General features: G+C 41.7%; 2 protein-coding genes across 3 annotated transcripts; both read right to left on the bottom strand.

The window, feature by feature from the left end:
- Window positions 1–19,645: 19,645 nt before the first annotated feature.
- fth1a (ferritin, heavy polypeptide 1a) lies at window positions 19,646–28,142 on the bottom strand. Its single transcript, XM_078549042.1, has 4 exons — window positions 27,620–28,142; window positions 24,671–24,817; window positions 21,399–21,524; window positions 19,646–20,031 (listed from the first exon to the last, which is right to left on the bottom strand). Exons 1-4 carry the CDS (start codon window positions 27,719–27,721, stop codon window positions 19,873–19,875), a joined length of 534 nt encoding a protein of 177 aa, XP_078405168.1. The 5' UTR covers window positions 27,722–28,142; the 3' UTR covers window positions 19,646–19,872.
- Window positions 28,143–43,596: 15,454 nt separating this feature from the next.
- On the bottom strand, window positions 43,597–121,918 carry LOC144684802 (inner centromere protein-like). 2 transcript variants are annotated; one of them, XM_078549037.1, is made up of 18 exons: window positions 121,853–121,918; window positions 114,558–114,713; window positions 88,554–88,649; window positions 86,352–87,103; window positions 82,250–82,295; window positions 80,946–80,997; window positions 77,465–77,585; window positions 62,019–62,049; window positions 61,135–61,252; window positions 60,090–60,224; window positions 59,407–59,516; window positions 57,321–57,444; window positions 57,041–57,163; window positions 55,497–55,690; window positions 51,549–51,690; window positions 49,930–50,118; window positions 46,894–47,053; window positions 43,597–45,029 (listed from the first exon to the last, which is right to left on the bottom strand). In XM_078549037.1, the coding sequence occupies exons 2-18, from the start codon at window positions 114,704–114,706 to the stop codon at window positions 44,821–44,823; spliced, it is 2,751 nt and encodes a 916-aa protein (XP_078405163.1). In that variant the 5' UTR covers window positions 114,707–114,713; window positions 121,853–121,918; the 3' UTR covers window positions 43,597–44,820. The 2 variants fall into 2 exon arrangements, with proteins under 2 accessions (XP_078405163.1, XP_078405165.1); XM_078549039.1 differs by lacking the exon at window positions 121,853–121,918 and having other exon boundaries at window positions 114,558–114,764.
- Window positions 121,919–134,215: the final 12,297 nt, after the last annotated feature.

Raw genomic sequence — 134,215 nt, 5'->3', positions numbered from 1 at the left:
GACACTTGTGTGGCATGAATGTTATTTGCCACTTGTCAGCGTAAGTCTGGATATTGTCCAGGTCTTGCTGCATTTGGACATGGACTGCTTCAGTATTTGAGAAGTCGCGAATGGTGCTGAACATTGCACAATCAGCGAACATCCCCACTTCATGCTTATGATGGAAGGTCATTGATGAAGCAGCTGAAGATGGTTGAGCCTAGGACACTACCCTGAAGAACTACTGCAGTGATGTTCTGGAACTGAGATGATTGACTTCCAACAACCACAACCATCTTCCTTTGTGCTAGGTATGACTCCAACCAGCGGAGAGTTTTCTCCCAATTCCCTTTAACTCCAGTATTGCCAGGGTTCCTTGATGCCACATTCGGCCAGAATACTGCCTCGATGTCAAGGGCAGTCACTCTCACCTCACCTCTGGAGTTCAGCTCTTTTTCCCATGTTTGAATCAAGGCTGTAATGAGTTCAGGAACTGAGTGACCCTGGCGGAACCCAAACTGGGTGTCTGTGAGCAGGTTATTGCTAAGCAAGTTCAGCTTGATAGCAATATTGATGACCCTTTCCATTACTTTACCGATGATGGAGAGTAGACTGACGGGGTGGTACCTGGCCAGGTTGGATTTTCATGCTTTGTGTGTACAGGACATACCTGGGCAATTTTCCACATTGCCAGGTAGATGCCAGTGTTGTAGCAGTACTGGAACAGCTTGGCTAGAGGCTTGGCAAGTTCTAGAGCACAAGTCTTCAATAATGTTGCTGGTATATTGTCAGGGCCCATAGCCTTTGCAGTATCCAGTGCCTTCAACTGTTTCTTGATATCACATGGAGCTAACCGAATTGGCTGAAGATTGGCATCCAGGAGATGGATCATCCACTCAGTACTTCTGGCTGAAGATTGTAATAAATGCTTCAGCCTTATCTTTTGCACTGATTTGCTGGGCTCCCCCATCATTGAGAATGGAGATATTTGTGGAGCCTCCTCCTCCAGTGAGTTGTTTAATTGTCCACCACCATTCACTACTGGATGTGGCAGGACTGCAGAGCTTAGATCTGATCCGTTGGTTGTGGAATCGCTTAGCTCTATCACTTGCTGCTTATGCGGTTTGGCACACAAGTAGTCCTGTGTTATAGCTTCACCAGGTTGACACCTCATTTTTAGGTGTGCCTGATGCTGCTCTTGGCATGCCTTCCTACACTCTTCATTGAGCCAGGGTTGATCCCCTGGTTTGGTGATAATGGTAGAGTGGGGGGTATGCCAGGCCAGAAGGTTATAGATTGTGTTAGAGTACAATTCTGCTGCTGCTGATGACCCACAGCGCCCAGAGTGTCCCGCATGGGACAGGACATACCCATGGATGGTGATGGTGTCTATAAAGGTATGGTTCCATGAGTATGACTATGTCAGGCTGTTGCTTGACTAGTCTCAGAGACAGCTCTCCCAATTCTGGCACTAGCCTCCAGCTATTAGTAAGGCAGTCTTTGCAGGGTCGACAGGGCTGAGTTTACCATTGTCTTTTCTGCTGCCTGGGTTGATGCCAGGAGGTCCATCCGGTTTTATTCTTTTTCGATTTTTAGTGGTTTGATACAACTGAGTGGCTTGCTAGGCCATTTCAGAGGGCATCTAAGAGTCAACCACATTACTGTGGGTCTGGAGTCACATGTAGGCCAGGCAAGGACAGCAGGTTTCCTTCCTTAAAGGACATTGGATGGGTTTTTCCGACAATCGACAATGGTTTCATGATCATCATTAGACTTTTAATTCCAGATTTTTATTGAATTCAAATTCCACCATCTCCCATGGAGCATTACCCTGGGTCTCTGGATTACTAGTCCAGTGACAATACCACTACACTACTGCCTCCTTTAGCCGATCTCAAACCAGTTCCTAGTTAACAAAGGCATACAGCACAAAATTGCCCCTAAATTGGCAGCCTCACTCAATGAGGCCACAGGATGACTGGTGTGGGAAATGAAAAATTGTCACACTGTTGCAGTAAAGTGTTCTTCTGGGTTGAGGCAGTGGAATATCAAGGAACAAAGTAGAGAAGGTTTTACTCTCCTGTGTTATGCCTATCCAGCCCGTTTGATCCTGACAGTCAGTGCCAAAATGTAAGGTATTCTATTCCTCAATACTAACATTCTTCACAATGATGGGCACCAATTTAACCAGGCATGTCATTTTAAATGTGCCACCTCCAAAGCTAGGCTTTAGACAGTTACTGGATCCACAGATAAAATCCAGGATTTAAAATTTAATGGGCTAGATTTTGCAGTTAGCAGTAAAACAACAGTGCTCACTGCTGACCTCGAAGAAAGCTGTCCACAAAAACCTAGTGATCTCTGTGGCATGGATTTCCTCTTTCCCAATGTCGGTTTGAATCTAGCACCAAGTCAAAGAGATCTCCAGGAATTCTGCAACAGTGATGCCATCAAGCACGGCAAGCAGCCAATCACATTGAAGTATTCTAACAGACAGAAAAATACTGAATTCAATTTTAAGGTTTACAGATAGCAAAGTACATTGGAACATACACATGGGATTAAAGGTAGAAGCTAAAATGTCAAAAACTTTTAAGACATGATTATTAAAAATTGTGACATTTCTTGTCACAATTTGACATTTAACAAATATAAAATTACTCTTACAGGGCCAGTGAGGACGTTCAGCAATAATTATGAAAACTTACATGATGTTAAGAACCCAGTTACACCTATTCATCAAGGCGTAACATTTTCAAGTGTTTTTACAAAGAGACTAAGGGCGTCAAAGTGGAAGTTCTTGTCAATTCAGTGAGGGTCACAACCAAAGAAAAAGTGTTACTTTTGCTATAATTTCTCTCTAATTAGTGGGGGCGGTGCAAATGAATGGTTAAAAATGGATTTTGTCAGGCTGACTGTGGTCTTCGCCTACTGGTTAGAGAACAGGTGGGGAACCCCGTCAGTTCCATCAGGGAGACCCAACAGAATTAAGTGCCCTTCAGGCACTTAGTTGGTCGCTGTCAGGCTTTCCTTGTGACTGAGGTCCCCGTTGAGAGCTGCCAGCCAATCAGAGGCAGGCAGCTTGTCATTGCCGTCAGCACCAGCAGGAGTGGTGGCTGCTGGCAACGCTGCATCCATCCGAGGCCCAAGATCATGAAAGGACCCCAAACCACAGGTGAGGGAAGGTAGGTTGGGGGTCGTGAGGTGGGCGTTGCAAAAGGGGGTTTTGGGGGGTGGGGGTCATAGGCAAGGGCAGTGGGGTGACTTTGAGTGGCCACCATCCCTGCCCAATGCCAGGTCCCTCAATTGGGTACTGAGTGCTTGAAAGCGAGGGATCCCCCTCCCAACCCCACCCCTCCCCCTCCCAACCCCCTCCCCAGGAGGCCACTGGCAAACCTGAAAGTTTTTGCTAGGCAGCCTTCAGACGGCATGGGAGACCAATGCAGCCTCCCCATTTAATCCCTGAGCCACCACTAAATTGCAATGGGCTCAAGGATAATGGGTATCAATTGGCTCATCAATGATTTCCCCTGGCAGCAGCCAGGAATCCTGTGTTAGCCCCTCCCACTTAATCAGGGGAGGCTTTCCTGCCACTGGGAGACTAATGTGGGGTCTATCCCAGCTGCTCTGGTCCCTGCGTGACAGGCTGCATAAAATCCAGCTCACAGTGGGGGATTGGAAGTGAAGGTAGAGCCACATTGTTTCTGCTTTCATCTCCAATCATTCATTCTGAAGGGTGGGAGATGGAGCCAGAAATATAGAAGCAGAATAACATTTTAAGCAGAAGACTATTGGGCCACTTAGCCTCTACTTGCAAATCTCCTATCAAATTCTTTACTGGGATTATAGAACTAATAGTGCTGCCTCCCATACAGTTGTCTTTTTAAACCTACCATGCTTTTATATTCAACAACTGATAATAGTAATTTTTAATAACCCTTACAAAAAAAAATGTTGTTCCATTTCTTCCCCCTCCCTTTTGTTTTTTCCAATAATTTATATAGACTTTTCTTTTCCCACCTATTTCCATTATTTTTAAATCTATACCTTTTATGCCCTTTTAGTCTTATTTCACCCCACCCCCACTAGAGCTATCTGTACCTTGCTTGTCCTGCTATCCATTCTTAATTAGCACATTCTTTTAGATATCACCACCTTCAACACCTCTTTGTTCTTTTGACTGTGACATCTTTTGGTTATCTGCTCCTATCACTGCTTGCTTGTCCCTACAACCACCCCCCTCCACCACCCCCCTCCACCTCCCCCACCCCCAACTTCTCCCCCCCCCGCCCACCTTAAACCAGCTTATATTTCACCCCTCTCCTATTTTTACTTAGTTCTGTTAAAGGGTCATGAGGACTCGAAACGTCAACTTTTTTCTTCTCCGCCGATGCTACCAGACCTGCTGAGTTTTTCCAGGTATTTCTGTTTTTGTTTTGGATTTCCAGCATCCGCAGTTTTTTGTTTTTATCCATATCTTACTGTTTGTTTCCTCTATCCCAGTGAGATAACTGCACTGGAATCTCCCAGATAACACTCCTCCTGATTTACAGTGCAGTTAGTTGGTTCTTGAGCATAGTCATGAATGTCAGGGACTCAGTTAGTTGGCACTTGATGCAAGTATAGTTTCCTAGATATTTTGAGTGTGGCCCACATCCTACATGCCACCCAAAACAAACAATTCTTTATAAGTAAAATGAGTATTTCATTTAAATTTTTGTAATAGAACTTTCTACACCTGTACCTCTTCAGCCTAAGCTTCCTCAAACAAGGAAAAATAATTTTTGCTCTGCCACAAGTAACAAATTGGAGATGAAGGGAGAGGAATAGTAAAAATAAAATGGAAATGGAGAAAAAGACACGCATCAAAGGTGTGGGGATGGAAGGTTGGTGAGGGAGACATAGTGAAAGGTCATGGAAGAGACAGATTCAAGAACTGGAAAAGTAGAGAGATACACACGAAAGACCTGGAGGTGGAAGCAGAGAGAGTCTTAAAAATTAGGGATTGAGGTGAATGCATCATGAAGGGATAGAGGTACAATGAGACACACTGAGGGAAGGAGAGGCTGAGAAATTAAACGTACTGAAAATTTGAAGATGCAGCAAAGTAGCAAAAAGAGTGGAAATCGAAGGTCGAGGAACACAGAAGTACGAGAAATAGACCAAGAGAGACACGAAGACTGGAATTGACAGGATAGATATACTATGTGAATAGTAAAGGAGGAAAGAGATATAGTTGGATTAATAATGAAGAAAGTGCCAAAATACAGAAATGTGGATGGTTGGAGATGGATAGAGATACAATAAAAGATTTGAACATAGGATGGGATAGAAATGGAAGCAGTGTCATGCTGAAAGGTTAGGGATTCTGCTAGAGACATTGATAGATGGTTATAAACAACAACAATCTGTATTTAAATAGCACCTTTAACATAAAGGTCCCAAGAAGTGTTACCAAACAAAATTTGACATCGAGCTACATATGGAAATATTAGGTCAGTTGACCAAAAGCTTGGTCAAGGAGTGTCTTAGAGTAAGACAGGGTGTTAGAAAGGTTTAGAAAGTGAATTCCAGAGCTTAAGGCCTAGGGAGCTGAAGGCACTGCCACCAATGGTGGAGCAATAAAAATAAAGGATGCTCAAGAGACCAGAACTGGAAAGCTGAAATCTTGGGGTGGGGGGGCAGCAGTGCTGGAGGGTGTTACAGAGGTAGGAAGGGGCGGGGCCCTGGAGGGATTTGCAACCCAAGGGTGAGTATTTGTAAATTGCAGCATTGATGGACCAGCACTAATGTAGCTCAGCATGCACAGGGCAGGTGAATGGGACTTAATACAAATTAGGATATGGGCAAGTTGGATCAGCTCAAGTTTATGTAGGGTAGAAGATGGGAGGCCAGCCAGGAGAACTTTTGAGTAGTCAAATCCACAAGTAACAAAGGTATGGATGAGGTTTTCAAAAGCAGTGTAGCGAGGCAGGGGTTGAATCGGGCGATGTTTTTGGAGGTGGAAGTAGGTAGTTGTGGTGATGGAGCAGATTCTTTGGTTGGAAGTTCAACTCAGAGTCAAATATAACACCAAGGGTGTGAATGGTCTAGCCCAGCCTCAGATAGCTGCCAGGGAGAGGAATGCAGTTAATGGCTAGAGAATGCACTTAGTGGTAGGAATCAAAGACAAACTGGAAGAAATTTCTGCTCATCCAGTGCTTGTCAGAAAAGCAATGTGACAAATCAGCTACATTGGAGGGGCTGAGAGAGACGATAGTGAAACACACTGAAGCATAGAGATGGAATGCAACAAACAATGAAGGGTTTGAGATATGGGCAGTCACACAGAATAGTTACAGATGGGGGTGGTGGGGAAGAGATATACTGAAGGGCCAGAGATGGGAAGAGAAACACGTAGAAAGAAAACAATTGGTTAGAAATGATGGAAACACACTGAAGTGTTGGAGACAGAGGGAAAGGTAGATTGAAGGGTTGGAGGCAGAGGGAGTTAAAAAAAAGGGTCGAAGATGGAGGCAGAGATCTAAACAGTTAGAGATAGCTGAGGAAACGCACTGAAGGTTTGGAGATAGGCTAGAGACATAGTAAAGGACACAAACAGATGGAGAAATATACTGAAACTACTCAAAAATTAGCAAGTTGCTTTGAATTTCAGACTCCTGCAGATGAAAGGAAGTTCTCTGGTTTAGTTGAATGCCTGGAATTTGTCACTTCTACCTGTAAAATGCAGGTAACGTGAGTAACATGTAGGGCAGGTCCAAATGAGGTCAACGGCAGCAGAAAGATGGATTTTATTCAAAATGGCAATGAGTCGATTTCTGCAGATTCCAGAAACTCTTTTCATGGACAGACTCAAAATTCAGTTTGTTGATTATCACTAAACTTCAGCTAGAGGTAGTATTTCTTCAATAAAATGATATAATCTTTATGTTGCATAATGTTTAATGCTCAATTTAGAAGTGTATGATTTATTGTAATTTTACTTTGTCATATTCAGTATTACAAATTTAAAATAATATATTTTTTGTCAATTAAACAATATGCAAATACAGTGAATAGTTGTTCTGTTGAGAGTTAAAGTTACCACAACTTGATTCACTGGGATTAGAAATGTTGCCTTGGCTGATTGTTACTTACTATGTGCAAAGATTTTAAAACATAATGATAGTGAAAGTGCAACACTGCAGTTTACGTTCCTTACCATTGTCAGTTTACTATTGTCATATCAACTATGTGCATCCTTGAGGGAAGGACTGCAGGCTTATTTATGATAGGGTGTGTGAATGAGGTTGAAAATGACTGTGAGAGAGCTTGTGACTGAATGTGTGTCTGAATCTATGTGAGGAGGTATGTAAATGTGTGTGGCTCTGTGAATGGGCATGGATATGACTGTGTATATGTACATAACAGAACAGGTATGCGTAAATATGTAGGAGTATGTACATGCTTATGAAGGGACATGTAAATAAATATACATACATATGACACAGTGAGTGTGCATGTACATGGTGGGGAGTGGGGGAAGGGTGGAGTGGGAATCAAAGCCTGATATTTGTTAAATAAGACACAATGATCAGGCATTGAATTGATCTCTAGCTTACATTGGAATATTATTATTGATAATACAATATTTTCATCTTGAACATTTATAATGCCTGTACAACCGAACCAGATGGGATACAGGCAGAAACATCACTGTCACTATAGTATTTTACAGCTCTCACTATTTTTTTCCAATTATCTGATTCTTGCTAGAGTCTGATTCCATGGACACTACCAACCCTCCACTACCTTGCACTGGCAGTCATTCTTCATGTGTAAGCCTATTTATATTTTGACCGAGTGTAGTTCATAAAGTTTATAAACTGTGATTTCATAGGATAATTGAGCATGTGAGCGGAGGAGCTAAAATGGTTAACATCTCATCAACACCTCAACTGGTATATGCACCACCTTATGTGTAACTGAGCCTTACAGATAGGGATAAGAACTTAGTCCTCATTTTTTGCCAAGTTAGCTGTCCTTAGATGGTGTGGCTGTGCCAAAGGCTTCTGCACTTTTGAGCTATAAAGAATAGCAAAATCAGGCAGTATATCAGCTCCTGATAATTTTCAAGTGATCCCTGCAGGTGCTTGTGCTTGCAAAATACTGCAGGTGCTGTAAGTCCAAAAATAAAAGCAGAAAAAGCTGGAAATAATTAGCAGGTCAGGCAGCACCTATGGGAAAACAGAGGCTGAAGTTTCAGCTCTGAGAGCTTTATTCAGAACTGGAAGATACAGCAGGTGAACAGCAGTTAGTTAAAAAATAAGCCACAGAACAAGGGAAAGGTAAGGAAGGAAAAACAAAACACAGAAAAAATGAAAGAGAATGACTACGAAGTGCTTGGACGGAGAACTGGAGATGATTAAATGACAAGTGGCCACCTGAGAATGCTAATGGAGGGCTGACATGAAGTGCGGATCCCTAACCTAGCAAAGAGTCAGCAAGGTCAGGAAAGGAGGGGAGAATAGAGAACAGGAAAAAAAACAGTAAACTGAAATATGTATTATTTTTGCTGGTTCGAATGCACTTTAGCTGCAATTATCATGTTTATTCAGCAATGCCCTCAGTTCGCGATATCAGGAGATAGGCAGCTGCTGCATAGACAGAGAAACATTCTCAGAAAACAAACAGACACAGGGAGGGGTGCTCAATTCACCCAGATTGGATCAGAGGTTTGCATCGCCCATTCCTAAGCTGCATTCTTCAGCCTCAAAGATAAATCTATGGGGTGGTGCTAATCAGAGCCTACACACCAATCCTTCAAACCAGAACCAGCATTAACAAAACAAGAGCCAATTCATGTACATCATACAAACATACGAATTAGGAGCAGGAATTGGCCTTTCAGCCCCACCATTCAGTAAGATCATGGCTGATAGATAAATACTATATACCCAATATCCTACATGTTCTCACTAAGTTATTGAAGTCACCCTGGTAGTTTGACAAGTAGATGTATCATGAGGATGAGACAGGGATTAATGCGATGTGAAGAAAGAGGCAGTAGGCACAAGGACAGCAATGACACATGATTGATGGTAACTGGGCAGGGATAACATCAAAACAGGATACCAGGTTTATTCCAATTAATCTTCCTCTTCAGCCTCCATTCTAAACTAGCACTGTGCAGCTAGAGTGCTGTTCAGGAACTTGAGTCATATGACATGATAGGCATTTAGTTGTATTATTTTTCCATGGCCCACTGAGCCTTGTGCATATACTAGAATGGACTGAACCACTGCCAAACAAATAAGAAGAAAAAAAAATTGGCTTCAACTTTCATCCCTTATCCAACATATAAACCATCCAACACTTTAAATTAACTTCCAATCTGAAACTCAGTTCTGGATATAATAAATCCTCGTGATTCCAATCTTCAGTGCACTAGTGAGGGAATGCTGCATAGTAAGAGAGATAAAATGCTAAATCACAATGTACTTTTCTCTCTTCTCCTGCCCCCTCTCCAAACTTTCAATGTTACCTCTTCAATGAAGGCAGTTTAATAGTCCTGATCAGATGGATGTAGCAGATCGTTTGGTACTTCATATCCAATTAATTATTTCTGAAGTACATTGGAACGCCCTGAGCATGTGAAAGATGCCATGTAAATGCAAGTTGATTCTTCCTTCAGCTTGCAACTCACTTCTGGGTGTCTATTATTTCCACATATAAAAACATACTTTATCACAATAAGAACAATATTTCAGCTCCCACAGCACCCCCGCACCCCCACCCCAACACTTTCTCTGAGTGAAGTTGAACATCACCATAAGAAACAAAAGCTTAGGGCCTGTGGAATATATTCCAGTCCCAATTAGTGACATTCTACTTCTGTCAGGGACTGGAGAAATAATGTTCTTCAGAGATCCATGAAGCACTTCTTCCAGTATATAAACACACAAACACGGACACACAGAAAATAATCCAAAACACAAACCACATCCCAGGGGAAGATACTGGAGTAAAATAGAAGGGAAATAAACCAGACAAAGCAACTGGCCTATGGAGAGACTTGAGATTGCAACTGATGGACCACAAGTGGAAAGGATGTTCTTGCTGCAGTCCAACAAAACCTCAGAGACTAAGGAAGACAGTTTAAATGAGAATTTCTCCTACTGCACACAAAATAAACCTTAATGTTTTATTCTCTCACTATGCACCATGCCATCTGATATAAATCTTCAAAATGTAGATGACACTTCAGAATCACAATTAACATTTCTGAACAATTACAATGACTTGGTGTTTGTAGCCCATTTCCTGTTATGATTTTTAGGCTGTTCCAGACATTGTTCTTATACTGAACACTAGGGACCACTCCCATAAACAAGCCTTCACTCCCTATGAACTGAGATGTGACTTTGCATGCACACTATCTGGTAATGAAGTGCTTCTTGTGATCAAACCAAACAACTCTATGCTGTGTGGTCATGGGAAGGGCATGTGGCTCATCCAATGCTCCTGACTTGTCAGATTAACTGAACAATATATGTTCAGTCAATCCACAGGCTATAATCTGTGAATTGGGTTTATTCAAAGTAAACTTTAAACAGCAGCAACAAAATCAACACTAGATTCCATTAGTTGCAGCTCCTTGGTCCACAAGATCTGATATCTCCCACCAACTGTCCTAATAACCTTAATCTGTACAGCACACATACCAAGAAACTAATGCAAGTCTGAGACCCCTCACACAGGATAGAATAACACCACCACCCACCCACCCAACCTATAACAAAAAACAGGAAAGGTTTGCCGATAACCACTTTCTAGACATAGGCATGAAAAAAATGACCAGTTGGGTGAATTGCTGAGGGGTGACCAATCAGAATAAGCATCTCCAAGAGAAGGTATAAAATTGAAGGAAGAGAAAAAAACCATAATAAAAAACATTTTTAAAAAATTCAATTTACCTGTGCTTTGAAGCCATCAGCATTTTAGACACTTACCCATTTCACAGCTTTTGCACAACATTATCTATTCATTACTGCAGAGGAAGTTACTGCTCCTTTCATGATTTGTGCCTCGGGAAGCTCCTGTTGCTAAGAACAAAACATTTGGTTTTGTGACAGAATTTCTTAGCAGAATAAGGTGCTTGTACGTCCCCATTTTCCAGAGGCAGACCCAGGTGAGGTACTGTGTCTTTGGGCAAACAAATGTCCCCAGAATAACTCCCAGTTCAAAAAGCCCATCCCCAAATACCCCAGCTGCCATTTTATTTGAAAAGCACCATTCAACCTAATTGTAGCTCGTGTAAATCTGCACCTGCACTCAGAGACACACCAATCAACAAGGCCCACTACTGATTGACAGATTCTGTGCCCAATAGCAGTGACGGACCAATAAAAGGATGGATCCACTTGCCTGGATGAGTGCAGCTCCAATAACACTCATGAAGCTCGACACCATCCAGGACAAAGCAACCCACTTGATTGGCACCCCTTCCACCACCGTAAACATTCACTCCCTCCACCACCAATGCACAGTGACAGCAGTGTGTACCATCTACAAGATGCACTGCAGCAACTCAAGGCTCCTTCGACAGCACCTTCCAAACCTGCATCTTCTACCACCTAGAAGGACCACAACAACAGGTTGAGAATGACAGCAGATACAGGGGAACACCACCACTTGAAAGTTCCCCTCCAAAACAAACACCATCCTGGCTCGGAACTATATGTCCATTCCTTCACTCTCACTGGGTCAAAATCCTGGAACTCTCTTAACAGCACTGTGGCTGTACCTGTACCACATGGACTGCAGTGGTTCAAGATGATAGCTCACTACCTTCTCAAGGGCAATTAGGGATAAGCAACAAATGCTGGCCTAGCCAATGTTGGTCACATCCCATGAACGAATAAATAAAAACAAAATCATAGTTTGAGACGACAATTTGGCTTTGGTTTAGATCAGCTAAAGGTTAGTTTGGCTGTTCAATGGGGTGGCTGTGTTTGCATAGGAAGTGTGATAGCAGTGTTTGTGTGTGAGCCATGGCCTCAGGGACAGATAACAATGAGGGTACGTTAACACACAAAGTGGAAGCATTTTCATGTCTGTCTCTGTAATTGGGCAGAACATAAGAACACAAGAAGTAGGAGCAGGAGTAGGCTATTTGGTCCCTTGAGCCTCCTCCGCCATTGAATAAGATCATGGCTGATCTGTTTGTGGCCTAAACTCCACTTTCCTGCTGACTAACTATAACCCTTGATTCCTTTGCTGATCAAAAATCTGTCTAACAGACAGGACCCGGTACCTCAGCCTCACTCAATCATATGGCCATTGCTGGAGGCATGGGTGTGACATCATCATGTTTGGGGTTTCGGCGCCGTTGGACAGACAATGGCAAGGGAAGTTGGTTTGGGAAATAAGTATGAAAGCAAACCTGACATTTGCATCCCCATCGCTTCAAGATGCTGCAGACAGGGAAAGGACCAAGTTCAGGCCCTGCTGGTGCTTTACTAAGGTAAGTGTGCTAAGGGTCAAAATACTTCATATGAAGTAACGCAGTACCAGACAGTGGCCAGACTGGCTAAAGACAGACTGTCCAGTACAAAACCGGATGTCTGACCATGCTACATGTGTGTCCCCAGATCTGATTTAGGAAAATATAGTCACCTTACACCACAGTTGCTTTTATCGATGAAGACAACGTGCATTTAAGTAATTTCAGAGAGGCAATTGGCACATACTGTTACATCCAATAAGCACTCAAGTTGGGGTGGTAATGTAATGGCTGCTTTAATTTCAGAGTCTCTGGAACATTCTCTGAAGCGTATAACAAAGACTACGTGAGGAGACCCAGGACTTTAATTGCTGCAGGACACCTGCTCCTATCAGTGGGGCCCTCTAGTGTTCAAATTAACATGCAAATACAATACACATCAGAAGAATGGAAACTAAACAGAAAAGAAAAAAACAAAGACTTGCATTTCTATAGTACTTTTCAAAACCACCAGCCATCTCAAAGCACTTTACAGCCAATGAAGTACTTTTTTGAAGTGCAGTCTCCTCAAAACTTCATGATGTAATGTAGGAAACATGACAGCTAATTTGAACTAAACTCCCACAAACAGCAAAGTGATAACAACCAGATTATCTGTGTTTTTGAATGAGGGACAAATATTGCCCAGTACACCAGAGATAACTCCCCTGCACTACTTCAAAATAGCAACATGGGATCTCTTACATCCAACTGAGCAGGCAGACGGGACCTCAGTTAATGTCTCATCTGAGAAACAGCACCTCCGAGAATGCAGCGCTCCCTCAGTACTGCACTGGAGCTGCAACCTTGATTTTGCATTCAAGTACGGGAGTGGGATTTGAACCTGGTACCTTGTGATCCAGAGGCAAGTGTGTTACCTACCAAGTCACAGGGACATAAATGAGTAATAGAGACCTTGAAAAAAAAACACAAAGATTGGAGTCACTGAGGAGCAGATGGATTAAAGGCTGAGAAAATAAATAGGTTAAAGCTGTGGGAAAATACCAACTGAATAAAAAGAGAGGCAAAAGATTAAACTGTCAAATAAAATTAAGAGGAATGGGGAATGACTGAGTAGAGAGGACTGATGGTGAGTAAACTGCAGTCCATAAATGAGACAAAAGCAAGTAATAAGGTTAAGAGAGGGAATGAGGCTTAGTGAAAACTGAGAGGTAAGGCATTAAGGAAATTAAAGCCAGGGACTTATAAAGATTGAATGAAGGTAGAACTAAATTGATCTTATTGATCATAAGCATCTCCATCTTTCATATTGATTCCACCTCTGTGTTGTTGGACTGGGTAGCTCTGACTTCAGCTTGTGGATGAGCCAGAGATTTTCCCAGGCAAACCAGAGCAGCATTATTTGGAGCCTGACAAATACTTTGTACCTTTGTTTCCAACTCTATCTCCCTCCCAAGCTGCTCACTCAGGCTGAATCATATTGTGCAACTTTGATGTACTACTCAACCTTAAACTGTGTATTAAATCATATCACAAGAACAACATAATTTCACCTTACAATAGCTTTGCTATCTCACTTCTTCTGCCACTGAAACCCTATTAATTTTGTACCTGAAGGCTCAACTCCTTGAGCAAGTTCCCATGCACCACCTGTCTTAGCTTCACTCACCATCACCCTTTCCTCAATGACCTTCCCTGGCTCCCTCCCTCCACATCAAACTCAAAGTCCTTGCCCTTGCTTATATATTTCCACCAAGGCCTCACACAATTGTACAAATCTAAATACCTCCAAGTTCCAATCCCATTCTACAATCTTCCCACTTTGGACTTCTGTGCAACCATCCCCTTGCAGCATTCTTCCCTTGAAAACTTAAGTTTTCAGCTGCGCAGGCCTCACCCCACCCCTCCTTGCTTAAACTGCTTCACCTTTTCATTTCCCTTCCCAACTTAAAAAATCTTAAGGTATTTAAGCCTGTGCCTTCTGCCAACTCTCCTAAATGATCTACAGCTCATTCCATATTTTTTTACAAATGTGGAGTTACATTCCTTCAGAATTTAATCAGTGCTGGAGATTTAATTTTTTATTAATATTTTCTCTTAATCCCATCTTTCTTTCCCACTCTTTCATTTTCTGCACATGATTCAAACATAGCTTTTACTTCTTGGTTTAGACTCTGCATGTTTTAGTGAGGATACTTCATTCTGATCGGTTGCTTGCCCTCCTCACATATGCTACTGATGCCTTGTAGAGGGTGCCCACGCTAGAACAGATGAACACAAAATCCAGACCAATATACTGTGCATGGGAAATACTTTTTCCTGCACCTGTCTTGACATTTCCTCTATCACAAATTGTTCCCTCAGTAAGAGGTGGGCATGCAAGCAGTTAACTAACTCTAGGCTTTTCCATCGATGTTGCTTTGTAGTCAGCTTCCAGGAGGTTCATGAGAGGCACGTTTCCCTTCTGTTCCAGTGGTGAAGCACAAGTCCCTCAGAAGGTGAAATGCAACAAGTCCACCTGATGTGGTGTACACATCCAACTGTTTCATGGCATACTGTACTGGCAAGCTGCAGGATATCAATGTCAGTGATTGGGAGCACCCAATGTTCAAAAGGACATTGATGATTTTTAGAGAATATTGCTTGGGGTTTCTTTATTCAAAGACCCCCTGTGCAGGGATCCTCATCTTCAGAAATTGTCTCCCCATTAGCTGAAAGCCATTTGTAAAACGCAAGGTTAAAAAAAAATTAAGTACCAGAAGACTAAACTTTGATCTCGTTGCTCTAAGGATTTCAGCAGTTATCTTGGCAGCGCCATTAGGGTTAAATGAATACCCACATTTCAAAAGTACTTTAAGCCAGACTCATTGCCATAGTAACTAATTTACAGATAAACCTCTGTGCAATGCTGTTTACCCATTTTCATATTTTTCCTCGTGTCTCTCTTCTGATCACTGCTAATCTCAATGACACAGCTCTACATCAGGGATTAAGCACTTTACAAAAAGAACTAATCAGGGTGAAGCGAACATATACTGAGATAGATGTCACTTTATTAGATTTAACCATTTCTGTTCATTATTCCTTCCCGCCCACAAAAAAAGCAAATTACATTTGTAAAATAAAAAGGAAACACTACAAATGCTGGAAATTTAACAGGTAATTCAGAATTGTAAAGAGAAAAGACAGATATGACATTTTAGGGTATTCATCCATCAGAACTGATCAAACTGAGAGCCTTGAATATTGCACCAACAAGTTTTACACAAACCTATACAGACCAGGAAGGTCTAGATAGATTCCTGATCTGCTCTGAAGTAGTTGTGCTATAATTTGCCTAATCTCTTGGGAAAGGGAACAGGTAAATCAGTTGAGTTTTTCAGGGATGAGGGTGATGGATGTGCAGGAATCAGAGGGGACTTGAGCCACAGATTTGAATGACTTTAAGACTCCACATGTCCTATTTCAGATTGGTCTCAATGACTAGATCAAAAGCAAGCAACATATGGAAGTCTGATAAAATTAATCTTCTTAATCCTGGGTTTATGCCTATGTTTTCAGAGTACATGCCAACGAGCAAGGAATAAAAAAATTCCACTTAGTGACAAGCACTAAGCATTCCTCCAAGTTACAGTATGACTTCAATGCAATATTGAGCACCCTCAGCATTTAAAGGGGCACAATCAATGAAAAAGGAAAAATGGTAGAATGCAGTAATGCATTTCAATTGTTTACATCACATTGTCAATAAGGAAGTTTACTCAACCAACTTTTCTATGATAGGAATTTCTAGTACTTAAAAGCACTCCCAATTTGATACTTAAAATTTATGGTCACAGAAAGATGCTTCAAGAGCTATTTTTTCCCCATCCAGTGACCAATCAGATCAGGATTCTACTGGATCACTTGTCAATGGCAAGCCCTCAAGTGTAGCTTCACTGAAACCAGCAAGGGTTCAGCTTTGCACTGGCCTAAAATCTTATCTCAAACATATCCAGCTTATGCAGTTTCCATTCAGACTTGCTGCTGGCATGAGAGCATCTAAAAACTTGAAAACCACGCAGTCCCATGGTGGAAGCACAGCTCAGTCCTACTTCAAGTTTTTTTTAAAAAGTTATACTTTTGTCCATGCATATCTACCATGATGTACATTTAAAATGAAACTCTAGCTGCATTCCCAAACTTTTTTATATCATACAGGATGAAACTTAAGGAACAGCAAAAAGTATGAAACATAATTTGGGCAACGCCATCCCTCAACTCAACCCCAAAAGTTTAATTTTATTACATTACTCCCAATACATAAATAAACAAGAATTTGTAATAAAGCATTCCCTATACTTTCCTCTCAAATCTCAAACCATTCACAGAATAAGACAATACTGGGAGTAGTTAATTGTTAGTCGGATTTCCTCTACCCTCTGATGAAATTAGTATCTTATGACGGAAGGTAGAGGCTTTCATTTCTGTGGCATGGATTTGAATCAAAATTCATGAAGTGGATGTCGCTTCTGTTTGCTGGTTACAAGAACCTATTAAATAGGTAGTGTTGCTGAAAAAGTGTGTCAAAGCTTTTTGTCTTGCACTCATCAGGACAATTTACAAGAATACCAAAATGTAGAGGGAACAATTTATACTGAACAAGAAGAGTGCTGATTGTTGGCAAGTGGACTCTGATTTCACCTGTGTATTAATATATGTAGCTTCCAGTACATGCAAATGTGCCACTGCGAGCCCGACGATCTTAAATTGGTTGTCAGTGTAAGTCTTAGCACAGGATTTAGTGCATAATGTCCAATTGTGGAATCTCATCTAATGTCGGACACCCGAGTTTTGCAAGCACGGGCTGGTTGGGTACGGTCTACCTTGCCTATTGCTAATGGCAGGATGTACAATCTGCATACCTAGCATCATGCTGACACATTTCTCTACCACATTCTGCCTAATCACACAATGTCTTTTTGGCTTGATGGCAGCATCCTGTTAGTGGCAAATACCACTTATGTTGCTACTGCATAGAAGCAATATGAAACAGCTAGCCTTAGAGATTGCACCAGTTGATGGTGATTGACTGGTCAATATACACATTGGGATTCCTTAGTTCTACACGACATAAGATTGGTCTTATCGGCAACCTCAAATAGGCTGAGCTATTTGCTCACCATGTAAGCTTGATGCCAAAACAGGGTGCATCAAAATCATCCTGTGGGCTAATGGCTACCCTGATCAGATCATTTTGCTCTGTATATCGCACACTCGTGAATAGTCTAAGGCTGTCACTTTCAGCTCTGAAAAGTTCACTTTCAGCTCTGAAAAGTGCTGAGTCAACCTCAGATTACACTGGAAGGGCAAGATATCTCAAATTTGAGCAACAGGTGAAGCTAGCTGTTTCATATCGCTTCTACACAGTAGCAACAGAAGTGGTATTTGCCGCTAACAGGATGCTGCCATCAAGCCAAAAAGACATTGTGTGATTAGGCAGAATGTGGTATATAAATGTGTCAGCATGATGCTAGGTATGCGGATCATACATCCCAAAGACTGATGAGCATATCCCTCCTGCCGTTCGCAATGGGCAAGGTAGACCATACCCAACCAGCTCGTGCTTGCAAAACTTGGGTGTCCAAGGTTAGATGAGATTCCACAATTGGACAACATGCACTAAATCCTGTGCTGAGAATTACACTGACAACCAATTTAAGATCGTCGGGCTCGCAGTGGCACATTTGCACGTACTGGAAGCCACATATTAATACACAGGTGAAAATGAGAGAAAAAGGTGCAATGTATAAATATTCTTTGCATACAGAAAAAAGATGTACACATTGCACCCATTTCAGATAAACAAAATAAGCGACAGCCATTCACTAGATCATTCCTCAGGCCAATGTCTTGGAGTCAAGTTGCCTGGTTTAAATTTCAAACAATGCTCAGCAGTTAACTATCAGTCACCGTCAACTGGTGCATTCTCCATGGCAGTGACTCTACCACGGTCCATTTGTCAATCACAAAATTGTTGCTCCCGTTTCTTGCAAATTGTCCTGAGTGCAAGGTGAAAACCTTCGACAAAAAAAAAAAATTGTGTTCTGTACTACAGAATGTCTGTTTAAATAGGTAGTCTTACCTGTGTTCCCAATTAGCACCATCCACAGCAGAGCCTTTAACTGATAAGAACACAGGACATGTGCACCAGTTAGATGATAGTTGGTGCAGTCCAGGTAATTTGTTGTGCTTTCTACTGAATTCTCAGCTACTCAAGTTTCTGTGGAGAATGGAAAAGTTTAGTTGTAGATCCTTCACAAATGAAGGGCCTACACCAGAAACATATTTTCCCAGCTGCTCATTGACTCAGGAGTGTTGCAGATTTCCAATATTTTCATTTTAAATTGCTTATTTAGAATTGCAGTGAAGTTGTTTCAATTGTATTAGTTGCAAGCTTTGATTATATTGCATTACAAAGTAACTCAAAATTGAAAGGCAAAAAAACTAACAGGTAGCCTCATTGAGTAATGCACTATAGCCTGCAGTCACAACATACCAGGGGCAGTGGAAAAAATATTGGACACAACTAGATGATGTACAGGCTTTGGCAAAGTACAGCACAATTCTCATCTTCAACAGACTCACCTCAATGACTTATAGCAATAGACATAGTACTTTGCCCATATAGATCAGTCACTCCCATTTTCTTTGAGTCTACAGCAATTGATGCAAATGTACAAATGTTCGCATCACTTACAGCTTCCCACTTCCAAATAAGAATTTAGCATGTCATTCATAAGGACTTTACAGGGTAAATGTTGGGAAGGTGTCTCCCCTAGCTAGAATTAGGGGTCACTGTCTGAACACAGAGAGGCTAGTCATTTAGAATTGAGATCTGGAGAAATTTCAGGGTTGTAAACCTTAAATTCTCTACCTCAGGTCACGATTTTGGGCTACAAAGGGAGGTAAAGGAGGTGGGAAATGTAGGAAGAGTTGAGGTCAAAGATCATATTACAGAATGGCAGAGTAGAAGAGCCAAATGGCCTACTCCTTTTTCTGTTCCTAAAAGGCTGTGTGCATGGATGTGAAGATAAGATCAGACTGAGCTGTGACTCTACATACAATAACCTGTTTAACAAGAGCTACATAATAGTCAATGCTTTTGCAAAGAGGGAAGAAAACAGGCAAACCACTCAGAAACAGCATTTCCTGTTCAAGTTGCTTTATTTGGAGATAAGCCAAAGAACATTTTCTACAAGTACACTTCAATAATCCACCAATATATAGCTTAATCAAACCCATTCAAGTTTATGGTGGCAATCAATTACATAATTGGATGGTGTGAAAACTTGACAGACTACAAATATAAGTTAAACATGCACTGAGCTTTTCAGAGTAAAGCAGCAAGGGATAGACAGTTCAGGTGTTCAGCTGCTGTCTTTACCCAAGGTGTGCTTGTCAAATAAGTACTCAGCCATTCCGCTTTCAGGAGCGCCCATTCTCCGCAGGTTGGTTACATGGTCTCCTAATAGCTTGATAGACTTGACCTGTTCATCCAGGTAGTGGGTCTCCAGGAAGTCACAGAGCTGTGGAGAAATGGAATACTAAATTGAGGCTAATTAATAACCACAAGGGCAGCAAGATTTATTTTCTATTGCTAGCCAGTTAGGAAATAATAGTTGTTATTTACCTCCAGTCAAACATCCTAACATTCATCACCAAGACTCAAGAATGACTGCCAGATGGGGGCAGCATTGGAAAAGCCATGGCTCAGAATTCTACTCCAGCATGAGCCACCATCAGGAAAAGGAGACATAGGAAAGAAATCTACTGTTCTTAACTGTTACTTGCAACTCGACTAGAATAAAACAAGGCCAAATGAGTATCTAAGGTGCAACAATGCAAATTCAAACTGCACATCTGACATAATTAAAAAGGCAAACAGCAATTCACATCTGAGTTACAGCCACCCCCAAGTTAATTGCACAAATCATCCAAAAGTATTACTTTGCAATTCCTCCAGGCTTGGAAATAAGCAATCTTTTCAACAAGTTACCGGCTGCAAATATCAATGTGCATGTGAGAAGTGTGGATACTGGTTAGTGTTGAGCCTATCCTGGGCTGGCTCTAATCTATAAAAATGCATTGAAAGCCAATTAAGATATTTTGCTGTTTAAAGAAAACAAGCCGTTACAACAGCAGACTAAATGGTACCAATTACCTACTGAATACATAAGCCAACTTGAAAATTAAAATAATCCAACTGCACCAGTGTTAACTAGGTAACTTATCAAAGATCTCAGACAAGCTACTTAAAAAAAATAGCAAAATCTAGTCCATGGTTTCACAGCAAAAGCAGAATTCTAGCATAGCGAATAGGACAGATGAATTGCAGTTTGATAACAAGCTATGATTTTTGTTCAAGACCTGTCACATTGAGGTAATTTATTACAGTATTAATGAACAGCTTTGCATCAGCAGGATAACAGGGACCCAAGGTCTGGTGCAAATTCCTAGGAGATAAAGTGCTATCACTAGGCCACACATTGGTACCAAATAGTTTTGAAAAAAATGCAGCCAATGTTTTTTGTACAATACTCATCATCTAGAAGAAAATAAATCACTCCCATCACCAGACCTGCAATCATTCATGTCACCCCTAGTATTAGGCAATTTAAAATTCTCACCAGACAGCACTAGTTTCAAATGACCAAAATACACAGTTTCAAGTGTAACTTCACTGAAGTTCCATCCACATCAGCACTTAAATCCAGCTTTAAAAAAACTGAACACAGGCATTAAATTCCAAGAACTCATTCATTCACTATTCTTCCATCTGTTTACCAGCAGTCACCACACCTAGTTTTCTGGTCAAGACCTAGTGTAAATGCACACTGGCTATGAACTGATAAAAGTGACCCACACCAGCAGATATGATACAAGAAATACATACATGTGGGTCATTCCTGTCTGTAGCCAGTTTATGCAACTCTAAAAGCGACTGGTTTACACTCTTTTCCAGCTCCAAAGAGCACACCATTGCATCCAAGCCACTTCCCCATTCATCACGATCAGGTTTCTGACAAGAGAAAAATATATCAGTTACTTCACATACCAGTATAAAGCACTTATCTTGAGCAATGTTTTGCTCAAGAGACTCTAGAATATCAACCCATAGAGCAATGACTCCCTGCAGTGAATTCACAACTAAAAATTGGCTACTGGACAATTGCCTAGAGAAGGCCAGACAAAAACATACAACTAGAGGACAAACAGTTAAATGGCAAAAGAACTTGTTGCATACTATGCAAAAATAAATAGCATTCCTTGTTACCTTGTGCTGAAATATAAGAGGAAGCAGCATTAAATCCCAGATGTCAAAGTTCTGCAACAGGAAAGCTCAAATGAAAGTCCAGGGCATGTGGAGAAGGTTTGCTGGTCTTTTGAGCAGATAAAGAGGATTTGGACCACAAGTGGCCATTACATTTTATTAGGAGTGCTGCTGATAAAAGTTGATTTTAGCGGGTGCCAAAAATCAATGGATTTTGTTCTTCTCCCAATGTGAGCCAGAGGTTGAGATTTATCCAGATTTGATGTTAGGTAAGCATTCTGACAGCACAAGATGCTTTAGATTGTCTTTTGGGCAGGGGATTGATTTGTCTGACTGGAAATTGTAAAGGTCAAGCCACAGGCTAAGACAGTACATGAAACAAAGGTGCAGAGTCGCCTAATCTACATCTTTGTCTCAGTGAATGTATATTAAATTTGAACACATGTAAATTGTTGTTTTGGCAGAAGTACTCGAGCCCTTTTGACAGTGCAAGGGGATGATCCCATACCAAGACATTTCCTGTCCATCTGAAATATTTGTTCACTCTTTCAGAACCCCAAACTTCTAATTGGTCTTCCTCTGGTACTTTGATGCAACTGCAATCACTGTTGTTTAGGGCTGCAATCTAATTCAAGCTTTGAACTATAGACAATCCAGATATTTTGTAGAGCACATGTTATGTATTGTGAAACCAAAAAGCTTTCAACACTAAAAACTTCAGGAAACACTCCTGTGGTTTTTTGTGGTGATGGTGGTGGCAGGGGGAGGGGCAGTTAGGAGAAGAGACACATGGGGCATAAAGCAAAGGCAAAAAAGTGCAAGACAGCAGAGTGGTCTTCATGGGGACTGGGAACAGTCAATCCATTCTACACAGCCACAGCATTACCCAGGAGAAGCTAAAGGAATTTAAAGCAACTGAGCTTTCCTTTTAAAGAAAGGGAGGGTTTGAAAATTCTTACTATTCCCAAGAATGCAACTATAGTGCAGACACAGGGATCATTTTGTTTCCAGAGTTTTGGGGCCACCTGGTAATTATTTAATGTACCATGAGTAACACATGTAGAACTTTAACCTCCAAATGGCATACTAATGCAAAGGAATTTTGCAATCCCAGGAGGTACCTTGATAAAGACGATAAAAATTAAAAATGGTCCAATATGAAAGTGCAAGCTTTGAAGAAAAATGAGGGGATCAAGGCAGTGGTCTCTGGATGTAGCTCACTCAATCAACAAAAACACCTTCCTTTATTGGTTAATCTTGGTGTACAAATTTTTCTTCACGTTTTTCCCCCAATTGGGGGAGGATTCCATGGACAACATCCCAACCACGTGACTTTTCATCAGGTGCAAGGTAAATGAAGCATAGCAAAGCCCAAATCTGTTTTCTGAACAGGAGCCAGCAAATGATAATTAGGATCAGAAATCCTGGGAGATTTTCCCTTTCCCAAGATGATTTCTTCAAGGTGCACTGCATCAACTTACCAAGGTTCACTCCTTCAACAGCACCTTCCAAACCCATGACCTCTACCATCAAGAAGGACAAGGGCAGCAGATGCATGGGAACACCACCACCTGCAAGTTCCCCTCCAAAGTCACATACCACCCTGACTTGGAACTATAACACCATTTCTTTGCTGTCATTGGATCAAAATCCTGGAACATCCTCCCTAATACCACTGTGGGTGTATAGGTACACTATGAACAGCAGCTCATCACCACAAAGGGCAATTAGGGATGGGCAACAAATGTTGGCCTTGGCCCATGAAAGAATAAAAGGGATGCAGATGTCAGTTGTAATACCTCCTACCACCTTAGCAGAGAGCAGCTAACCTGGCACAGGTGGGGGGGAAATTCTCCCTCAATACTTCAGGTACCAAAAAGAGTTTGAGGGGTCTTATACTGGAACACCCATTTAGCACAACGCATCTTAGTAAAGTTGAAGCTTGCGCTCATGGCCTTTATCTGGAAGTCTGTTCATGACCTTTGTCAGGAAGATAGCTAAGCAGCTGACTGGCACTCAACTTCCCATTAGCACCCATTAACAAGGTTGCAAAGGAGTTTGATGGTTGGCACTTGTCCTAATCCTCTATTAGAGATCAGCTGACCAGGAATAAATTCATCCTTTTAGAAGATTGAGCACAATTGAAGGCATATTACATTTTATTCTTTACTTGCTATGAGATTTGAAGCAAACACTTGAAACCCAGTCTGATGTGACACTGGCTTCAACATTTATTCCAAATTTTTCTTGAGGGTTTCTGGGCTACTCCATGTTATGTAGTAACCAACAAAAAATACTTAATCAGCAACCTGCTAGGGAAGCTTCTTGGCCTGTAGGAGGCTGTCAGCAGCACCAGCTCCTGCAGGAGGGAAATAAACCCCTTTCCCTTTGCAGGTACAGAACACCCCCCTTCTATTGGACTGCCACCACCAGAACCTTCAGCACCATGTCCGAGAACCTATACATCCCTTCATTCAGATTCAAGCCATCCAATACCTGCTAGTGTGTCAGCCTTCACACTCTACATCTTCAGTGGAAGTGGGTGCAAGGAGTCCACATGCAATTTTCATGGGTAATTTAACTAATCAGCACTTGAATGTTAAAACCCTGCATGTGTCCAATTTAGCATCTCCAGCAAGCTCAAATTATGGGTAATCAGAAACTAGGCCCAAAGGTATGTGCTAAAACCAGACTTTCAAACAGGTCTCATTATAGAACCCATTTTCACCAAGAAAAACCCAGAATTTTTGTTTAGCACAGCTCAGCTACTTAACATAGTAACCAACTGAGCCATCAGTAAGCACTTAGTCCAAATTCTTGACTGACCTGAAATTAGTTGCATAGTCAATAAGCATACAAAATATTTTAGGATATTACTAGTAAGCATCTAAAACCTTGATATCCTGGAGTAAGATGCGCCCTCCTCGCTGGTTCTGTAGTTTCATGAGTTTCTCAGCATGTTCACGCTCTTCATGAGATTGCTCAAGAAAAAATTTTGCAAAATTCTTCAATGCAATGTCATCTCGATCAAAGTAGAAGGACTGAAAAGAAAATAATAATGTATATTTGAGAACACTTAAAAGTATGTGCTCAAGTGACAAGACAATATGATAGTATTCATAGCACATCCCATAACAAAGATCCCAAAGCACTTCAAAAAAAGTGAAAGCTAGATGGGCACCAAGGATAGGTGGAAGGTGGTATGGTCAAGGAGGTAAGTTTGCAAAAGGAGGCTTTTTAATGACGGAGAGCTTAGAGCACATTGAAGGCTTTGTTGCCAACATACAAAAGGCACAAAAAAGATGCAGGAAGGCCAGAGCCACAAGAGTAGAATGACCATACTGGAATTTAGGGCTAAAGTACATCAAACAGCACTGGAGACTTGTAAATCAACATTTTGAAAAAGCCGAGTCTTTGTGAGCTCTTCAATCTCCAACTACCTCATCCTGCTTCTATATAGCGCCTTCTTCACCATTCATACTCAAAAGGCTAGAAATGGTAACCATGGGACTACTGGATTGCTGTAAAAGATCACCTGGTTCATTAATGTCCTTTAGGAACAGAAATCTACTGTCTTTATCCAGTTTGGGCATGTGACTTCAGAGAAATGGCCATGCATGCTATTCAGCTGTACTAAAGAAGGCAACTCAGAAAAACCTTAAGGACAATTCATGCTGGCTTTACCAGTAATGCCACCTATCTTGTGATTGGAGAAAGTCTAGACTTATATCCAATGAGCCATTAAAGCACCCCTTGTCCCAATGGCTTAGATGGATCTTGAACAAAAGCGGAGAGCTATCGAGTGTCCTGCCCACCTCCTTTTCCAATCACCAAAAAGAAACCAACTGGCCTTTCATCCCAATGCTTGGAACACAGCTACCTCGACTACAGCTCCTCACACCCCGCTTCCTGTAAGGACTCCATCCCATTCTCTCAGTTCCTTCGCCTCCGTCGCATCTGTTCTGATGATGCCACTTTCAAAAACAGTTCCTCTGACATGTCTTCCTTCTTCCTTAATCGAGGTTTTCCACCCAAGGTGGTTGACAGGGCCCTCAAACGTGTCCAGCCCATCTCCCGCACATCCTCTCCCTCCCAGAACCATGATAGGGTCCCCCTTGTCCTCACTTATCACCCCACCAGCCTCCGCATTCAAAGGATCATCCTCCGCCATTTCCAGCAACTCCAGCATGATGCCACCACCAAACACATCTTCCCTTTACCCCCCCCCACCCCCCGGCGGCATTCCGCAGGGATCATTTCCCTCCAGGACTCCCTGGTCCACTCCTCCATCACCCCCTACACCTCAACCCCCTCCCACGGCACCTTCCCATGCAACCGCAGAAGGTGCAACACCTGCCCCTTTACTTCCCCTCTCCTCACCGTCCAAGGGCCCAAGCACTCCTTTCAAGTGAAGCAGCATTTCACTTGCACTTCCCTCAACTTAGTCTACTGCATTCGTTGCTCCCAATGCGGTTTCCTCTACATTGGAGAGACCAAACGCAGACTGGGTGACCGCTTTGCAGAACACCTTCGGTCTGTCCGCAAGCATGACCCAGACCTCCCTGTCGCTTGCCATTTCAACACTCCACCCTGCTCTCATGCCCACATGTCCGTCCTTGGCCTGCTGCATTGTCCCAGTGAAGCTCAACGCAAACTGGAGGAACAGCACCTCATCTTCCGACTAGGCACTTTACAGCCTTCCGGACTGAATATTGAGTTCAACAATTTTAGATCATGAACTCTCTCCTCCATCCCCACCCCCTTTCCGATCCCCCCTTTTTTTTCCCTCCAATAATTTATATAGATTTTTCTTTTCCCACCTATTTCCATTATTTTTAAATGTATCCATTGTTTTATCTCTACCTTTTAGCCTTTTTTGATTCCTTCACCCCACCCCACCCCCACTAGGGCTATCTGTACCTTGCTTGTCCTGCTTTCTACCCTTAATTAGCACATTCCTTAGATAATAAAATTCAACACCTCTGTCCTTTTGTTTATGACATCTTTTGGCTATCTCCACCTATCACTGGCCCTCTATCCAGCTCTACCTGTGCCCCCCCCCCCCACCCCCCTCCTACCCCCCTCCTTAAACCAGCTTATATTTCACCTCTTCTATTTTCACTTAGTTCTGTTGAAGAGTCATACGGAGTCGAAACGTTAACTGTGTTCCTCTCCGCAGAACAAAAACAGAATTACCTGGAAAAACTCAGCAGGTCTGGCAGCATCTGCGGAGAAGAAAAGAGTTGACGTTTCGAGTCCTCATGACCCTTCAGCAGAACCAGTTCTTTTCTTCTCCGCCGATGCTGCCAGACCTGCTGAGTTTTTCCAGGTAATTCTGTTTTTGTTTTGGATTTCCAGCATCCGCAGTAGTTTTTTTGTTTTTTCCTCTCCGCAGATGCTGCCAGTCCTGCTGAATTTTTCCAGGTATTTTTATTTTTGTCTTGGAACAAACCGACTTCGCAGAATGCAAAACGGCTGGTGCATTCAAAATCATTGCACTTAAATGATCAATCATGAACACATTTCAGATGCAATAAAACGTTACATAACTACAAGCCAATCAGCTTCTTTACACCGTCATTCTACTACCACCACCACCGCGGAAACAGTTATCATACATCTTACCCAGAGAGCCCAGGGGGGAGGGGAGGGGAGGAGGGGGGAGGGGGAGAAACGACCTTTTTCCTCTCCAGTCCCCTCCCCCACCCAGCACATGTCCTCTTCTCAGATTGATCCCAACAACTCCCCCTTGTCCTTCACGACATACCAAGCTCTTTGTCTCTCTCACCAGTGAAGCAGTAGTAGTAACCACCCCCATTCCCTGACCTGCGGACCATACTCACCATGGAGAGGTAAACATAAGACGCATACAGCTCCAGGTTGATCTGGCGGCTGATGGCGGCCTCACAGTCAGGATGATAATTCTGTCGGACCTGGGAGCTCATTGCGATGGTGATAGAGCAGAATATGAGGATGCTATGTGTATGTGGACGGAAAAAGTACTTGGGAATGAAGGTTCCGTTCAATCACTGTTGAAGCAGGAACGCTGTCTCTCCCTTAAACTCTCCTTCAATCTGATCCCACCCACACTCGTAACAGCTTCTTATAGGGGGAAAAGCTGATACGCATGCGTAATTCTGGAAGATAACCCTTAGTGGGAAGGAGCTTCCGGAAATTTAAAAAGAAATTCCCGTCCCCGCCCCACCCCACCCCCAACCGCAGGAACGCGCGTACCAGTCCGCCCGCAACAGCAGGGACGCGCGGCCTCGTCCCCATGCGCTGGATCGCGCTCCGATCTCCACCACCTAATCCTGCGCGAGCTGGGAGATAGCGCGCGGCGCTATTGTTTGCCTAATTTTAAGTGGCGCCTCGCGCTTAATGTGGTGACCGCGCGCGGGGTCGGTTTAACAAAGCACGAAGGGAGAGTCTAATAGCGAAGCCGGTTGGCACCTTTTTCCCCAAATTATCTTACAATCATTTATGAAGAACTGAAATGCAGGGAAATCAGGAGCGACGAACTAAAATATCGCCTCATCATGTCATTAGTAAAGGGTGTCCGTGTGATGGCGGGCTTGCTGGTGGTAATGGAGAGGCAGAATGTGGTAGAAAGCCAAGCACCTCACCTTCAGCTGCAACCTTGTACAGCCATCTTACAGATTCTGCAGGAAAATGCGCATCATTGCTGCCAAACCTGTGATCCTGCCTGTTATATCTTCCTTGGACCATGAGTCTGCAATTTACCACAGCACTTAACATGCAGATATTTTAAAGGGGCACCATCTCCATGAATAGCCTGTGTTCATAACAACACTGATGTAAACGTATCAGGATGCACCGTTGTATTGCTGTATCTGAGGCCAGCAGGACGAGAATAACACAGATGCGTATCATTCATCACCCCATATCCCCAGGGGAAAAAATATTTACCAATACCTTTTTATGATGACAACGCTTTTAAAAGTGCATTACCAATCTTTGCCGTGGAACGTGGAATTTTTTTCACCTTCATTTGTCAGGGCGTGACCTAACCTTGTCACTTGTGACAAATTATCGCAATATTCCTCAAGGACAAGATGCGGTCATACACAATATAACCTTCAAAGTAGGAAACGTCATAAGGATTTCTATTATGCAGAAAAAAATGAGCGACAGCTAGTCGTAACGCACAAGTTAAGATAGATGACTGAAAATTTATTCAAAAAGTTTTGAGAAGGTTTCTAAAGGCGGAGAGACAAGTGACTTAGGGAGAGAATTCCAGAAAGTAGGGCTCAAGACTTTGTCACTAACAGTGGGATAAAGTTCAAGAGTTGGAACCTAAGTGACCTCAAAAGTTTGGAACGGCATACCTCTTTAGTCTTCCTTTCCTCCTCAACCTCAAGATTCTTAAAATCCAAGCTTAGTGTCACTGAATCATTAATTCTTAATTTATTTAATCATGTCTTTTACTCTATTCGGCCTTGATAGTGTCAACTTCCACTTTTTGCTTAAGTTTTTCAAGAAAAAGGGCATACCATAAAACTTTTTATATTTGTCTTTTAGTTCAAGGTTTGGAAGTTCAGTCCTGACATTTATACGATCAAATTTGGTTTACATATATCTATGGCAGACTTGTTTTTTTTGAAAAATACACTTTATTCATAAAATATCTGAAAGAACATTACAAAACATTTCAAAATGGCCATCACAAAGAGAGCAATCATATTCCAGTTTTCCACATAGATCACGAGGTGCTTCAATATAATCAATGAACATTACAGACATTTCAACATGGTCATTACAGACGGTCAGACAGACAATGGTATTCAAGTTATCGACATAGATCATGTCGCACTTTGAGGTGCTTCAATACAACTGTGATACATGTAGTTTTCACTGCATACATTCATTGTGAGTCATACAGCCCGAGGGATCTATACGATATTCAGCCCCTCGGTGCACTATGGCTGAAAGGTCTTTGATAGTGACCTTTCCCCATTGCGCCCTTTGCGGTGGCTGCCCCAAACTTTTGTGCACGTTGTCCTGGACCTTGGAATGTGCCAGTCTGCAACACTCGGTCGGGGACAACTCTTTGCACTGGAAGACCAACAAGTTTCGGGCAGACCAAAAAGCATCTTTCATCGAGTTGATAATCCTCCAGCTGCAGCTGATGTTTGTCTTTGTGTGCATCCCTGGGAACAGCCCATAGAGCACAAAGTCCTGTGTCACAGAACTGCTCGGGATGAACCTCGACAAAAACCACTGCATCTCTCACCAGACCTTCTTTGCACAGGCAGATTCCACAAGGAGGTGAACAACGGTCTCTCGTATCCCAGATAAGACAGATCTATAAATCTGCAGCTAGTCCACAGAAAATGGGCTGATGACTACCAAGGCCCCAGAAAACACATTAAAGGAAGACCAATAAAAAAGTCTAATATTATGTTCGGTCGCCTAACTGAAGATCTTCATTTTTGGGGAGGAATAAAAGAAGAATTTTGACGCAGCCACAGGGTCCCTAAAAAGGACATGAAAAGTAGAATAATGTATATTACAATGACAGTCAATGCAACTAATGCCAGTGTTGTGTTATTGACTCTTAACACAAACATACCAAACACTTTGACAATAGTAATCTAAATAAAGGGCTCTTTAATAAAGAAAAACACAATACTAGGAAAACTCTTTGTGTGTAACATGTGTTACCTAATGATCAATACTGCTCCAACTACTATGTCACGTGTAAACTTGAATCACTTTCTGTGATGACATATACTAAACTATTTCCATATTCAGCAGTATGTTAATCAATATGTTAAACTACATGCACTACAAAGCAATATCACAACATCCCCCTTTCCTTAAATAGGAACAATTGCACAAGTTATAAGCTATGTACATAATGGAATATGATAATTGTGAATCATATTTACACATGTATTGACCCTCACATTAATTGTTCAACTGTCTCTAAAATGTACAAGTGATTGTGACTGGCGAAGGAACAGTTGAGGAGGCAAAGATATGCCTGTACAATAACTGGTTTATTGTATGAACATAGCTATTTACAGAAGTATGAGACTACAGTTATTACTCAATCTAATCCATGAGCTTTCTCCTTCTAGACTCCTAATCACGTGACTCTCTTACATGTGGTACTGTTTCTCCAGTCCTTTAACCCTTTCAGCCCTGAACACCCTAATACTAATCAGCCCCCAAGTCTTTGTCCAAATATATTTATATTTACACACTGCCTCTTCTCCTCCCAAGTCTCTGACTTCATAGGTTTAATTGGTCTGGGTGTTTCATGACTCTCCTTGGTCCTTGTGAGGCTTGGAAGTAGACTCCCCTTCGACTTCTTGGCCTTGACTTGGTTGGTCCTCGGCAAGAGTTGCAGTATCTGGTGCATTGTCAGTTTGACTCTCAACAACTAGTTCTCTGTCATGAAGCTATTAATGTATATAATATTTTGGAAAATATTTTTATTTTAAAATAGAGGTTTAGTCTGCAGGTGTGTCTTAATTGGATTAAAGTCAGCTAGTCTGGGTGCTTTGATGGGTCCTAGTTTTGATATGTAAGAGAGGTAACAACCATTTGCATTTTTGAATAGAGCATTCAAGAAGTGGGGTGAAAACTTGACGCCTTTCTAGCAGCTACCAAGCAATATGTTTATATTACTAATACAATTTGGTACAATTAATGGGGGTTTCATTGTTAAAAGGTACAGTTCAAAGGGACTGGTGAGACAATGAGAATTTGAATTCAATCAGTGGTGGTTAGTATAACTTCAGTAGTTTTCGGGTGTGCAGGCAGAGGCAATGTAAGATCAAAAGGCAGCTGCAAGCCTCCAACTGGCTCCACAGTGAAAAGAACCTCATTTTGAATTTGTAAGGTGAAAATGCTTTGCCTGGTGTTTGGTTAAGCCTATGGGTGCTGTTTCCTTAATGGAGATTAGTTTGGAAATTTGTAAAAAATGTTATGATAGTAGTACTTTGTAGCCATGTGTATATATATTTTTAATCTGTGTAAATTAATAAAATGTTTCAACTAGTGTTTTTTAATGTAAAACCTCAAGAACTGATGGTCTGATTCCTGAATTTAGAGTCGCATCTCAAACATAACGCTTAAAATTATAGGTTATGACAGTTGTTTAAAGTTTCCCCCTGGGATTTTTAAAATAACTCCACTTTATCAACTGCATTGGTCATAATATTCTCCCAGATAAATAATGGAAGGTTCTGTTATGTGGATCTACTCATGATGCTCTTCTTCCTCTCCTTGCTGTTGTACTTCTCTTGATCTATTGTTTCTCTCTCATGGTCAGATTTTGTGGGTTTATCCCTTTCTTTATGTTTACTATGTTCCCTATGCTTGTTTGTTGAGTTGACTCTGGTTCCTTTTGACAGGTTTGTCCATCATTCTTTACTTCTGGAGCGATGACTCTTTGTAGCCTCTGGTTCATGAAGTCTTGGAGAATCCTGGTCTGCTGCCTCCAGAGATAATTGTGTAGGCAAGATAGGAAGCTGTGAGGAAGGCACTTGATCAACATTTTGCTTTCCCTCAAATTCCCATAACCCTGGTGTAGCAGTAAGGACAGTATCCTCCAACGTGGAAGAAGTGGACATCATCTGGTTCAGTTCTCTTCTATGGTCTTGGACCTGTTTTACTGCTCACATCCTGGATTATCACTTTTTGTGGATAGATAAGTGTGAATATACTTACCAAGGGGTCACCACTGTCAGATGAATGTGATATTGTACCAGTGCATTGTCTCGTCTGGGTTTTGTCTGCCACCCTCTCAAAATGCACAGATTGATGAAGGGTCATGGCTGCATTCAGGTACTCGTTGGTCCAATTGTTTCATTAGCACTTCAGGAAGAACAGGTTTACGCTCCGTCCCCGTACATGTTATTGGAAAGGGGTTAGATTATTGGCCTCAGTAAAGAGTGTCAAAAAATCAACACTGAAATTTAGCTCATCAGAGCTTTTGGATGGTTTGAGGGGCTCCTCTGTGGCATAATCGATGACTTTTGGTACATTGGTGTCTTTGGCTATTTGTTTAGGTTGAGCTTGACAAAAGCATTTTGGTTCAGAGGAGAAAATTCCTTATTGTAAATAACATATAATGTTTCCAGTATCTCTTTGTTCCTGTATTGGAGCATTGATTGTAACATGCCTATGACTGGTATTTTGATCCCTCCTGGATCACATAACGGTGTTTCAGTTGTCCTCAGCCATAGGTTTGCTAGCCATGGTTCTTCATTGGACAGGACTATGAAACTTGCTCTTGTATTCAATTTTAAATTAGTGATGTGTCCATTGATACAAATATCCACATTCCAGAAAGTGTTTATTGGATCTTTGATCTCGCCTAGGAAACATTGTTGTTCCTGTTTTTGGTGAGATTCATCTATTTCTTTAATGGCCTTCTGTGCAAAGATTCTCTCATGATCCTCTGTGTACCTGGAGGTTTTAGTTCTGCACATCTTTCCAAAGTGTCCAAACCTTTTACAATAAAAGCATTCTTCAGTGCTTGCAAGACACTGTTTGCACCTGTGGGGCTTTTTGGTGCCACGACGCTGGCATGGTTTACTTGCATCTCACGCTCTTGTTCCATAAGGTCTTTTGTGCCCCGGAGTGTCTTTGGCATTCTTTGCTTTAATAAGTTGTACCATCATTTGAGGTTTTCTGAACCATCGTTTGACTTCCCCTCCTAGTATGGCTCTATTTTGCTGATGGACTTCTGATTGTCTAACTAACTGTATCACTTTCTCCAAAGTTAAGTCTTCTTTGGATTCCAGTAGGTCAGAAAAGGTGTCATCAGTTAACCCAACTACGATGCGGTCTCATATCAGCTCAGATATAAGATCACCATATTCACAACCTCAGCCAGTTGATACAGGTCATTAATAAAGGTACACCAGGCTTCTGGACCTTTTTGTTAAACTTGGCTCAAGCACAATAAGTACAATACTGTATTGTACTCAAGTACAATAATGTATTGACTGGTTCAGCCTCTAACTTATTGTTTAATCCGGATGCAATTCTGAATTTTAAAAATCTCATCCTCCATAGTGCCCAATTCTGTGTCTGATCTGGCCCTTCCTGTAGAATAAGGTTTGGCACATACACAGTTAATGTGAGACTGAATACAGTACTGCCCACACAGTGATGTAAGGAGACACAGTGTGGTGTTGAGCAGAGATGTGTAAAGACCTAGAGATGGACATAGCTCCTTGCCTGACCTAGTCAGCCATTGTTAAAAATTTTCCTTCAAGAAGCACACCATCACCATTTTGCGGAGCCCGTCAAAACCACCAGTATGGCAAATCCTTTGTATGGCAGTGAACAGCGAGACCATCCTGAAAGTCTGTAAACTCTTAAAGCTGTACCCAAACTTTAAAGACTTTTAACATTGATCTATCAGTAGTGACAAAGCAATACAATGAAACGCAGAGTGAAAAGGCAAGAACTGACCAAGAAAATAAACAGTTGAAAACACAGCTAATTATCATTCAGGATCATATTTAAAAACAGTCCATAACCCTTCAGCAACATGACAGAATAAAGAATAGCTTGAGAGGCAGCATGGAAGAACAGCAGAACAAACTCAATGAGACTCTGGTAAATTACATGAAAACTCAAGACCAAGTAATTGAGCTTCGCAACAAGAAGGAAAACCTGTTGAAAGACCATCACATGTTACAAGGATCCCTCAGGTTAGGGTTTGTTTGTCTGGAACATTACAAAGTGAAACAAAATGAATTTAATGCCATCCTGAAAGAACTGACAAACCGGTTTTCAGAGAAGACTCAGGAATGTTCAGCACCTGGGAGGAAGCCGAGAGATCCAAGAAGAGACTGCAGAGCTGAGGGAAACAGTTGCACGTTTAGAAGAAACCTTGGAGAACATTACAGTCCCAAAGAGATATGCAAACAGATGAAAATCAAGAACATAGAATGACAAGTGAAGGTAGAAATTCTAACTACAGAGTGTGAGGTGTTTCAAAAACAATTGGCAGAATATGTCACTGCTTTGTGATCACTGCCACTAAATGCAAATTGCTGCCATTGTTATCATCATGTTGTGCACTGCTGCCACCAATGTTGTGCTATTAGGTCTTAACACAAGCGTACCAAACATTTTGACAATGATTGGTAACCTAAACAAAGGGTTCTTTATTGAAGAATGACAGAATTCCAGGAGAGCTCTTCATACATGTGTTACTTGCTGATCAATACTGCTCCAACTACTTTATAACATGTTAACTTGCATCACTTCTGTGATTAATTATACCAAACCCTTTACATATTCAACAGTATCTTAATCAATGTTAGACTACATACACAACAAAGCAAAATCACAACAGCCAGTGTCATTGTTTGACAAATTTGGGGCCCCATGTTCTTGAATCTGCAAATTTTAAAGGCCACAGTAGAACAAACATTTCATGTTTGCTTTTGTCCCATTGTACTTGTTTCATATATTCTTTTCCTTTCTCCTGCCACTCTAATATGATCCATCTATCAGTATCACTCCATTTCAGGCATTAAAGTGTTAAAATGTCAGGCATTTTCACATTCAAGGTCATTAATCTAACCCCAGGGGACAGTATTTTATTTTTAGCCTCCAAACCAGGCATGTTAATTTTACTAACTTTTATTTTAAATGAGGTCAGGTGTCATCAAATAAATACAACATGTGCTGGAAAGTCACAGCCTTCTCCAATGGGTAATAATGAAGTCCACCCATGGTCTCCTTTGCTTCATCATTTGCAGGCTGCCCTTCAGCAATATTATCAGGAAGCTTAAGGTAAGCTTCCTCAAATTGCCCATATGCTCTCTGTCCAGTTTCACACATAAAAAGTGGCCACTTGGATGAGGTACTGGAAGAGTAGAGGCAGAAAGTTGGAGGGAAAATAAATTGTGGTAGATTGAATCATGTATTAAAATTGCATTCTACTGTAGACAGAGTGAAACCTCCCTGGGAACAACAGAAGAAAAAAATAGGAGCATAACTGTTTTAGTCATCAACTTCAATGAAGATATCAGGACCACATAATGAACCACATTCACTGAACCACCCTCTAGCAGTTCGAAGCACAAGTTCCCACTGAATACAACTGGAATCTGGAGGTACAGCAAACTTATACAGCAGACAGGTGCCACAAAAAATCCTGATACTGCTGCATCACGCAAAGACAAAGAAATAAAAAAAATAAAGAAAAAGAATTAGATTCTCATAGAGACTGAACCAGATTGAAGATTCCCCTTCTCTTCCTTTCATGCATTCTCTGAATCTTGATTATTTGATCCCTAGGACATCAATCTTCCTTCAATACTTCATGAACTGACCATTCTTAATTCATGAATGTCGATGATGAGTATCCTAACCTATGGAGGAATCTCCAACCTCAGCAATCTCTTCCCTGATCTGGTTACTCCAATGTTGTATGATGTAATAATGAGCTATTGATATATTGCGCCATTCTTGTTAGATGGTCAGGGAACAGGGGAAATGTCAGATCCGAACCTAACTACATAATGGCATAATTCTTCCTGTAATTTATCTGTCACATTGACTGTCATCTGTCGTCGATCATATATGCCGGGCGATACATGAGTTCTGATTTTAAAAGGGATTATGGGCCTCAAACAAAACGCCCCGGCATCGATGGGGCAAGTCCCGTCTCCGTATTCATACTTCATCTGTATTGTGGTAACACATTATTCACTGTTCTTCCTAGAAGCTGACTTAACTGGAAACTCTTCCCCTCTAGTGGACCATCATGGTGCAGTTGATGGTACATTGAACTGACCCCTCCCTGGTGCTTGGATGACTGTTTCCCATGAGTTTACTGTAAAATTCCACCAATTTCCCACTTCAGCTCTACCGGGTGTTACCCCAGGAACATGCAGTGCAAAGATGTCCTTTGGGTTCGTCCAATCGAAATGTGTGCCCTTCTGCCTATTAGGATAGTACATGAAGAATGGGAAGGGTCGGGTTCACCACCATTCTGAACAGTATCATCACCCTAAACCCCACTTCCCTTGCTTCCTGCAAGACAAATGTAGCATTTATTCTTTCATAAGTTTTAACTGATTCAGGTAGAACCACTTAAATATTGGGCCTTTCGATCACTTCTTCGGGGGGAGTTTGATCAAATACATGGTTGGCTTCAATTTGTCCGCTATCCAATATGGTCCATGCCATTTAGGTTCAAATGAGATTTCCTTGGGGCTTTAATTCTGGACCTGTTTCCGTCTAATCGAACTTTTTTTCAATTTGCTGTCGCGCTTTTCCCAAGTTGGTTGCTGTTCATTTTTCCATTTCCCCCATGTATTTGACCAACTGCTCCAACCATTTGTGGTTGCATAGTGAAGGGTGAACCGTTTGTCAAGATTAGATGTCCGGGTGCCCTGATAAGGCGCCCAGTCATCGCTTGATAAGGAGATACCCCGGAAGTTTCATGCAAAATAAACCCAATAGCCATCAAACAAAGTGGCAAGACTTCAGCCTATCTACTGGGGTGTTCTGTACATACATCGCTCAACATACCTTTTACGGTTCTGTTCCCCTTCTCTCCTATCCCAGAATATTGGTAATAATGGGTGATGTGCAGCTTATGTGTGGTACCTAGTAATTTTTGTAAGTTTTGAGAAACATCTCCAGTAAAATGAGATCCTTGGTCACTGTTTACTTGCACCAGCAATTCCCACCTGCAGAACACCTCAGTCAATAACAATTTCGCTGCCGCCAAAGCAGTGTTATTTCGACAGGAGAAAGCCTCGATCTGCTTTGTAAATTGATCGATCACTATCAAGTCATATGAATAGTTCCCCTGCGATTTAGTAAGTGGATCCGTAAATCAATCTGAATGTGAGTCCAGGATCCCTGTGCTGATGGCTGGTGAGCGGAGAAACACTTTATTAGAGTGACTTAGGCAGTTTGTCTGAAGGTAAGAAAGGCTAACCTTCCTTACCTTCGGTGGTTAACTTAGTTCTCTATATCTCAGCGCATATCGAGCCACCAGTACACCTCAGCTAACTTTTCTAGGGTAGTAGAAGCGGAATAATGGCTATCCGTGGGGTGCGCTTGAAAGAGGCAAATAAGCTGCTGCGCGAGGGAGGAGAAACTCAGTCCACATCAAAAGCGGACGTTGAGTTTGGGTGTTGAGAGAAGTGTCCATTGCCCAAGGAATTAGGGAAAATACCGCCTCACCCTGGACTCATTCAACGGTGGCGGGTTAGGCAGGATACTGCGATTGTAAGTCACTCAGGCCAAGGGGTTCCATGGAGGCAGCGCCAACTGGGAGAGCGCTGTTGAGGACCCATGGTTGTAAAAGGTCTCCCTGTCTAGCACCATGTTTGGTGGTCTTATCTGCAGCACAGTTCCCCGGGGTCTATGGCGCATTATTATTCCCATGCGCGGCCAACTTCCCTAAGTATGATGGGGCTGAGTGCTTCTGTAGGACATCCCATAACGTCCGTATTAGAGGAGCTTGTGCGAGCGATCTACCATCATCGGAACAAAAATAATTTTTCTGATGCAGAATCAGTGCCAGGGCAGTGTTACAGACATAAGCGCACCTGACCACACGTTTACAAATTGGTCGCTGGTCTGGTGCACGGCCATGATCACAGCTGCGAGCTCAGTCTGCTGAGAGGAGTGGCGGGGCACTTCATACCTGATTGTTCAGTCAGGAAACACATAGGGTAGACATAGAGAAAACAACCTATCAATCCCCTTCAGAATCTTACCTCTTACTGAAATTCAGCTTTGTCCATGTTTGAACCAAGGTTGCAATGAGGTCTGGAGCCGAATGGTCTTGACGGAACCCAAACTGAGCATGGGTGAGCAGATTATTGGGAAGTGTTGTTTGATAGCACCTTCCATCACTTTTCTGACGATTGAGAGTAAACTGATAGAGCAGTAATTGGCTGAATTAGATTTGTCCTGCTTTTTGTGGACTGGACATACTTCGGCAATTTTCCTCTTTGAGGCATGTACCGATATGGTAGCTGTACTGGAAAAGCTTGGTTAGAGGCTAGGCTAATTCTAGAGTGTTCATTACAAGGCAGATGTTGTCCGGCCCATAGCTTTGCTGTATTGTGTGCACTCAACTGTTTCTTGATATTACATGGAGTGAATTAAACTGCCTGAAGACTGGTTTCAGTGAATGTAGGAACATCAGGAGGCCAACTTGGATCATCCACTTAGTGCTTCTGATTGAAAATGCTTGCCTTTTGAACTAATATTGGGTTCCACCATTGTTGAGGAGTGGGATATCCTTGCAACCTCCTCCTTGCATTAGTTGTTTTATTGTTCTGTTCTTGATGGAAAGATGGTACTTCATCTCTGCAAGGACTGTGTGGTTATCACATGAACCAATCATGCACACATGCATCTACAAGAATAGACTGGTGACAACAGACAAGATTTTCTTATCACGTTGATTCCCTTACCACCTTCTACAAGCAAAGTCAGCTCTGTCAGTAGTGATGCTACTGAGCTACACTTGGTGATGGATGTTGAAGTCCTTCAACCAGAGTACATTCTGTGCCATTGCTACACTCACTGCTTCTTTCTTCCAAGCGGTGTTCAACATGGAGGAGCCCTGAATCAAGAGCTGAAGGAAGTAGGTGGTAATCAATAGTTTTCCTTACTCATTGTAGATCTAATGCCATACTTCGTAAGGTCCAGAGGCAATGTTCAGGATTCTCAGCATCACACTGTTGTGACTGTGTGCCAATGTAATGCCACCTCTGGTGGATCTGTCTTGGCATTAACACAGGGCAAATGTGGTGACGGTGCTAGAGGCATCTAGGACATTGACTGATAGTCATACTTGCTGCCATATTCATACCTATGTCAGGCTTTTGCTTGACTAGACTGTGGGACAGCACTTCCAAATTTGGTACAAGTTCCCAGATGTGAGTGAGGAAGATTGACTGGGCTAGGTGTGCCTTTGTCATATTTGAATCTGATGTCTAGCATGAAGCAGAGTGGTTTGGCCAGTTTTATTCCTTTCTTTTGTGGTGGTCTTAATATAACTTAGTGGCTTGCTAAGTCATTTTAAGAGGGCCATCAAGAGTCGATCACTTTGGAGTTGGTCTGAAGTCATGTTCCCAGGGTGTGTTCAGAAGAAGTTTCTATAGCAGTATGCGTTGGGTCCAACAAGAAATGAAGCAGGCCAAGTGTCAGTAGGGGAACATTTAGGAAACAGTGATCATTGTACCATAAGGTTTAGGATGATGGTAAAAAAGGACAATGGGAAATCCAAAGAAAGAATAATTAACAGGGGGAGAGTTGACTTCAGTGGGGCAAGAACGCAACTGGGCCTGATATACCGGAACCAAAGGTTGGCAGGAAAAACTGTAGCTGAACAATGGGCTATCATCAAAGAAATGGTTCGGGCACAGTCAAGGTATACTCCCTCAAAAGGGAAAGGTAGGGCAAACAAATCCAGAGCTCCCTGGATGGGAGATAGAAATTAAGAAGAAAAAGTGTGCTTATGACAGGTGTCAAATAGAAAATACAATTGAGAACCACGCTGAATAAAAAAGTTCAGAGGAGAGGTGAAGAAGCAAATAAGTGAAGTGAAGAGGGATTTTGAGAAAATACTGGCAGCCAATATAAAGGGTAATCCTAAAGTCTTCGATAGGCACATAAATAGCAAAACGGTGGTAAAAGGAGGAATAGGGCTGATTAGGGACCAAAACGGGGATTTACACATAGAGGCAGGGGGGCATGGCTGAGGTATTAAATGAATAATTTGCACCTTTCTTTACCAAGGAGGCAGATGCTACCCAGGCAATGGTGTCAGAGGAGGAAATTCTGTCACTAGAAGGGTTCAAAATTGATAAGGTGATGATATTGGATAGACTGCCAGCACTTAAAATTGACAAGGCACCAGAACTGGATGAGACGCATCCAAGGATATTGAAGGTAGCGAGAATGGAAATTGCAGGGGCACTGGGCATAATCTTTCAGTCTTCCCTAGCCTCAGGGAATGCGCCAGAGGACTGGAGAATTGCAAACATTACACCCTTGTTCAGAAAAGGTTGTAACGGTAAGCCCAGCAATTACAGACCAGTCAGTTTAACTTTGGCGATGGGAAAGCCTCTAGAAACAATTATTTGGGATAGAATTAATAGTCACATGGAAAAATGTGGGCTGATTAGGAAGAGCCAATGGGGAGAATTGTGTTTAACAAACTTGGAGTTTTTTTGAAGAGGTAACAGAGAGGGTTGATGAGGGTTATGCTGTTGATGCGGTGTACATGGACTTCCAAAAGGCATTCGTTACAGTGCCACACTCAGACTCGTGAGAAAAGTACTAGCTCATGGAATAAAAAGAACAGTAGCAACGTGGGTACAAAATAGGATGAGTAATAAGAAACAGTGAGTAATGGTTAATGGATATTTTTCAGGCTGGAGGAAGGTTTATAGTGGAATTCATCGGGGTTGGTATTGGAACCCTTGCTTTTCCTGAGAGATATTAATGATCTAGATCTTGGTGTGCAGGGGACAATTTCAAAGTTTGCAGATGTTGCAAAACTTGGAAGCATTGTAAACTGAGAGGATGACAGTGTAGAACTTCAAAAGGACAAAGAGGTTCGTGGAATGAAAGATGAAGCTCAATGCAGAGATGTGCGAGGTAATTCATTTTGGTAGGAAGAACATGGAGAGATAATATTAAATAAGGGGTACAACTCTAAAAGGTGTGCAGGAGCAGAGGTGCCTGGGTGTATATGTGCATAAATCATTAAAGGTGGCAGGACAGGCAGAGAGAGCAGTTAATAAAGCATACAGCATCCTAGGCTTTATTAATAGGGGCATAGAGTACAAGAGCAAGGAGGTTATGCTAAACTTGTATAGGACACCAGTTAGACCATTGCTGGAGTACTGTTTAGTCTGGGTACCATACTTTAGGAAGAATGTGAACACATTGGAAAGTGCAGAAGAGGTTTACAAAAATGGTCCCAGGGATGACAAACTTCAGATATGAAGATAGATTGGAGAAGTTGGGACTGTTCTCCTTGGAGAGAAGGTGGCTAAGAGGAGATTTGATGAAGGCGTTCAAAATCATGAGGGGGCTGGACAGAGTAGATAGGGAGATCCTCTTAAAAGGATCAAGAACTAGGAGGGCACAAATTTAAAGTGATTTGCAAAAGAAGCAAATGCGATGTGAGAAAAAAAACTCTTTCCACACAGTGGTTCAGGTCTGGAAAGCACTGCCTGGAAGCATGGTAGAGGCAGGTTCAATCAAGGCATGCAAGAGGGCATTAGATGATTATTTAAATAGAACCAATGTGCAGTTACAGGAAAAGGTAGGAGAATGGCACTACATCATAATGCTCAGAGAGCCAGCGTAGACACGACGGGTCAAATGGCCTCCTTCTACACCATAACAATTTTGTGACCCTATGTATGCACCAGACCAGGTAATTACAGCAAACTTCCTTCCCTAAAAGGACATATGAACCAGTTAGGTTATTACACCACCAGTTAGTTTCATGGTCACCATTATGGATATTAAAAAAATCTTTTTAAAATCTGAATTCAAATTCATTTTAATAGACCAGGCTTCTGGATCACTAATCCAGTAACATAACCACCACACCAGTGTGTCTGTGCACAATCAAACATTTTAATAATATTTAGCCATCCTGTTCCTGTATCCCTCAGCTCCTTTATCTTTATCCACGCATATTGTAATAAAATAGAACCTGTACTGTCTTCGAATCCATGGTTTCAAAGTTTGTATTTTTTGAGATAGACCTAACTGGCACCGAAGCAGAAACTTCAGCTAACTGGTGGAAATCTGATGCTTCAGTTTCCCTAAGAAAACACAAATAGTAACTTTAGGTTTCTGGGGAAACTAACACTGGTTGAAACCAGATAAAATGACAGCCATTTGAGCTCAGAATCCAGTGGTACATAACTGGCAGGCTGAATCCAGGAGCTGGAAATAGACAAATACAGCTGTTTCTATTACTCAAAGATAACATTGGTGGATCCATGCCATCAAGACTGTTGTGAGCAGAGTTGAAGTTTTGCAACCGTGTGAGATTTTGGTGAAGACTGTGCCTGTGGAAAACAGGGTAGTTGGGTGCTGCTGTGACCTAGGGATTTTGGTTTAGTAAGGTAAAATCTTGTCCATTGGTTTTTTGGGGGTTTGATAGTCTCCAAAGGGATCATAACAGTACTTAGGTCATGGCTTTGCTATTCATAAAGATTCAAGTCATACAAGAAAGGGTGCACATTTTTTTTGCTAATATTCAAATCAGGTTATATTGACCATCATGTAGTAGGTTTGTTTTTCATGTGAGTAGGGACTTTAGTCACCCAGATATAATACAATTCCCCAACTCAAGTAGTCAGAGGGCTGAATATTGAAGGATGAATGAGCGAATCATGAAATCAAGATCCTTTAACAAACATTCAGCAAGTGGCTAACAGGTCAGGTAGCAAGTCGATATTCCAGACCAGCCTTCAAGCATCTGTGCAAGTGTGCCAATTTAGACTGAATTATGGAACATTTCACACCTAGTGCTTATTCCACATCAGATCCTACCAAAAAGAGATTGCGTTAATACATTTGGTTTAAGAGCTAATTTCAATCTAAAGATAAATGATTGTTCTCCAATTCCTCCCCGTGGTTTTTGGCTCAAGAAACATCAATGACAAATGAGCTGCAAAAGCTATATTCTAGTTTAGTTTTACACTATTTTAATAAATGACATTCAGTTTAAGTCTTATAATTTGAAGAATAAAGTTAAGACTATATCTCAATTCTTTTATTAAGTTCAATAAGTTTTAAAAATGAAAGTTTCCCCTCATTATTTAGACTTTTGAATACGATTTATTTACAAAAAACACTTTACACCAAGATACTCATTACAAAGGTAGACACTAACACAGCTTAGACTTGCATTGCATTTGAAGTCATCTTGAACCCTGAAGTTTCAGCCTCTTGGCAGAATTACGAGTGTTGCACCAGTGCAGTTTTTCAAACACCAAGGGTATTTTTGTCATCAATTTTCTCTTCCTTTCAAGACAACTCTTGCCAGGGTAGGATTCCTGCCAAGTGACCGTCCTACACACAAGTCTAAGTGGTGGATGTTAGCTGGCCATTTTGTGAAAAGAAAAACAAACAGATAAGCCCGATTCTGTCCTCGGACATCCCCATGCACTTTCAACAAGGGAAAACAAATTAGAAGTGGGAACGCTGGTCATTTTCCTAGTCCTTAGCCCCAGAAGTGCTTTTATTGATTTCAACATTTAAAAAAATGCCATCCCAACTGAGATCAGTTAACTCCAGGAACTGAATCTCAGTCCGCATGGCTAGATATTTCTAGTATCTTTGTTTAAAAAGTGCTATCCTATAACTTCCAAAAAATTAATGGCATAATACACCCAAGATCAATTATTATTTAGTTAGAAAGTATTGTTCCAATGGAAACAGAATCCTTTTTACAATGTGCACTAAAGATGAGGTAATTTCTCCAGTTGAGAATTAGAAACCAACCTATTTCAAGCACCCAGCATCAAGCATTTGAGATAAGGTGTGCAGCCAGATGCATGACAAAGCTTCTTGTACTCTGTCCCAACGACAGAAAAGCACCCCGTACTGCACTCAAGATTTCTTCCCCCTTGCACCTGGTGTAATTTCACACATCAGGCATTGAGCTGGCCAATAAGTACAAATTAGAGAGTTTTGTGCTGCAGGCTTATGCCACAGCATGAACTGGTTCAAGACTTCCCATGAACATGTTGTGTATGACCCTTACAGAAAGCAGGCAGGCAGAGACTTTCATCCCATCAAGATTTGAACTTAGACACCAAATAAATTCAAATGAAAAAAACCTGTGTACTAAAATTCAAAAACTTTAAAACAATAATGCACAATAAGATTTCTGAGGAGCAGCCAAGAGAGCAGTTCATCTTCAAAATTAGACAAATAAATCAGGCAACAAAGATACAATATAGAAAAGGGCAAAAACAATGAGAGCAGGTGATAGTTTTACTTGTTGCAATGTCATTTGATATACAACAGGGATAGTTCAGTATTTCATAAAACCATAGGATACATTCTTAATGCTGTTTAATACTGGCGGTGACTGCCACACTGCAGAACTAGTGCGTTTCAGGTAACGTGGCTTGCTTTTACCAAAGATACCCTCAAGATTTGGGGGTTGAATGACACCGAAGAATTTGTCTAGATCAAGTGGGTGGTAATACTGTTTGATGAGCGCTTGCTGCAATTGTTTACCTGATGACAGAAAAACAAATTCCATTAGAATTATGGCATTCAAACACAAAGTGATGCACTGAAGCTGGAAGGCTATTTACAACTCCTCAGATTGAAAATGCAAACTAATTTAGCTGTATTGCTTATATAGGTATGGGACTTTCTATATTACCATGGGAGAGGGTGGGGCTGCCATTTATACTGTTTCTGGCGTATGGAAAAATTCTTCAAAAGTGATTAAGAGTTCATCACAAAAAGAACACATGTACTTGAGAAATAGGATGGGGACAATAATAGATCCTTAGGGCAGATCCAGAGGCAACATTGCAAGAGCATGAAGAGAAGCTATTGCAGATAATTTTCTGGCTACAACCAGATTGGAACCAGGAGAGGGCAGTCCCAACCAGCTGAACGATAGAGGAGAGGCACTGGAGGAGAAATAGTGTGGGTAACCATGTAACAGATGTATACAGGCCAAGGAGGATGAGTGTTTACTATAGTTAGGCAATATGTCATTTGTAACTTTGAGGGGCAGAAAAAGGACAGCCAAAAGCCATGCAGCTTAGAGTCTGAAGGTACAGTTGTAAGTGACTTAAGGGGGAGCACAAGGAGCATGCAAGAGGATAGAGGTGGACAAGTTTAGCAAACACACTTAACAAGAAGGTCAGCAAAGGAGGATTGGAACAGTTGCAGAAGTGGTTCACAAGAAGGCCCTTTAAAGAAAGTCAACAGGGGTACAGAGTAACTGTGGGCTATTCTGGTCTGGGATGGCAGGAATGCAAGCAGACAGAAGAGTAAAGGATTAGTGTTGGAATAGAAGGGAAAAAGAGCAAACAGCTTGTCTTCATTAACAAAAGGTGCATTCTGTAAACTAATGTGGATCTTTGCAAGTTTTTGGAATACTGCAGAACAGTACAGATGTAAAAGTTAGGTCAATTGCATTCTGACCTGTTTATCTACACATCCTCTAACAACTGATAAAACCTGTTAATCCATATGTAAATTTATCCAACAGTGGCCCCTCCTCTTTCAATTTGTAATCTAGAGCTACCATTTGGTTGGGTGTGGAGAGGAAAGAAGAGCAGAGTCACCAGTGATAAGGCCCATTTGAAAACATGCGCAACATGTTTATCTTCTCTACCTTGTTACATACAAGGATTTAGTTTGCACTGTGCAAAAATTGAAAAAGGAAGAAATGCACACTTCAATCTTTTCCTGTGAGCCTACACTTTCAATAGCCCTTTCTGAAAAGTAGAGTGGGCTCAGATGCAAAGCCCACACAAATGCACCTTCCACCAAGAGTTAAAAACAGAAGATGCTAGAAATATTCAGCCGGTCAGGCAGCAGCTGCTGAGAGAAAAATAAAGTAAACTTTTCAGGTTGGTAGCAGAATATTTCCAGTGTTTTTATTTTCCAATTTCCACCATCTGCAGTATTTTGCTTTTGTTCAAACAACAGTCAGTTCATAACAAATCAAAAGTAGGAGGACTAGATGATTTTCCCTCTCCACTGTTGCAACCTATTGTTGCCCTGATTGAAATCAGCTAATTGATCAGATACTGAGATCGAACTTACGACTTGGTTGACTTGTATGGATTTAAATCAACTTAGAGTAAAACAGCACAACTACACCAGAAGGTGGTTTCCTAAAAACAATTAAAATTGTCCCTCAAAGCGAAGCCTCTCTCAATAGCCTTAAAATCAGGTATTGGCAACTATATGCTATGTTTTAAAATATACAATCCTTAAATGCCTGCTCTTAGATGTAAATGATACTTGAAAGTATGGACCATGAATAGATTGAATTGCAATTCAGTAAGTTTTTGGTTTCATTGCAGAAATAGTAAACAGACTCTTTCTAAATTGATCTAAGCTCGCTCCTTACCATTAGCCCAAGTAGGGATGGGTTTACGGGGTGCCCCCTCGTCATCTGTTGAGTCATCACTTTGCAGGTCCATTCCATAACTTTCCAAATTTACTTTGGGCAACTTGATTTTGGAATAGCTATTGGGAGTCATAGTGTAAGACTCCAAAGCTGGAGAGTGCTGGAAAAAAAATTAAATCCATTAAAATCCCATAAGTTGTTGAACCATCAGCAATTTCTAACAAGATCCCAGTTCAGTTTCTTCATTAGAAAAAATACTCCTCTTAACCTTCTACCCACCAACACCCACATGGGACACCTCCTCGCTCACCCAATTCCTTCCCCTTTCCACTAACAGGCCACAGATTTCCTGTGGCTGAGAGGACTACTTACACCAAGCAGGTACCAACAGCATTTTGAACAGTTGCCAAAAGGTATGCAAGCAAAGCCTAGTGAAGAATCTCCAATTTAAGATACAACCAACCACTGCTATGCAAAGCTGCTCAATTCACTTGGAAGTGGTGGTCAAATGGGGGAAGAGAGAAGGGAGAGGATGCAAGAACAGAAATATGAAATTTGCATTATTTTTAACATGAACAAATTCAGAATAGCTAATGCAGCAATTATGGTTAAACTAGGAAGATAGCTAATTCTATCACTTGAGCACAATGACACTGACAACATTGAAGGATGAAACTTCAGAATGTAATAGGATATTGACCAGGACATGAGGCCCTCTCTGATTGCATGTTTAACAGTGTTTTAAACAACTTTTGGGTCAAAGTTAAACTCAGTAATTGGACAATGTATGAATGATTACTTTTGTACTATTTTCAAAAACAGAAGCATAAAGCAAAATTAATTTTCTTTGGCTACCTTCAAGGAAGGCTACTTTGAATGCCATTAAAATCAAATTGTTGCAGCACAGATGGAGGCCACTCACTCAGTCCATTGTACTTATGCTAGTTCTTTGAAGAGCCAAATAGTGCCACACCCCTGCTGTTTCCTCATACCTGTAAATGTTCCCTTTTCAAATATTTATTCAATTCCCCATTGCAAGTTATTATTGAATTTGCTTCCACCATCCATCCTTTCAGGCAATGCATTCCAGCTCATAACTTACTATGTAAAACCATTTGTCACCTCTAGTCTTTTGTCAATTATCTTAAAATATGTACCCTCTCATTGCTGACCCTATCACTGAAACGGTTTATTATTTATCAAAATCATTCATGATTTTAAACACCTCTTTACCTTCTTTACTCTCAGGAGAGCAACTCCAGCTTCTTCAATTAGTGGACAGACTGGAGATGTTCATCTCTGATATCCTAGTAAATCTCTTCTGCACCCTCACCAAAGTTTCCACATCCTTCTTAAAGTGCGATGCCTATAACTTAACACTACTCCACAGCTGAGGCCTAACCAGCATTTTATAAAAGGTTCAGCATAACTTCCTTGCTTTTGCACTCTTATGCCTCTGTTTATAAAGCCAAAAAGATTCCACAACTGCCTGTTCAATGCCTTGCCACCTTCAAAGATTTGTGCACACACATCCAACTCTCTATTCCAGCATTCTCTTTAAATTGTACCATTTAGGTTATCTTGCCTCTAATCCTTCCATCAAAATGAATCACTTCATCTGCCACATGTCTACCCATTTCACCAATCTACGTCCTTCCAAAGTCTTTTCTTAACCACCACACAAACACATTCGTGTTATATCTTCCCTACAAACTTTGAAATTTAAACCGTGTATATTGAAATCTAGGTCATTGCTATATACCGTATCAATGAGAGTAGTGATTCTAGAATCAAGCTTAGGAGGACATCACTGCATACTTCCCTTCAGTCTGAAAAACAACTGTTGATGACTACTTTGTTCCTTCACCAATTTCATAGCCATGCAGGCACTGCCATTTTAATCCCACAGGCTTCAATTTTGCTATAAGTCTATTATGTGGTACTTTTATCATACACCATTTGAAAGCCCATGTACACAACTTCACTACATTATCCCTCATCAACCCTCTCCAAAGGCATCAAGGGGTATAGGGAGAGAACGGGAGTATGACGTTGAGATAAAGGATCAGCTATGATCATATTGAATGGCGGAGCAGGCTTAAAGGGCCAAATGGCCAACTCCTGCTATTTTTCTATGTTTCTATCAGGCTGACTCGCCCACAGTTGGTAGGTTTATTCCCACTCCCTTATTTGAATAGGGTGCAATCTCTGGAAGTTCAAAATTCCCAGGAATTTCTTCACATACAATTTCTAGATGTAGGTCTGCTCTGTATATAGTCTTAATACAAGTGTTTTGAAGGAGGTCTTGTGGCATAGTGGTAGTATCCCTGCCTCTGAGCCAGAAGTTCCAGGTTCAAGCTCCACCCCAGGACTTGATGGCCAAAGGAAGGAGTGTTCATAATGGGACCAAACAGGTTCAGTATCAACTTGTAAATCCTTGCAACATATGCCAATGGCAGCCAGCAAAAGCAGGAGAAATCCTTGGTCAGCCACGTGATGGAAAGAAATTAGACCCTCTATCATCACTACCCATAGCTCCAGGCTACTAGCAGCATTTAAAAGTGCACATTGCCACAGCAACTTTGACTCCCTTGGGAGGTCCAGTTGGCTGGACAGGCGGTGCAGGTCAGGTTGGTATCAACAGCAAGGGTTCAATCCCTGTTCTGGCTGGGATGGATTTGGGACCTGCCTCCTTGGCCTGCCCATGGTGGTAGATCATGATGCTATGGGTTAAACCTGCCCTTAGGCAGAAAACTCATGAAAAAATGCTTTTAAACATTTGAAAATTGTTAATTATCTGACATACTGTACTCTATTTTCCCTCAAATCTGATTAAGGCTAAGCTCAGGCTAAGGGGGGATGGGAAGGTGGAATTATTTTTTTAAATTGTAACAGGTGACCTGCTATCCAGTGTTCAAACATATTCCTTAAATCTAACTGAAGACTCCATGATTATACAAAACTCAAATGAAGAAGAGTGTCTCCTGCCCTACTTCATTGTCACCCTCCCCCAGCCTAGATTATTAAAACACTCACATGCATCTCCACAGTTACATTCAATATATTTTTGTTGAAGACCTCTTCCTTCACTTTCTTGTCCTGTTCTTCCTTCCATTTTCTTTGCTGATCTCCACAAAGTCTATTCTCTTTTTCTTGCTCCAATTTCTGTTCTGTGGTTCTCTCATTTTCTAAAGACTGACTTTCCAGCTCTGGCAATTGCTCTTCCTACAAACAGGGACACACAAATATTAACCTCAAAGGCTAAAGTGTTAATTCTCTTTCCACTCCCACCATGAACAAATTGACCTCCTTTGGGGTCAGTGTACTTATGTAAATGTAGTGACATTCACGTGAGGTTTGCACAAGATCACAAGGCTACACAGGCATTTTTTTGGGGGACTTGTACGTGCAGTAGGCCTGATCCCCTTGTTGATCTACACCAAACCTTGCTTGAGCAAGGAATCAATTTTAAAATACTCAATGTTTTCAAATCCCTACATGACCTTGAAGCTTCCCAACTTAACTTCTTTGGACCCCACACCTTTCAAAATCAACAGAAAAAATTTATGGTACAGAAGGAGACTAATCAGCCCATTGCATCTGTGCTGGCCAGGCAACAGCTACCCAACCTAATCCCACCATCCAAGTTATTGGTTCATGATCTTGTGGGTTACAGCACAGTGCACATCTCCAAGTATTTTTAAATGCAAAATTCTTCTGCATGCCTCCAATTCTAGCCTCTTGTGCATCCCCCATTTTAATCATTCCACTATTAGTGGTTATGCCTTCAGTTGCAGAGGCTCTGGAATTCCCCATAATCTTTGCCACCCCTCTTTCCTCTTTTGAAACTTAAAAACTTCTTTTGACTAAGCTTTTGGTCGATTGCCCCACTATCACCTTGTGTGGCTTGGTGTCAAACCTCTGATAATGCCCCTCTGAAACTCCTTGGAATATTTTACTTTGTTAAAGGCACTACATAAATGCAAGTTGGCTGTTGAAACTCATTATTTTCTCACCCCACTAAAAGTCCAATTTTAGCATCCCTATTCCTCTCCAGAGAAAAGTTGAGGGGAATGAACCAGGGACCTTCCTGGTCTGCATAACTCAACTACTCCACAAATAGCTTCACTAACTTAATTAGGAAAGCACTGAATACAACTTTCCAAAATAGAAGTAACCTTCTGAAAGTACAGAGGCCAAAATTAAGCATCTATTTTGCATCATTTAACTAGTGCACTAGTGTCATTACCACTGGAAATCATTCTAAAATTGATATTTGCTTTCAAATTACTGAAATATACTGTACAAAGATTAGCAACTAGACAATTTTTCCACTCAAATCCCTCTATTCTTTAGTTCTTCTGCTGCAAAAACCTTCAATTTAATACATATGTAGGACATTTACTATGTAACAAGAATGACACTTGCAACAACAGAAATGGTCTGTAACAGTCAGTTCCCAGGGTTGCCAAAAAATCCTATACCGCAGGATGGAACTGACAGCAATAATATTGTAGTTCCACATACACTTGTCCAAGACATGACCATGACTTAAATATTTCAGTTTGTAGTCCCACTTAGAAAATTTGAGATCATTTATTAAAGGGTGTGGTATCTGGAAGACACTGAATTCCCACCAAGATGAGGCCCGTTACCTGCTTTCTGCCTTTCTCTTGTGCTTCCTCGTGAAGCTTTTCTGTTTCTCGTTGAGCCTGCAGTGCAGCATCCTCCCGTGCTGTTCGCTCCAGCTCTTGCTGTAACTTGAGGGCCTTTTCTTTCTCCAGACGTTCACGTTCTCTATTAAAAAGAGAAATTTGTTATTCATTCTAGTTCTTGCAAAATTCTAGTTTTGAAATAATGCATTTAACATGAGTCTAATGATCTCAAACTCCAGCAACGAGGGAAATAATACACATCAGAATTCCAAGGTAAACACCTAACCAATATAATACTTGCTTTAATCTAAAAAGATTCTCCCTCATTTGCTCAAGTTTGAACTTATATTGGAGGAAGATCATGTTGGCTTGAATCTGTGCAGCTGCTTGTAGATTCTGTTCAACGAATGTGAGAAAAATAGAGAAGCGAATCACTAACATCCTGGGGGTTACCACTGACCAGAAATTGAACTGGACTAGCCATGTAAACACTGGCTACAAGAGTAGAATCGAGGCTAGAAATTCTGTGGCAAGTAACTCACCCCATGACTCCCCAAAGCCTGTTCACTATCTACAAGGCACGGGTCAGGAGTGTGATGGAATACTCTCCACTTGCCTGGAGGAGTGCACCTCCAACAACATTCAAGCTCGACACCATCCAGAACAAAGTAACTCGCTTGATTGGCATCCCATCCACCACCTTAAACATTCACTCCGTCCATCACCTACACAGTAACAGTGTGTACCATCTACAAGATGTACTGCAGCAGCTCACCAAGGCTCCTTTGGCAGCACCTTCCAAACCTGCGACCTCTACCACCTGGAAGGACAAGGGCAGTGGATGCATGGGAACACCACTACCTGCAAGGTCCCCTCCAAGTCTCTCAATCCTGACTTTGAACTACACTACCTTTCTTTCACTGTTGCTGGGTCAAAATTCTGGAACTCCCTCCCTAACAGCATTATGTGTACATCTACACGACATGGATTGCAGCAGTTCAAAGCAGTGGATCACAGTCATCTTTTTAAGGGTAATTAGGGATAGGCAACAAATGCTGGCCTAAGCAGCAACACCCACACCCTGTGAATAAGAGGGTCAGTGTCAGCTTAAAATATTTTTTAAAATGGCTAAGGAGGATGGTATACTGTGTGCGCACACGTGTGTTTTATATCTCTCACAGATGTTTGAAGGTGGCAGGACAGAGGGTAATTAGCAAAGCATTTGGGATCTTGAGCTTCATTAAAATGAGTACAAAAACCAGTCAAGTTATGCTGAAGATCTGGTTAGGCCACAACTAGGTTCTTACATATGGTTCTGGCCACCACACCTGGGAAGGATGCGAGGGTCCTTGAGGGTATAGAGGAGATTTATGAGAATGGTTCCAGGGATGAAGAATTTTAGCACCAAAGTTAGGTTGGAGATGCTGGACTTGTTCTCCTTGAAGCAAAGGAGGTTGAGGGTATATTTGAAAGAAGTGCACAAGATTATGACAGATTTAAATAAGATAATCAAAAAAAAGCTGCTCCCACTAGATGATAGAAGGACTAGGTTACATAGATTTACAAGATTTTGGGGCAGAGATATAGGGAATTTCAAAAGGAAACTGGAGGGGTATTGAGGGAACTAAACATGCATAGTTAAGGGATAGAGCCATAGAATGGTTATAGTACAGAAATAGGACAGCTCTAAAGACAGCCAGCATGGACTCGATAGGCCAAATGGCCTCCTTCTGTGCCATTATGACTATCTACAGGCTGCATGCTGCGTTTATTCCAACAAAATTCTATCCAATTTGAAAATGATTTGGGTAGAAGTATGAATTACATCCTCAGTGGTCTTCAGTGAAGTCAACTGCCTTCCTTGGTGGGACAAGCAAAGAGGGATGGAGACACTAGGCCTTATACTGGAGCCTGGGGGGGTGGTTCCTGAGACACAACGTCATGTCAAAGAGAAAAAAAAAGTTCTTGCAAGTTTTAGACTAACTGATGAAAGCATATTAAATCTTCACTAATATATTACCATTGCATTTAATGTGGAAAACAGTTTAATTCATGGGTAGAGTTAGGTAAGTCCTAATATTCACAAAATCAACATGAGACCAGTGCCAATTTTCATGCAGACCTTTTAGACTCAAGCCATTCACCAGAACAAAGATTATAGCCTAGCTTTTCTACCAATTGCAAGTCTACAGCAGAGCACACCATTTCAAAAAAGTCACATTAGGGTATTGCAGCAAGACAACCCGATTTAGCTTCTTTTGTAAGGATTGGAATGGCATCAACAGAATTTAATTTTGATCGTTTATGAATGTTTGAGAAACCCAAGTAAGATGACTTGGATTAGCAGCGTTTCAGTTTCGCAATGCTCCAACTTCCTGTCCTGATATAGAAAAATGATCACTTATTGGAGTAGGAATGCTACACTGCACATTCTATTCCAGTTCACCTACTGGCAAGACAGTATAAATTGAGTATTGCTGAAAAAGAGAGACATATTTAAGCTTTTCATCTTGCACTCATCAGGACACAAGAATACCAATATAAAGGGAAAACAATTTATACTGTATATGAAGAGAGTGCTGATTGGTTAGTCAGTGGCGTTGCCATGGAGAATATACCAGTGATGGTGGCTGACAGTTAACTGCCAAGCAGTGTTTGGAATTTGAACCAGGCAGCTTGACCCTGATTGGTCAGTCAACCAATCAGCACTCTTCACATACAGTATAATTTGTTTTCCCCTTATACTGGTATTCTTGCAAGTGTCCTGATGAGTGTAAGACAAAAAGCTTAGACATGTATTTTTTTTTCAGGAATACTCAAGTTGTGTACTACCAAACGACTAACAGTATAAATTCCTCAGCAACTGGTACTATCCAATTACTGCAAATTTAAAACAATTGTTGAAACTCCAGTTTCACCAACCACTGCATTCTGCCCGCTGCAAAAAATTCACCCGAATATTGTCTTATCTTTCCACCAGGACTGGAAAGAGAATGTATTCACTGGGGTTTAAGAGAAGGAAGAAAGGCTGTTATCCAGATTTAAAAATGTAAACTTTTCGCATTTACTTGCTAGGAGCTCGGAGAAAAAACAATTCAAGTTGCAAGTCTCAAGACACTTATGATCATCTTTTTAGCATTACCCATTATACTCTATTGTCATCAGGATTTCTAAAATACTGGATGGAATGATTTCATTCCATCTCCATTTAATCTGTGTAAATACTCAGCGGTACAATTAAAAGGTTCTCTCCTTCCAAAAGTTCAACTCAAGTATTTTGAGCTGTATAATACTTAGGCAAAGTATTGGAAGCTACAGCTCTCAATGGTATAGGACAATGGTTCTCAAAGTGTAGTTTGCAAGAATCCACCTGGTGGTCCAGGGGCTGGTCCAAAATACAAATCACTGCCATACAAGAGTATCAGCCAGAATCTTCACCCTACTACTCATGGCTCCCACATAAATGACACAAGTCACCATAAGCACAAGCAATAGTTTTAAAAGCAAGGTTTATGTTACTGTAACATACTGTACAACTGCAACATCAGATTTTCAACACTTATGGGGCTGAAGACAAAGAGGAGGAATTGGCTAAACATGGAGCACAACACGAGACTGAGGTTCTCCAGCTTCAAGCCAGTCAACAACTCATTGGTATCACAAAAGCAGCACCAGTCTTCAAATTAATTCTGATCAGCTTTTTGCAGTGGCAAACAAAAGGGGCAGGGGTAGGACAGGTAGGTAGCCCACTGGGTCTTTTGCCCCCTTGAGTGGTCCTCAAAACAAAGTTTGAGAATCACTGGTATTGGGAGTAGGAAAAATTTCAAATCAAAGGGAAATGAATCAGGAGTACCACAAAAAATGGCCATCACATGAGAGCATTTGGGTCCAAGATTAATTTTCTCTATGATATGGTTATGACAACTGCAGCATTTTATTGCTCCATACTTCTCTGCCTGGATGCTCTCTTGTTCCCGCATTCTTTCCCGCTCCCTATCTGCGGCCAGTTGCAACTCATGCAGTCGCTCCCTCTCAAGCTCAGTTTGCTGCTGCTCTTGAAGCTTTCTGGCTTCCACCATTTTACGTTGCCGTTCAAGCTCTTCCTCCTTCTTGCGCTGCAGTAGCTCTTGGCGTTCTTCTTCCTGCAGAAGTAAGCACTGATCAATTGTTCTCAGTTTGTCAGAATTGAATGAAGGAGTTGAAGCTTTTGTTTAATAGATTTAAATGCCAGTTAAAATGTGTCATAATTCTTTAAAGAGCTACTAAAGCCGTCAGAATCAGCTGTGGCAAACAAAATCAAGAGGGAGGTAGAAAAGAATCCACAATGTTAGTTTACTCATGCTCAAAAGTTCCTGTATTTCAGATACGCAAATAAAGGAAAGGAAACATTAAGCACTAGCTAACCATGGCATACCAGGGAAAATTTATTCAAGGAAGGAAATAAAGAGAAACAGAACCTCATCTTCTAACATTATGTATTTAGTACTTTGATGTAGTTACTTGCTGTAAGAGAGAGGCTATAAGCACCTTATTTATATAAAAAAAAAATGACTTGGTCTTCCCAGGAGTGTTTTGAGGTTTGTGGGGTGGTCCAATTTTTTCCTAATTACTAGTATCTCTTTTGGCAAGACAGTAGTAGTAAGACTGGCCTAGGACAGGGTGTATTAACTTCAACTGGTATGCCACTATGATCAAGGTTCAAGGAAAACAGATACTTGGGTGAGATGCAAGGAGACTTGCAGCTACCATTAAATTGCATCCTAGCACAATAAAACCTCTTACATTGGGAGGGGGAGTAAGAGTGAAACACAAGAAATACTAAGCAAAATATTTCAAACATTTTGGTCCAATATAAAAAAGTCTCTCTTCTCCCTCCCCAAAAGAAAAATGTCAATTTTTGGAAGATTGAAATATGTCAAGGAGATAATTAACTTCATCTCATTTCATCAATAGCACATCTGGTGATATCAAAACCTCCTCAGTTCATTATGGCCCATATATAGTATTATTCTTGTTGCAGCTGTATGAATGAAGATAGTTCCAAGTATGCTGCATCTCCTTAACAGTAAAGTTTTCTCAATGTATACAGATACTCCGTGTGGGTGCTTTAGGTGCCATTTGGTGATCATCAGGCCTGTTGTCCTACACCTGGTAAACACTGAACTTGTAAGTTAATTCAAATAATGCATCCCTGAAAATCTTTGGTAGAGAAGTAATCACCAACCAATGATCTTAAAATAGCTGAAGTTTTCTTTAAAAAGAAAAAAATGTTAACAGTTCACTTGATGGCCTGGACAAAGCAGGAGAATTGGTCATCAGGCTCAGCTCTGATCCCCTCATGTCAAATAGCCTATTGACACAATTTTCCTTGGCTCAATATTGAAGGACACAGTACACAAGTATTATACTATCAGGACTCATCACCTCAGGGGGAAGGGAAACAGAAATAACAGGAGAATAAAAAAGTTACTTCAGTGGTACAGCAGCCATACCAGCTGTTGCAATTTCTGTTTTCTGATTTCCTCTTCTTGCAACCTTCGACCTTCTGCCTCCTCCATCCTTTTAGCAGCCACTTTCTTTTTAGCTTTTTCTTCAGCAAGTCGTTCCTCACGCATCTGTTAAGGGATACAGAATGCTACACTGATCTCTCCAAGTGAGGCTGTATAATATATAAAGGGGGTGGGGGTGCAGAGAAAATGTGTTTGTTTCCCTACTTGTTTGGCGACTGGGTTACTTGCAATAAGCAATGTTTAGGCATCAGAGTTATTATACCTTTTCATTCTTCTCATCAATCTGTGAATTTTTTTGCTTAATTTTTCTCTTTCTCTTTTCCTCCTCTTGCTGCTCAACTCGGGAACGAGTTTCCAAAACACGTTTCAGCCGCATTTCCCGCTTTCTATTCAAGGTAATATATGAAACGCAATTGTATTCAAAATTCGTTATTCAGAGAAGCATGAATGAAAAAGAACGATAAAACCTACCTTGCCTGCACTGCCTTTCCATAAACCTGCATTCGTGATTTTTGGTCATGTCAATACTCCTCATTCAATTTTACTGAATCAAATGCAATGCAGTTAAAGGTTTTAACCATTATAAATTTACACAGTGGAATCTAAACTCTCAACCATTTTGAGATCTGTAGAAGAGAAACTTTGCTTTTATTTTACAGCTTTGTTTCCTTATTCTAGCTCTTGCCACCTATATGCCTCTTAGCTGTCCTTGACCAGGACCTTCATGGCCCCATTCCTGGTCAACTTCCATCCCCTAATGCTGCCCCATTCCTGGTCCACTTCCATACCCTAATGCTGCCCCAAGTGAAGGTCTGACACTTGGTCAAACTGGGCATTTTAATGTGGCACATCTCTGCTTTCCTCAACTTTTTCTACTGTTACACCACACCTTTCCCCATTTTAACAGAACCCCCATAGCTTGCTTTTTTCCAGTCTTCAAACACTGTTCCAACTCCATTACCATGTTTCTTCGGTTATCCTGCTCCTTTATTTCCTTTTCCTTTGAAAATTTTCACTTTTTGGAAATATCTCCAGTTTGTCCAGGCCACTGCCTTACCCCTGGACTTACCTCCACCCTTCACTGATTCCCAGAACTAATATAGGAACCAGCAATTTGTCTAGGCAGTGCTTAAAACTCTATTTGTGCATAACGCTTTAATCTTTAAAAAGTCACTTGTTTGTTCTCCGATTAGTACTGAAAAATATATATGATGGGATATAGAACAATGAATCAGTCTTTGTCTTGATCCATTACTTTGCTTCAGCTCCACTTAAAATCCAGTATCTACTCCTTCCTAGCACTTTTTGCTAACTGTGTATACTGTCATACTCAATGATGCTATGAGAAACTGTACATGAATTTCCTGTAGTGATCAGACTCAGTTAATGAATACAAGGTTTTTTGTATACAAGACAGCAATCGATTAAGCAGAAATTTCAGTAACTCTACAGAGTCATCTGTGGTTAGAATCTGAAGCTACATTGAGATAGCTGACACAACAGACCAAAAATCATGATAGAAGGAATAAAATGCATGGAGCAGCATGCATACCCAATTCAAGACTTGAAATATAGACATAGCCCCATCCATTTTCTAATAATATAATACTTTGTGTCAAGGAGGCTCATAAATGGCCACTAGGACAAAATGTTGGAAAGCTACCAATTCCCACAGAACCATACACAAGCACGAGGGGAAGAGTTTGGCCAGGAGGGGAGCAGCATTTGGAAGTTGGCAAAAAGGATAAATACATCCATGATAAAAAAGTTTAGGCATTTCCAATTTGGGGGGTTATAATAATAAAGTCAGTATGATATTTCTAGCTAGCTTCCAAAAACTTATGAAAAAGCAAGATAAGATTTGGAGATTTATGGGCACTGAAATGACACAGTGGGGTTAAAGGTTTTCAGGAACAAAAGGTTCAGTTCCTGGTTTGTAACCAATATTTGTTAAAGAACTTGCATAAATATAGGAGCTCATCACACTCCAGTGTACTTCATATACAAATAATTAGTTTGAAATGGTCCCAGTAATCAATGAGAAGCTCACTGGGTGCTGCTAGCTGAAGAAAGTGTTGGCCAGGATTGAAAATTTCTCTTCAGATTGTGCAATGGGGTCTAAAGCTTTTAAATCTAATTTTTGAAGAGTGAAAAATGTGGCCATATCTGGAGCCAGCAGGGCAATAATCAGATATTTAATGAAAAAAAAACAGCAATCCAACAAAGAGCGCAAGAGCTTTCATGAATGATTGTGCTGTATATTTTATCAGATACATTCTATTCCTCAGCTAGCCTGAGTCTGGAATATTGCATTGACATTATTATTAATTAACAGCACATTTTCTTACTTTTTAAGCTCTTCCAATTTGTGTTTCTTCTCTTCCTCCACTCTCTGTATCCTTTCTTCCTCCTGTTCTTGCTTCTTCTTTAGATTTTCCAGGCGGATCTTCTCCTTTTCCTAACATATGCAGAGGACAATTACAAGGCAGCCAATCATAACATAATAGATGATTTTTACTCATTTAGTGAAAAAGTACCTTTAAAAAAAAAGAGGAAAATAGCAGTAGTCAGGGTTGGATCAGAAGTCCATTGTCCTCCAATTTACAATTAAAAATCACACATCCTTACAATCTGCTTCTCCATTATTCTCCTTCACACAAGCTATTTGAATAACCAGAAATTCACAGGACAGGACACCTTCAGTGGCCAGCTTCTAAGGCCAGGAAAGTAAAATAAAATTCCAATGGGAGTATAAGATGTGGTAAGCGTAGTTTCCAGGATGCTCCAAACCTGTGCCTGCCAAGCCTTGAAATCCAAGTCAGTAAGATTCTTTTAATACGAACACATAACTTGAAGAAATTAAAAAGCTATTAAGCATTTAATACAATAAATTAGTGCATGCAAGGCTAAAATAAAAGTCATTTTTCCCCACTAGTAGCGAATAAGGCATCCAGCTGAGGACTAAATTCTTAACAGTCTCCTGGTGTACAAAGATATATAAATATCCTGAAGGCAAGGCAGGCGCAGATACCTTGGGATCAACTTTCAAAGGCGTGTTGCGTTTGATGAAGGACTTCACCATTGAGCGGCCAACCGAAACAGGAGTCATCAGCAATTGATTCTTCTGAACTGCGTGGAGGAAGCTTTTGTGTTTTGGTCGAACTACCTACAAAAGCAAAAATTGTTAGACAAACTCACTGATCTGTGTGTATGCTGAGTTGAGCAGAAATATTTGCAATCACACATTTAAAAAGCAACTTAAATTCAAAGAAACAAAATCGATGGTGAAATAAAAGTCTCTTGATACACAAGGATTGCAATCTTATTTCTGGTCCCATTTATCCCTTGGAGCAGAAGTAACATTTGTTCGAACACATCAATTGTCAAGCTTTGTAGCCTACAGTTAAATTTTCCTTCAAAGCACAGCAAACCATGGTTGTGGATCGTATTGGGTCCTCTCACCCTTTCAAAACTTACAAAAGACTATCCAGTTGGGAAACTTACTTTAGGAAGGATGGCAAAGCCATGGATATATTCAGATATATACCAGGATAATCACCAGAAGTAGAAAGACTTTACTTATAACATTAATAAAACTAAGATTCTTTGTTACCAAAGAAGGTTAAGAGGAAATTATAAGTATAGAAGTTTTTGGAGGGGCAGGTAGAAAACAAATCGCTTCCATTGATTAGGGAGTCCATTGCTTGAACACAAATAGGTAGTTTACAACAATGCTAACCAAAACAGCTGTGGAAGCTTTTAAAAAGGGAAATGGTAAATAGTGCAAAATTAAAGTGGGTATGGTAAACAGACTGGGAATTAAAGGATTGCTCCTGTGCTAGTTCTCTAATAGAACAATGGGATCAATTATCTTGTTGTCCTCTAAACTTTTATGAGGGTGAAAATAAATTGTGCAAGAGCAAAAGGTCATTATGTAGTTTTCACAAGGATATCGTGAAGAACATCAAAAAGATAGCATCCCCCATATCCACCTGGCAGATAGGGAGGTTAAACAAGTATACGTTTTAAAATGGGGTAATGCAAAAATTATGGAAAGTTTTACTTGCAAGACTTACTTTACTAGCAGGACAAGGTGGTGAAGGGGTCTTCTTTCTTGGTGGAGAATCATCACAGTTCAATACCCCAGAGCTATTAAGCACATCTTCCACTCCTTGTTTGCAACTATTTTTGCATCTAAGAGCGAGCAAAACATAATGCTAACGATGTTCCAAATTAGATGACCAAAACAGTATGATCCGAGCCTCTGTAATCCTATACTTTTGTGTCATTTTATTTTACCAACATTCTGGAACAACTTTTTTTATATCTATGTTTATCAGGCCACATTACAGAACTCTAATCCTTACTTGACTAAAATTCCCTTCGCTTAAGGATATTTAACAGAACTTGCTGATGCACAGAAACCAAGACCACTTAAAATTTTAAATATTATGGCAATTGCTTTGGAAATTATCTCCATTCTATTAATTATTGCGCTTCCAAGCACAAGGAGGCAGGCAAAAGGCCGAATGACCAAGTTCGTCCACTATCATTTAGAGACTGCATGAGATTGTCATATCATGCCACATGTTTCAGGCTTCAGTTTAACAAAACTATGCCTCCATCTGTCCCAAGCTAAGAATCAGACTGTTTTCTAAAGTTGCAGGGATAACTACACACGCCAAGAATTGCAACAATAGCCTCGACATTTAGGGAATGTGGATTCCCAGATCATTTACGAACTCCGCATACTACCACAGAATTTTTCAGTCTAATCCCTCTTCGCACGAACATGAAATATGCAAAACAGTCAACCAGGAATTTTATCTTTTGGTATTTGGAGCCAGAAATAAGTTAATAGAATATTGGTCATATGACCAGTACAACATTTAATTTCAGGATATTAAGCTTTTCATGCATTTAAAATCCAGCTTACAATAGTCCACACACACAAACTCACCCAAGCCTCTGATTATCAGAATTGTTGCTTTCTGTGGAGTTAAAACACAAATATCAAAACACCAAGAAACAAAAAAAATCCTACTCTTAACAAAACTGCAATGGTTACTAGCCAGTTTCAAAGCTGCTGTTCAATCTACTCATTCAGTAGCTTTCATTCTGGTACTCAATTCCTGTTAAGCATCAACCAGTTTCCCTTCAGGTCCATTCCAAAATAGGTGTACACTGAAGAAATGAATCCTTTTCTCTCCATTATTGCTTTGGTCTTGCCCCTTCATTTTGAACTGGAAGCATCAAGTGCCCCAGGTCAGTTGCAGTCTAGATGCAGTTAAATCCCATCACTGATCTAATGGCACTTACCAACTTTTTAATTTGAATTCCTCCTACTCCTTAAAATCCCAATTTATGGTAATTTGACATCAGTGATCACAAGGTTACTGGATACCATAAATCAAGGACAAAAATATCACTTGGAGAAGCATGGGTTATAGGGGCAACATCTAGGCTTGGGCTGACAAGTGGCAAGTAACATTTGTGCCACACAAGTGTCAGGCGATGATCACCTCCAACAAGAGAGAATCCAACCATTGCCTCTTGATGTCAATGGCATTACCATCACTGAATCCCCCACCATCAACATCCTTGCAGGGGGGTAGGTGGGGGTGAACTGGATTAGCCATATAGATATTGTGGCTACAATAGCAGATCAGAGGCTAGGAATAGCGCAACGAGTAACCCACCTCCCGACTCCCCAAAGCCTGTCCACCATTTACAAGGCACAAGTCAGGAGTGTGATGGAATACTCTCCACTTGCCTGGATGAGTGCAGCTCCAACAACACTCAAGAAGCTGGACATCATCCAGGACAAAGCAGCCCACTTGATTGGCACCACATCCACAAACATTCACTCCCTCCACCACCAACACACAGTGACAGCAGTGTGTACCATCTAAGTCCAGGAATTCACCAAGGCTCCTTCGACAGCACCTTCCAAACCCATGACCACTACCATCTAGAAGGACAAGGGTATCAGGTAGATGGGAATGACACCGCCTGGAAGTTCACCATCCTGACTTGGAAATGTATCGCCGTTCCTTCACTGTCACTGGGTCAAAATCCTGGAACTCCCTTCCTAATAGCACAGTGGGTGTAAGTACACCACATGAACTGCAGTGGTTCAAGAAGGAAGCTCACCACCACCTTCTCAAGGGCAACTAGGGATGGGCAATAAATGCTGGCCCAGTCAGCAAAGCCCACATCCCATGAATGAATAAAAAAAAAGATTTGAAGGCAAATCTGGCTAACTAACTGAGGCATGATGAAAGTAGCGCAACAGATGTATTTAACTGACTTTCAAAAAGCGTTTGATAAGGTATCATATAACATAGAACTAAAGTATGTGCTTCAATTTTCCAAAGTAGTATTGGTGGGAGCTTATCATTGGCTAAGAGATAGAAGGCAAAGGGTAGTAGTGAACAGATGTAGCTGATTGGACAGAAATATCTGGTTAGGTCCCTCAGGAGTTTGCATTAGGATCATTGCCTTTTTTTTGGGTATAAGGAATACAATTACAACATTGGCAGAATATATAAAACTTGACCAACATAGTAAGCAGTGAGACAAACTGGTTAAAGTGGACAGACGCATGGCAGATACAATTTAAATGTGGATAAGTATGAAGTGTGTTACAATTGAGGTTTATAAAACTGTGTTTGGGACAATCTTTAAATTTAAAGTAAAATGAAGGGGCTCATGTGACCTGCTCTGAAATTAGCCTGACCAGCAAGCCTGGGTGATTCGATTGCTAAAGATGGTTTTACAGGGGAAAAAGGTGCAAGGTATTCACACTTGCAGACAATCACAAAGCAGCTGTGATGCCAATGGACAGACTAAGTCTCCAAGTCCCAGAGATGTGTCAAGATTGTCAGGTTGTAAAAAGTGTATACTTTGAACTGTCCATTTGATTGTGGGGTCGAAAGAAAAACAAACTAGCACTTCTTCCTGGATACAAGGTCCACATGTTTCACATTGCCATGGAAGGGTTTAGGAGGAAGCCTTTGCAAAGATCAGGCTGTAGGCTTTCCTAAAATATCACTGTATATCACAAATAGATGGGTTAGTCTGTCAGGATCCAGGGGAGGGCAGGCAACTAGACGCTGAAAGTATCTGGTTCACTGAGCTGGAGTGCAGGGGAAAGCACATGCTTGGATTAGAGCAACCAAACTAGTGAGGAGTTGAATCGAAGCTGCTCTAGAGGGAGGATCCCCAGAAATACTCTCAACATGAACAACAGTTCTGGGGTTAGAGGTTACCAGGCTGAGAAGAAAAAAATAGAAGTAAACCCTAGGGAGCCAAGAATCATTTTGGATCGATTCTGGAAGAATGTAGTACCTACTAGGGGACAGTGTAATGTATATCTGTGAAGTGTGCGTTTTCGGTTGTGCTAAAAATAATGGGAGTGTTCAATTCTGTGGTTTGAAGTATAAGTTGCCTACAAAAGATAGTGTTTAGTTACAAGTAATTTTAGTATTTTGTTACAGTAAACATCTTAAAACTTGAAATCTGGTCATTTCAACCTTTCAGTTATTAACTAGAAGTTCGAATTTATTTTTAAAATTAAGTTATTGGTCGCTACAGATATCGCAACTAGTGATGCTATTTTAGAAACAAGGAGAGGCAGTATAATGTTTGAGGCAAAAGGATCTGAAAAAAGACAAAAATTTGGTTCAGGATGCTTCGAGGAGCATCTATGTCAAATTAACAATATCCAATGTATCTAGAGGAAGGCCAGGGGTGGTGCATCTACACAAGTTCCCCCAAGCACCAACATGAAGTGCCAGTTGTGGATGCCTATGCCAATCTCATATCAGACTCTTCAATCATGAGAAAACAGTTATTTACAGCTTGGGCATGTGAATAACAAAGGTGTACCACCACCAGGGTTATAACAGAGATGAAGGTCTTCATTACGAAGAGATTGAAGAGACTGGTATAGTGCTCCTTAGAGCAGAAAAAGAACATTTTGAATAACTCTTACTTCTCAATTTTGATAGAATAAGTAGGTAGAAAGTACTTCATCTGCCAAGTGCACCAGTTACCAGAGTTTATAGATTTAAAATGATCAGCAAAAGTAGTAGAGGGAGAAATTGAGAATTTCCTCCCCAAACAGCGAGTTCAGATCAGGAACCCATCACCTGAATGGGTTTTGGATTCCATAGGATTGTTCAAAAGACAATTTGGCATGCACTTGAAGACTAATTTGCAGGGTTAGTCGGGGGTGGGGGTGGAGAAAAGGATGGAGTGTGGGACACAACTCAACAGTTCTTTCAAAGTGCCATGCACACGCAATAGGCGAATGGCCCTCTTCTATGCTCTAAGAAGCCAAGTTATAGCCACTTCTACATTGGACATTTGCACCTAGTAGAAACAAGGTAACTAAGACTAAGAGTCAGCCCGAGGAGATAAGGGCAAAGACAATTTGATGCCAATTTCTGGAAATTAAATAAATTAAGAATGGAGGCTGTTACACAAATGATGCTCAAAGAAAACTAGATTGCTAATGCAGTCATCTCCATGGCCAGATACATTTGTAGGTTATATCAATCAAGTACATGTATCCTGAAAATATTCCAATTAATCCTGTCAAAAATGACTTGGTCCCAAACACTCCAATAATTCTGGGGGGAAATAGTTGTAAAATCTACATTCTATGGGTCCGTGCAGAAAAATTGGTGTATTACTGAGGCACCAAAATTAGAAAGCTTTCCATATTCAAAGGGTTTAACATCCTGCAGCTGGAAAAGTATGGTGGGGTGGGGGGGAAAATAAGAGATTTCCTCTTCTTGACCACTCCACCACAACATGCAAACATGGAGAATTGTGCTCTGCTGTAACATACATTTTACAGGTAAACCTCAGACTATTTTTTTGGAAGAGTTTTAAAACTCCCTACCTTCTGTAATAAGAACCCATGCTGAAGACCAAAGGGTTGCAACTGCCAGACAGGCAGCAATCGATGACGATGAGTTGATCCATAAAACCAAACCTTTCCATAAATTTGAAAAGGACAGAAAATGGGAGTGTGAAAGGAAGGCAAGTAGCCAGGGTAAATAATGGATGGCTGGGAGTACTTTGTGATCTCCTTTGAAGGCCGAAGTGTTACCACTGTAATAAAGTGGGACACATTCTTTCAGAATGCTGGAAGTTGCAAGGGAAGGCATAGGAAATTATTGGAGTTTGTAACTGTAAGTCCTAAAAAGGAACTCAAAAAGAAAATGCCATGGTCCAAATTGTAGCCTTAACTACAAATAAGGGTCTGGAGGTAACAAATCCATATCTAACATTATCACGACTCACTGGGGTAGTGCACTGTATTATCAAGCCCCACTGGATTCTGATCGAGATAAATCCTGCCTCACCTTCTGGTGTCTCAATTTTAACTGCCAGCATTTTAAGCTGGAATTCTCTGTCTCTCTCTCTCTTTCCTCCTTCTCTAACTTCACTTCTAATTCCTGAGATCAGGTTTTCACATTTCAATTTCTTGTTTTCTTTCTCCTGCCTTTGTCTGATCCCATTGGAATGCCCATTCTCTTTCCTTTTCTGCTGCCTCTAGTTCCAACTATTATTTTTTATTTGCAACTGAATTTGAGCCTATTCAAATGAGGCACCCTTGGAGGACTTGATCTTCCAGACATTCCTTCCAGTTTTAAATGTTGCGCTACCTCTTCGATTATCTCAGCCTTCCTAGCTTTGGCAGGCATCCCTACTCTTAATTTACTTGCCAATTCAGTTAACCTGGCTTTTGGGGTCCCTTTTAAAATAGTCAGGGACATCTCTTCCACTTGTAGGAAGGTTTTAGCAGTTTCCAGTGCCATCTTATTTTGATAGGAAACACCAGGTTTGTACTATTGGCTTTTATTACTTACTAAATATACACTCAAATCATCATTGGCTTTTGTTCCAAAATAGCCCAAGCTCAAGCCCCCAGACTTTGAGCTATACGTTATAATTTTTCCTCAAAAACTTTGATTTTTCTCCAGGTATAGCATCACCCATAATCACTGAAAGTCCAAAAGAACTAAAGCAGTTACAAGAACAGGTTCCTGGTATTTTTCCATTGTGTGTGGTGACCAGAGCAATTAAACAAAGTCCATCACCAGAGGTCAAAGTAATACCATTCGCAGATGTTAGAGTAGCCGAAACTTTATTTAAGGATGAGGATAATTCAAAAGGAAGTGTTTGGCATGTCTTCCTTAATTCAGGCTCAGAAAGCAGATCCCTAGTTAAACAAGTTAGCACAGTCAGCTCACGCTGAAGTTGAGGCTGAAGGAATTCCAGAGTGCTATTACATTAAAAAATGGAGTTCTGATGAGGAAGAAGTGGAGACACCCTCAGGCCTGAGGATGAGGAACAGATGGTTGTTCATCAGATAGTGGTACCGCCTAAATATTGTAAGGAGACTTTGCGAGTAGCACATGAGATTCCCAGAGCATGACATGTAGGAATATGAAAAACTCACGCATTGATAAACTGGCCAAGACTTCATAAAGATGCAGCACAATTTTATAGAACGTGTCAGACATGTCAAGTAGTAGGTAACCTTCAACATGTAATCAAACCAGCACCTTTAATACCCATACCAGTTTTTGAAGAACCATTTAGTCAGGTATTAGTGGATTGTGTAGGGCCATTGCCCAAAACGAAAATGGGAGCATGTAAAGTAGCACGAGAACAGGCTGATGGAAAAGAGTTGGAGAAAGTCAAGTCAAAATCCAGCACACTTGATCCAGAGCAGAGTAACGGTAAAGAGCCGAAATTCAGTAGAGAACATAAACAGAGTAAAAGCAAAGAGAGAGCAGAATGGGCCAAATTGAAATTTAAAAGTCGAGACCGAAGTAAAAGCAGAGCATGAGAAAAAAAGGGCCAAATCAAAATCTAGAAGCCGAGATAGAGAACAGAGTAAAGACAAAGATAGAGGGAAAAAGGGATAAATCTAGAAGTAAACAAGGGTAAAAGAAAAACACGCAAACTCAAGAAGCAGAGGCAGGGAACAAAAAAGAAAACTGGGTTAAATCTAATAGTAATGATGCGGAACAGGGCAAGAGCAAAGATTAAGAAAAAAAGAGCAAAATCCAAGAGCAAGGAAAGGAGTTAGAAGTAGGAGCAAAGAAGGTCAAAGGAACAGAACAGAAAAAGAAAGACACTAACAAAAGAAACACTAACCTATGCTGACCATAATCTGCTGGCGTTTGGGAAGTTTAAAACTGGAAATGCAAGACTGTTTGGTTGAAATAATAGGCTCCATCTAATGTAAAGATCGTTCACATTGCTGGTAAAGATAGTGATTGTGGATACATTGTCCCATGTGTAAATTACGGAAATCAGTTTATACTTAAGATTGTATAAGGGGAAAGGTGGATAAATGAGTGCAACTAGTGTTTGTTGTCTATGTAACACATATCCTATGAAACGCATTTTTAAAATGGCACTTCATCTTTAAGGGCGGAGGCATGTAAAGAACATTTTTATTTTTTCTTGGACTGTGGCTTTAAAAACTACTATAACTGCAGTTTAAAGGAGATGTTCACTGGAGCAGGAGGAAGAAAATCTACAATGTTGCTATCTCCTGGAACAGTGTGTGCCAGGTTGGACAGAAAGTTGCTGGAAAGGAGACCTGGTTTGAGGAAGCTGTCTAGCAACAGCGTTTTGATTGGCTCCTGACCAAGCGGCCAGGTTTTGTGAGAGAAGTGCAGTAGGTCAGCTCCTAGCCTGAAAAGAGGAAAGGTCTGAAACTTCTCTCGCTAGTGTTTTCTAAGACTCCAGTAATCCTGCCATAGTAGCTAGCTGGCTATTCCTCACATCGCTGTATCCTGCTTTATTTGAGAAGCCCCTGTCAGGAGTAAAAGGGGAAAAATCACCAGTAGAGGCATTAAAAGCAAGTTTCAACCAGAGAACCACAGATTGCAAGTGCTGGGAGACCACTTCGTGTCAACCACAACAACCTGCAAGGAATTTGGAAGAAAACAATCAAAGTCAAACCATCTAATCCTGAACTCAGGATTGGTGCTATTGATAAAAACAAAACACTACTGCGGATGCTGGAAATCCAAAACAAAAACAGAATTACCTGGAAAAACTCAGCAGGTCTGGCAGCAACGGTGGAGAAGAAAAGAGTCGACATTTCGAGTCCTCATGACCCTTCAACAGAACTGAGTATAGTTAGGAGAGGGGTGAAATATAAGCTGGTTTAAGGTGGGGGGAGAGAGAGAGAAGTTGAGGGTGGGGTGGCTGTAGGGACAAGCAAGCAGTGATAGGAGCAGATAATCAAAAGATGTCACAGACAAAAGGATCAAAGAGGTGTTGAAGGTGGTGATATTATCTAAGAAAATATGCTAATTAAGAATGGATGGCAGGTCACTCAAGGTACAGCTCTAGTAGGGGTGGGGTGGAAAGACTGACCAGGTATTAGTTGTAGATTTAAAAATAATGGAAATAGGTGGGAAAAGAAAAATCTATATAAATTATTGAAAAAAACGAAAGGAAGGGGGAAGAAACGGGGTGGGGATTGGGGGAGGGAGTTTAAGATCTAAAGTTGTTGAATTCAATATTCAGCCCGGAAGGCTGTATAGTGCCTAGTCGGAAGATGAGGTGCTGTTCCTCCAGTTTGCGTTGGGCTTCACTGGAACAATGCAGCAAGCCAAGGACAGACATGTGGGCAAGAGAGCAGGGTGGAGTGTTAAAATGGCAAGCGACAGGGAGGTTTGGGTCTTTCTTGCGGACAGACTGCAGGTGTTCTGCAAAGCGGTCGCCCAGTTTGCGTTTGGTCTCTCCAACGTAGAGGAGACCGCATTGGGAGCAACGAATGCAGTAGACTAAGTTAGGGGAAATGCAAGTGAAATGCTGCTTCACTTGAAAGGAGTGTTTGGGCCCTTGGACGGTGAGGAGAGAGGAAGTGAAGGGGCAGGTGTTGCATCTTCTGCGTGGGCATGGGGAGGTGCCATAGGTGGGGGTTGAGGAGTAGGGGGTGATGGAGGGGTGGACCAGGGTGATCCGGAGGGAACGATCCCTACGGAATGCCGCCAGGGCGGGTGAAGGGAAGATGTGTTTGGTGGTGGCATCATGCTGGAGTTGGCGGAAATGGCGGAGGATGATCCTTTGAATGCGGAGGCTGGTGGGGTGATAAGTGAGGACAAGGGGGACTCTATCATGTTTCTGGGAGGGAGGAGAAGGCGTGAGGGCGGATGCGTGGTAGATGGGCCGGACACGGTTGAGGGCCCTGTCAACGACCGTGGGTGGAAAACCTCGGTTAAGGAAGAAGGAGGGCATGTCAGAGGAGCTGTTTTTGAAGGTAGCGTCATCAGAACAGATGCAACGGAGACAAAGGAACTGAGAGAATGGGATGGAGTCCTTACAGGAAGCGGGGTGTGAGGAGCTGTAGTTGAGGTAGCTGTGGGAGTTGGTAGGCTTGTAATGGATATTGGTGGAGTCTATCATCAGAAATTGAGACAGAGGTCAAGGAAGGGACCATGTGAAAATGATGGAGGGGTGGAGATTGGAAGCAAAATTAATAAATTTTTCCAAGTCCAGACGAGAGCATGAAGCCGCACCGAAGTAATCATCGATGTACCGGAGAAAGAGTTGTGGGAGGGGGCTGGAGTAGGACTGGAACAAGGAATGTTCCACATGCCCCATAAAGAGACAGGCATAGCTGGGGCCCATGCGGGTACCCATAGCCACACCTCCTCAACCCCCACCTATGGCACCTCCCCATGCCCACGCAGAAGATGCAACACCTGCCCCTTCACTTCCTCTCTCCTCACCGTCCAAGGGCCCAAACACTCCTTTCAAGTGAAGCAGCATTTCACTTGCATTTCCCCTAACTTAGTCTACTGCATTCGTTGCTCCCAATGCGGTCTCCTCTACATTGGAGACACCAAACGCAAACTGGGCGACCGCTTTGCAGAACACCTGCGGTCTGTCCGCAAGAAAGACCCAAACCTCCCTGTCGCTTGCCATTTTAACACCCCACCCTGCTCTCTTGCCCACATGTCTGTCCTTGGCTTGCTGTATTGTTCCAGTGAAGCCCAACGCAAACTGGAGGAACAGCACCTCATCTTCCGACTAGGCACTTTACAGCCTTCCGGGCTGAATATTGAATTCAACAACTTTAGATCTTAAACTCCCTCCCCCATTTCCGTTTCTTCCCCCTCCCTTTTGTTTTTTTTCCAATAATTTATATAGATTTTTCTTTTCCCACCTATATCCATTATTTTTAAATCTATAAATGTAATACCCTGTCAGTCTTTCCACCCCACCCCCACTAGAGCTGTACCTTGAGTGTCCTGCCATCCATTCTTAATTAGCACATTTTCTTAGATAATATCACCACCTTCAACACCTCTTTGATCCTTTTGTCTGTGACATCTTTTGATTATCTGCTCCTATCACTGCTTGCTTGTCCCTACAATCACCCCACCCTCAACTTCTCTCTCTCTCCCCAACCCCCCCCCCCCCCCCCCAACCTTAAACCAGCTTATATTTCACCCCTCTCCTAAATATACTCAGTTCTGTTGAAGGGTCATGAGGACTCGAAACGTCGACTCTTTTCTTCTCCGCCGATGCTGCCAGACCTGCTGAGTTTTTCCAGGTAATTGTTTTTGTTTTGGTGCTATTGAACTGTTTTATCTCACCCTTAAAATCCATGTTTTGTGTGTCTTGTTTGTGCGTGCGTGTGTATAGTGGTTAAGAAGGGGTGGAGTTTAAGTTACAGAGCTAAAAGTTAGCACTTCATATTTCTGTTTTTTTGCCATTGGTTACAGACAATGCTTAATGAACAGTTATTTACTTGTTAAGCTTACAAACCTTGTGTTCGTATTCTGTTAACCTAAATTAAACAGTTTGATAGAATTGGGGCAATCTGGCGATCTAATCAAACCGCTCACATTTGTCGCAGCTCAGGGAACAGCGGGGCTTGATATGACAGCGCACTATCCCCAGTGAGTCGTGACAGAGGTAAACTTCACAATCACAATTTTTACAGCGCAGGAGGCAACCATTCAGCCCATCGTGTCTGCACTGGCTCCCCAAATGAGCATCTCACCTAGTGCCATTCTCCTGCCTTCTTCCTTTTCAAGAAATAGTAATTCCCTTTCGAATGCCTCGATTGAACCTGCCTCCACCACGCTTTCAGGCAGTGCATTCTGAACCTTAGCCACTCACTGCATGAAAAAAAACTTTTCCTATCACTTTTGCTTCTTTTGTCAATTTCTGTGCACCCTCATTTTCAATCCTTTCATGAATGGGAACAGTTTCTTCCCATCTCTCTGTCCAGACCCCTCATGACTTTGAATACCTTTATCAAATCTCCTCTCAGCCTTCTCCAAGGAAAAAGAATCCCAACTTCTTCAATCTATCTTCATAACTGAAGTTCCTCACCCCTGGAGCCATTCTTGAGAATCTTTTCTACACTCTCTACAATACTTTCACATCCTTCCTAAAATGCAGTGCTTAGAACTGAATGCAATACTCCAGCTGAGGACGAATTAGTGCCTGATACAAGTTCAACATAACCTCTTTGCTCTTGTACTCTTAAGCCCTAATAAAGCCTAGGATACTGTATGTTTTATTAACCACACAATCTGTGCTACCACCTTCAGTGACTTTTGCACATATGCACCCAGGTCCCACTGCTCCTACACCCACTTTAGAATTGTATCCTTCATTTTGTATCGTCTCTCCATATTCTTCCTACCAAAATGAATCATTTCATATTTCTCTCATTGAACTTCATCTGCCACCTTCTGCCTCTTCCACCGACTTGTCAGTCCTTTTGAAGTTCTGCACCATCCTCCTCAGTTTACAATGCATCTAAGTTTCATATTATCTGTAAATTCTGAAACTGCTCTGTGCACCAAGGTCTAGGCCATTAATGTGCATCAGGAGGAGCAAAGGTTCCAACTCTGGGGAACTCCAGTACAAACCCTCCTGTAGCCTGAAAAATATCCATTAACCACTACTGTTTCCTGTGAGCCAAATTTTGTATCCACGTTGCTACTTGTCCCTTGAATTATAACTTTGCTCAAGTCTGTTGTACAGTACTGTATCAAATGCCTTTTGAAAGTCCGTGTACACCACATCAATAACGTTGCCCTCATCAACTCTGCTACCTCTTTAAAAAAAAACCACTCCAAATTAGTTAAGCACTATTTCCCTTAAGGAATCTATGCTGGCTTTTCTTAATTAACCCACATTTGTCCATGTGACTATTAATTTTGTTCAGAATTACTGTTTCCAGAAGTTTCCCCAAAGTAAAATTGATTGGCTTGTAATTGCCAGGCTTATCTTTACACCCTTTTTTGAAAAGGCGTGTAACGTTTGCAATTCTCCAGTCCTCTGGCACCGCCTGAGTCGAAGGAAGGCTGAAAAATTATGGCCAGCGTCTCCACGATTTCCACTTTCACTTCCCTCAGTATCCTCGGGTGCACCTCATCCGGTTGTGGTGCCTTATTAGCTTCAAGTGCAGACAGCCTATCCAATACCTCCTCTTGATCATTTTTAAACCCTTCCAATGTCTGAATTACCTTCTTTCACCATAGCCTAGGTAGCATCATTTTCCTTGGTTAAAAAAAAAATTAATACCTTAGCTATGCACTCTGTCTCCATATGCAAATCCCCTTTTTGATCCCTAATCAACCCCACTCCTTTTACCATTCTTACAATTTATACACCTAAAGACAACTTTGGGATTCCCTTTTGTTAGCTGCCACTCTCTTTTCATACTGCCTCTGCTTTTTTTTTTAAAAACACCCCCTCCCTCTAAACCTTCTATATTCATCCTGCTTCTCAATTGTATTTTCTAACCAAAATGTGTGCACAATTTAATTTAATTTCTAATTTAATTTCTTTCGTCGCATCCAGGGAGCTCTGGATTTGTTTGCCCTACCTTTCAAGGGACTATACCTTGACTGTGTGCAAACTCTACTTCCTTTGAAGGTAGCCCATTGTTCAGCTACCGTTTTTCCTGCCAAACTTCAATTCCAATTTATTCAGCCCAAATCTGTTGCAGATTTACTCCATTGAAGTTGGCTTCCCCCCAGTTAATTATTCTTACTCTAAATTGTTCTTTGTCCTTTTCCATAGACAGCCCAAATCTTATGATGCAATCACCTGCCCCCTAAATGTTATCCTCCTGACACTCAATCCATTTGGCCCACCTCACTCTCAAGAACCAGGTCTAACAGTGTCTCCTTTGTCATTGGAATGGAAACATGCTGCCATAAAAATTTTTCCAGAACACACTCTAGGAACTCTTGTCCCTTTCTGCCCTTTACACTACTACTATTCTAGTCCAAATTCAGATAATTAAAGTCTCCCATTCTAAGTGCTCTTAAAATTTTTTCACCTCTAATTTCCTTGCAATTGTTCCTCTACACCCTTCCCATAGGTGTAGTCCATAGGTCACCATCTAAGGCAAGTGCACCTTTTTGGTCTAGCCAAATAGATTCTGTCCTTGACCCCTTTGAGACATCCTCTTCCTCCAGCATAGGAATGCTCTCCTTAAATCAATACTGCCAAACCCCAGTCCCCTTTTTCTTCCTTTCCCAACTTTGTATTCAGGAATATTTAACACTCAGTCGTGCTCTTCTTTGAGCCAGGACTCTTATAGCCACTTCATATTTCCACTTGGCAATCTGCACCTACAGCTCACCAATATTATTTACCACACTCCATGCATTCACATACATGCACAGTAACCCTGATTAACTTTATTACTTTCTCCCTTACTAACCCCACCTATTAACTTACTATTCCATATTCTAGCGCTCTCCCTTAGTATTTTGTGCACCTAGGTATTCCTCTGATATTACCTCCTTGTTCCCACACCCTTGCCAAGTTAGTTTAAACACTCTCCAATAGCACTAGCAAAACACCCTGCAAGGAACTCGAGTCTTGCTCTGTTTAGGTGCAACCCATCCAGCTTCTACAGGTTCCATCTCCCCAGAGCAAGTCCCAATATCCCAAGAATCTAAAGCCTTCCCTCCTGCATCATCTTTCCATCCACACATTCCATTCGTCTGCTTCAAACTATTTTTACACTCACTTGCATATGGCACTCAGAGTAATCCAGAAACTACGACTTTGAGGTCCTGCTTGCTAATTTCACACCTGCCTCCCCAAATTGTGACTGCAGGACCACATACATCCCTCTTTCTACCCATGTCACTGGTTCTGATGTGGACCACAACTACTGGCTGTTTACCCTCCCCCCCCCTCAGCATGCTCTATAGCTGCTCAGTGACATCCTTGATCCTGGGTCCAGGGAGGAAAAACATTATCCTAGATTCACGTCTGCAGCTGATACCTATCTATTCCCCTAACTAGAGAATCACCTATTACTATTGCTCTTCCAGTCTTCCTTGTATTCCCGTGTACAGCTGAGCCACCCGTGGTGCTGTGGACTTGGCTCTGTTTGCACTCCCTAGGTTAGCCATCACTCTCATCAGTATTCCGATCTGAACACTGGTTGGATAGCTGCACTACCTGCCTGTTTCTTTTTACTGGTCTCGTGGTCACCCATTCACTCACCCTGCATAATCTTAAACTGTGGGATGACCATATCTATAAACGTGCTATCCACGTAGCTCTCAAGCTCACGGATACATTGCAGTGATGCCAGCTGCTGCTCAAGTTCCGAGAACCAGAGCTCAAGCAGCTGCAACCGATGACACTTTCTGCACAAATGGTTATTCAGGAGACGGAAAGCATCCTAGAGTTCACATATCGTGCAGATGTACACTTGAGAGTTTGGAGCAACCCTGACATTCCTCTAATTTAAAAAAAAAATTCAGTTATGGGATGCGGGTGTCGCTGGCTAGGCCAGCATTTATTGCCCATCCTTAATTGCTCTTGAGAAAGTGGAGGGGAGATGCCTTCTTAAACCGCTGCAGTCCCAGTATGTAGGTCCACCACAGTGCCTTACTACTGCTAATAAACTTTACCAATACTAATAAACCTTACTACCAGTAAATCTAATACTGACAAACCCTTATAATTAATAATAATCACCTTAGTGATAATAAACCTCATGTAAAAATGCAAGATAAGACTCAGCACTACTCAATTATTAATAATTACTATTTTTAATGTTTTTTAAACTTCTGGTTGTTTAGGCTCAGTTCTTTAGTAACAATGCTCACCAATCAACTTACAACAGTTCTGTGATTTCAGGTTTTATTTTTTTCCCCCAAATCTGGTGTTCAGCAGAAGCTGCAGCAGCCACAGCATGCCTCCACTCTCCCCCAGGCAACTGTAAGCTCTGAACCTCAGTCTGAATTTATATCCTCCTTCTCTGGTGTGTTCTCTTGCAGGTCCACTGCCTCTCTGCTATCTCCCAGGTAACTCAACTTGCTTGATATGGACTGTCCAGTGTCATATGAATGGCCCTTTTTTGTCTTTGCTTGCAAGCAGTAACTTAATACTGGGCTAGAATTCCTTGGGCACCTGCCCAAATGACCAATTCTTTTTGGGACACCAGTGAATGAGAGTTTACAATATTTTTGTGTATTGTGATGGGAAGTGGGAGACAACAACCCTGATCCTGCCCTATAACACCTACACACATGCAGAAACTTTTATTGTAAATTGCATATCAAAATCAAAACTAATTTTCCTGTACCTAGCTCAAGGACACAGAGGCCAAATGCAGTCCCCTTCATTCCAAGATGAGCAAGGGTTGGAACTGGGACCTTTTGGATCAGTAGAGCTCAGTAATAAGACCATGGGATGAAGTTACCTACTGACATTGAAGGATTACCCTCTTTCAAGTTTCAACTCAAAAAAGTTTATAAAATTTGCCAAGTAACCAAGCTAGTAAGCCACTTATACCAGAAAATCAGCTTTCCTTAACTCTCACCATTTATACAGAAACATAATACAGCTGTCCCATGAGGTTTATCTAAATGAAGCAGGCTTTTTAAATGCTAGATATGAAGCGGAGTGATACAAATTATATGCTTTGTTAAATCAGCATTGTGGTTCTTCAAGCTCAGTTGAGGTTACAATTTTGACTATCACCGAATGATGTATTGTAGCATATACAATAGCTGCTGTAGAACAGCAAAGGTTATTTTTATGAAAATCAAGTCACTGTCATATTTCTCACTGTAAAGCTTTTCTTCCAACTTCTTGGAGGTGACAATGACAATGTCCCCAAAGTGGAGTTCGAAAATCTTTGCTGTTTGACCTACAGACAATGTCCAAAACTTGACTGTTCTTCCTAACTTGGCTATTTACAAGCATTAATGTATTTTATACAGGGAGACCAGTCTTTTTATAACGAGATTAAAAAGCTCGGCATCTTAGAAAACAAATCACGCAACTATGTTGAGCTTCTCCAGAGTAAAGTTGAAATACAGCCTACTGAAGTCTCAAAATTTAGCAATTACCGACCTTTTCGCCGAACTCCTGGTGAATTCCTAGAAGCTTGCGGCTTAGATACATTGTCCTCGAGATTGCTCATGGCAATTTGTGTGGCATTTCTAGTGCATCTACGACCTTGATTTTCAGGAACCTGTAGACAAATAAAGCAACTCAGAACCTTCATTTACATGATTAGTAGCGGAGAGAGAAAGGACCCATAAATCAGTGGTAAGAGAGCCGTGAGTTACATATAAAATCTGAAAGTGATGTCACAGGAGTCTTGCAAGCTGATTGGTTGATAAGTATAGGCCTTTCTGGACTCAGCACGGAGGAGACGATTGGTGAGTGACAAATGACTTATTATATGCCATGCTGTAGTAAACACTTTATATAAAGTTTAAGGTATGTCAGTACAGCTCAGTCATGTGGAATGTGCATCCTGCAGGATGTGGGGAGTTGTGCAGGCACATGGTGCCCTTGATGACTGCATCTGCAGGAAGTGTCACCAGCTGCAAAAACTTGAGCTCCAGGTTGCAGAGCTCGAGCGACAGCTGGAGTCACGATGGTGGATCCTCAATGCTGAGGATTACATTGATAGCACATTTAGGGAAGTCACAGAGAGGGAAAAGGTGACCACCAGAGTATCTAAGAGAAACAGGCAGATAGTAAGACTACCTCACTCTCTAACCGCTTTCCATTTTGGATACTGGTGAGCGAGACTGTTCCTCAGAGGACCGTAGCAAGAGGAGAGACAGGAAAAGGAAGAAAGTTTAGGTGTGGGGGGGTGGTGGTTATTGGCAATATTGATTAAAGACGGCATTACAGTATGAGAGAGAGAAAAAAAGAGAACGTTCCAGAAGGGTCAAGGACAGAACACACTGGCTAGGAGGTAAGGGATGAAAAAGTGCAATAACATTGATCAGTGTAGTATATAGACCACTAGGGGAAGGGATGTAGGGTAGAAAATTTGCAAAGAAATTACAGACAGGTGCAAGAATTATAGAGTGATTATAATGGAGGACTTCAATTATCCAAATATAGACTGGGATAGGAATAGTGCAAAAGGTCAAGAGGTGTGAAAGTTCCTGGAATGTGTTCAAGATCATTTTCTGCAGCAGTTTGTTTCCAGTCCAAACAGAGGGAAGGCACTATTGGGGCTAGTTCTGGGGAATGTGTTGGCCCAAGTGGGGATCAAATATTAGTGGGAGAGCATTTAGGGAACAGTGACCACTGCATTATAAGGTTTAGACTGTCCATGGAAAAGGGCAAGCAACAATCCAGAGCAGGGATAATTAATTGGGGCAAAGCCAACTTTGATGGGATGAGAACGCAGCCGAGTCAAGTGAGTTGGAATCAAATGTTTGCAGAAAAGATGGTGGATGAACAATGGGTCACCTTCAAAAGAAACAGTATTGCAGGCAACGTCAAGGTATATTCCTTTTGAAAGGGAAAGGTAGGGCAAATAAATCCAGAACCCCCAGAATGTCAAGGGAGATAGAGGTGAAGATGAAAAGGAAGAAGTGCATGTATGACAGATGTCAGATAGAAAATACAATGGGGAATCAGGCTGAATATAGAAGGAGCAGAGGGGAAGTGAAAAATCTAATAAGAGAAGCAAGGAGAGAGCATGAAGAGAGACTGGCAGCCAACATTAAGGGAATTCCAAGGTCTTCTATAAGCATATAAATAAAAGGGCGGTAAAAGAAAGAGTAGGGCTGAAAGGACTTGCACATGGAGATAGGAGAAAAAAAAAGGTTTTAAATGAGCACTTTGCATCTGTCTTTACAAAGGAAGAGCAGCTGCCCAGGCCACGGTGAGGGGAAGTAACTGATACATGAGAAGAATTTACAATTTAGAAGGAGGTGGTTTTAGAAAGGCTATCTTTACTTGAATTGATAAGGTACCAGGACCAGATGAGATGCATCCAAGGGTATGAGGGAAGTGTGAATGGAAATTACAGGGGCACTATTGATAATCTTCTAGTCTTCCTTAGACACAGGGGTGGTACCAGAGGACTAGAGAATTGCAAACGTTACACCCTTGTTCAAAAAAAGAGGGTGCAAGGATAAGGCCGCCAACTACCGACCAATCAGTAGCAGGGAAACTTCCTGAAACTGTTATGCGGGACAAATCAATAGTTAGTTTGACAGTGCAGGATAATTAAGGAAAGCCAGCATGGATTCATTAAGGGAAAATCATATTTAACTAACTTGCTGGATTTTTTGAGCAGGTAACAGGGAAGGTTGATATGGTGTATATGGATTTTCAAAAGGCATTTGATACAGTGCCATAGACCCGAGAGTAAAATTTTAGCTCATGGAATAAAAGGGAAAGTAGGCACTTGGATGAGAAATTAGCTGAGTGACAGGAAACAGTAGTGATTAATGATGTTTTTCAGATTGGAAGGTGGCTTGTTGTGGAGCTCCCCAGGGGTCAGTGTTCAGACCCTTGCTCTTCCCGAAATATATTAATGACCTGGATTGTGGTGTTCAGGGCACAATTTCAAAATTTGCAGATGGTATGAAGATTGGAAACATTGTCGACTGTGATGGGGATAGTCCTGAACTTCAGATGGACATAGACATGTTGGTAGATTGGGCAGACGAACTTCAATGCAGAGAAGTGAGAGGTGACTCATTTTGGCAGGGAGAATATGGAGAGACGGTATAAAATAAAGGGAGAAACTCTAAAGGAGGTGCGGGAACAGAGAGACCTCGGTGTATATGTACATAAGTCATTGAAGATGGCAGGGCATGTTGAGAGAGCAGTTGATACAGCATATACTACCTTAGGCTTTCTTAATAGGGGCATTGAGTACAAGAGTAAGGAGGTCATGTTAAACTTGTATAAAATACTAGTTAAGCCTCATCTGGAGTGCTGCATCCAGTTCTTGGTGCCATACTTGAGGAAGGATGTGAAGGCATTGGAGAGAGTAGAGGAGATTCGCAAGAATAATTCCAGGGGTGAAGAACTGTAGCTATGAAAATAAATCGGAGAGGTTGGGACTGTTTTCCTTGGAGAAAAGGCAGCTGAGAGGAGACTTGATAGAGGCATTCAAGATCCTGGAGGGCTATGGACATGGTAAATAGTGAGAAACTATTCCCACTCAGGAGAAAATCAAGAACGAGGGCACTGATTCAAAATAATTGGCAAAAGGAGTAGAAGTGATGCGAGGAGAAAACTTTTCACCCAGAGGGTGGTGGGAGTCTGGAACAAACTTCGAGAAGATGGTGGAGGCTGGTTCAATCAAGTTATTCAAAAGGGAATTGGATTGCTATCTGAAAAAAAAGAACGCGCAAGGTTATGGGGATAAGGCAGGGGAGTGGGACTGGGTGGTATGCATTTTCAGAGAGCCAGTGTAAACTCGATGGGCCGAATGGCCTCCTTCTGCACTGTAAAGTTAGTGAGTTGATTTCAAGTTACTCACCTCTTAGCAATTAAAAACAAAAAAAAAACAGAAGTTAAATGTCAAAAACGTTGATTAAAACAATACCATTTGTACTATACCTACCAATGTGGTTGGCTGGTTCTGCTTTGGTTGCTCAAGTTCAATCACTTCAACACTGCAATGACAAAATATTGCTATTTCCAAGTGTCCTACAACATGGAACATTTTGAAACTAAAAACGGTCAGGCAATGGATATATTGTTAGCCTTTGGTAAGGGTAAATTAGCTATAGAGACCAACAGATACCTTCCTTCCCATGAGTGGAAAAAATGACTTCTGATTTTATTCAATTGACCTTGGGCTGCTTCAAGTGTTTGTTTCCCAGCACAGCAAGTTTAAATTGTTCAGATCCAACCACTTTATGCCCATTTAAAATTAACATACAGAATGAAGAATACCTGCTTTCCAATCTAACTCATCCAGGGGTCAAAACTCCTCACCCAACAGGGGTTATTTTTTGAGATTGTCCCATGGGGCTACTTCTTCATTCTCACTAACTCCTTTATTAGGCAACAGTGGGTAACATAACCCAAAAAAAAAAACAACAGATCCAGAAGGTATTGTTCTTTAGGTAGATAAGATAGCACAAATACCAGAAAGCAAATATATTATTAAACCTCTTAACTTTGAATCTGAGAGTCAGGTCCTGGTATTCAGTTTCCTATAAACTCATTTTATAATGATGTCATTTGTTCTTAATTTATTATGAATAAATCTCCTATATTCAATTTCCAAAACAAAAATTCTAACTTCTTGGTATGAATTAAATTATTGGGAATTAGTCTCAAATCTGCAGCCCCTCTTAAAAATGTAACTGCAAGTAATTAGCACTCTCCAACATTCTTTAAATTTTTTCTGCCTATTTCATGTCCTTTCTCCTCAATACTTCCGTTTAAAGCGAGTGAAGAACACATCAGAATACTAATGGGTCCAAATGTGCAAAGGAAATACACAAAAATTAATGCTGCAGCACCAAGCTAATCATCAGAATCAGTTGCACCAGACCCCCAACCCTCCAATTAACTGGCACTTCAGTAAATTATCTTCATTTCTCACCTCCCTTCAAAACAACAAACTCATCTGGCCAGAGTTACTGCTCCAGCTCCTCCAAATCAGTTTCCTGCCCTTGCTGCTCCTCCAATCATGGGGTGCATCTCTGGAGGAGCAGCAAGAGCAGAGAGAGGGAAACTGTAAATGGAGGAGCCGAGGCGACAAGCATGGGAGAGACAAAATTTGCGATTGGAGGAGCAGCGCCTCACAGGTTCTGTCTCTCCCACACTTACTCCTCCTCCAAATTGGAACTAAGGATTATTTTCCCACCCCCAGTGATACTTGTACTTAAGCAAAAACTGCAACTAAAATCTCACCATTCTTTTTCTGCATTTTCGGTCACTTTCTCAATGGAGAGACAGTCTATGGAGAAAACACATGAACATTAATGAAGCATGACATTTATATGCAAAACTGAAAATAATACTGGCGTTGAACACAAAACTTGCAAGATTAAAGAATTCAATCAATTGGATCAAGATTCATGTCAGGATTCAAGAAGTCAGTTAAAATAAGTCTGCCGAGTTAGTCTGGCAATACAATACTGCAAAGTTTGTAAAAAGTATTTCATATACAAGACACCCTCATCAAGAGAATAGGAAAAGCAGTCCTGGATTCAAATATGTTGAAATTAAGATGCATTGTGCAGGGAGGGAATGATGGGGAATACAAAAATCAAGCTTAAGTCACCACTGCAACATGACATTAAGGGGTATGCATTTCCTATTACTATTTGGATTTGTTTTCTCACTTTCAATTATCCCTCACCTTGTATATTTTCATCATCCCAAATTAATTATTTTATGTCATGATCTCTTGAAATATACTTTGTTAGTCCTTGCCACATAACTTCCACTGAATTACAGCAAACCCATCCACAACTGTTTAGAGAAGAGAAAGCACGAGCTTCTAACAGAAGTGCAGGTTTTGTTCCAAAATCTGAAGTGAGGCCAGAGAAAAAGAAAAGGCCAAATTACACTATCCAAGAACTGCCAGTCAAAGCAGCAGAGGCAACAAACATACAACACAAAATCAATTAAAATATTACATATATCCACAATATTTCTTTGGTATTTTTCTAATAATCCTAAATTCCATTTGTTGACAATGCAATAAGATTTCATGCTCCACAGTCTGGGTGGAATTTTTTGCTCCTGGACTAAGTCTTGTAGTGGGAGTGATTTCCGCTGTTGAATCAAGCAGGCTATTATATGCAATTGTACGCTCCCTACCTCATTATTTATGCACGTGTGCGGTTCAGAGTCTCATGGTGGGGCAAGCAGGAAGTCAGCTACCCCACCGTAATGTCCAGGCATCACATTTAAAAGGCACCCAGACAGCCCTTCAATAATGGCACCAGGACCCTGAAATAAAGATGAGCAGAAGGCAGCAACCTTTAGCCTCATGATTTAGTGATGCCTCCCTGGAGCATCGCCTCCAGGCCATCGAGGAAAGGCAGGACGTCCTGTTCAAAGGACAGCAGTAGAAGGGCCACCCGAATGATCACAGTGGCCTGGAAGAGGTTGCCAGGAAGGTCAGCACCTGTGGGATCCAGAGGACCATCTTGCAGTGCAGGAAACGGGTCAATGATCTAATCTGCTTTGCTAGGGTAAGTGAATCTTCTGCTCACTCCAAACTCATATCACCACTAATTTTGTGTTTCTGTTACGGGACATGGACATTACTGTTTAGGCCAGCATTTTTGTTGCCCATCCCTAAATACCTTCGAAAAGCACAACAGTCCAAATGCTTGCTGTTAGGGAGGCAACTTCAAAATTTTGACCCAGCCACAGTGAGGGGTCAGCAATGGAGTGTAATGGAGGGAAACTTACAGGTGCTGCTGCCCCCATGCACCTGCTGGAGATTGAGAGAGACACACAGCTACATTAGTCAGAAGCCTTCAGTGACAGGAGTGTGTCCACATGCTCTGATGCTGTGGTTCCAGCATGTGAGTGTATGGAGGTCTCCAAGGGGAGGATGGAGGCCCAGGTCCAGGAGTTTCTGCCAGATATGTGCTCAGACCTGCACACCATTGCCGTAGCCATGGCTGCATTCAACAGCGGCTGTGTGTGAGGGGGTATGGGGCACTTCAATCTCCCTCCAGGTGCCTCTTCTCAAGGAGTCAGGGAACAGCCCTCAGGCACCCAAAGGGAGGAGGAGCGTAAGCTAGAGACCACAGGGACATCCAGCCAGGACACTCCAAGGGTGTGCAGGCATTCTCAATCTCCCCTGCCTGTGACACGATCAGCTCCAGCTGCTCAGGCTGAAAAGGGTGCACCTGCTCCTGAACAGGAGACCCAAAGCTGGCCATGGCCCTTAAGGCCTTGGACCTCCAGAGGAAGCCTGCCAAAGTCATCACAGACAAGAGGGCACAGTAGTCAGCAGGCTCCCTGCACCTCTGTTGCCGAAGTCGGGGATGCACCTAGACATAGCAGTAGGGCTAAAAAGATTAAGTTCTGAATGTACACTGGTGGCATGGACGTACAATTATTAGTTTGGGCACTTGCAAATATGTTAACTTGCACTGTTTGGAAGTTTCCTGGATTCATTCTTGCTGCTAGTTGCTTTAATGTTAGTGTACAGTCCATCCCTTACAGGTGAAGGGCATCCTGGAGGACCAAGGATGGGTGTCCTGCTCCTTAATGCATGCCTGCACATGGAGTCATCGCTCTTTGCCAAAGGTGATGACAGCCATGTGCGAGAAACCTCTTTCGCACTATTCTGCTTGCCTCCATTGTCCTCAAGACTATTAGTGAGAACTTTGCCTAGTCATAATAGAAAGACTAATCACATGAGCCCTTGTCAGGCATGACCATTCCTCCAGGAGGTTTGCAATCACAAGTTGGCTGCCATTCACCTGCATGCCCCTTGTAGGCATCCACCTCCCTCTCTCCTTCAATCCCTAACTACGACTGGAGGTGATCCCAAATGGCTCAGTTTGAAGGGCAGCTCTACACCTTGCTGGGATCCTGCTACGAGAACCCTCTGAACCAGCTGCCATGTGGGTTTCACCATACAGGGAGGATTTCAAAAGAACAGTGGCCTCATAATCATCAAGGTAGACCTTAGTTGTCCAGTTGGGCTGACCAGCTCCACCTTCCCGAGAAAACCCTCTTCCTACCTCGATGTTCTGCTGTTAGACATCGAGGGCGTTGCCCTGCTGCCTTTATACTAAGATGGTGCGTGTAACTTTTCAGTCCGTCTCCACCACCTTTTACCCTCCTCCCGTCACCCACCAACATCCCCCCCCCCCCCCCATCACTGTTGAGCCCCCCCATATGTCGACCTCTCTCACCTCTGTCACCCTTTAACCTCCCCCTATCATCCTGGACCTTATAACTGTTGACCTTGACCTGCCTTCCCTCCGAGCTCACACCAGTCAAGATGCCCATGCCCACACTGATCCTGCCCTCTCCCATTATTCGTGCCACCATTCTTGTCCCCATCAATGGCCTTCTGATGAGAACAACACCTGCCATACCCACACCCTGATCCTTCCATCCTATCACATCCCAAATCCCCCTCAGTGACTTCCTTCCTACCACCAGCACTCTGTTCTCCCCCCAGGATTCCAGCATCGACTCGACTGACCACACCTTATGAAACTCCTTGCAGCCCTCCCCACACATCATCACCTTGCAGCCCCCACCCCCCTCTTCCCATCTCTTCCAACACCAGCACCCAACCCCTCTTCTGTGCACACCATCTCTTGCGGTCATCAGCAATGGTGCTGGCAGTGTTGACTGGCTAGTGAATAATGAAAGTCTGTCTTGCTGAGGGCTCACCACATTTGTAAAGTCAGGGTACCAGGATGGTGTAAATTCTTGCTGGTGGGCTGGCATATTTTAATGGGGCCAGAAGATTCCCATGAGCGTTCATGAGATGCAAGATGGGTTCCCGACATTGACCAGCGACTCACAAAGTCAGGTGAGGAAGATTGCAAACTGATTTCTCAATAATCGGGAAACCGATTTTTGGCCTCCCGCCACGTTCCACCTTCGCCTGCCACAATTCCCACTGCTGGTGGGAGTGGAAGATTCCGTTCTATTTCAGAAACTTACCACCCTTTTGGTTAATTTTTTCTTCCCACCAGCCCACCCTCCACATTTCCTTTTTTTCTCGTTGCCCTAAATTTTGTACAGAGATTCAATTTGACCAAATTGCTCATCATTTTTAACATTTTGGTCATATACCCTCAGGCTTTCCTTTTTAAACGGAGGAAAAATCCAAGGTATTAAGTCTTTCTCCATACATCATTCCTTTAGATTCTGGAATTAACGACGTAGCCTCTCTTTGTAACCCCTCTAACATTTTACTGCATTATAGGTCCACCATCTATGAGAGGGGGCATTGTAGTTATTATTCTGCATGCAGAATGCAACACGTAGCTGTGAATTTTCCTTAGACAATTATACTTACAACTGGAAGCAGAGGTCTCCAGAATATTTTTTCTCCTGGCAATAGATTTACGCAATGATTTTCTGGTGGATTCCTGCACCATGGCAGCCCTTTGAACATTCAATGAATATTTATCCATCAACCTGACACAGCTGGACCTGCGACTGGCAATACTTTTCCGTACTGAACTACAGTTAGTACCGTTACGAACAGGCTTATTTTCATCTTCCCCAGGGATGCAACCCCCACCTGCAGATGGTGCATTGCTCAGCTGACAGTTAGTCGAGCCAGCCTCTCCACAAACTGCATTTTCTTTAGTAACATCTGTTTTCAGCTTTGTTGCTTCATGATTTGTACTGATGGTGTTCACTGCAGAGGCAGCAGGAGTCAACGTTTCCAAAATAGGTCCACTTGGAGGAGGCGGGTTTACTTCAACTGCTTTTTGAAGCAAGTTCACATCTTCAAAAGTCAGCAGAGTTTGGGCTAAGTTGGCCACATGACTCTTTTGTAACTCTGCACTCTTGCAGTCATTCAGTGACAGTTCAACCAATGGAACTCTACGATTAACTGGGACAATAGGGCATACATTGTTCTTTTCAGTTTCTAGACTGGCAGTCGCTGCTACTGCACGTGATGCTAATCGTGTCAGACGAACAGGATGGGCCTGCTCAACTATTTTATTGCAGTCACTGTTATCTTCCACAAATATTCTATTTGAGTGCTTTGGCCGCTGAATTGATGAACGCCTTAAACTTTTTCTGCTTCTAGAAAACCTGGAAATGAAATTTTAAAAACCGAAATATCAAACAGCTGGCAAATGAATTTATGAATTTCTCTATTCAAATGAGCACAGTAAAATTCATACGAATTACAACTAAAACACAGCCTTTTATCTGGATTTATCCATGCCATGTGTCATTATATTTTGTTTAATCAGAATTAAAGATTTTCTGCCTCCCAATTTTCTCTGATCCTTTTCTAAAGGAATGGATCTCAAACTTATTGTCCACAGACCACTGAAGTGAGGCAAAAGCGGCCCACCTAACCCATCTGTTTGTTTGCCGCTACAAAAAAAAACGCAAGAATTAATGGGAACTTAGGGGAACCATAAATATTGCACTTTGTTATTAAATGTAATAAATTTATGTGCATTGATTTACGTAAATTATCAACTCATTCCAGAAATACATTTTGGTTTTTCAGATTAATAAAAAGGGAAGACATTTATTTGAAACACTTAAAATCACAATCTTCTGAGAAACTGATACTTATCTTACATCCATGTTAAATCAAACAAAATCAATATTAACAAAATTTGCTTATAAAATTACATTGTTGTCACATGCTTGATGATGATTCATACCATGCATATAGGAGTTGGCCTGGTTGAGAGGCATCAGGGACTTGGCGGGGTTGAGGATTCTGGCCTCTCTTGTATAGACTCAGCCATGGCATTACATGTCAGTGACTTCAAGATCACCCTGGAGGACCAGTGCAGACCACACGGAGAACCACTGTTCTTTCTTCCACCCAATAGGTCCTGGGCCATTAAAGCTAGCAACAGCACATGTAATGCCACCCTGGTTGGTCAATTAGGTGACCAGAGACTAGCAATTAAATCATTTTCAAACTGTATGGCTAAGCTTCACATTATTTTTATCAAGTGAGTCAACAAGAACTGAAGAAGCTTTTCTATTAGCTGTGAGCCAAAAGAAGCACTTAGTTGAACGGGACAGGCGCTTAATTCTTCCAAATCACACATACTTTAAAAAGAAACTATAAGAAACTCATTCCTTTCCTTCCACCCTTCCCATCTCCATCTTAAAATAATTGATGCAGGATCAGGTTTTGTGCATTTTCTTCTGCTACACTTTCTCCTTTCTATTCCATCTCCAAGCTTCCCAGTATAAACAAAATACACCATTTATCCCACACAAGGAAAGCAGAGCAACTCATTCACACCTATGAGTCATTACCGCAGTTGGACTAATTTCTTCTGTAAAGAGTTTACACTTGCATGCAGTCATTTTAGGTTTGCTAAATTAGTCATCTCAAACCATTAACATCTCCTAGATGACTGTTCAGTATAACATTGGTAGACAACAGCACAGGAAAAAAAGAAATTGCTACGAAGAATTGGATCGCTTAAATCTGGCTAATGAAATTGTTTGGATGTGCTTGATGCCACTTGTCTTGCAACTTAAACAGAATTCATACCCTTACCTCTTATTTGGATCCTGGGTTACAGATGGGCGTCTCCTGAGCCGTTTTCTCTCTGAAGGTGTTTTTGGCATCAACTCAGGCTCTGCATTAAAGTCACTGAAAAATATTTTCAATTCATACAGAAATAACTAGCTTAAGTGCAGTAATTCTTCACTATAATGTCCCTTCAGTTAACTTTGTGAAGAATAGTTTAAAGTTATTATGGTCCTTGCAATTTATTGGGGTAGTATTGGCGCCAATGCAATTTTGTTTAGTAGAAGTGGACAGTTTAATGGGAAACGCTATGGCTGCTATATAACAAGTGATGCTTGAGCCCGTAGATTAGGCATGTGCAGAAGGGAATATCCTAATGCTTGCCATGCACTTGTACCTCATAGCACTGTACAAGTCCAACAATGGTCTCATGATACCTGGCAGCCAATATCCTTACTACAAGCCTGAAAGAACAAGGATTTGGATTGTAGAGGAAGAATTGGCAACAGAAACAAAATATGTGAAGATCTAGAGCTTTCTCAGGAGAGAAGGAAATCACAGCTGTTCAAGGAGAATTGAGGTGATTGAATCGGTTGATTGAGGATTCATAACCAGGAGAAGAGATAGAGATGGGAAACTGAACATTAAGTGGATAAATTGAAATATTAGTCAATCACATTTAACACTGATTTGTAATATTTAAAGAAACAGTAAACTATTGAGTAAACAATCATTTGTTTGAAATTCAGAGCTCTTAATGCACTTTAAGTGGCAACTTTGTCAATGACTTGTGGAAATGAAAAAGGAATTATTTAAAATTAGACATCCAAGTATTGGAAACTGTATATTTCACTTTAATTTGGGAGCTACAGGTAATTGTTACTTTATATCAAACTATCAAGTGAATTTCTTAAGTTCATGGACTAAGAAGAAAAGGACGAGAAGAAAAATTTATCACAATATCACTTTACTCTGCATACCTTTGTTAATTATTGACATTCCACTCCCAAAGGGAACAACTTTTGCAGGGTGCATTCCTATTCCTGCTGAGTGTAGCATGTGTTATAAAAACAGAAAATGCTGGAAATGCTCAGCAGGTCAGGCAGCATCTGTAGTGGGGGGGAGAGAGAGAGAGAGAGAAAAGGGGGCAAGGGGAAAAGAGAAAAAGGAGAGAGAGAGACAGACAGAGACAAAGAGAATTAATGTTCTCTCTCCACAAATGCTGCCAGACCTGCTGAGCATTTCCACCATCTGCAGTATCTTATTTTTGTAGAAAATAGTGGCAGGCTATTCAGCTTTGGAGGAAATAGCTACAGGAGGACACAACGACCAAGCCAAATAATATTCTCTAAATATTTCCAGAAGAGGCCAAGCGACTGCAAACAGGAACCATAGCCTGAAGGTTACGGGGAGAAGGCAGGGGAGTGGGGCTAGGTAGAATGCTCCAAGAGCCAGTGCAGACTCAATGGGCAGAACGGCCTCCATCTGCACTGTACTCATGATTTTTAAGTGAATTTTCTCCTCCACGCACCCCCCCCCCCCCCCCCACCAAAAAGTGTAATTAAGTCAATTGTAGTGTACCTGCCATCCAGACATAGACCAGGAATCAAATCTGAGAACTTAAACTATTGAAAAGACTTGCAGTTATATAGTGCCTTTCACAGCTTCAGACATTCCAAAGCACTTAAATCCTATTGAAGAAGAGTTACTGTTTTGATGTAGGAAATGTGGCAGTCAATCTGCACACAGTAAAATCCCAAACAGCAATAGGATAATGACGAGGTAATTTGTTTAGATGCTAGCTGATGGATAAATATTGGAAAACTCTCCTTTGAAATAGCATCTTGAGACCTTATACACCCATGGACCCAGAGTCTAACTCTGCCATTTTCCTTGGTCTTGGCACTTTTTAAAAAAGATTCTATTGTCCAAAACTTTCTTGGTCATCTTTTAATTGTCATTTGAACCATTTTGTATCTGTCATTCCACCTGCTTGTAACCCTTTGGAAAAAAAAAATCTATTGATGTTTATTCTTAGTTTGAATGTTATTACAGCCCTATATTCTGAATTCCACCTGTGAATTCCTTTTATTTTAAAAACACTTCAAGCTCACCCCTTAAGTCATACTCTCTGGAAGTGACATTAAATTGGGATGAAAAAAAGTTGAATCTCCCCTTCATCCCAGGTAGTATCCTCATGAATCACTGAATCCAGTTATAAATTGGTATATCCTCAAGAACTCTCAGCTGCAGTGGTACTTGCATGCATTTATTTATTACTATCCATATTATGAAGCTAGTCTTTGTGTAACTGAGTCAGACTTCAATAAATTTTATATCCAAGGCCCACTGAGTATTTTGTTCAATTATTTTTTTGCTCTTCCTCCATTTAGACTGTATCCTGATCCTTTAATTTCACATCAAAAATGCACCTGCCATTGCTCTGCCTGCTCACTTTATTTTCATTTACTTTCACAATTCACTAGCTCTGTAGTTATGAACATTTTTAGAGTAAACATGAACAGGGCATGGAGAGAGGTGTATATTGGACAAAAATTTTGAATTTGACATCCTTCATCAGGGAGCCAGGGGTTGGCATGTCAGGAAATAAGGGAAGGGTGGGCTTTTGAGAGATGGAATGCAGGCAGAAGAGTTATGGTCACTATATATATATATATATATATTTTTTTTTTAAATGAGTGGAACACAAGAGGACCACAATAATGCTGAACGTTACTGAGTTATGAGAGGTCAGATACTGACAGTTCTAGTAACGTTGAAATGCTATGGATATGATCTGGGACAGGAACTTGGCTCTTAAGTTAAACAGGGCAGAAATTATGCCCAATGGCTTCAGAGCTGCAGAGAGGAAACTGAATCATCATCTCGGCCTAGGAGCTTTTGGGTGGCGGCTGTATAGGACTGCTTCATCCAACATAATATCTTTACCATATTAAGTTGAAAAAGCTCTTGCTCGTCACAAGTGGTTGAACAGTACAATAGCTTTCATGTGGTCAAGGGTAGTGGCAGTGGTGATACTCACACAGTTGGCTGGATGGCTGGTTTGTGACGCAGAGCGATGCTAACAGCGTGAGTTCAATTCCCGTACCGACTGAAATCATCCATGAAGGCCCTGCCTTCTCGACCTCTCCCCTCACCAGAGGTGTAGGTGACCCCCATGTTAAACTCACCACCAGTCGTCTGCTGCAATGAGTGCACAGCCTATTTTCCTCTGGCACTATGGCGACTTTCACTCATTTCGCTGAGCAGTATCAAAATATGTATAAAATCTGATTCCATGCCAATGAATTGTGTTTCCATGCTGCCCTTTGGCAACAAGGAAAAGGAAGTCAAAGATCGAGTCTTCGGTACACCTCAGGTGATCATGTTTATGGAGCAAGAGAAGAAACTATTGAAATAAAAAGTGCTGGCTAGTTTTGACAGGAACACAAGAAAGGGCACTGCCAGCGGTGAACTAATGACATTAAGAGGCAGAAAGAGGAGAAAAAAGGGAAAGACTGCAGTGATTAGAAATCAAGATGGATTTGTGCATCTGCTGGTTATTTTCACCATGGCAGAAACTGAAGAGATGCAAAAGGAATTAAAGCTGGATAGTAGCAATATATTCAAGGAGTTGAGAGCAAAAGATCCAACACTGCCACACACTTCCTTCGTGTCATCCAGTGCACTTAATCTTAAATCGTCATCTTCAAATCCCTTTGTGCCCTCATTCTACTGTGACTGTAAAATTCTCCCAGCATTCTTCTGCCACAAACTTACATTTTCTAACCGTGTCCTATGCATCCAACCCTTCTTCCTTTCAACCATTAGCAACAGAGGTTTTAATCACCTTGGCTTCGATTTCTGGAAATTGCTCTCAAGATCCCTCTATTCCCTCCTCCTTATCTTCCTTGAAGTATTCAATCACCCAGCCCTGGCAAAAACTCTTTCCTATCTCAGTATTCTATTTCTCCTGTTCCTACGCAAGGTCTTGGGACATTTCATATACTAGATACAAGTTTGTTGTTGCACCACAAATGCCCTCAAACATGGCACTTATCCTATCTCTGAAGCATGTGGGGTTGGTCAAGAAGCATGCTAAAAGCAATATCTACTGTCTGTTAAAGATCTGGAACCAAGATATGTACAATTTACAGACTGGGGTTAAACATGGAGCCCAGTTAGTACTTTATTGAAATGTAACAGTGTTATATGATTTTCATCTTAGGTGGGTTGCTTCATCAACTGATTGGACCACAAAAAAAACCAGTAGATCTTGCTCAACTGCAAGGATATCCCAAAATGAAAAGACAACTTCTGGCTTTTCTTTACAACAAACCGCTCTCCCCTGCCACCTACAACAGGTGCAAGGAGCTCTTGAACATCATTAAGATTGAAACCATCCATTCAGCTGCCTTTCCCACTTCCTTCCATTTCCCTAGTCCACTGGGCCAAACATGCCCCAGCCTTATATCTTTTTCGTTTCTCTATCTCCTTCCATGCCATCTAAGCTCAATTTGTCCAAGAGACCCAGGTCTTGCTCTCTTAACCCCATTTCCAACAAACTGACACCCTGCACGTCCCACCCCCATATTAGCTGATCTTGTTACATAAGTACATAATTACATAAAGTTGTAACAGGCCTGCTCCACCATTCAATATCATGACTGATCCACTTTCCCAGTGGATTCTCATATCTTCCGATTATTTTTTATTAAAAAAGAGCCGAAAAATCAGCCTTGAATATGCCCATTGAATAAGCACCCACAGCCTTCTGCAGTATAGGGTTCCAAAGATTCACAACTCTCCTTGTGAAGAAATTGTTCACCAGTCCCAAATGGTCAACCCCTTGCCCTGAGACTATCCCGCCAGGGAAACAGCCACTCAGCATTTACCCTGTTGACCCACCTTAGAATCTTGAGTTTCAATAAGATGGCCTCATCCTAAACAAGTAGAATGGGCCTATACTCTCCAATCTCACCTCATAGGGCAGCCTTCTCATCCCAGAGATTAATGAGGTAAACCTTTATTATACAAGCATATTCTTCCTTGAAATTGGAGACCAAAATTACTGTACACACTACTCCAGGTATTGTTCTAGCAAAGCCCTGTACAATTGCATCACATTTCCTTACTCTTGTACAGGTATTCACCGTATAAAGCTCTATTAGGACATTTTTATTTTAGCATGGTTTGTAAATTAGGGAAGTTCCCAAAATAGCATTGCCTCCATTTCAGTTTTAGCAGTTACTGCTCATGTGCCAAGAACTATATTGGAGCCACACATTTTCTTTAAAAACATACCCCACTGCTTTGCTCACCACCTCCCTCTAGCAGAGGATCAACAGGGGTGGCAAGCATATGGCAACTTAAGAGTTAGCAAGTGGATTTTTGGGTCAGTTAGGTTCCAGGCAGCTAATAGGTTTTTGATTGAAAAAAATTTTTGGTTGGGAACATAACACCCCCCCACCTCATTACATTTTTTCTTAAGTACTATTAGTTTAGCAAGCCTTTAGGACAACATTAATACTAAATGATGGATACCTGTATTCCAACCTGCTTGCAATAAAAGCCAACGTAACATTTGCCTTCCTATTTGCTCATTGCCATTTTGCGTTTTGTGTAAAAGGACACACAAATTCCTCTGAATACCAATTAAGTTTTTCATCACTTAAAATATATTCTTTTTTGTATACATTGTAAATAGCCAAGGCCCCAGCGCTACAGTTATGCACTAGTAAGAACCTGCCAACTTGAAATTAGCTCATATATTCCTACTGCTTTCTATCCTTTAGCCAATCCTCTATCCATGCTAATATACTGTATTAGCCCCAAACTTGAGCCCTTATCTTGTGTATAACTATTAGCCACATTTAATAATAGTATACACAGGCACATATCCAGGTTTGCTGATAGCACAAAGATAGACAACGTTGTAAGCAATGTAGAGGGAGGAAAGGGAGGAAAGAAGGGAGAAAGGGAAAGGAAAGGAAAAAAGGAAAAAGGAGTTAAGCAAATGGACAAAACTGGCAAATGGATTGTGATGTACGAAAATGCCACATCATCCACTTTTGACAAAAAAAAAAATTCCTAAATGAGGAAAAGCTAGAAACAGGGGCGGCCCAAAGAGACTTGGAGGTACAGGTGCACAGATTAAAGTGTACAGGTACAGAAAATAATCAAAAAGGCTAATGGAATGCTGGTTTTTATATTTAAAAGGAGTAGAATACAAGGAGATAGAAGTTATGCTACAGTTAAAGCAGCAAAATCAAAATATTCACAAAAATACATTCATTGAAATACAAAACCTCAGCAAGATCAATCCATCCATGGCTTACTAAGGTGGTTAACTTTAAAAATGAGAAGCTTTTAATGTTGCAAATACTAATACGAACATGCAAATTAGGAGCTAAAGTGGGCCACTTGGCCCCTCGAGCCTGCTTCACCATTCAAGATCATGGTGGATCTAATTTTAACCTCAACTCCACATTCCTGCCTCCCCAAAAACCTTTCACCCTTGTACTTTTCAGGAATCTATCTAGCTCTGCCTTAAAAATATTCGAAGACTCTGCTTCAATCATCTTTTGAGGAAAAGAATTCCAAAGTCTCAACCTTCAAAAAAAAAATTTCCTCATCTGTCTTAAGTAGGCGACCCCTTATTCTTAAAGTGACCCCTAGTTCTATATTCTTCCACAACAGGAAACATCCTTTCCACATCCACCAAGTCCCCTCAGGACCTTATATGTTTCAGTCAAGTCGCCTCTCACTTACCTAAACTCCAGCAGATACAAGCCCAGCCTGTCTAACCTTTCCTCATAAGACATACCACCCATTCCAGGTATTAATCTAGTAAACCTTCTCTGAACTGCTTCCAATGCATTTATATCCTTCCTTAAATAAGGAGACCAATACTGTACACAGTACTCCAGATGAGGCCTCACCAATGCCATGTATAGCTGAAGCATAACCTCCCTACTCTTGTATTCAATTCCCCTTGCAATAAACAATAACTTTCTATTAGCTTTGCTAATTACTTGCTGTACCTGCATACTAACCTTTAGCGATTCATGCATGAGAATCCTGCATCTCAGGGCTCTGCAATCTCTCACTATTTGTCCAGTCAAAATGGGCCTCATTTTCCCACGTTGCACTCTATTTGCCAGATCTTTGCCCACTCATCTAACCTATCTATATCCCTTTGTAGACTCATGTCTTCTTCATAACTTATTTTCCGACCCATCTTTGTCATCAGCAAATTTAGCAACCATACCATTGGTCTCTTCATGCAAATCATTTATATAAAAATTGTAAAAAGTGAAGGCCTCAGAACTGATCCTGCCAACCAGAAAATGACCCATTTATGCCCACTGTTAGCTAGTTAATCTTTTATCCATGCCAATATGCTAGCCCCTACACCATAAGCTTTTATTTGTCATAACCTTTGATGTGGCACCTTATTAAATGCCTTCTGGAAATCCAAATACAATACACCACCAGTTAACCTTTATCCACAGCCCATGTTACTTCTTCAAAGAACTCCAACAAATTGGTTAAACACGATTTCCATCAAAATCATGTTGACTCTGCCTGATTACTTTGAATTTGCCCAAGTGCCCTGCTGTAATGTCTTTAATAATAGGTTCTAACATTTTACCTATGACAGACGGTAAGCTAACTGACTTGTAGTTTCCTGCTTTGTCTCCCTCTTTTGAGCAAAAGGAGTCATATTAGATATTTTCCAATCTAATGGAACCTTCCCTGAATCTAGGAAATTTTGGAAAATTAAAACCAACACATGAACTATCTCACTAGCCACTTCTTTTATGACCTTAGGATGAAATCCATTAGGACCCAGGGACTTGCCAGTCTGCAGCCAACAATTTGCTAGGTACCACTTCCCTGGTGACTAATTTTCTTAGTTCCTCCTGCTCAATTCATGATTTACAGCTATTTCTGGGATATTACTTGTATCCATTATAGGGAAGACTGATGCAAAATACCTGTTCAATTCATCTGCCATCTCATTTTCCATTATTAATTTCCCCAGATTGACTTTCTATAGACCAACGCTCATTTTGTTAACTCTCATTTAAATATCTATAGAAACTCTTATTATCCGTCTTTATATTTCTAGCTAGCTTTCTTTTGAACTCTAATCTTACCCTCCTTAGTTATTCTTTGTTGTTCTTTATATTCTGTCCAATCTTTGTGCAATTATATGCTTTTTCTTTAAGTTTGATATTGTCTTTAGTTTTTTTGGGTTAACCACAGGTGGTGGATCCTCCCCTTGGAATTTTTCTTCCTCTCTGAAATGCATCTATTTTGTGTATTCTGAAACATCTCCTTAAAATGTCTGCCACTGCATCTCTATTGACTGATCCCTTAACCTCATTTACCAGTTCACTTTAGCTAGCTCTGCTTTCATGCCCTCATAATTGCCCTTATTTAAGTTTAAAATACTAGTCTTGGACCCACTCTTTGCTCCCTCAAACTGAATGCAAAATTCAAATCATATTATGATCACTGTTACCTAGAGGTGCCTTCACTAAGAGATCATTAATCCTATCTTGTTGCTCAATACCAAGTCTAGTGTAGCCTGCTTCCTGGTTGGCTCCAGAACATGCTGATCTAAGAAATTACCCTGATAACATTCTATGAATTAGTCATCAATGCTACTTCTGCCCATCTGATTTTTCCAGTGTGTGTGTGGGGATTAAAATCCCCCATGATAATCGCCATACCTTTCTGACAAGCTCCCACTATTTCATTTTTGATAGCCAGTCTTACTACATAGCATTGCTGTTAGGGGACCTGTATACCACTCCCACAAGCGACTTCTTACCTTTATCATTCCTCATCTTCACCCTAACCTAACTTCAAGAAACCAAGATGTAGAAGTGGTTTCACTTCTACATCTTGGTTTCTTGAAGTTAGGTCATCCCTCTCTATTGTGGTAATGTCATCTTTAATTAACAGAACCACCCCTCCATCTTTTCCTAGCTTCCTATCCTTCCTAAATCTCACATACACTTAAATATTCAGATCCCAATCGATGCCATTGTCTCTGCAATGGCTATTGAATCGTAATTATTTAGTTCAAATAGAGATATCAGTTCACGCTCTGTTTTGAATGCTGCTTACATTCATATAGAGTCTTAAGCTTTGTCCTTTTATCTTTGAAACCTCTAATCTTCTGTTGATTTACTCTTGAGATTTGTACTTTGTCCTTTCCTGTCATGGTCCGTTTATCATTTCTCATATTAATACTTTCCTCTCTTACCTTGTCTCTACTCTTTGATATCCCGCATCTTCCCACATTTGATCCCTTGCCCCACTATTTAGTTTAAAACCCCCTCTACTTCTAGCTGTGGTTTGCAAGAACACTGGTCCCAGCATGATTCAGGTGTAGACCGTGCCCAACAACATAGCCCCCATTTTCCTCAATGCCAATGCCCCACAAACTGCCCCATTTCTCCCACACCTATCTTTCAACCATGTATTCATCTCTCTAATCTTATTTGCCGCATGCCAAATTTGCACTCGACTCAGAGTAATAATCCAGAGATTACCACGTTTGAGGTTCTGCTTGTTAATTTGCTGCCTAGCTCCTCATACTGAGTATGTCGAACCTCTTTCCTTGTCCTACCTATGTCATTGGTACCTATATGGACCACGATTATTGGATTCTCCCTCTCCTACTGTAAGTTCCTCCCCAGCCCTGAGCAGATGCCCCGATCCTTGGCACTGGGCAGGCAACACAGCCTTCTGGACTCTTGCTCTTTGCTGCAGAGAACAATGTCAAACCCCTCATTATACTGTCCCCTACTACCACTATATTCATTTTTGCTTCCCCTGCTTGAATGGTGTCATGTACCATGGCAGGTCTGCTCATCCACCCTGCAGACCTCGCTTTCATCCATAAAAGCCTCAAACCTATTTGATAATTGCAAAGTCTGAGTCTCCTCTACTCCTGTTTGCTCAATCCCTTTACCTGCTTCACTCATGGTCACATCCTCCTGTTCCTCACCGCAGACCAAAACAGACAACCCTATTCTAAGTGTGACTGTCTCCTGGAATGAAGTGTCCAGGTATTTCTTCCCCTCCCTTACGTTGCAGTGTCTGCACTTCAGCTTCCAGATCAATAATCCTGATTCAGAAATTCTCTAGCTGCTTATACTTACTGCAGGCATGTTTGCCCTAGATCGCTTTGGCGCCCAAAAGCTCCCACATTCCACAGCTGCAAAGGAACACCTGTCCTGCCATTGTTACATGTTATTTAGTTAAGAAAACAATCAAATTAACTTAGAATAATTCCTATGTATATTACAATTTACTGTGCTTATTAAATGCTAGTACCACTTATTACTAAGAGTTACACGTTTCTTAAATACACAGGTATCTGTTTAAAATATTAAAATACCTAAAGTTTTAATTCTTTTCATCTATGGATCTACCTTAACTCTGGTGTCCTAAGCTAGCTATTAATACATTGTCCCTTACACCAAGCAGTTACTGACCAATCAATTGACTAGCTTCCTGTGATGTCACATTGTTTTTTCCCCCACTCAGTTTCTTCAGCAGCTGAAATGGTCCCGGTTCTCTCCTCATGGATTTTAAATAGTGTCTGAGAAACCAAAAAGGACCACCGAAAAAAGTTGATTTAAAAAAAAATGGGAAAATAGAATGAGCATAACCTAGCCAGGAATATTAAAAATAGATTCAAAGAACTTTTACAAATATATGAAAAGGAAGAGTGAAAGAAGCAGAGACAGAAAAAAATTTATGGGAATGAGGAAAGGACAGACATTAAACAAATATTATGCACCTATCTTCACAGTAGAAGACACAAGTTACATAGCAGAAAGAGGATAACCTAGGGGCTAAAAAGATTGAGGAAATTAAGGTCAGTAGTACTGTATTGGAGAAACTCAGGCAAAAATCCAACATATCCCCAGGATCTGATGGTCTGTATCTTGGGGTTCTAAAAGAGGTAGCTGCAGAGATAGTGGATGGACTATGATTTTCCAAAATTCCCCTAGATTCTGGGATGGTCTCAGCAGATTGGGAGTTTACAAACGTAAATTTTCAAGGAGGGACAGAGAAAACAGGGACCTGCAGGTCAATTAGCAATTAGTCATCGGGAAAGTGCTAGAATCTATTAGGTCTTAATAATGTTCTTAAGCATAGTATGATTAGAACAAGTCAACGTGCTTTTACGTAGGAGAAATCCTGTTGATTAGTAGAGTTTTTTTGAGGATGTAACTAGTAGTGTAGGTACAGTATATATACACACCATAGATGTCAGTGTGTAAGTTAATCTTTGAAGTCTTGAAAAAACCAATACAGAAACGGAGGTTGACTTATACGACAAGTATAAAAGCGAACGGGCGAGTGGCCGCCAACATGAAATGTCATCAGCATCTGGTGCAAGGAGTGGGCGTGTCTTAAACTTTCATGCATCTTCATAACGCAGTCCTTATCGCCTGCTTGATCCCTTGCACCCAGTTATAAGGTACAGGTAAGTAAAACACACATTTGTGGATTGAAAAATTAAGGGTGACTGATGAGAGTATTGCATGCTGTCACTGAAAAAAAAATGGTGGGGAGTGGAGTTATATGCCAAATCATGATTTGAGGCTGGAAAAATGGCACCATCTTATACACCATGATTTATGGTAGTATACTTAAATTTCCAAAGGTGACTTGATAAGGTGGCGCTAAAATTTGTAAATTTTGCTCAGACGTTAGCAAGCAGGCACAGCAAGCAATTAGGAAAGCAAACGGTATGCTGACCTTCATTGCAAAGGAATTGAAGTACAAAAATAAAAGCCTTGCTACAAAATTGTATGGGGCTTTGATGAGACCACATCTGGAATAGTGCACGCAATTTTGGTCTCTATATTTAAAGAATATACTTGTATTGGAGGCAGCACAGTGAAGGTTCACTAGATTATTCTGAGCGTTGCCCTATGATGGAGGCTGAGTAAATTGGGTCTACATTCTCTGGAGTTTAGAAGAACAAGAGGTGATCATATTGAAATATTCAAGATTCTGAAGAGGTGACAGAGTAGAAACTGAAAAATTGTTTCCCTGGCTGGGGAATCTAGAACAAGGGGGCACAGTTTCAGGGCAAGGGGATGATCATTTAGGGCTGAGATGAGGAGAAATTACTTCACTCAAAAGGGTTGTGAATCTTTGGAATTCTCTACCCCAGAGGGTTTTGGATGCACCACTGTTAATACTAAGGCCAAGGTAAACAAATCTTTGGTCTCAGGGAATCAAGGGATATGGGGAGCCAGCAAGAAAGTGGATTCGAAGCCCAAGATCAGCGGTGAACATATGAAATGGTGGAGCAAGCTCGATAGATCATATAGGCTCTGCTCTTATACCAAGCCCCAATCAGGCCATACCTGTAGCACTGCAAGCAGTTCCGAGTAGCACACTTTAGGGAGGATATAGTAACCTTGGAGGGAGTGCTGTACAGATTTGCCAGAACAATTACTGGATACCAATGGTTAAAATGTAACGAGAGATAAAGTAGAATTGTAATCCCTGAAATTTAGAATGCTGAGGGTGATTGGATCAAAGTTTTTGAAGATATTAATGGAAACAGATAGAGGGAAACCCATCTACCCTGTTTCCTTCTATACCCTATTTTCAATATGGGAGTCTAGAATTAAGATCACAGTCCAAAAGGTAGAGCCAGATGTTTCAGGAGTAAAATTAGATCTTTCTATTTACAAAGGGTGGTATAGATTTGAACTCTTCCACAAATGGCAATTGATGCTCGATCAATTGTTAACTTCAAGTGAAAATGACACATTTGATATCAAAAGGAAGATGGGCAAGGCAGGTGCATGGAGTTACATTGTAGATCAGCTACAATCTCACTGAATGCAGGAACAGACTCAAGGGCCAAAGGACCTGCTCCTAATCCTAGGTTTTTCCTGCATTATCCAGCTGCGTGGAATTACCCCTGCCTGAACAACTACAAAAGCTAGTCTTCTAGAACCCACATTATTACCTCTGGAGTCCCCCAAGGATCTATCCTTAATCGTGCCCCCTGCACCATACCCAGCAACATCATCCATGAACACATCAGGTTCCACATGTGACATGAAATTACCCAGCTCTACCTCAACACCACCTGACTCCACCTTTCCACTGACTTGTCCACAGTTTGGGTGATATCCAGTATTGGATGAGCAAAAAAAAGTTTCCTCTAGCTAAATATTGGGTAGGCCAAAAGCAATGATTTCAGTCCTCATCACAGCCTCCATCCCTCTCAGAGGTTGAACCAGGCCACTTGCTATCTTGGTACTGTGTTTAATGTAGAGTAAGGGGCTATCAAAGCACCCAATACTGATGTGACATTGCATTGTAGCTACATGATTGAGTAACGTATCTGGTGGGAAGCAGAAGTACAACCTTGTTTTGAATACAGAGATATTTATTTACAGATCTATACACAAGAATTTTTTTCATAAATAGTCTAAGGTAGCATTCTTAGGGTCACAGGCAAACTTTAAAGAAACCCCATCTGGATCCTAAATGCAAGACAAAACTTGGTGGCAGTGGACAGGGCATAAAAGACCCAGAAAAACTCCAAGTGAAGACTGCAGACTGGAAAGACTGACAAATCCTTGGAAAAAGGACAAGAGGAAGAAAAAAAAAGATTGAAGACTCAGAACGGAGCATCATGGGTTCAGCAGATGCAAGCAGGCACACCGACCCGGAGTTCAGACAGCAGTAAGTACAGAACACAATCTACAAGCCAAACTACTGAAGTAGAAGCAGAAAGATCCAGAGCTTAGGACAAGCATAGAGTCTACACTACCACTCCCAGAACCTTTCCAAAGCACTGAGGTCTTGCAACAGGCTCAACACAGATAATTGGAGGAAGAGATTCTGCAATACAGCTTCAGGTTTGCTAAGAAGGAACAAAAGGATGCAGTTGGGGCTATTTCAGATGACGCAATAATGAGACATAGTCAATGAAGCTTCAAGCAAATACGATGAAATCCTCCAGGCATTCAATGTATACTTCAGTGTTTGAAAATATTTAACAAACACTAGCAAAATTTAATAATGTGAAAACAAAAACTGGGTGAATGCATGGATTCATTCATTCATAAATGACTTGCACAGGCTAGCAGAAAATTGAGAATATGGGATCCTGAGGAGGTTAATTTAAACGCGATCACATAGTTGTTAGGGTTTTATCTAAGATCAGATCTTTTGCAAATGTGGGAAGACTGACTTTCTCAAAGGCAGTACAGATAGCGCAACAAAACAGAGTGGCTGTTCATGGAAAAAGTGATGTCTCTTATGTCAAACAGAAAAGACAAAGTGCATTGAAGCAAAAAAGTGACGAAAAGCACACCAACCACCTTCTTGAAATTATGGCAGGAAAACCCTGCACAAGTGGGAAAAATGCCCAGCAGGGGAGCAGGGTGCCACAACTGTGGAAATATAGGAGATTTTAAAACTGCTGATCTAAAATACAAGTAGCTCACAGGAAGAAAGAAAGTACCACGGCCAAGTCGAATCCAAGAAGTGGAAGAGTCATTGAAAAGCAAATAACTTTCCTACAAGTTAACAAAACAGAAAATAATTATTGGAGTGTCAAATTAGAAGTTGATGGTCACCCCACAGATTTCAAGCTAGATAATACTGAACATTTGTGCTAGTATATGAAGTAAAGCGGCTTAAAAATATCAAGTTACAGGTCAGGAAGGGGTTTAAGTTAAATAACACCAATTTCTCCCCTCACTACCCGTACGTAAACAGAAAGGCATTTTTGATTTCCTCCTTTAATATGTGGTGACTGATTTTCCCCAACCCCTCAGTTTTAGAGTGATCCAATCCTCTATTCAGAACCCCACAGCAAACTCAAGATTCAGAGGATTTATTTATTTTACACACAAAACATGGGGTGTGCTGCTATGTAACCCCAGTACATTTTTTTTTAAAAAAGCGCATTCATGAGATGTGGGGCATCGCTAGCATTTATTGCCCATCCCCAATTGCCCTTAAGGTGGTGGTGGGCTGCCTTCTCGAACCACTGTAATCCCTGTGGCATAGGTACACCTATAGCACTATTGCGGTGGGGGTTTCCAGGATTTTCATCCAGCGACAGCAAAGGAATGGCAAATATTTCCAAGTCAGGAGGGGAACTTCCAGGTGGTGGTCTTCCCATGTATTTGCTGCCTTTGTCCTCCAGATGGTACACACTGCTGCAAATGTTCGTTGGCGGTGGAGGGAATGAATGTTTGTGGAAGGGGTGCCGATAAAGCAGGTTGCTGTGTCCCAGATGGTGTTAAGCTTTGAGTGTTGTTGGAGCTGCACTCATGCAGGCAAATGGAGAGTATTCTATCACACTCCTGACTTGTGTCTTGTAGATAGTGGACAGGCTTTGGGAAGTCAGGAGTCACAATAAAAGAAGGATAAGGAAAGGAGGAGATACAGAACAAGACCACACACAAAATAAGAATTATTTCATGTGAGTCCAAAGTCCAGCAAGTCACCGTCCAAGGAAGGTTCTCTCAGTTGGCTTTGTCTGGCCTTTTCCTACCGAGCTCAGCTGAAGGGCGAGGCAGGTGAAAATATTAGTTCACTTTGTAGGCGAAATGCAGGATTCTTTCTGGAGGCCAGACTGAGAGAGATGCAGAGGCAGGTTGCTATAGCCTGGAGTCCTGTTATCTCTTCTAAAGTTAAACAGCACTGAAGATGGAATCCAAAAGCTATATAATTAAAATAGTTCAAACAGCTCAAGTCTCAGTCATGTGACAGGGTGGTTTTGGGTTCAGCCTTTCAGCTAACAATGTACTTTAAGGCCTGCTCATTAAAACTTATTGTATTTTGAGCAGAACCACCAGCACAATACTGGAGAGGAGTCTCTGCCTTTGTCCAGTGCTGACTTGGTCAGAAGTCATATCTACTAGTCCTTTGTGAAGGTTTGGCTGGAATGTTCGTACAGTACAAATCACATTCCAGGAAGTTGATGAGTTCACCTTTGTCCATTAGAACTGCACAGAATTTTACACAAGTGCCAGCATGTGACTAGCTGCAGCCATTTTATCAGCCTAGCAATTGTCAATTAAAAAAAGAATTTAAACCAGAGAATACAGAAGAGAAACAAATTTCTTTTAGATTTTTTTCTTCATGCCTTCTTGGCATGACATGGTGGAAAACCTCTATGTTGTGCAGAACCAGGAGTCATCATTATTGCGCTGAAAAGCATGCTTGCAGTTGAAGCATATTTGCACGGTTGATGAAATTGCTGATGAGCATGTTAATAAGATCCAAGCCTGTTGGTGAACCTAAAACTAAGACACAGCTTTTTTTCTGAGAGAGATTTTATTGACTTGTTCAGTCTCAGCTCTCCTCCCACAAAACCAAGTGACCCAGCTATCCCCCATTTATGTGTTCAAAGACAATTAATACCCGTCACCTGTTTCTCTTAACCTTAATGTAATTGACAAGACATGAACGGAACGATTCAGTAATGTATTTAGAAATTAATTTTCATCCCTGTTTTCAGGTTTAGAAAAGCTGAACACAGAATATCATGTAAACCTAACAACGGATGCTAAACCTATATGTCTCTTCACAACAGGGAAGGTTCTTCACCCACTCTTGGGCAAAGTCAAGAGCGAGATTGAACATGTTAGAACAAGGGGAACAAGGGGTCATTGCTCCAGTAACCATACCGAAGTGGTGTTCTAGAATGGTCACAGTAGCAAAGTCTAATGGTTCAATTAGAATCTCTGTGGACTTGACTCAATTAAACAAGTCAGCCGAGTGTGAGATCTACACTATGGCATCAGTGGATGAAAGTCTCATTAAATTAGCAAACACCACGTTTCACAAATTTCAATGCCAACAGTGGCTTTTGGCAGGTGCCCCTGGACCAAGAATTCAGGTAGTTAACTATCACTCCATTTGCTCATTATTGTTTTAACAGGTTACCATTTGGAATTGCTTCTGCACCCAAGATATTCCAAAGAACAATGTCTCAGATCCTGGAAGACATGGAAGGAGTAATATGCTACATGGATGACATTCTTGTACACTGAGGAAAGAACCTGACCGTCGAGCAAGAGCAGTCCTCAATGCTCTACATAAAGTAGGTTTGACATTAAATGACAAATGTGAATTTGCAAAACTAGTGATAAAATTCCTAGGGCACATCATGCAAGCTTCAGGAATTACAGCCAACATACCGAAAACCAAGGTGATTAGAGAATTCCCAGTCTAGAAACACAGAATTACAAAGGTTCCTTGGTATGATCAGCTAAGTAGTCAAGTTCCTACCAAACTTGGCAGAAGTCAATGAAATGTTACAACAGCTGTTGAGACAAGGTCAAGTGGTCCTGGAACATGGACGAGCAAAATACTTTTGACAAGATTAAAAATCTAATTCCACCAGAAATTCTAACTCACTACGATCCAGAATTGACAATTGTAGCAGTGGACACATCATCTACAGATTTGGGCACAGTGCTGTTTTAAGTTCAAAAAGATGGACAAAGATTATTATGAGAAAAGGTATGCAACCATTAGCAGTTACATGGGCATGCGAGAAGTTCTCTGATTACGTCATGGGATTAAGGTTTAAAATTGAAACCAACCATAAACCTTTAGTTACTCTGCTTAACAAAGGAAATTGAATTCTAGGTAGCATTTTTGCAATGTTTTAGATGGAGATTCATGATACAATTCAGTTACGGAGTACATTCAAGGGAAGTACTAGACAACAGCAGGTGCATTATCAAGAATCAGTGGAAGGTGTCAAACTGGAAGATTTAAATTTTAAGAAATTGAAGTATATACTTCACTCATTACCAAACACTTACCAGCCAGTAAGAAGAGTGATTAGAAGAGATTAAGCAAGCACAACAGAACGTCCAATGCATCAAAATAAAAAAAGAGTATTGCCAGAAGAGATGGTCAGATTATTCTCCTGACCACCCAGTACTTCAATACACCGAAGAGATCTCAATCATTAAAGGTTTAGGTTTTAATGACAGATTAGTCATCTTTAAAACACTTTTGAGTTGACATTCTTTAGAAAATCCATCAAGGTCACTCAGGGATAGCAAAATACCAAAGAGCCCTGCATCCATTCTGGTGGCCAGGAAACAGTCACTTTATTGACCAGTTAATCATGAATTGTTTGATGTGTGCAGTGAATAGCCAACAGCAGAGCAAACCACTGGCAAACTCCACTTTTCCCAAGGCCATGGCAGCACCTGGTAATGGATTTATTTATGTTTAAAGGCAAAAATTTCATCAGTGAAGTGATTAGATTGCACAGCATCATGGCAGAGGCAGTCATTACATCACTAAAAAGAATCATCGCAACACATGGCATCCCAGCCATTATGTCAGACAACAGTCCTCAGTTTGCTAATGAACCGTTCCATTATTTTGCACAACAATAGGATTTCATGTATGCAGCCAGTTCGCATAGATATCCTCAGTCGAATGGAGATGCAGAAAGAATTCAAACAATCAAGGAATTGAGGAAAAAGATAGATATCAGCTTAGCTCTTAACTACAGAAACTTTCTGCTTAAAAAAATGGGTTCTCGCCATCAGAACTATTGGTGGGAAGACGGCTGCGAACAACTCTCAGCTCTACAACAAACACTACAACCTAACATTACCTCAGATGATCGAGAGAGTTAGAAAAAGTGTGAGAAGCAACAAAGGGACAGTCAAGCTCAATTTCAACTTCAGGCACAGAGCATGAGACTTGAAAGTGCTACAGCTTGGGGAGAGCGCATGGATACAAGATAAACAAAAAGAAGGCCTTATAATAGAAAGAGCTCCACAGCAGAGATTGTTTAGAATTGAGATGGACCAGGGAAATATCAGAAGGAACCAAAGAGTCTTGATACTATTGGATGGGAAACCTCCTAGAACCTTGAGTGTACCCAGATGGTGACAAACAGCCAGAAACAAGTAGAAACTCTACAACCACCCAGGTGGAAGACACTCCCTATCAAGAGAGTGCAGTTTGTCCTCAAATCTCAAAACAAAATCAGGACGATTGGTCAAGGCACCGCAGAGACTACCCCCATGATGTCTGAGGCTTTGTGGGGAGTTGGAGGAGGATGTATGTAGTTGGGGTAAAGATTGGGGAGGTTGGGGGGAAAGAGTTGTAGAGTAAAAGATTAAAAGCAGAAAGCACTAGATACTGATTTAACAACTAATGTAACTGTGATGCAATGTCACATGATTAAGTAACGGAGACCTGGTGGGAAGCGGAAGTACAAACTTGCGCAGAGATTGTTAGGGAATAGAGAAAGTTCAAGTAAGCTATTTTGGCATTTGAGTGTGTTAGGCATGAGTTTTAGCTTTAATGTTTAATTTTGATTTCTATTTCTGTATGTGTTAAGAAAAAGGTCGAGTTTTAGTTTCACTTTAAAAAGGTGCCTGCATTTCTATGAGAGTTTACGATTGCAAGTGAAGTTAAGCAAACTCGAGTAAAAAAACTGCACTGTTGTCTAACAACTGGGGTCCAGAGAGGCAGGTCCCTCCCACAGACAGACACTCAGAAGAAATTATAAACAGCAGTTTTTGGAGCTGAGTTTTGAAATCAGCTGCCAGGCAGAAGCAGCCCAGAAGGGGCAGATAGCCAGGCCCAAGCTAGAGTTGGTTGAAAGTAGCTGCCAGGGAGAGACTGGAGCAAAGAGGGCAGACAGCCAGTCCCAAGACAAAGGTCCCCAAGAATCCAGAGGAAGGGAACAAAAAGTCCCAAGCAGACCCTCTAGTCAAAAGGAAGGACAGGAACCTGGAAAAGGTACTGTTAAGTGAAGTTAAAAGAGTGAGGGGCAGAGAAAGGCTCCAAACTTCAGGCTTAAAGCTCCAAACTGCAGGAAGCAGAGTCAAAGCGATATAAAGGCTTGCGAGAAGTCAGAAGGTCCAAAAGAGGCAACTGAATGTCTGTCATGTGAAGCAGTGGGATACTGTTGACAGCTGAGTCGGAGAGAGTGAGTGTGTGGGGAAGAAAACTTGAATGTATCTGGTGACCTGGGAGGGGAACATTGGAAGGAGAGTTCGAAACCCTGGAGATGAACCCTTGCGGAAGGTGTCTGAGAGAAAGCGTCAGTTTGGGAGAAGATTCCAAGGCATTCTTGGAGAGTGGAGACTGGAACCCTCGAGTGAAAGACGGAGTGCAGTGAGACCAGTTGGCTCACAGTGTGGCAAGCGTCTGGGGGGAATTGAGGAAAAATCCATAGCATCTGTCTGGGGTGGTATCTATCAGAATGTGGTGTGCCTGACCACAAATCACCTATTGGTTTACAAAGACAGTGTACTTACTGTAACAATAGAGTACAAGATAACTTTTGTAACTTGTGTTATCCTTACAAATCTGCATATATCTGTAAAAGGTATAGTTGTGAGTGAAGGAGTATTGTAATATAATTAATCTTTTCTTGTTTAATAAATGTTTTATGCTTTTGTTAAAAGTTCATTAGCAGACTCCAGTGACTATTCAGTAGACCCTCTCCACATATCTAAACAAATAAAAGTTAGGATCTATCAAGCTGGGTGCCACCCTGGGATCAGGCTTGTCCAGTGGTAATCTTAGCTGGATATCATAAGATGTATATAGATCTGTAAATAAACAAGATTTCTTTTTTTTTTTCTTACAAATATCAGTCTATGGTATCATTCTTGGAGTAACAAGAAAATCTTAAAGAAACGCCATGTAGATTCCGAAGGCAAGACAGAACATTTAACACTGAGATGAGCTGTGAACCACATATCTGCTCTGTCACCTAGGCTACCTATTTCCAACCCTAATCCATCTCCATCCTTGCCTCAGCACATATGCTGCTGAAACACTCATCCATGCCTTGTTGTCTCTAGACTGGGCCATTCCAACCATCTCCTAGCTGGCCTCCCATTTCCACCTTCCATAAACTTGATAGCATCCAAACTTCTGCTGCATTATACTAACACGACAAGCCCACTTTAGTCCTGTCTGGTCTAATTGGTTCCAGGTCCAGTAACATTTTTTTTTACAAAGCCCTGTGGTCACACCTCTACCTATCTCTGTAGTCTTCTTCAGCCCTACAATCCTTCAAGTTCCCTGTATTCCCCTATATTTTACCTTGTGCATGCCCAATTAACATTGCTCCATCAACAGCTGTACCTTGAGCTGCCTAGGAACTAAGCTCTGAAATTTCCTGCCTAAACAATACTGCCTCCCTACCTTTCTCTTTTTAAAGACATTCCGTCCAAGCATTTGGTTATCTGCCTTAATATCTGAAGGGGTGATGAAAGCAGATTAAATAGTAACATTCAAAATTGGATTTATACTTGGAAGGAAAAATCTGCAAGGCTATGGGGAAAGAGCAAGGGAGGACGACTAATTTAATGGCTCGAGATAGATAAGGCTGTCACAAATTACTCAAAATAAAATGTAAAAAGGTAGAGGGGCAAAAGGGATCTAGGAGTGGGAGCAGTAAAGGTAAATAAGGCCATGAACATAAGAACATGAATAGGCCATTTAGACTCTCTAGACTGTTCCACTGCCATTCAACGTGATTATGGCTGATCTGATTAAAAAAAGGCAAACCATGCATTGAAGAGATAGAATTGAAAAGTGGAGAATTAATTCTAAACTTGTATCAAACTTCAGTTTCACTTGGAGTACTAGTACTGTGTACAGTTCCAGTCACATAGCTATGAAAAGGATACAAAAGCACAGGAGGGTGAAAATAAGATTTATTATAGATTAAAAGATTTACCAGAACAGGCTGCATAGAGTGGACACAGCAAATGTTTCCACTTATGGTAAGAGCAAAAATAAAGGCCATCAATTTAATATAGTCACTAAGAAATCAAATAGAGAATTCAGAAGATATTTCATAGAATTCTAGAATGGTTACAGCCATTCAGCCCATCGTGGCCTCAGCTCGTTCCACTTCTCCCTTTCCCCCTCATAGCCCAGCAGATCTATCTTCAGATAATTATCCAATATCCTTTGAAACCTATGCTTAAAATCGGCCTCCACAGATCTTAAACTACTGGCTGCATAAAAAAAATTCTCATGTCACCTTTGGTTCTTCGCCACTCACTTAAATTGGTGCCCTCTGCTTCCATTCTATCTACTCTGCCTGGGCCCTTTATGATTTTAAGCATCTCTATCAAATCTCCTCAGTGGAGGATAGCCCCAGCTTCTCCAATCTAATCTCTAACCGAAGTACCCTTATCCCCGATACATCCCTCCTAAGAAGAGGTGGCAGTATGGATTAAGAACAATATTAGTGCTAGAATAAGTGGGAAAACAAGCTGTGAAGTGGATAGAAAGAGTACGCAAAGGGATGTAGACAGGTTCCTTCGACAGCACCTTCCAAACCCACAAACACCACCATCTAGAAGGACAAGTGCAACAGATAGATGGGAACATCACGACATGAAAGTTCCCCTCCAAATCACTCACCATCCTGACTTGGAAATATATCGCCGTACCTTCACTGTCGCTGGGTCAAAATCCTGGAACTCTTCCTAACAGCACTGTGGGTGTACCTATACCACATGGACTACAGCGGTTCAAGAAAGCAGCTCGCCACCACCTTCTCAAGGGCAACTAGGGATGGGCAATAAATGCTGGCCCAGCCAGCGAAGCCCACATCCCATGAATGAATAAAAAAAAGTTAAGTGAGTAGCTGACAAGGCAGCAGATGGGAGTTTAATATGGGAAAATGCGAGGTTTTCCACTTTGGCAGAAGTAAAAGCAGAATATTATTTAAATAGAGACACACTGCAGAATGCTGCAGTACAGAGATCTGCATGTCCTTGCACATGAACCACAAAAGTTTAGCATTTAGGTGTAGCAAGTAATTAGGAAGGCAAATGAAATGTTGGCCTTTATTGCAAGGTAGATGGAGTTTAAAAGTAGGGAAGTCTTGCAAAATCTGTATGGGGCATTGGTGAGATCACACCTAGAGTACTGCGTACAGTTTTGGTCTCCTTATTTAAGAAAATATATACTTGCATTGGAGGTAGTTCAGAGAAGGTTCACTAGATTGATTTCCTGGGATGAAGGGGTGGTATGATGAGTAAATGCTGGGGTTGTCTGATGAGGAAGCACTGAGCCATGTGCATAGGAGTTTAAGAATGAGAGATGATCTTATTGAAACACAAGAGATCCGAAGGGGACTTAACAGAAGATGCTGAGAGGATGTCCCTCTTGGGAGAATCTAGAATTCAGGCAGAGTTTCAGAATAAGGAGCAGAATTTAATGCACGTGATGGGGGTTCTGCCCACCAGTGGGAACGCCACATTTCTCTCGGGGGTGCCCGACAATCAGACACCGTCCTCGACAGCATCGAGCCTCCCACATAATTGAGCCACCAGTAGGACTAAAATCCCACCCAGAGAGCTAGCAGCCAAAAAGAGACTGGCAGCTCTCCAGTACCAGCAGTGCCACAGGGAACGGTGGCTATTGCCAGTATAACACTCAGGCCTACCTTGAGGATCACCACTGGATTCCCAGAGAGAGGTGTGTAGGCAGTATGGGGTTTGCTGGAGAGAGGGGTTGGTCTGTGCGAAGTGAAGCGAAGGGCAGGTGGCTTTCAGCAGGCTCCCCTTCCCAATGGTAGGGCCCTCAATTGGAAAGTGTGCGCCTGTGAACAAGAGACCACACCCCCACCCACCACCAGGCTGCTGGCAAACCAGCTAGGGTGTGCTGAGGTAGGGGGTCTCCAACATGGATAGTCCTCCACCTGTCGCCAGTGGAATGAGACACTTACATAGCCACTCAAGGGTTTCAGTTGGCCTCTGGGCAGAAAGGCCACCCTCCATCCCTGAAGATTGGGGGAGGTCCACACCCTGCATCCTCCTGATCAAATTCCTCCCTTAGGGGAGGCCTTAAATTCTGTCCATTTAAGATGGCAACAAGATTTTGTCTCTCAGAGAGTTGTTAATCTTTGCAATTCTCTACCCCAGGGGAGAGTGGAGTCTGAGTCATTGAATATATTCAAGGCTGAGTGTTAAACAGATTTTTCATCTACAATTGAGTCAAGAGTTATGGAGGGCAGGCAACAAAATGGTGAGGCCTTAATCATGTCACCTGTAATCTTACTGAATGGCAAAGCAGGTTAGAAGGCCTGAATGCCCTACTCTTATTCCCATTATGTTCTTTCCTTCCCTATCTTTCCTGAATACCTTGGACCAAGGATTATGTACTACCCAATCATGCCCTTTTTGAGTCAGGTCTGTTATTGTCACATCATACCGCAAAGTGGCTATCTGCACCTGAAGCTCACCAACTATATTTACCACACTGTGTTCACGTAGATGCACTTTAAACTTAAATTTAGATCTTATTGCATTCTCTTACTTCGACCTCACTTGATGCCTTACTATTTTACTCTCATGCTATCTGTCCTTCCCAATTTTTTTGTACACTTGTTTTACCTCTAATGTTACATCCTAGCTCCCATCCCACTGCCAAGTTAGTTTAAACCCTTCCACCTGTACAAAGACATTGGTCCTTGCTTTGTACAGGTGGAATTTGTACGGCCTGTGCAGGCCCCATCACCGCCAGACCCAGTCCCAATGCCCTAGGAACCTACAACCCTCCCTCCTGCACCATCTCTCCAGCCAAACATTCGTCTGCTCTATCTTCTATTATTCTCACTAGCAGGGGACACAGATTGATCAGCTGGTTTCTTTTACAGCTTCCTAAAATCTGCCTGCAGCATCTCATCCCATTTTCTGTATATGCGATTGGTACAGATTTGGACCATGATCACTGGTTATTCAACCTCCCCCTCAGAAGTTCCTGGCAGCAATTCAGTGTCATCCTTGACCCTGGCTTTAGGGTGGTAACATACTATTCTGGATTCATGTCTGCAGTGCAGAAACATTTGTCTGTTCTGAATTCCCAATCTTCCTCCTGCCCCCCCAGCACAGCTGAAACAGCCACGGTGCCATGGACTTGGTTCAGGCTGCTCTCCAGAGGAACCAGTATGCAGAACCAGATGCTGATTGGAGAGCGAGATGCACTCAGAGGACTCCTGCACTGTGTGCCTGGTCCTCCCTGATTGTCTGGCAGTTACCATTCCCCCTCTGGCTGTATATCTTTAGGCTGCAGGCTGACCACCTCTAGAAACATGCTATCCGTGTAGCCCTCAACCTTGCAGATCCTTTGCAGTGACTCGGGATGCCACTTGAGCTCCGGAATCCAGAGATGAAGCTCCTTCAGCTGACAACACTTCCTGCACACATTTGTCCAAGACACAAGAAGCCTCCGAGTTAAGACTTATGACTAAAGACTTATGAGACTAATTAAAAAAACTCAAGTCATCATCCTTATTAGGGCTGCCTTGTAGAGAACATCTCTGATGTTCACATTCACTTTGCTGCTCTGTCCCCAAACTCCTTCAGCTACTCGCTCCCCACCTCAGGGTTCTCAAACACCCAATCACCTACCTGCTACTGTGTTGTCGCTCAAATTTTTTTTTTGTCAATCTGCTTTGACATTGTTCTCTCCAACTCCTGCTGCCATTTTTGTTACTGGGTCTCTGGCACTTATCCCTCCCACCACCTGAGGATTATTCTCTCTCCAATTTACCCAGGGTTACAAGAATGCGATGCATTTAAGGGGAGGCTAGATAAGCATGTGGAGACGGGAAGAGGGTTATGCTAATAGGAGTTAGATGAAGAAGGATGGGTGGGGGCCCAAACAGAGCTTAAACACGAACATGGGCTGATTGGGCTAGATGACCTGTTCCTGAGGTGCATGTTAAACTTAATTCTACACAATTGGATAGCTCTTTACAAGACCACAAACAATGTGCTGAATGGCCTCTCCGTGCTCTATTCTACTCTATGCGGTTCAATATGTCAAATTTAGTTTGATAATGCTTTTGTGAAGTGTCTCAAGATGTTTTACTATGCTATATATGTGCAAGTTGGTATCATTACTAAACAACATTTTGGTCATTTCAGACAATATACCTCTTGCTCAACATTCTATCATTTAAGAGTGGAGCATTATTCTCACCTGATGAACATCTTTTTGGCCTCCTCTTGGATTTCTTTCAGCCATACTTCATTTGCTTTAAAACTTTCGACAAGAGTATTGAGTTTCTCACCAAAAAACTTCAGCATGTTATCGGTGTCCACTAATGTGATTGCTGTCCTTGAAGCCATGGTGTCCCTCAATGGCAAAAAAAGGTAGGGTTAAAGAGTTGCCAGAGTAACCAAAAGCAATCTGCTTAAATTACCCAAATAAAATTTAAGCTTCACTGCAAATATAAATCTTATAAAGCTTACCTATAAAAGGTGCAACAGTACTCCTGACTGAAATAGTCTCATTGTCTAAGAATTGTTACTCTGTGCACCACCCACCCCCACCCATAAAGATCAACAACAGATTGCTATCAGTGCTATTTGCAGAACACATCCCTAGCAGTAGTTGAATCATAGCATCTTGGCATCCTTCAGCATAGAAGGATGACAGGAACAGTGGAAGTAAAAAGGCAGGTGTACTAGAGAGGATACAGAAGAATTGTTAAAGATAATTGTAGAAAATTATTCGTTCTGGAAAATAACTGTACAAGTCACCAGGTCCAGCCTAGCTGCTGATTGAATTATAAAATGATATAGTACGAAAGGAGGTTATTAGGCCCAGATCTATCCAATTAGTCCCACTCCCGTTCTTCACACAAACCTTTCTCCGAAGTACTGATCTCCTTCCGTTTTGAAAGCTATTTGTGAATGGGTTTCCACCGTCCTTTCAGACAGGGCATTCCAGATTGTAACTCCGTGTATTATTACCCATCATCCCATCTGCCAATTACTTTACACCCATGCCCTCATTTCCATCCCTTCCACCACTGTAAAAACTTTTGCCTATGACAACCTTTCATAGTTTTGAACACAATCAAATCTTCCCTTCATCTTAATACAAGGGAAAAACACCATGGGTATTAGAAAAACAAACAGGCAATGCTGGGAAAACTGAGTTCTGACTGAAGGTCATTGACCTGAAATTGTGAATCTTTCTCACTCCACAGATGCTGCCAGATTTGCTGCATATTTCCATCATTTTCTGTTTTTAATCCTTGACCTTCTCCATCCATAGAAAACAGCCCCAGTTTCTCTAGTATCTGCACCTAATGAAACCTTTCATCCATTCCAGTACATTTCCTCTGCACACTCTAAGCCTTCCTAAAGTGTAGTTCTCAAAAGTAGTCACAATGCTGCAGTTGTAACCTAACCAGTGTCTTATGTTTTCCACAACTTGCTAATGTTAGAAAAAAAAGAAAGAGACTCAAAACAATATTCAAACCAGCCAGATATATAAATTGTTCTGAAGATTGGTGAGCAGCCAATGTTGCTCTACTCAAAAGAGTAAAGTATAAATCACAAGTATAATGTGAGTTGTGGATGAACTTTTAGAATTCATAATTCAAAATAAAGTTAGGTGAGCATTTAGAAATGCACAAGAAAATGAGTACATTTCAACAGATTCGCCCTTTTCCACTCAGAACGTTGAGGCCAGCTGACCCATGAGTTGGGTTAGCAGAGATCATCAGAGTGCCAACAAGGACTCCAGTTAGGGTAGGAATCAAAAAATTCTCAGGAGTCCAGCCAATGAGATGAATTTTCTGCCCTCACCCTTACATTCTGCCTCCGTCCTTCTCCCCATCAAGTTCAGCTTAAATTTGTAGATACGTAGCATGCCTACATTCTAACAGCCACCTCTACTCTGCTGGTTTTGGAAGAATCGCTGGTCTTCTGATCCCAATCTCTAAATTACTTTTTACTCACTCAGTGATAACTTGTCTAAGGATGGAGCAGCAAAGTTAACTGCCCACCCAAAGTAATTACAGAAGCCACTGAATTACCATCAACTAAATGGACCAAACAATTGTATGGCTTAAATTGGATGCTGTGTACACCAGTTTAGTTTATAATAAGAGGCAAACTTTAAAAATAATACAGCACGAAAGACCAAAAAAAGCAGAGAATTAGATACTTTGGCAGTTTGTGGAATGCCAAACTATTTGTCACCTTAGCACAAACCCACTTTAGGGCCCCATGACTGGATTCTATCACTCTGGGGCCTCTTTTCTTGCTCCCTACGCTAAAAAAAAAATCACACTAGCAAGATCGATCAAAGGGCAATGTGTGTCAAAGAAATTGGGTATGGAAAAATCGTCTCAACAGGTTCGCAGTATCAGCTGTGGCATAATGAGATGCCAGCAAGAGCCCAGAATGCTTCTCCAAAAGAGAACAAGGGAGGGAAAAGTAGGCTCAAAAGAGCAGCCACTTAATGGCATATATTGCACAAAATTAATGTCAAGCAACCCAATAAGTTCCACCCAGTCCTTTATTCTACGAGGCACGAACCTAATGCCACTCATCTTCCAAAAAGCAATATCTCACCTTTAATTTGTGTTCTAGATTTATGTCTACTGACCACCATCTTGCTCACCACTGCCAGCAGTCTCTTACTAGCTACACCACAATTGTTACAAATTGAAATCTACCACAGATAAAGCAGGAATCTTCAACTACATAGGATCTTTAATTTAGAAAATCAAGCATCGAAGAGCATTACAAAAAAGGGGGAAAAAAAAAAATTGAAAAACGGACACTGAGCCAAAGGAGATAGGGTTGATGACCAAAGGTGGGTTAAAAGGATGTGAAGGAGATGGATAAGTTCATGAAGGAATTTTCAAAGCATGTCAGCCAATTGTGAACAGAGGGGGAGGAATGAATAAGAGATCATAATCAGAAGAACAAAGTATTCGGTACAAGGCAAAGTGCAGGGCTAAAGGAGATAAGGATAGGAAGGGGTATTGATCTGACAGGATTGTTTAAAATAGAAATGTTGTTAGAACTGGGAACCAACGTAGCTTAGTAAGGACAAGATTGATTGATAGATATGCAAGAGTTTGCTGTCTGTATCCTATCCTGCAGAGTTCTGGAGCTTATGAACAGCCAAAAATTGGCCAGGAGATCAATGGAATAACAAAGTCTGGAGGTAACCATGGATGGAGGAGAGTCTAAGTAGATTAGCTAATATGGGTGAAGTTATTGAGGTAGAAATAGACAACTTTTATGACGGCAAAGGATTTTCAGCCTGGGTTCAAATAAAATAATAAATCAAGGGTGCAAACAGCCTGGTACAGCTCAATACCAGGGTGGGGAATGAGGTCAGTGGCAAGGTGATGGAGACAAAAGTTCACAATTCTTCCCAAAATTTAGCTGGAGGAAAGTTCCACTCATCCAAGATAAAAAAAAGAGTACCAGAGTCATATTCGACTTGAAATGTTAACTCCTTCCACAGATGTTGCCAGACTTGAGCTTTTCCTGCACTTCTTTTTCAGAATTCCAGCATCCAGAGCACCTTGTCTTTATTACAGTGTTAAGTTGGTAGTGCTTGCTTTGTTTAATTTTTTTAAAAAGAGTCCAAAACTAAAAGGTAATACGATACAATAGACACATTACCCGGTACTAACAACCTGAATTCCCCAGTAATCGGAATTTCTGGCATCTCAATTTTTTTTTAAAAAGCTGATCACATTCAATGTTCAGATAATGCATTCTTTAAAAAAAATTGATTGTAAATCTGCAGAATTTAAGTTTTATATTGAAATTAAATTATTGGGTCAGTTTTAGTTATTGCTCCTGAACAAAGGTATACTGCAAAGGTATACTGCACCTTGCCTTGTGTCCGGGGTAATGTAACATTTCTGATTAACCGGCACCACCCATTCCCCACATTTGCTGGATATCAAAGCTACTGTAGCTACTAAAAAATTCAACAGGGAATTTAAAAAATCATCTTTAGTCAGTGATAAGATTTGGAACTCTACCACAAGGGGTGGCTGAGCCAAATAGCATAGATGCATTGGAAGAGAAGCTATATAAACACACAAGAAAGAAATAGAAGGATGTTCTGGGATAAGAAGGGTGGGAGGAGGCTCCTGCAGAGCATAAACACCAGAAAGTACCACTAATTAAAGCAAAATAGTGCTAATAGAATCATATAAAAGTTATGGTGCAGAAAGAGACCATTCAGCGCCACCCAGAGAAAAAAGAAACTAGTAGTTCATTTAAATCCCACTTTTCAGCACTTGGTCTGTAGCCTTGCAGGTTACTGTACTTCAGGTACAGATCCAGGTGCCAAAATGAGTTGAGCATTTCAGCCTCAACCAACAACCTAGGCAGTGAATTCCAGATTCCCACCACGTTCTGGGTGAAAAAGTTTTTTCTCATGTCCCCTGCTACCAATTTTCTTAAATCTATGCCCCCTGGCAATTGACCCATCAGCTAGGGGAAACAAGTCTTTTCTGTCTACCCTACCTAGGCCCCTCAATTTTGTACACCTCAATTAGGTCACCCCTCAGCCTCCTCTGTTCTAAGGAAAACAACACTAGCATATCTAATTTCTCCTCATAGCTACAATTTTCAAGCCCTGGCGACGTTCTTGTAAATATCCTCTGCATTCTCTCCAAAACAATTATGTCCTTCCTGTAATGTGGTGACCAGAACAGTACACAAAATTCCAGCTGTGGCCTAACCAGCATTTTATACAGTTCCATCATTATATTCTTGCTTTTGTATTTAATAGCTCACCCATTAATGGAAAGCATTCCATATGCATTCTTGACCACCTTGTCCATCTGTCCTGCCACCTCCAGGAACCTGTGGGCATGCACTCCAAGGTCTCTCACTTCCTCAGCCCCTCTTAATAACTTCCCGTTTATGGAGTACTCCCTAGCTTTGTTTGCTCTCCCCAAATGCATTACCTAACACTTTTCCGGATTGAATTCCATTTGTCACTTATCTGCCCACTCAGACAAACCATTGATGTCTTTCTGGAGTCAACAGCTATCCTCTTCACTATCAACTACACAGCCAATTTTTGTTATCTACAAATTTTCCAATCACATCTCCCACATTTAAGTCTAAATCAATAATATATACAACAAACAGCAAGGGCCCCAGCATCTGTGGAACACCATGGAAACCGCTTTCCATTCAGAAAAACATCCATCAACCACTACCCTTTGCTTCCTGTAACTGAGCCAATCTTGGATCCAACTCACCACATTCCCTTGTATCCCATGAGATCTCACTTTCCTGACTAGTCTGCTATGTGGGACCTTGTCAATGCCTTACTGAAATCCATGTAGACAACATCCACTGCACTACCCTCATCAATCCTCCCTGTTACTTCCTCAAAAAATTCTATTAAGTTAGTGAGACACAATCTTCCCCTAACAAAACAATGCTGACCATCCCTGATCAATCCGTGCCTAAGTGACAGTTTATCCTGCCTCTCAGAATTGTTTCAAATAATTTGCCCACCATCGAAGTCAGACTGACAGGCCTTTAACTTTCTGGCCTATCCCTCACACCCTTTTTAAATAATGGTACACCGTTCATAGACCTCCAATCCCAACATGGATCACGGCCTCTGGCTGATCACCCTTCCCCAGAATGTCCTGCAGCCACTCCGTGACATCCTTGACCCTGGCGCCAGGGAGGTGACATAACATCCTGGCGTCACATCTACGGCCACAGAAACGCCTGTTTGTTCCCCTAACTAACAAATCCTCTATCACTACTGCTCTTCCCCTCTTCTTCCTCCCCTCCTGTACCGCAGAGCTGCCTGTAGTGCCACAAAATTGGCTCTAACTATACTCCTCTGGGGAACCAACACCCTCACCGGTATCCAAAACGGAAAACCGATTGGTGAGCAGGGGACTCCTGCCTAATTTTCTTGGACTGCCTGGTGGTCACCCATTCCCTTTCTGCCTCCAGGCTCCTAAGCTGCAGTGTAACCACCCCTCTGAACATGCTATTGAGGTAGTACTCAGCCTCACGGATGTACCACAGTGACTCCAGCCACCGCTCGAGCTCTGAAACCCAGAGCTCAAGGTTCTGCAGCTGGTGACACTTCCTGCTGAAAATCTGAAATAAAAACAGAAAAGATGGAAATCCTCAGCAGGTCTGGCAGCATCTGTGGGGAGAGAAACAGAGTTAAGATCAAGTCATCAACCTGAAACTCTTTCTCTCTCCACAGGCATTGCCTGTGAGTATTTCCAGCTTTTTCTGTCTCTTATTCCAGCATAGGCTAGTTAGAACAAATGGCCTGTTTCTGTGCTGTAGAATCAATGCCAGTCCACTGGTCAAAGGAACTTTCAACCATACCCATCCTATTTCCCAGGTCTAACCCCCTTATCATAAAAGCAAAATACTGTGGATACTGGATATCTGAAATAAAAAAAGTGCTGAAAACTCAACTGCTCTAGCAGTATCCATTGAGAGAGAAACCAAGTTAACATGAGTGGAATATGACATTTAAGAACCAAAGAGAGGAGGAAATGTTTTACACTGTCAAAAGGAGGGGGGAGACAAGGTAGAACAAAAGGGATAGGTTAGAGGGCAGGGGAGATTAAATAACAAAGATTTCATGGAACAAAGAAAGTGTCAATTTTAGAATAAAAGGACAGCTCTGTCTGAAAGCAAAAACATGAAAACGAGATGCAGATTGGCACCCAGCCAAAAAAATCAAAATGGAGGACAAATTCATGGTCTGAAGTTGTTGAATTCAAATTTGAGTCCAGATGTGATAAAGTGCCTAATCAGATGATGAGATGCTGTCCCTCCAGCTTCTTTGGGCTACACTGGAGCACTGCGACAGACCGAGGACAGAAACGTGAGCAAGGTGGCAAAATAAAATGGCAAAGCAAGCAAACAGGAAGCTCAGGGTCATGATTATGGAGGTGTTCCATAAAAGCAGTTAACTAGTCTGCACTATTCATAATATAGAGGGGACCACATTGTGATCAAGTACAATATACTAAATGGAAGGGAAAGGTAAAGTGCTGCTTCGTCTGGAAGGAGTGTTTGGGGCCCTGGACTGTGAGGAGAGGGGAGGTCTTCTCACCCTCATCACCTTTTCCAGGCATATCTGCCTGCATCAACTGCACCCTCCCTGTAACATAACCATCCCTCCTTTGCTAATCTCCCAGCCTCCACTTGGTCATGTCTGACTATTTCTCATCCAACCCATTACCACAGGAACTAACTCCAGTTGATGCCCCATGGCCCCCCGCACCGGACGTTTAAAGTCAATCCTACAGCAACTAATGGACAAAATCCACTTTCCGGGAGCGGCCGTGTCGTTCCACAGGCAGCAGCTTTCTACCACTTCACACAGCCCAGCGCCGCCGGAAAGTTTGCTGAATCCACCCTTCCTCCCGCAGGGCTGGGGGGAAAAGCCGCAGCCCAACCTCAGCCCCGACCTGACACAACCACAGAGCAGCCACTTACCGGAGGACCCCGGACAAACTGAGCAACCACCGCGCGCCCTCACCCGTTTAAACTTTTAAATTCTGCGGCAGTTACAGAACGAGCCAATGGCGGCCAAGGAACTGCTGTGACGCACAGGTGCCGGAACTGACGCAATACGTAATTCTCTACCGCAGCGAGTTCCGGGCAGCAACTGAAGTTCTCTCGATATTACATAAATGCTTTTATCTGTATTCTATTTGCAGCTTGGGGTGTAAGGGAAGGGTGATACCTCTCATAGGCGGGTTTGCCTCAATCTTTGGAGTGGCTCTTCCGGATTAGTCCTCACCTTCACCCAGCTCTCACCTATGGTTCCAAGCAGTTGTTAGCGCTTGACATCAACCACACCCTGGTAAACCGCTTTGACAGGTGGTCAAACCTTAGGTAGCTGTCGGGACTCCTACCCTTGGCGATTTAGGAATTTACCCACCCTGGTATGCAAAGACTGATTCCAGCAGACCGAGCAGATAAGACCAATCTAAGATGCAGCAGTCTTGAAGGTGGGTCAGCATCGTGTGGTGGAATGTATAAAATTCAACAAGAAACAAGACATAAAAACAAAAAACTACTGTGGATGCTGGAAATCCAAAACAAAAACAGAATTACCTGGAAAAACTCAGCAGGTCTGGCAGCATCGGTGGAGAAGAAAAGAGTTGACGTTTCGAGTCCAATGACCCTTCAACAGAACTTTCCATATTTTCTTCTCCACCGATGCTGCCAGACCTGCTGAGTTTTTCCAGGTAATTCTGTTTTTGTTAAGAAACAAGACATCCTGGTCAACCACTGCATCAGGATATCTTCAGCCATCTAGACTCATCTTGCCATTGGATCAAGATAGGTCAGGATGCGAGAGTGAGGCTGGTGATGCGCAACTCTCCTTCACTCAAATCTAATTCATGTGCAAGTGATGTTCATCATCTTTCTATCATCAGTCATCCATCATCTATCTGACACATGTCCTGTGGTGATGGGTATGCGACATAGCAGCAGGTGTGGAATCACTGGGAGCTGTAGCCACAAACCTACACACAAGGCAGCTCAGGCCATGGGGTATTTTTCACGAGAACAAAGCAGAAGTGGAACTTGGAAGCCCTGGGCAACTGAGCAGCCCTTTTCAAAACCAGACTGCTCACTTCCTTAGTATATGGAAGCGGCTGGAGAAGGTTCCCGAAACATTGTCTTGTTTCATCGTCCTGGCCAGGAGGCCGCAGCTGACATGGATCCCATCAAGTCAATCTCAATAAAGTAAAGTTGACACCGGTCACCATTGGCACATGGAACATGTGAACCCTCATGAATAACACCACAGCTGACAGACCTGAGAGGTCGATAAAGAACTGCGTAGGTACAATGTCCAGATCTCCACCCTCAGCGAAACCCATCTACCTGAGGAGAGCCAACTCAAGGAAATCAGGTTATGCGTTCTTTTAGTGTGGCTGTGAAAAAGAAGAATGGCGCAAAGCTGGCGTAGGGATTGCTGTCATGAACCATCTCATCAGTAAGTTGACTTGTCTTCCCAATGGCTGTCTGATGGCACTTAAACTCCCCCTGCATGGCAACAAACAACTATCATCAGTGTGTACGCACCTACCATGATCAGCTCTGCTGAAGTCAAGAATAAATTCAGTGATGCCCTCCACTCCTTGATTGCTACTGTGCCAAAGTCAGACTTTGCTAATCATTCTTGATGCCTTCAGCGCAAGAGTTGGTGCGATCATGAGGGGTGGGAAGGGGTCATTGGAAAAAAACAGGGCTGGCAGTTGTAAAACAACAGGTCTCCTCTTGCTGGAGACACATACATACGAATTAGGAGCAGGAGTTGGCCACTCAGCCCATCGAGCCTGCTCCACCACTCAATAATTTCATGACTGATCCATAACCAGACCCTGTGGATAAGTTCATTTATCTCAGCAGCACACTCTCTCAAGCTGTCTATTTTCACGATGAGACACATGCAAGAATTGCCAAAGCAAGCGTAGCCTTCAGTAGACTTCAAACATCAGTCTGGGAACGAAGAGGAATAAGTCTGCCTACCAAACTGAAAGTCAATTGAATCCTGCCCACTTTGCTCGACACATGTGAGATTTGGACTGTGTACCAGCGTCATGCCAAGAAGCTCAACCACTTACACTTAAGTTGCCTTTGGAAGCTTCTGAAGATTAGATGGCAAGACAAAATGTCAGAAACAGGTGCTCACCTGAACTGACATGCCAAGCATCCTCACCAAATTGAGACAGTCAGAACTAAGTTGAGCTGGTCATGTTGTCAGAATGCCTGAAACTCATTTCCCAAAGCAAATTTTCCAGGGAGAGTTTGAATCTTGGTGCATTTCCAAAGGAAGTCAAAGGAAGCGCTACAAGAACACACTGAAGGCTTCAACTTAGGAGTTTTGATATTGACTTCAAGTACTGGGAGAAGCTGTCCCAGCATCACTGCATCTGATGCAACCAAATGAAAAAAAAGGGCAACCTCCTTCAAAAGCTAGCACATATCAGAGGCAGAGTGAAATGCAAGAAGAAATCCCACAACTCATCCAAAACTCAATGGCCTGCGGCATCCTAACCTATTTGCGGCAGAACCTTTCGGGCGCAGATGGCCTTAACAATCACCTACATACCCACCCTATGAATCACTCAGATGATAAACATGGTCATCTTTGCCTCAAAGGATGAACAATGATTTAGAATTTCAACCATTCACTCACTGTAAAGAATGCTCCTTAAAAATTGTCTTGCAAATATTCACTCACTTTTAACTATCTTCTTGTAAACACTGATGCATTTTCACTCACTCCTTCCCAAATATTGATCAACTCCTAAGATTGCCAGTAGCAGTTCCTGACTCAGAGAATCCTGAGAAATACTGGCACACTCTCAAGGATTCTCTGCAAATATAGACTGACCAGGGATCTCTATGTATACGCTGTAAATATTGACTCAACAGGGATCCCTTTAAAAATATTGACTTAAGCTCAGGAAGCATCCACAAATATTATACAAAGTGCTGAAAATCTGAAATGAGGACATAAAATGCTGTAAATTCACAGCAGGTCTGGTAGCATCTGTGGAGAGAAACAGTGTTAATGTTTCACATCTGTGACTGTTCATCAGAACCACTATTTCTAGTGTCTGCTGCACAAATATTATAACTCATTTGTAGAGCCTCTTACATATATTGTCACACTTTTGGGGTCTCCCTGACAGTATCTTAGTCCCAAGATTTCTGGTCCTCATTTCTGAAATTAGCTACCCAAAAGTAAAGCATTTCCTTTCTTATTAGTTTACAACAGCAAAAATAATGTATTAGTGAATCAGCTGAAATTGTAGGTGCTTTTGGAGACCTGAAATCTTCTGGGAAGCCCCATTTGTTGTGTAAATAACAGTTTCAGTGTAAAAATAGGCCAGCTTTGGCAAAGGGTCATTGTCCTGAAACATTATTTCTTGGTTTTCTCTCATCGCTTTTGCTGCTGACCTGCTGAGTATTTCCAGTGTATTCTGTTTTTATTTCAGATTTCAAGCATCGGCAGTCTTTAGCTTTTGAATCAAAATAGGTATAATCCTGCTCCAAGCATCAGATAATAACCCAGGCTGGGACTCTGATGACGCCAGTGCTGTTAGTACTTGCAGTTCACTTGCAAATCCCATTACAGCATTTTTTAAAAATGTTTATGCATAATACAAATTTAGATGAGCCACATCTCTTCATCTGCAAGCTATTCCTCAGTGGCATCACCCAAATGCTAGGAGCCAGTTTCCATATGTAGGTTGGTATCACTCAGCTTTCTAGCTCACTTAATCAGTTCACTTAATCCCATAACCACCTCTGTGAATGCTAGGAAAAATAACATTGTCCCTTCTCTCAGAGCTGCCAGCTGGTATATGTGCTCTAATCCTTGCAATAGTCAGCTTGCATTAAAATCCAACTTCTCACTGACTAGGGATTCAGGATACACATGGATCATACGTTTTTTGCCTCTCATCTGAGTTCCTGACCATCTAACTTTACAACATCAGGTCTACATTTGCTGATACCAGATAAGAATGCCACTATAACATGCACCCAACCAGAAACCAATGCTCAACCCTGGCATTCTCTCCAAGTGCATTACACCAACACTCCTCATTCCAGACCCACCATGTCCTTGACTGCAAAGTGCTTTGCATTTCGTGGCCACAGAATGATCTATGAATCCAAGGGTTTCATTCTCCAATTTGGTTTTTGACCTGCGTCATTGTGTTTGAAGCCCAGGGAGTGTGGGAGCTGAAGGAGGAAGGAGGCGGGAAAGGGATTTTAGAAGATCTGGATTTGAAGGCGGGAAACTCAAACCAAATCTGACAAGAGTCACTCAGTTCATTGGATTTTGAACAAGGAAGGAAAAAGCAGCATTCACAGTAGGGAGAAACTGTACGTGTCCTGTGTGTGGACAAGGCTTCAGCCAATTACCTAGCCTGTCGAGACACAAGCGCAGTCACACTGGGGAGAAGCAATGGAAATGTGGGGACTGCGGAAAGGGATTCAGATCCCCATCTGACTTGGAAACTCATCGACGCAACCAGACTGGGAAAGAGACCATTCACCTGTTCTGACTGCAGGAAGGGATACACTACTTCATCCATCCTGCTGACATACCATCAAGTTCACACTGGGGAGAGGCTCTTCACCTGCCCTGAGAACGGGAAGGGATTCACTGATTCATCCACCCTGTTGAGGTTTCAGCAAATTCACACTGAAGAGAGGCCATCCACCTGCCCTGAGTGTGGGAATGCATTCACTGATTCATCCATCCTGCAGGAACACAAGAGTTTCCACAGGGGAGAGACCTTTTCAATGCCCAGGCTGTGAAATTTGCTTTAAAAGCAGTGAGGCTGATGTCCCATCAGCTTCTCCACACTAACAAGAGACCGTTCAGGTGCTCTGCTGTAGGACTGGATTCAGGCGATCATCTGACCTCATTCTAAACCAGCGACTTCACACTGAGGAGAGGCCGTTCACCCACTTTGATTGTGGGAAGGGATTCACTCGGTCATCCTGCCTGCTGGGACACCAGCGAGTTCACACTGACGAGACAACATTCACCTGCTCCAAGTGTGGTAAGGGATTTACTCAGTCCTCCGAGCTGCAGTCATACCAGTGAGTTCACACTGACGAGAGACCTTTTAAATGTCCAGACTGTGGGAAATGCTATAAAAGTTCCAAGGAACAGACATACCATCAACCGTTCAGTGCTCTCACTGCGGAACTGGATTCAGGTGATCATCTCATCTTACTGACTACCAGCCCATTCACCTCCTCCCGGGTGTGGGAAGGGATTCAGTCACCTGACATTTTGAGACACCAGCAAGTTCATAAATAACTAGTGATTGGCTCTTGCATATAATCACATCAAGGACTGAACTATGTTCATTGGGGTCTCTTTCTGATGTTAATAAACTCCAGCTCATTTGTATCTGTTAATATTCTGGATAAAGGTAAAATAAATCAGCTTTCTGTTACATGAAGAGCCCCTTCAAATTGGGGTCACTCAGCAGATCATTACCTTTTAAATTCCAATTTGTATCTGATTTTTTTCATGCTTAATGTAAAGTTCTTTCACGTGATTTCCGGATTTTAGGGGGTGGTGTGGGCAGGGACATGTGTGACGGACAGGAAGAGATTGCGGGATAACTTTTTCCCTTTTTCTCATCTCTTGGTTGTTCGCAACAGGATGTATATTTTGGTGGGAGAACTTTAAATCCTTTGAGTGTTGTGACTTTAAAACATAGACACAAATAGGCTTTCTGGTGAGTTTAAATCGAAAGAAAGAATGTAAACATAACAGACACTCACCCCCTCGAGCACACACTGAACGGCTGCAGGGCATTCTGAAGGGGGAGGGCAAACAGACAGAGATCGAGGTACATATTGGTACCAAAGACATAGGTAGAAAGAGGGATGAGGTCCTGCAAGCAGAATTTAGGGAGCTAGGAAACAGATTAAAATCAGTACCTCAAAGGTAGTGATCTCTGGATTACTTCTGGTGCCACGCGCTGAGTATAGAAATAGGAGGTTGGTCCAGATGAATGCATGGCTGGAGAGATGGTGCAGGAGGGAGGGCTTTAGATTGCTGGGACATTGGGACCGTTTCTGGGGGCGGGAGGGGCCTGTACAAGGTGGATGGGTTGCACCTGAACCGGAATGGGACCAACATCCTCGCAGGGAGTTTTGCTAGTGCTGTTGGGGAGGGTTTAAACTAACTTGGCAGGGGGGTGGGATCCTGAGAGGAGGTTCAGCAGGGGGAGATGCACTGCCAAAATTAGAAGAGAGGGCAAGTGAGTCTGGAAGGCATAGAAATTATAGGCCAGTTAAGGCACAAGGGAGTTTGGCAAGGTTGGATGGTATTTATTTTAATGCAAGGAGTCTGACGAATAAGGCAGATGAGTTGAGGGCACAAATTAACACGTGAAAGTATGATGTCATTGCTGTCACAGAGACATGGTTGAGAGAGGGGCAGGATTGGCAGCTCAATATTCCAGGATATAGGATCTTCAGGCAAGACAGGGAAGAGGGTAAAAGAGGCAGGGTATCGTAATATTGATCGAGGAATCAATTACAGCAGTAAGGAGGAATGACATCTTAGAAGGCTCCTCAAATGAAGCCATATGGGTAGAACTGAAAAACAAAAATGGAGCAATCACATTGCTGGGAGTGTACTATAAGCCCCCAGTCAGAGAGAAATAGAAGAGCAGATATGTAAGCAAATTTCAGAGAAGTGTGAAAATAATAGGGTGGTAAAAGTGGGGGATTTCAACTTCCCCAACATTAACTGGGTTAGTCATAGTGTGATAGATTTAGAGGGAGCAGAATTCTTAAAATGCATCCAGGAGACCTTTTTAAGACAGTACATAGAAGGTCCTAAAAGAGAGGGAATGGTCCTGGACTTAATTTTAGGGAATGAAGCTAGGCAAGTGGTAGAGGTATCAGTGAGGGAGCATTTTGCAGATAGTGATCATAACTCTGTTAGAATCAAGGTTGTTATGGAAAACGACAAGGATGGGCCAGAAATCAGTTCTAAATTGGGGGAAGGCCGATTTTAGTAAGGTCAGATATGATTTGGCCAGAGTGGACTGGGGGCAGCTACATTTAGGTAAATCTGCGACAGAGCAGTGGGACTCATTCAAGAAGAAAATAGGGAGAGTACATGGCCAAAATATTCCAGTAAAAATAAAGGGTGGGACCAACAAATCCAGGGAACCCTGGATGTCGAGGGATATACAGGATTGGATAAAGAGAAAAAGGGAGGCTTATGGCAGATACCGAGGGCTCAAAACAGCAGAAGCCCAAGAGGAGTATAGAATGTGTATGGGGGAAACTTAAAAAGGAAATTAGGAGAGCAAAAAGGGGGATGAAAAAACATTGGCAGGTAAAATAAAGAAAATCCAAAGTTATTTTACAAGTACATTAAGAGTAAGAGGATAACTAGGGAAAGAGTAGGGCCCATTAAGGACCATAGTGGTAATTTGTGTGTGGAGCTAGAAGGTGTAGGTAGGGTTCTAAATGAATACTTTTGTGTTGGTGTTCACAAGTGAGAGGGACGACGTGGGTATGGAAATCAGACAGAAGGACTGTGATATAATTAAAGAAATTAGAACCTCCTCCCTTTCTATGCTAAGTGGTCTGGCAGGCTTAAAAGTAGATAAATTTCCAGGCCCAGCTGAAATGTATCCCAGGCTGTTGAGTGAGGCAAGGGTGGAGATAGCAGGGGTGCTGGCAATAATTTTCAATACCTCTCTGACCACAGGAGAGGTGCCAGAGGACAGGAGAACAGCCAATGTGGTACCATTATTCAAGAAGGGAGGAAGGGATAAATCAGGGAACTACAGGCCAGTCAGTCTAACCTCAATGGTGGGGAAACAATTGGAAGCAATTCTGAGGGACAGAATTAATCTACACTTGGAGAGGCAGGGATTAATCGAGGACGGTCAGCATGGTTTTAAGGGGAGGTCATGTCTGACCAATTTGATTGAATTTTTCAAAGAAGTGACCAGGTGTGTAGATGAGGGCAATGCATTTGACATCGTCTACTTGGACTTCAGCAAGGCTTTTGATAAGCTCCCGCATGGAATACTGATAATGAAGGCCCATGGGGTCCAAGGCAATTTGGATCCAGAATTGGCTGAGCGGCAGGAAGCAGAGGATGATGGTCGAGTGGTGTTTTTGAGACTGGATGGCCTGTGTCCAGTGGGGTTCCACAGGGATTGGTTGGGTCCCTTGCTGTTAGTGGTATATATAAACGATTTAGGCTTTAATGTAGGAAGGTTGATCAGTAAGTTCGCAGATGATACAAAAATTGGTGGGGTGATAAATAGTGAGGAGGATAGCCTTAGATTACAGGAGGATATAGATGGGCTGGTCAGATGGGCTGATCAGTGGCAAATGGAATTTAATCTGAATAAGTGAGAGGTGATGCACTTAGGCAGAACAAACAAGGCACGGGAATACACGATGAATGGTAGGACCCTAGGAAGTACTGAGGATCAGAGGGACCTTGGTGTGCATGTCCACCAGTCCCTTAAGGTAACGGGACAGGTAGATAAGGTGGTTAAGGCATATGGGATACTTACATTCTATGCCTTGGCTAATAAAGACAAGAGCAGGGAGGTTATGCTGAAACTGTACAAAACGCTGGTTAGGCCACAGCTAGAGTGTTGCATGCAGTTCTGGAATCCGCATTATGTGAAGGATGTGATTGCACCAGAGAGTGCAGAGGCGATTTATCAGGATGTTCCCTGGGCTGGAGAGTTTTAGTTATGAGGAGAGATTGGATAGACTGGGGTTATTTTCCCTGGAGCAGAGGAGATTGAGGGGAGACATGATTGAAGTGTATAAAATTATGAGGGGCATAGATAGGGTTGACAGGAAGGAACTTCTCCCCTGGGTGGAGGGATCAATAATCAGGGGGCATAGGTGTAAGGTAAGGGGCAGGAGGTTTAAAGGGGATGAGGGAAAGAATTTTTCAACAGAAAGGGTGGTGGGAATTTGGAACTCTTTGCCTGAAAGGCTGCTAGAGGCAGAAACCTTCATAACATTTAAGAAGTATTTGGATGTGCACTTGCGTTGCCATGGCATACAAGGCTATGAGTCTAGTGCTGGAAAACGGGATTACAAGTTAGGTACTTGCTTGATTGGCACAGCCTCGCTGGGCCAAAGGGCCTTTTTCTTTGCTGTAGAGCTCTATGACACACAGAAAGATGAGTTCTAGAGATGAAGCATACATATAGGTCATTAATAGAATGACAAACTAATCATGTGTTTTAATTTAGAAGTTGGAAAGTTTGTCACCACAACTCCTTGGTTCTCTGAAGATAACTGGAGGTCGAAAGCCTCTGGATTTTCACTCTAAGTTGTTGCAGAGTTTCTGTAGAAAAGAGATATACTCTTGTAAGAAATTAACTCTCTCTCTCTGCCTAAAGTTGATTGGTTGTTAGGCAGAATTCCACATTTCTTGCTGGGTGGCTGTTCCCCTTTGTGTTGTTTATCTACCCCACTGGTCCTTGGAATAATAGCATGTACTATCTCAAGTTGGTTTTGATCATGTGACCATATGATCAACACTACTATTATCTACACAGATATATGATTTTAAAAGTTATTGCTATACAATGGAGGAGCAAGGTGGCAGGTCACAGTTGCTTTTGATAAACTGGTTCCTTACCTCTCTTTGTTAGGTTTTGAGTTTGCAAACACAGAATCTGGGGGCCCATTGTATTTTAGCTTCTATAACTACCCAGAGAATAAAAAGCTGTAAATTCCACAAGTGGTCTCATGTTTTGAATGTCTTTTCAAAGGAGGGTCCTCCGCCCACAGACATGTACATTTTAATGACTTCCCATAGACATGAGTTAGTCCTTGTCTGAGCAGAAAAATCACAAAAAGCCACCTGACCCCCTGGACTCCATCTTGGGTTAAGGTAAATTGTGCATATGCTCTGCTGTTTTTTTTTAAAGTAAAAACACCCATCATCTCCATAAGTTTACTGGCATATAACACAAGCGTGATGGGGGAACATTGTACACAGATGCCACAGCCTGATAACAGGAAGTACTTTTCTGAAGAGAGAAATATTAGTTTTCCAGATGCGGAATGAAATTTTCACTAAATTACAGGAACACAACTGTCAATTTTAGGCTGAAGGTTTCAATAAAACAGTAGAAGACAAAAAAACCCTTCACAAATGGCCCTACTAAACAAATTGAAGTTCAGGTTCTATCTATATGCAATTGCAGTATTTGTTTATGAAAATGAACTAATCTGCAAGAGTCAGGCAATACAGCAAATCACAGGAAACAAGTTACATTTCTGTGGACTGTCCAGAAGCTCAGGTTCTTATCTACATGCAATTGCAGTATTTGTTTATAAAAATGAGCTAATCTGCCAGAGTCAGGCGATATAGCAAATCACAGGAAAGAGTTAACTTCTGAACAGTCCACAGAAATGTATCTAAAATTTCAGAATATGATGCTATGAAACATTCCTTTAATCCCACTTGTGGTGGGAAAATAATGTATGGCATGCCTGAAATAATTATATTTGATTCTTGATCTTTGACAATGTAGTAGGTCACAGGAATCATGACACGGGGATTGCTGGATTGGGGGGAAAAAAAACAAAAGCAACTCTACTTTCTTGCTACTGATTTAATGCACTAAACAGGCTGTTGAAGATGCACAGCATTAGACTTAATTTGCTTGTAGAGGATATGGCTGGCACCTATCAACATCTACTCTCTCAGTTTACACCTTGAGAATGTATTAAAGAAGCACTGACACCAGTAATGGAATTTTAAGACCAAGCAGTTTCAGATACTATAGAGTCAGTTACTGAAAATAAAACATGGACGAGGGACTCTATCCATGCAAATGCCATCGCTAACTACAGCACTAGAAAGTAGTTCTTCCAGATAAGGCTGTTGGGTTTGAATGATCTCAATTTCTTCTATCAAAAAACAGGTTGAGAGCAGCCCATGTAAGCCAACTACAATAATGCATGAATATTTTCCTCAAATTGTAACAGATAAAAATTTATAAGGCAGTATGCTTTCCACCGAACCTGATTATTTGTGTTTTTTCTGCCCATTCCCTCATGCTGCAACAACGAACATTAATAAAGCATTAGCAAAATGCGTCACTGGGCAGGTTATACTGCACGAGTGAAATTGGAGATGAAGTGACACGCTGTCTGGCAGTTTTGTTGATGTGACTCACAGTAGTCATCTTGACCACAGTTAAAACTGCATTGGCAAGAGTTTGTCATAGCATATGACAAGACAGAAATCAGCTGCAGTTATGTCCTGCCTACCATAGGGCACAGAAGCCAATTGTAGCACTCCAATTGTTGCTGCAAGAGATCAGCTAACTTAAAAATATGCTGTCTTGAATCTCAAGTCTGTGCTTTGTATTACGCTCGGTGGAAGAGCACTCAACTCATGTACTTAATAGAATTACCATACCCAATGCAGAAGTGTGCCTCTTTGCAGTAAGTAGCCAGACTTTGTGAAGCGCATTCCATACAGTCAGATTACAACATTCAATTTCTTGTTTTATTGTTACATGAAAAAAGGTCAGAAATCTCCCATGGTGTTATGCGTAACAAAGGACAGTGATGCTTCTTGCTTTCATAGAACCTTCCAACAGCACCTCACTTGCAACTGGCAAGAAAGTGCTGTAGCACAAGGAGGGAGCTGATAAAAGTGTTATGGAAATTGCTGGATATCACTGATAGAGAATCCCAAACAATTTAATGTATTGATGAGTATTTAAGAACTAACAACAGAATGTGCACCTGTTGGCAGAATGGTACTGCTACCACTAGTGCATCTTTCACGTGATAAAACATCCCAAGGTGCTCCACAGACCACTATAAAACCAAATGCCATGGTGCCACATGAGATATTGGGGCAGATGATCAAAAGTTGGGTCAAATAAGTAGGCTTTGAGGAATGTCTTAAAAGAGGTAAATGGAGAGGCAGAAAGATATAGGGAGAGTATTCCAGAGTTTGAGCCTGGCTACCAATGAGGATCAACTAAAGTTAGATGAGTGCAGATATTTGGGAGCAGTGTAGTGCTGGAAGAGATTAGAGATAAGGAGGGGCAAGGCGCTGGAGGGATTTGAAAGCAAGCAAGTGAATTTTAAAATCAAGGCTTTGTTTAGTCGCCAGTGAGCACAGGGGCAATGAACGAACAGCATTGTGTTAACAAGGGCACGGACAGTAGAATTTTGTAAGACCTAATGTTTATGTAGAAAGTACATCAGACCAGTCAAGTCGAGAGGATAAGGATTTCAGCAGAATAGCAGACAGGACAGAGATGG

The sequence above is a fragment of the Cetorhinus maximus genome, chromosome 9 (genome assembly GCF_964194155.1).
Source record: "Cetorhinus maximus chromosome 9, sCetMax3.hap1.1, whole genome shotgun sequence".
Taxonomy (NCBI): Eukaryota; Metazoa; Chordata; class Chondrichthyes; order Lamniformes; family Cetorhinidae; genus Cetorhinus; species Cetorhinus maximus.
This window is presented reverse-complemented; position numbering and strand designations above follow the sequence as displayed.

Coding starts and splice junctions, on each gene's coding strand:
- fth1a (XM_078549042.1), bottom strand. CDS start 27,721: ATGAGCTCCCAGGTCCGACAGAATTATCATCCTGACTGTGAGGCCGCC. Junction 21,525..24,670: donor TCTTACTCCAGGATATCAAG/GTTTTAGATGCT, acceptor TTCTCTTGTCAG/AAACCTGATCGTGATGAATG. Junction 20,032..21,398: donor CAGACAGGAATGACCCACAT/GTATGTATTTCT, acceptor ATTTCTCCACAG/CTCTGTGACTTCCTGGAGAC.
- LOC144684802 (XM_078549037.1), bottom strand. CDS start 114,706: ATGGCTTCAAGGACAGCAATCACATTAGTGGACACCGATAACATGCTG. Junction 82,296..86,351: donor GGAGACCTCTGCTTCCAGTT/GTAAGTATAATT, acceptor TTTTCTCCATAG/ACTGTCTCTCCATTGAGAAA. Junction 61,253..62,018: donor TCTGATAATCAGAGGCTTGG/GTGAGTTTGTGT, acceptor GCTCGCTCTTAG/ATGCAAAAATAGTTGCAAAC.